Below are 144179 nucleotides of genomic sequence, written 5' to 3' on the forward strand. Positions count from 1 at the left end.
AATCCGGCAAGATGTAAGCCTCAGTGGTCTCTCCCCAGGCAAACTCCTTTTGTTAGCTGCTCTGCTGTTCGCTGCTCAGCTAGTTCGCAACTGACTGGCTTTTTATGCAGCCAGGCCCACTTAAGGCTCACCTGGAACAGAGCACACCCAGTTCCCGCCCTTTTCAAACAACCAATCAAGCATACAGCACACAGTCACACTGTCCTCACAACAAACACTCAGATACTCACCAACACAGACTCCTTAATGCAGCCCTTAGCGTACCTCCTCTCAGGCAGATCCGAGGCAAACTACTTTTGTTAGCTGCTCTGCTGTTCGCTGTTGATTCTAGCAGCTTCTTGATTGGCTGCAGGTGTTCTAATCAGCCTGTCTTAATTGTCTCCAGAAGGTTCCTGATTGTTCTGGAACCTTCCCTGTTACCTTACTCAGGGAAAAGGGACCTACTTAGCCTGGGGCTAATATATCTGCCCTCTATTACTCTCCTATAGCCATCTGGCCCAACTCTGTCACAACTGCTACAGACTAGGGACCGAGTGGCTAGGCAGCAGTTCTGTAGAAAAAGACTAGGGGTTACAGTTGATGAGAAGCTGGATATGAGTCAACAGTGTGCCCTTGTTGCCAAGAAGGCCAATGGCATTTTAGGCTGTATAAGTAGGAGCATTGCCAGCAGATCGTGGGATGTGATCATTCCCCTCTGTGCGGCATTGGTGAGGCCTCATCTGGAGTACTGTGTCCAGTTTTGGGCCCCACACTACAAGAAGGATGTGGAAAAATTGCAAAGAGTCCAGCAGAGGGCAACAAAAATGATTAGGGGACTGGAATATATGACTTATGAGGAGAGACTGAGGGAACTGGGATTATTTAGTCTGCAGAAGAGAAGAATGAGGGGGGACTTGATAGCTGTTTTCAACTACCTCAAAGTGGGTTCCAAAGAGGATGGATCTAGACTGTTCTCAGTGGTACCAGATGATAGAACAAGGAGTAATGGTCTCAAGTTGCAGTGGGGAGGTTTAGGTTGGATATTAGAAAAAAACTTTTTCACAACGAGAGTGGTGAAGCACTGGAATGGGTTACCTAGGGAGGTGGTAGAATCTCCTTCCTTAGAGGTTTTTAAGATCAGGCTTGACAAAGCCCTGGCTGGGATGATTTAGTTGGGGATTAGGTCCTGCTTTGAGCAGGGGGTTGGACTAGATGACTTCCTGAGGTCCGTTCCAATGCTGATATTCTATGATTCTATCATAAGCTTCCCATCTTTATTATCAAGCTTATGAGACTTATTCCTCTGCTCTTGATGTGGAGAGGCATGAAATTGAGGCAGAGGATAATAATTCCTCCTCTGACACTGGTAAGGAATCAATGAAGCTGAAAATATTATCTTTAATATCTAAACACTGGATCTGTACACAATCTCTTAGCATAGTAAAGAAACCCAGAGACCCACCTGTAGCTCTCACATTTTTCATTTTTCTGTACACTTAACAGACTTTCCCCTTCAAAGGGAAGGTCTTCAGTCTTCATCTTAGTGTTGAGAGACAGGCTTACTGACATAAGATATGCATGCCTTCTGAAAGAGATGGATGAAGCTATTGCCCTAACAGAAGCATCTGAACAGTGAAATGCTGCTCTGAATTGATGTTTAGTAACATTCTGTCCTCCTGTAAGTAGAGCAATTGCTGATCTCTGATCTTCCTCCGGTAAAACTTTGATAAAAGATAGCTTTTCCCCCCATAGCTGGTTCTGATAACCTGCTTTGTCAGCTTCATAATTTGAAATTTGAATTGCTAAAATGGTAGAAGAAAGGGTCTTCCTACCAATGACATCTACACTTTTCCCTTCCTTATCAGAGGGAGCAGAGTGTGATTGAGCACCTCTTGACCTCTGAAAAGCCACCTTTGCAACCAATGGATTGGCATATAGGTGGGTGTGGAACATAACCAAACTTTCTGAGGAAACTAGTACAGTTTTTCAGCCTTCTTCAATAAAAGTTGAGAAGATGAGGGATCCCATCTCCCAGTTCATTGGTTGTAAAGGGAGATTTACAGAGATCAAAAGGTGCACAATCCTTCCAATAAGGGAAGTGTAATTCTTTGTCTAGCAGCTGCTCCCAGTATATCAAATACAGGATGAGAAGATACCTCAGTTGAAACTAAGGACTATCCCATGTCTTTTCCATATGATCCACTAACTCATGGGATGCCACCACATCTTCTGAAGGTGACAAGACTGACTTGTCCCCTACATGCTCATCTGGGGATGTCATTTCTCCAGAGTCTGGATCTGACTTCTGCACTTCCATTGATTCCTCTTCTTCTGATAAAAAATCCCTCCCTGTTGTAGGAGATTTAGCAGGGCTTATGTATTCTATCAGATCCATATCATTTAGATCTGGGACGTGCTCATTTCTGTGTCTAACCGGAGAAAACCTATTCCCATACATAGGGAATTCTTGGTAAGTTACTGGAGAAGGCCATTGTGACATTCGGATCCAAGGTAGTAATTGCCAGTTAGGCCCGAAGCCCACATCTGGATCCAGCAAAATATATATATGCCCGGATGGATCTGAGATATATAGGTGTATGTGCCCATAATACTATCTCTCTTTCTCTCTTTCCCTCCCTCTATGGATCCAGTCCACGAGTCATTTTCCTTCTCTGATGTGAGAATATTCTTGGTTCAGATGGAACCAGAGATAACAATACCTTTGGCTGAAAAAGAGAAATTGGGGCTGGGGGGATTTCTCTGGGAAACCAGAAGGTGGTTTAGGTGATCGAAGGAGAGAAGAAAATTTAAATTCCTCTACATGACCTCCCCTTCCTGTAGAAACACACGTTTGAGCCTTTTTCAGCACATCCTCCTTTTCATTTGTAAAAAGAAAAGGAGGACTTGTGGCACCTTAGAGACTAACCAATTTATTTGAGCATGAGCTTTCGTGAGCTACAGCTCACTTCATCTGTAGCTCACGAAAGCTCATGCTCAAATAAATTGGTTAGTCTCTAAGGTGCCACAAGTCCTCCTTTTCTTTTTGCGAATACAGACTAACACGGCTGTTACTCTGAAACTTTTCATTTGTATAACTGATACAATTTTTAGTGGAGTTGGGGATGGATCCTAACTATGCACCTGTGCCTCAACTACTGTCTGATATAGTACAACGCCACTATCAGTCTCTAGCAACATAGTATTCCCTGGCTTTGCTGATTCCTTATTCCTCCTTTTTTGACCAACTCATCTATATCAGAGAGTATTGGATCTGAGCAGGAATGTCTCCTCACCTTCCCAGGAGGAAATACATCACTGCTCAGCTCCTTAAACATATCTGATTCAGAAGAGTCTTTCCCCTGTGGATTGGCTTTTGTCAGAGAGGCCAATGCCACTTCAGGCTGAATCCTCATGCCTGCCTTGCCCTTCCAGTCGTTATTAACAGGATTGGCTCTAGTCCTAGAGACTGACACCTCAGACAATTTCTTTTTCTGATCTTGACCTCCGGATCCTTTAGTATTATGGGCTCAGGAAGATAGTTTACTTTTCCTCCCTGTAGATTCATCGGAAGTCAATGGTAGTCTGTGAGCTTTCCTGGAACCTTGTCCTGTCCCAGTTCCAGCTGGTTTTGGAACATAAGTGTCTGAAGCCTATTCTGTCTTTCTTTCTTTGCTCTCTTGGTAAATGTAAAGCAAACTGAACACTTGGAGGGTGAGTGTCCTTCACCTAAACATGTATCTGATGCTGGGAACACCACTAGACAAGATGCACACCTTTTGAAACTGGGTTTCTTCTTCATTTCCGTTCAAGTAACTATCTAATCTCCTATCACTAAATGCTAACTAATTCCTAAATATTTGATAACCTATGTTTTAACATTACCCACTAATCATGGATGCAAAAGTATTTCTGAGCTCCACATAAAACTATTCATCTGGTCACAGTGAGAAGGAGCTCACTGCCTCTTTTGTACCCTGGCCCTGGAATGCTCCAAGTTCACTGAGGGGAGGGGTGAAGGAGGTGCACGAGCACTTCAATGGTTATGACTGGCTAGAACTCAACTGTTCAGGGCTGCACCGGTCTGGAGTGTTCCCATGAGTGAGAGTATGCAGAGGACACTTGAAGGAGAAGAATCTCTCTGTGGATGGTCCAGGATCCATGGATAGAGCCTGCTTTGGCTTCAATTTTTAGGTTTTCAGGCTGCACAATTTATCTCCTCTGTGAGCTGGGAAACCCATCCCCCTTGAGAGGACATTCCGCAGGAGAAGCTCATAGATTTCCCAGCAGATGTGCCAAAAATGGTAACAAACTGTAGCTTCCTGTGACAATCTAACACTCCCAACCCAGCACAAATAACAGCCACTCCCAACAATCCCCCGATGAATAATGATCAATGTAACCCAAGTACCAGCTGCAATAAACTTCTCAAATCTCCCTCCAGTTCATCACTGCTGCCCTTGGTTCCTTCAACAATAATATAGTTATTTCTAGCCAATATCCTCTCTCCCCTCAAGAATAGAAAGCTGTACAATTCGGTGCTAACTTACCCCTTTGTCTCTGAAGCTCATCTGTAAAAGAATGACACACATTTGAGTAATTATAAAAAGAAAAGGAGTACTTGTGGCACCTTACAGACTAACAAATTTGTTAGTCTGTAAGGTGCCACAAGTACGCCTTTTATTTTATGCGGATACAGACTAACACGGCTGCTACTCTGAAACTTGAGTAAGTATGTGATTTTTGTCCTTTTCTTCAAGCATCTTTTAAATTGCTTTATTTACCCCCTCCTGATAATTAAGAATGAAGGAGGATTCATGGACAGAAGCACTGTACTGAATTTGACTATCAACCTCTAGGTCCTTCTGGAGAATTTACTGTTGCTGGACATTCAAATACTGCTGCTCCTAAAGATTCCTTCTCAAATCTGTGGGTGGATAGGAGGCTGTTGGCAATATTACGCATATGACTAATGAAATAATTACCCCCACACACACTGTAAACGTCTGAATACAAATGCAGGAAAAAATAGGTTGGAGTTTTAGAAAAATCCTAGGGGCTAATTTACCCAAGTGTAACTACATTGACATCACTGTAGTTACAGATGGGATGAATTTAGCCATATCTATGCAGTGGAATGTTTTCAGATAGAACACATTTCTAAACAACAAATACACAGCATCCACAATTCCACCATATAGCCTCTCTTTTTTTTCTTTTGCTTGAGTAGCAGGCTATATAAATCAATGAAAACTTACTCATTTCTCTCCATTGTTGGTCTGCAAAAGAATGACAACTATTTGAGTAAGAAAATAATTTCCCTCTTCTTCAAAAAAATTCTTTTATAGAGGTTGAGAGGGGGTAGATGTCTGTTAGGTGAGAGTTATAAAAAGACAGCAAATTTTTTTCTTTATTTTTTAGAAAGGCCTAATTCATGATTAGGGCTTAAATAGGGTTGCCAATTTTCCAATTGCACAAAACCAAACACCTGAGCCCCGCTCCTTCCCGAGGCCCTGTCCGGGCTCTCTACATTCCCCCTCCCCGTGTGGCTCGCTCTCCCCCACCCTCACTCACTTTCACTGTGATGGGGAAGGGGGTTGGGGTGAGGGAGGGTGTGAGGGCTCTAACTGGGGGTGTGGACTCTGGGGTGAGGCCAGAAATGAGGGGTTCAGGGTGTGGGAGGGGGCTCTGGGCTGGGGCAGGGAGTTGGGGTGCAGGAGGGGGTGAGGGCTATGGCTGGGGATGTGAGTTCTGGGGTGGGGCTGGGGATGAGAGGTTTGGGGTGCAGGAGGGGGCTCCAGGCTGGGGGGTGGGGCCAAGGGATTCAGAATGTGGGAGGGGGCTGCAGGTTGATGCAGGGGGTTGGGGTGTGGGAGGGGGTGCAGGCTCTGGGCTGGGGCCTGGCATGAGGGGTTTGGGGTGCAGGAGGGGTCTCCGGGTTTGGTGGGGGGCTCTGGGCTGGGGCAGGGGGTTGGGTCTCAGCATTGGGGCACAGGATTACCTCGTGTGGCTCCCCGTCATCAGCACACCCCGTCTAAGGCAGGCTAGTCCCTACCTGTCTTGGTACCACGATGTGCCCCGGAAGTTTCCAGCATGTTCGGGTGCTGGGGTGTGGGGGCAGAGGCTCCACGCGCTGCTCTCGCCCACAGGCACCACCCTCCCCTTCTCCCATTGGCTGCGGTTCCTGGCTAATGGGAGTGTGGAGCCAGTGCTCGGGGAGGGGGCAGCGCATGAAGCCCTGTGGCCACCCCAGCCTAAAAGCCGGACTTCTGGGGTGCAGTGCAGTGCCAGGACAGATAGGGATTAGCCTGCCTTAGACTGCCTGGACTTTTAATGGCCCGGTCGGCAGTGCTGACCGGAGCCGCCAGAGTCCCTTTTCAAACAGGCGTTCCAGTCGAAAACCGGACACCTGGTCACCCTAGGCTTAAATTACTGTGAGACTGCACTAGAAGCTCTGCATTTTCAGCAGGGATACATCTGGCTACAGCTGTGCAGCAGACTGTTCTGTGAGGGAGGGGTGCTCCAGTCAGCAAATATAAAGCAAATGTAAGTCCATCATGAGCTCCATCTCTACATCAATGGAAGGTGTAGTAGGAAGAGGGCCTGAAACATAACCCCATCTATCAACCATAAGCCCAGGTATCAAAGGCCTGGTATGAGGCCTGAGGCCTGGGCTAAAGTAGTTAAAATCTTGCTGCTATAAAGCAAAGTTAAGTTGTGAGCAAGAGGCAGGCCCTGCTCACAGAATTGATTGCAAAGGTATAGCTTGTGTTATAAAAGACTTGGTCCCTACTACATTGTAAACAAACTAATTTAATCTGTGTATTAAATTTGGGTTACTGAAAACAAGAGGAAATGTAAACAAACAAACAATTTTATTATGTTAACTAACTTAAGCTGTTTAAGGTTGCATCCCACAGATAAAAGAAAACAGGCGATATCACACCCCGAACACACCAAACTTACCCATTTCCCCCCGTAGTTGGGCTGTAAAGGAATGACACACATTTGAGTAACAGCAGAGTTTTTGTTCTATCCTGTAAACAAATGTTTTCTACATCGTGTGACTTGGCAAAGGTGGCTGTTAGGTGGGAGCTATAAAAAGGCGCAGGAAAAGCGTAATGGTTCAGGATGCTGATGGATAAGGAATTAGGTCCCCCTCTACTCATACCAGTCGTCCATGAATATTATTGTGACAGATATGGCAATTTCCTAAAATATCTTTGGGATATCTTACTGCACTGTTTTCTCTGTAATGCTTTCACCTTCCAAAGAAATGTGTTTACAAATAAAAAGCTATGCAGTAACTGGTGCCTGCTGGCAATTCCAGCTGCACATAGCCTTTGAAGAGAAAGCAAAGTACAGATGCAGGCCAGTTTAGGCAGACTGGCTTGCTGGGGATATCACATTGTAGGCAGGGAACTGTGCAGCCTGGACAAACCCCAGTCAGGAGGGAGAGAGACACAGATCTCTGCCCTAGAGAGGTGATGGCTGATGAGCCCTCAAGAGACCACAGAGGGGTAATACAGGGAGAGTTGCCCTGAACTGTGATAATCATGTCACAATTTTCAAAATGCAGAGCAAGTGGACAGCCCATTCATTTAGCCTGGCTTTCCCACAGCTGCAAAAAGGAAAACAAAGAGAGAAGTAGGAAATTTGCAAAAAAATGTTTAATAATTATTGCCTGCTAGCTTCTGGGAGGCATATAGACAATATGAGACACTTTATCAGAGTGGTGATTTGTAAGGTGATCAGACACTCTAGAAATGAAACTGCTGGACATTTTGAGGTAAATGAGACAGAATAAGTAAGTCAATAAGTAGAAAGTTTAGAAATATAGGCTATACATTGCAAAGCAGAAAAAAAATCTGAATATCGCTACTTACAAATCAATGCAAACTTACCACAATCATTACAGAATTGGACTGCAACAGATTAAATTAGATTATTATTATTTTTGGTTCTTGAACGTTTGGTTAACAATACACTTAGCTGACTGAATTTTTAACTTTGTGAATAGCACCTATCAACCTTATTCAATGACCCACATAGGGCCAAATATTTTGTGCTATGTATATATTTTACCACCATCCTGCTGTTCCCATCACTGGTTCTTTCTCATGTCTTCCAAGAAAATGTAATTTTTTTTCACAATATACCATGGTCACTGCATTAATTACCTCTCCCACCTGTATTTAATATTTGCTTCTCATATGATCAAAGTTTAGCACATTATGCAAAGATTAGCAGAAATCCACTCTACGGATTAGCCCTCTTGCTAAGAATTAAATAAACCAACATTTGTTCCAATGGGAGTTGTGCAAAAACTGTCATCTAATTCATCCTTGTTATAATCGCACTGACTTCACAACAGGGATGAATTTTGCAACTGCTGTGTAGTAGACTCCACTGATATGGAGCAACACTCTAGATAATAAATATATATCACATACAATTCCTTCATGTCATGCCACAGCTGCAATCAGCAAAGAAGCTGAGGCTAGATCTCCTTAATATAAAGTTCCTGGGGCTTTGGAATACCCTCCTGACCTAGGTCTGAAATAGCATGGATTGCCAAACTTTCAGAGCATGCTTCAGAACTCACCAATATGTTGAGATGTTATCAGACAGAAGGAGTGAAATTTTTATCTGATTTTGTATTTTGAAATAATTGGCAGGGTGCTCACAGCTTGCACATGGGAACATTGTTTAGCTGAGATAAAATAAACACATTTTTACAAATATATTCTTGCTTTTTTGAGAGAAAAGGTGGGTGAGGTAATATCTTTTATTGAACCAAATTCTGTTGTTGAAAGACAAACTTTCAAGCTCACACAGAGTTGTTCTGCAGAGCTGTTCCCAGATCTGAAAAAAAAGAGCTCTCTGTAAGCTTGAAAGCTTGTCTCTTTCACCCACAGAAGTTGGTTCAATGAGAGACTTTACTTTACCCACCTTGTTGCTCTAATATTCTGGGACCAATACAGCTTCAATAACTTTTCCTTGTCTTGGTAGCTTGAGTAGAAGCTTACAGAAATCAATGTAAACTTACCCCATTCCCTCTGCAGTTGATCTAAAAAGAGAGTACACAATTTTCTTTAGTAAAAAAATGATTTAAATGGGAGGAGTGAGTGAGTTGGGATAGGGGTTTGTTAGCTGCGATTATAACAAGATTGCAGAAAAAACCTTGGGGCTTATTTTTCCCTGGTGTAACTACACTGACATTACTGAAGTTACAGCAGAGATGGACTTGGCCACCGCTCTGCAGTGGATTGCTCTGAAAGGGAGCACTGCTTTGATCAGCTAATATGAAGCACTATAATTCCATTATATGCTCCATCCCTTTCTACTTGAGTGGAAACCTACATAAATCAAGTCAAACTTACCCATTTCCATCCGTAGTCGGTCTGAAAAGGAATGACACAGATGTGAATAATAGAAGAGTTTTTCTCCTGTTCTATAGGCACTGACTTTTTTTTTTTTTGGCCGGTGGGTGCTATTGAAGAGGTGTGTGTGCTGAGCAGGGTGGTGACGCACTCTGCCAGTTTTGGGGGGAGGCTATTTTCAGCATATTTATATACTTCTTACCTATTCTAATTATTGAATGTGTCTATCATTGCTATCTTTACTATTTTAATAATGATTAAATTGTTATGAACTACATAATTACATTATCATGAATTACATTATATTAAAACCATTGCAATCACCTACAAGCTGTCTTAATTAATGTCCCAATTTGAAGACATTATGTCTCACTGTAGCTTTCTGGATGAAACTGTCAATCTTATTTACATCTTGTTCCCTGGCATTGTCTTGATGAACATTAGGACAGTTACATTATTCAGTTGTGTCTGTCCCACTGATGACTGGAGATAATTTTTAAGTCTTCTGAAGCTGGAGTATGAGTTCAGGATGATACAGGCACAATGAGAAGGATTCCTATAAATTTGAATTACTCTGGAAGCATAGTTATACTCCATATTCTTTATGAAAATATGCTTGTGGTAGGAATATGATATAATTAAGATATGCTTTATGCAAGATAACTCTTGTAAGGTGTCAAGGTTCCTTCCCCACTCTGAACTCTAGGGTACAGATGTGGGGACCTGCATGAAAACCTCCTAAGCTTACTTTTACCAGCTTAGGTTAAAACTTCCCCAAGGTACAAATTAATTTTACCCTTTGCCCTTGGATTTCCACTGCCACCACCAAACTTTATCTGGGTTTACTGGGAAACGTAGTTTGGACACGACTTTCCCCCCAAAATCCTCCCAACCCTTGCACCCCACTTCCTGGGGAAGATTTGGTAAAAATCCTCACCAATTTGCATAGGTGACCACAGGCCCAAACCCTTGGATCTGAGAACAATGAAAAAGCATTCAGTTTTCTTACAAGAAGACTTTTAATAGAAGTAAAGGAATCACCTCTGTAAAATCAGGATGGTAGATACCTTACAGGGGAATTAGATTCAAAACATAGAGAATCCATCTAGGCAAAACCTTAAGTTACAAAAAAGACATACAGACAGGAATAGTCATTCTATTCAGCACAGTTCTTTTCTCAGCCATTTAAAGAAATCATAATCTAACACATACCTAGCTAGATTACTTACTAAGTTCTAAGACTCCATTCCTGTTCTGTCCCCGGCAAAAGCCTCACCCAGACAGACACAGACCCCTTTGATGATCTCCCTCTTCCCAGCTTTTGAAAGTATCTTGTCTCCTCATTGATCATTTTGGTCAGGTGCCAGCGAGGTTACCTTTAGCTTCTTAACCCTTTACAGGTAAGAGGATTTTTCCCCTGGCCAGGAGGGATTTTAAAGGGGGTTACCCTTCCCTTTATATTTATGACATAAGGTATCATTGGAAAGGTTATAATGCACTGAATATGATTATCCTATTTGTATGCCTGTATCATTTCTGTATCTGAAGTTAGGAATACTGACTCTGTGTCTATATTTCAACTATGCTACTTTGGATGACACCCCCTGCTAACACTTCAGGTACAATAATGAAAAAGCTGGACAGTGCTGATGGCCAACCAGCAAGAGACAATGGACTGTAAAAGAGCTTAGTCTTCCTGTGAACTTGTGGGTCAGCCTGTGAAGAATAGCCACAGGGGCCCAACAGAGGCATGTGACCATGTCACCTGGTACTGGAACCCATCTTGAATTCTGTACTTTTCTAGGAGAAGCTGGTGTGTGTGTGTCAAACTAGGAAACAAAGGACTCCCACCTTATGCAAATACTATTTAAGGGTGGGAAGTGAGGTAATCCAGGTCATCAGTTCTCCCCTCCTACCCCATCCAAGATGACTGCTGGAAACAACTAACACTGAACTGGGGGAAAGAACTGGACCCAGGCTGGAAGGGCATCTGGCCTGTGAATAAGATTATTAGAATCACATTTAGGGTGAGAGCTTACATACAACCAGTTTCTTTAGTGTATTAAGCTTAGTTTGCATGCTCTGTTTTATTTTCTTAGTAATCTGCCTTGTTCTTTCTGCTACCTCCTTAACGACTTAAAATACACCTGTTATAGTTAATAAATTTATTTCTGGTTTACAATATAACCCAGTTTGTGTGATTTTTAACTAGGGGGTGGGGGGCAAGAAGTTGCGCATACCCTCCTCCACATTGAGGGAAGAGGCAAATTTCATATAATTTTGGGTTTGTATTCTAAGGGGGGTGGACATCTGGCTGTGGCAAGCCCCTTAAACTGAGCCTTCCCAGAGTGGATCTCTGTCTCTCTGTGCAGCTGTGTGTGGCCCTTCCTGTGTGCTTGGCTGGAAAAGCTAGCCCAGCAAGACCAGGTAAAAGGGGGCCCAGGCTGGCAGAATAGTCTGACTCAGTGGCATCCCTGTATATCAGGTGACATCCCAGGGGATCTAGGCAGCTAGATCAATTAGACAGCTCAGTAAAATAGGATATACATTTCCGAAAGAGAAAAATATCTGAGATCAACTGCTTAGAATCATTGCAAACTTACCATAGTCATTGTGGGATTGCTCTGCAACAGATTAAATCAGTTCAAAATGTGCATTTTGTCATTGGAAATTTGGTTTAACATTACAATCCGCTGATTGAATTCTTAACTTAATGAATGGCATGAATCAGCCTTATTTAATGAGCCACATATGACGGAGTATTTAATCTTTAATACTTGTTTTATGTTATACATATATAGCCACTATTTCACTCTCTCACTATCTCTTGTACCATCAAGCAAAATTATCTATTCTTCACAGTGTAGGATCACTGTTTTCATAATATCTTCATCCAAATTCATGCTGTATTTGAAATCTGGCTCCTATCATATCATAGAATCATAGAATACCAGGGTTGGAAGGGACCTCAGGAGGTCATCTAGTCCAACCCCCTGCTCAAAGCAGGACCAATCCCCAATCAAATCATCCCAGCCAGGGCTTTGTCAAGCCTGACCTTAAAAACTTCTAAGGAAGGAGATACCACCACCTCCCTAGGTAACGCATTCCAGTGTTTCACCACCCTCCTAGTGCAAAAGTTTTTCCTAATATCCAACCTAAACCTCCCCCATTGCAACTTGAGACCATTACTCCTTGTTCTGTCATCAGCTACCACTGAGAACAGTCTAGATCCATCCTCTTTGGAACCCCCTTTCAAGTAGTTGAAAGCAGTTATCAAATCCCCCCTCATTCTTCTCTTCCACAGACTAAACAATCCCAGTTCCCTCAGCCTCTCCTCATAAGTCAAGTGTTCCAACCTCCTAATCATTTTTGTTGCCCTCTGCTGGACGTTTTCCAATTTTTCCACATCCTTCTTGTAGTGTGGGGCCCAAAACTGGACACAGTACTCCAGATGAGGCCTCACCAATGTCCAATAGAGGGGAACGATCACGTCCCTCGATCTGCTGGCATATCTAGCACTATGCAAAGGTTAGGTGAAATTCAACCTTCATAGTTATCCTCTTTCTGGGAATTAATGAGATTACATTTGTTCCAATAGGAATATCCCAAATACTTTGAAAAAATGCTGCAACCTAATCCTTCCTTTTTCTAACTGTATTGACTTCACTGGAATTACAGTAGGGATGAATTTCACCAGTGCAGTACAGTGGACTACACTGAGAGAGAGTTGCGCTCTTGTCAATAAATGTAAAGTACACACAGTTCCATCAGATGTACCATTTAACATTGGCCTGCTTAGAAGGCTACATAAATCAATACTAACGTACCTCTTTCCCTCTGCACTTGGTCTGCAATGGAAAGACAGAGTTGAATAAATACATATTTTTGCCTTCTTCTGTACACAAGTGTTCTGTAGGTGTGATCCTGAAGAAGACTGAAACAAAGCTGGTCACTGAGAGCTCATGACCCTGGTACTTCACATTGGCATCCCATAAAATCCTGAGTCAAATTCCAGATCAAGACTCATCTTTGATGAAGTTTTTGATATGTGCACAAGGTGAGACAGAATACACTTGTCAACCTTACAGCAAGATCTCTCTTGAGGGCTCCCACATGAACAATGAAATGGTCAACCACAAATATTGAACTTGTGAGAGCAGCAGCTGTAAAAAGACCAAGTAGCTGCCTCTGAAGCAGGCGAGAAGGCCTCAGATCTCACTGGTTCCAGAGCAAATGTAGTTTTCCCAGCCACAACACAGAGAAAGAAGGGAGGAGGAGAAAAAGATGTGTGAAAAATATTTTTGCAAAAAAGAGAGTTAGATTAGGTAGGCAGCTTATGTCGATAGCTCTGTGTGTCACTGCCTGCTTCTGTAAGGTACTGAGCACCCTCAATTTACATTTGGCCAAACCCATAAGTCTTATTCAGATGTAACTCAGATAAAATTCTCAAAAGCATAGATAGTTCTCGGAAAACATCTGCTCAATATGCATCAGCAGTCAAAAAAAGCTAACAGAATGTTAGGAACTGTTAAGAAAGAGATAGATAATAAGACTGAAAATAACATAATGACACTATATAGATCCATGGTATGCCCACACCTGGAATACTGTGTGCAGTTCTGGTCACCCCATCTAAAAATATATATATGTTAAAATTGGTAAAAGTACAGAGAAGGACAACAAAAATGATTAAGGGTATGAAACAGCTGCCATACAAGAAGAGATTTAGAAGACTAGGACTGTTCAGCTTGGAAAAGAGATTACAAAGGGGGAATATGACAGAGATCTAAGAAATCATGAATGGTGTGGAGAAAGAGAAAAGGCAAATATTATTTACCCCTTTGCATAGCACAAGAACTAGGGATTACCTGAAAAAATTAATAGGCAGCAGGTGGTTTAAAACAAACAAAAGGAAGTACTTTTCACACAACACACAGTCAACCCATGGAACTCATTGCTAGGGGATGTTGTGATGGCCAAAAGTATAAATAAGTTTTTAAAAAATTAGATATGTTCATGGAGGATAGTTCCATCAATGGCTTTTGGCCAACATGGTCAGGGACACAAGCCTGTCCTCTGGGTGTCCCTAAGCCTCTGACTACCAGAAGCTGGGACTGGACAACAGGTAATGCTGATAAATTGCCCTGTTCTGTTCATTCGCTTTGGCACCAGCCACTATCAGAAGACAGGATAGTGGGTTAGATGGATCATTGGTCTGATGCAGTGTGGCCATTCTTATGTTCTTCATGTTTATTGTGCCAATAAAGACTAAATAAAACCAGCATTTGGTAAACTTAATCCAATGGACTATTCAGGTGGGTAAAATGAGCTTTCACCCAATTGAGCATTTGCAAAATCTGAGCCCTACAGTGAAAGGGTTTTGGGGTTTTGATTGTTTGTTTGTTTTTGAGTTCCTCCTGCAAAGTGGATTATTGAGCGACTAGTGTGGAGAATTTAAATGATAGTAAATACATTTTTTCAATGAACCAAATAGAAAATGCAAACAAAATCTGAGTGCAACTGCTTAGAAATGAGGCCAAACTCACCAATCACATTCTGGAACTGGCCTGTAAAAGATTAAAATTGATCAATGTACTTCGTTCATGTTAAAATTCACTAATTGTATTTTAAACATCATGAACATCATAAATTAGTCACCTTCAGTGAGGTTCATGTGGACAAATATTTGGATCCAGTAGTTTTGCTATCAGTAAATTTGACCAGCATTGTGTTCTCTCTGCTGCTTTCAGTCAGCTTCTCCTTGTTTCTTTCAAGGAAAATTAACCTCATTCACTAGCAATATGACAGTTTTTCCATTGATCCCAATGCCAAAAGAGACCATTCTAATAATGTAGTCTGATCACCTGTAGAACGCAAGCCAGAGAACTGCCCCAAAATAATTCCCAGAGCAGAGTTTTTAGAAAGACATCCAATCTTGATTTAGAAATTGTCAGGGATGGAGACTCCACCGCAACCCTTGCTAAATTGTTCCAATGGTTAATCACCATCACTGTTAAAAATGTACACTTCATGCAAATTAAACAAACAAAAAAATAAGTTAACTTACTTTTGCATTTTCCAAAAAAACGTTCGACAGTCACAGCAATAAACAGCAAGAAACAGATTAAGAAACCTACTAAAAGATAGAACATGTTACTATCACCACAATGTAGCCTCAAACATGGGAGGTATTTCTAGGAGTTACAGTTTTGGACCTAAACAATGATGGACTTTTTTCTCATTCTCTAAAGTACAGTTGTCTTTATACCTTGATAGAGAATGAGAGAGAATATATTTCATATGGAATAATAGAGGCCTGCCTTCAGTGTCCCAGGAAATTACAACAAAATCCAAAATACATGTACTTACTTTTCTGTTGCTAATTGCTCTATCAGACTACACTGTGAACATTTACATTAAGCTTATAAATGAGTTAGACAGCCAGTCCCAGAATGTTTTTTTTTCTTCACACAGAACTGCATTCCCAATCTTATGTATTCTAATAACCTCCAATTCACTTCATAGTGAACTGGCCCTCATCTAGAATATTTATCGTTCTTCTGGTTCTGTGTGAGACCTGACTCTCATGATGGAGGGTGTCTCTTCCAAATGTCTGTACCCATGTAGCTAGTCTTTAGGTTTGGAAGGATTCAATTTTTACTGACAAATGTCAATAAACTTCAGTTTCATCGTCCACAAACAAACTGAGGGAAAACATTTCTACCAATAATAACAAAAATGTGTAAATAGACAAAGTAAGAAAAAAGTTGCTTGAGAATTTATTAGAGTCTGAATAAGGATATTTTACTTGGTATATTTTGACATACAATGTTCACAATTTGTACTTTAATGGTTATAAAGCTCTATCTTTTTTGAATTTCAACATCTACTGTCATTAAATAATTATTGTCTGACACCCCCTCTCTGAACCCATGATAATTTTCCCTAAATGTGAAAATTTAAATAGGTAAACATCTAAAAACCCCTTAAAATCCATAATTTTGCATAACTATGAAAATTTAAATGATAAAAATAAAAATTGCTTAAAAATAAACATTGATATTATATATCAAAATTGTAAAACAATAAAAAATCAAATTCTACCAAGCCTATTTATCTTTGGTATTATGATGGGCTATCACTAAAGATGAGTGAATTGTGAAGAATATTTCACATGTATTTGTTCAAATTTAAAGACTAATTTGGATTTGGCCATGGTCTCAACCCTCTCATGTTTCCTTTCTGAGAACTTTCAAGTTAGTATGAATACTCAGGAAAAACAAATTTTAAAGCTGAATGCTCTTATATTTATTATAAAGTGTGTTTGGAATTACAGAACCACTTATATTGAAAATATGCCCTGTGCTGATCACTTTACAAAAATCATCTATGCAGTGTTGTAGCTGTGTCGGTCCCAGGGTATTAGAGAGACAAGGTGGGTGAGTAATATCTTTTACTGGAATGACTTCTTGGTGAGAGAGACAGGTCTGAGGAAGAGCTCTATGGAGCTCGAAAACTCTCACCAAGAGAAGATGGTACAATAAAAGTGTAACCGCCAAGTTGCTTACCTAGGTTCCTGGGGCTCTGTGTGCTAGTAATTCAGGGAGAGGCACTGTCCCTGAGAGGAAGGGGGGCCAAGGGCAGATTCAGAGTCTGTTGGCAGCTAAGAGAGAGACACTATTTAGAGCATCAGGAGCCTTGTCCATGTGGAGAGAGTAGCAGGTCTGCCTGCTCAGAGGAGTGGCAGTGTCTGAGAGAAAGGAGGGGGAAGAGTCAAATGACTGACAAGTGAAAGCCCAGGAAAAAAAGCTTACCTTACACATAGGAAGTGAGATGCCCTCCCCTGGGAGCCCTGGAGAGGGGAGGAGCCATTTTTGAGGAGTCTGGGGTCGGCCACAGAAAGGGTGGGACTGGCTGTGGGGGCTGGTGAGTCCCAGGCCTGCATGCAGAGTCCCCTGAGAACTGGCATCTGGGCACCTGGCAGCAAAATCCCACAGCTTGGTCCTTTCCCTCTTCAAGGTGACTCCAGGTCTGTAGAGTTCTGTTGGGAAAACTTACCACCCAGTCAGGCTGAGTTAGCCTTTCAGCTCCCTAGGGAAAAGCAGTCACCACATGGCACCTCTGCTCTGGCTGTTGGTTCAGGCCTGCCTCCTGCGGTGAGTGTGTCTGAGCACTAGGGTGGGAGACTTAAGTGAGGATTTTAGGAGAGCTGTTGTAATCTGCACCTTGAGCCTTGCACCCCTTTGTGGTGAGGGGAAATCCTTGGACCAGAAGCAGCCCAACTCCTGCCAGCAGCGATCATCAGCCCCTCTGCTGTGACTGAGGAGGCCAGATCCATCTCTGAACCTGAGGATCGTTCATGGAGTTGTGAGTGCGCCATCCTTTAGTTAGATAGTCAGGGAGATTGTTTGCGAGACCCCCTACTCCCTGAACTGTGTCCTCAAGCCAGGGGGTAAGGGTCTGGAGATTTCACTACCTGCTGCCTATTAAACATGTGGAGGAACTTACCGCCTTATCCCACATGTGAGTCGTTTGGGCTGCATTGAGCCCATTTAGCCAAATTGCTAACTGCTGCTGCACAGAAGATATCGTGGTCACAGGTCATCAAAGGCCCCTACAAAGTACACGTACTAACAGGATTCTAATTTTTATGGGTATTATCAGTATGGGGATAAAAAAATGAGGTCTGATTGGGGAAATTCATCAGTATTCACCAATATTATCAGTATGGGCACCTGTGACCTGGAGAGTAGGGTTTTACCCAGTTATGTTATATTTACTTCCTGTTTAATATAATTACTTTGTTGAATATGTTGTGTGCGTTTGTGTTATTCCTTGGGAGACTCCAACTATCTGGCATGTAAGTGGGAGTTACTCTGTGGTAAGAATGTTCCTTCTCAGCTGCCCTGGTGACCTTGCCAGGAATGCAGGAATGTGTGAGGGGGACCAAATAAATTCATACAGGAAGAAAACAAAGAAGTTACACACTGGTGAGCTGGAGGCGGGATCCAGATGAACCCAGGCATGTCCATCAAAACTTGTAAGGAGACTGGCACTAAAGGAGGTAATTGGGTAGATAGAGGATATTATAGAAGATATTACCTCACCCACCTTGTCTCATGAATAATCTAGTCACATAACATAAACAATACCACCTGAGTTATTTAACCAATATACCGTGGAAGTTGAAGCTCAGATATAAAATATTCACAAATGCATTTGTGAACATTCTGAATTCCCAATTTTGTTAAAAAAATCAGCAGTTTTGCCTGAAAAAAATTAGGTTTGGGGTGTCTAATAAAACATGGAAAAAGTTAGAGGGAAGCAGACACTTTCGACACAAAAATTAATTTAGTCAAAACCCCAATTTTCTACCAAAAATAGTTTTGATGGAAAAAATTTTGACCAGCCCTAGTACAATATGAGTGATTTGCAGCATTTGACCAAAATATTCAAAGTTGGGACCTAAAGAGAGACTCCAAAATAAAAGGTTTCAGAGTAGCAGCCGTATTAGTCTGTATTTGCAAAAAGAAAAGGAGTACTTGTGCACCTTAGAGACTAACAAATTTATTTGAGCATAAGCTTTCGTGAGCTACAGCTCACTTCATCGTGAGCTGTAGCTCACAAACCCTTATGGTCAAATAAATTTGTTAGTCTCTTAGGTGCCACAAGTACTCCTTTTCTTTTTCCAAAATAAAAGCAGATATTCTTGAGTGCTGTGCACACGCTGCTCCCATAGACTTCAATGGAATATGCATGGGCTCAACAACTCCGAAAATGAGGTCACTTATCTGGGTACATAAATATGGCTGAAATTCATCCCAGAAAGTTTAAGCAATTGGTGTTTGTGATAAGCTCTAGGTTTTGAGGGCAGTGTGTGTGAGAGTGTATGTGTTTTTGAGAGAAAGAAATACACAGGTGATGGGAAGAGTGGTTGTAGCCGCTCTCTGATCCGACTGTATACATGTATGTACTATTCCAGTAGCTCCTTTCCTAGACCATTGATGAAACTGTTGGCAGGTAGCTACCCCTCCTTGGTGTGCACCCACTAAGCAATCTCTCATCCTGAGTGACCCCATAACAGAGGAAAGGCCAAATTCTATCCTGACTGGCAAAAGCTGCAACACTTTGAATGAGATTGAACAAATCCCTCTCGAAGTAGAAATGCCTCACCCATCATAGAAATGCAGTCACATCTGAGAGGAGTGCAGATGCAGTTCTACATCAGAATCACTGCATGCTGTGGTGTGATCATCCTGCAAGCCCTTCATCTGTTAGACTCCCATAGATTTCAAGAGCGTCCATTTGCCCCTTTAATCCATTCTCAGCCACAATCAAAACTAACACTGCAAGATGATATGATGGGAGATGAGGGTGCTGAGCAGGTCACAGACATGTGGTCAGCATCTTGAAGAACAGAGTCCTCACTTGTTACAGATGAATTATTTGGGGATAGATATGAGTTAAGCTTCAGAATGTAAAGATTTGTGTTTGTTAGTAGGCAGGATGATGCCCCATAGACCAAATAAAAAAGGCAGTAACACTTGCTCAGAAGAGGGCAAGTTTTCTGGAATAATAATAATAACATACAAAGTTACATACCAAAGTCTTGAGCAGTTGATTGTTGAATCATCTCCAATTCTGTGTTGACAATGGCACAGGTAACCTTGGGAGTATCACATGACACAGCAATGGTGCTTGCTACTGTGAAAAGATTCTGCTCGTCCTGCACTTCTGTTGTCTCAGCCAATGAGTTTATGCTTTGTCCTTTGTGATTTCTCCAGAAGACCATGGGCTTTGGATACCACCCTTTCCATTTACATTCATATTTGCAAACTTTCTGCAGATGCACTTGTAAAGAAGTTTCATTCCCTACCCCTGTAAAAAAGGCAGCATTATCACAATGGATGCATGTCTGACAATGCCGAGAGATGCTCAGAGAGGGTACAGTGTGAAAAGATCTCAGGGGCATCTACATATTTGTTCACTGTTTCATCTCAAAGCGAAGAGTGAATGTTTTGGTTAATATGATTTAAGATAAATCCCAGTGGAAACAATGGGAAATTGCTCTGCCTGAACAAAGATGAAGGTTCAGGTATTGCTCTCATTTATACCTTTACAACCTCAGTGAAGCTAATAGTTCTGCATGGATGGCAGAATTTGCCCCGAATATTTACACTGAGCAGAATGTGCTCCACAAAGGGAAAGACTGAGCTCCAGCCAAATCCCCAGTCACTGCACCTTTACATAGTATCTCTCACCCTGAATAACCCATCATACTTTACAAACTTTAAAAGAAAAAAATAAACCAAAAATAAGCTTTAGTGTGAAAAGATGGACACATATCGATGTTCTCTGTCATTAACAGATGGCTGCCATACTAACCCTGGCATAGTTCAGCAAAAAGGCACATGAAGGACTCATTTTGTGTAGGAAGAAGGGGGTTCAATTGCCACCTTCTGCTCATAGAAAAATAGGTTATGTTAATAAGATGGCAGGAAAAGAAAGAAAATATGTGGAATTGCCACAGGACTCTATTTGCAGTTAAATGACAGTAACCTGCTGTACGCCAATATATTACATTAGGATTACAGAATCCTCTACCTGTTCCAACCCTCTTCTGAAGCCCACTCCTTCCTGGCCCCTCCAGAACCAGTGTATCTTGTATATTTCTTTATTCTGAATTTTAACTCCACACACTAAGAGAAAACTACAATTCCATCGTAACTCATTTGCTACTCTCAGCCTTTGGTTTTGTGTATTTGCTTTTGTATCTCTTCAATAACATCTAGATCCATCAACGCGTAGATAAGTGAGTTCAAGTTTCCAGATGAGCAATTCAGAAAACAAAATTACATGAATGGACAAAAAATGTTTGTGAAACAGCTAGATTAAAGTAGGGAAGGGACGGACAGAGAGTGGGCCAGGAGGAAGTGGCAGCAGAGGTGGATGGCACAGGGGCTCCTCCTTTGCTGCATGTGCTTCCACCTCCATTGATCTGCCTATCTAGACATGTCATCTGCCTCCTTGGTTGAAACTGAGGAAAAAAATGTTGTTCTTCTCAGGGCTAGTGTACACAAACCCAGGGATTTCAGCAGTGTCCTTGAATCTTTTAGTGTTGGCAGTGCTGTATCCATCTTCAAAGAAAATAAACTACAATCCATAAAGGGGAGCTCTTCAATGGTCTGTTGTATTTCTACAGAAATCCCCAGTGACTGAAACCATGATGAGAAACAGATGGTAACTGCCATTACCATGACTCTGGCAGCTGACTTGGCCACATCCAGAGAAGCCAGCAATGCGGACCTTGCAACCAGTTGACCTTCCAGCAGGAGGGACCAGCAATTAAAACTACCCTTTAGGCTGTGGTGTGCGAAAGCATAGGTGTCTGGCCTCTAGACTGTTATGCCCTGAACAACTGAAACACCTGTGTGCAGTATGCCCTGTTTACAGCAAAGCTGCCCTTCTGCTTTTGCCCTGAGACCTGGACTGCTTCAAGCCAGAGCAACTGTGGGTTCAAATTGAATGTGGTAATATAATGATTTCTTATAATATTCTTAGGTGACCATTTCATATCACCTCATGGAAGGCAGCTCCAGAAAATATCATGCTGACAACTGAAGCCTCAACTGCTAAGGAGCAAACAATTCTCACTAGAGAGTGATTCTGCAAGAAGATGCTGGACTTGCAGAAGGCATTCAGCATCCTGAAGGACAAAGTCCGAACTGACCAGGGGTTGGGGATGGAGATAGAGATGACCTAAGTAGACAGCTCAGAATATAAGCCTCCATGGTTATTGGTAGGCATGATAATGTAATACATAAGGGCCAAATAGAACAAGAACCCCATTGTATGCCTGGAACAGCCTGTAAACACTAGCAACAAGAATTAACAAAATGAAAAAAATAGCTTGGTATAAAAAAGTTACATAGCAAACTGGTGGGTGCTTGATTCTTGACTGATCTTTAATTCTGTAAAAAGAAAAGGAGTACTTGTGGCACCTTAGAGACTAAAAAATTTATTTGAGCATAAGCTTTCGTGAGCTACAGCTCACTTAATTCATGAAAGCTTATGCTCAAATAAATGTGTTAGTCTCTAAGGTGCCACAAGTACTCCTTTTCTTTTTGCGAATACAGACTAACATGGCTGCTACTCTGAGATCCTTTAATTCTGTGTTGATGATGGTGTAGGTAACCTCAGAGGTCACACATGGCACAGTAATGGAGCTCTCTGCTGTGAAAAGTTTCTGGTCATCCTCCCTTAGGGTTGTCTTAGCCTTTGAGGTTATGTTTCCCCCTTTGGGATTCCTCCAAAGGACTTTAGGTTTTTGATACCATCCTCCTGATTTACATCTATACCTACATACATTCTCCTTCTGATCCATTTGCAGAGCTGGTTTATCCCCTAACCCTGTAAGAAAGGCTTCCTTATCACAATGAAAAAACATCTTCTAGTGCAGAGAAATGGAAAAGAAAATGTTCAGGAAGGACACATTGCTAAGAGATCTCAGCAACATGACATCTGGATATTTATTCACTGCTTCACCCCAAATCCGTTTCCTTTTTATACCAAAAAAGGTGTGTGTGTATGCTGGTGGATTATTTTAATAGTGATTTAACATAAACACATTGGGTAAAATATTGAGAACACAGAAGTTGCTCTCATTTACTATTGTATGACCTTTCTGAAGTCTGTAGTGCTACAGGGGTTTAACTAAGGGCAGAATTTGCCCATACAAGCTTTCACTAAGAAGAATGTACTCCACCAAGAGAAAATCTTAGCTCCCATCAGTGTACAAATAATTTATCTCTCTATATATCACATTGTCAATAATTATTATTGATACCACATATTAATATTCATTAAGCACACAATTTCAATATAACATTATACTGTATACACATTTCTCGTAGTTACATGCCCAGAATTGACGTATGTATTTTTTATAATCCTGTTCATTAATACTAACTATCCTATAATACGTAAAAGCTGACTTCAGTTTTGGCATTAGAAAATAAGAAACTTGTCAAAGGCAAAACACATTAATGTTTTGCCCATATACAAGCAGGAGACTGGTACCTGGAATGGTTGTATCCAAAACAAAGATAAGGGAGATACAAAACAGCTAGTTAAGGAACTGGGATGAATTGTTGGGTTGGATTTTAGTGATGTGTAAAGAGTTTTTTAACTTGTAAAATCATCTTATGAATACTCCAGGCTGAAATGTGTAACTTTGGAAACACAATGTGTAAGGCAAATTTCACAACAATGCATGAGACAGCGTCCCCAAAACAGGTACCACATTGAACCTTTCTTCCTGTGCCACACTATTATTGACTTTTAGCAATTAACCTGACTGACATTGGTTATTTTGTATTTTGAATATATTTCATACCAAATCAAAGTGTGGTTTAGCAATAGACTATACAATTTACCAGCACTTCCCTTCCTAGATACAGTTACTTCATAATAACCTTTTATAGACAGTAACAAAAAAATAGCTGGTTACTGGTAGTAGAAATTTCCTCATACAAGGATGGCATGGGTCAACCATTGCTCTGTGCTTGCTCCATAGGTAAAAAGTATTTTTTAAAAATATCTTAAAACTGATCAGAATTCTATAGAAAGGAAGGATGGGCTTATGGTTAAGGCTTTCATTGGACTAGGATGCAGATGATCTGGGCTCTGTTTTTGGTTCTACCACAGACTTCCAGTGCGACTTGGGGCAAGTCACTTACTCTCAGTTCTTTAGTTCCCCTTCTATAAAATGGGAATTATAACACTTCCTTTCTTCCACCCATTGTCTGACTTGCCTATTTGATTATAAACTTTTTGGGTCAGGGACTCTTTCTTAGCCTGTCTCGCACAAATAATAGTAATAATAATAATAATAATAATAATAATAACAATAATAACCACTTTCAAAGGTGATTTATGTACTTCTGAGCCTAAGGGCAGGTCTGCACTTAAAATGCAGGATTGGTGCAGCTACACCGATGCAGCTACGCTGCTGTAGCATTTAAATTAAGACACTCCTACATCTAACTGGCATAGTTAATACATCTCCCCAAGAGGCAATGGCTATATCGGTGGGAGAAGCTCTTCCATTGACACAGCACTGTATACACTGGGGGTTAGGTCAGTATAACTACATCGCATGGGGTGTGGATTTTTCATACCCCTGAGTGACATAGTTATACTGACATAGATCTATAGTGTAGACCCAGCCTAATAGAGATGTCCACACAGGGGGTTAATGAAATTTAACTAATCCACTTTACATTCAAATTTTAGTTAATTGGGATTAATTTTCCAGAGTGCCTCTGTGTAGACAACAACTAAGTAACTTTTGAAAATGGGACTCAAGATCCTAAATCTTTTTGCCACTGTTGGAAATTTTATCCTCATGGAATAAAATGTATTTTTTCAACCTGAGTGTGGAAAGAAAAACATCTGTTCTCTGTTGTAAACAAATTGTTGCCATAATAACGCTCATAATAACTTCTTGAGGTTCTTTCCAGCCCTACATTTCTTTGATTGTATGTTGTTATGGCTTCTACTTCTTCTTATTATTATTATTATACTTCAAAAAGGCTTGTTAAAAAGTAGTTTAAATTTCACTCTAACATCCCTTTAATTTTTGGGAAATAGATTTACTAATACAGCTCCAAGAATTGGCATTTTAAAGGAAAATAAAGGGGAGAGTGATTATTATTGATACCTCTTCTAACAGCAGACAGTCTGAAATCACTTCTGAAATCAGGAAACTGATCTCACAGTGAGATGCATTAGACCATGTAGTAGCTTCCCCATGGAAGAAGTGGAAACTCCATTATTTAGGAGTTTTAAAGCAATAATAGACAAAGCAATAGAAAATGTGCTGTAGAGAAGGGACAAACCCATGCTGGCTCTTGGGGAGATAGAATAACAGAGTTCTGCTACATTTCCTTTCTCCAGTTCCAGGCTTTTCTTACCTATAACCAAGACTTCAATGATGATCTCTCTGTGAAAAAAGTTGGCTGAGGCAGAGCATACATATTTCCCTTCATCTTCCACCTGAATATTATTCAGTTTCAGAGAAATATTTCCTTTCCCAAACTCTTTTCCTTTAAAAACTTCTGCCTTTTTTTCATATTCCTTCCGGAGCCATTCTCTGCTATTGTCTCCATTTGGAGACAAATAGCTCATTGGGCATTTATCACTCTGTGGATAAGAATTAACCAGGGGGCTGCTTTCATCATAGAGATAGAAATAGATTAGCTTATCCTTTCCAGGTCCAACTTTCCTCCATTGCAACTCCATACTAGGAGGCAGATGTTTCGTAATCAGCTGGCAGGGAAGAATGGCATTTTCTCCAGTTACAGTGGTAATTATGTCATATTCTGCCTCCACATCAAAGAAACCTGAAAAATGTTCAGGGGGTTGTATTTGTACCAGCAGCATATAATGCTTCATATTAATGTGCAAGAGAGAGAGTGAAAAAGAGGCAGCCCTAATTCTCCTCTTATTTATACTGTTTTTACAATAGTGTAAATTCATTAGCTTCAGGGGGTCACTCCTAATATACACACAGATAAGTGAAAAGAGAATCAGAGCTCTACTATCTTTTACATCTTTGGTGATCTCAAGGATAGTATTTGAAAAAAAATGCTGAGTTGTACAGGTCTTCACTATGCTGTACCAAATGCTTGTCTACACAGTGGGGTAATGGGCACTACAGAAGTGTAATTAATAAAGTACACCAATGTGTTGTGCATTAATTGGTCTGTGTAGACCTTGATGATGCACACTAAAAGTTCCCTAGTGTGATTTACCATATTACTGTTTCAAACAATAATACAGTAAAGCACACCAGGGAAACTTTAGTGAGTACCAGCTGGATGTCTACATGGACTAATTAACGTGCAACCCATTAATGCACTTTAGAAATCACACCCCAATAATGCGTGTTGGTGCTCCATGTAGGCAAGCCTTGAATGATATGGTTGGCCACAAGGCAGATGCGTTTAGCCCGATTTCGTAAGTAAGAGCAGGAATATTTGCTTTGACAGTACTGCATCTCTTACCTGAAATTGCAATAACTTTTTTGTGGTGCCTCTTCAGCAAGGGGTTTCTTATAGTGCATAAGATAGTGTCAGAAGCAATATCTGCTACCCTGAGCGTACTGTGGATTTGATACAGATCTGTCACATCTTTTTGGATTCTTGTTTCAGCCATAGCAGTTATGTTTTGTCCTGTGCTGTCAGTCCAGCATACTTCAGGTTGTGGGTACCACCCTTGGGACGTACACCTCAGAGTGACTGAATTATTCTGCTGATGGTCTATAGTTAGGCGAGGTGCAGATCCAAAACCTAGAGTGAAAACCAATTTCAGAAAATTTTAAACAGTCTGAAGAACTAGCTTACAAACCAAACAAAGAGTGCTAATGATGAATAATCACCACTATCGTTACAGTCACCATGACCTATTGAATCTACACTATAATTTTGCATTTCCAAATATCTTAAATTCATGCAGAGAGATTTCCACCTCAAGAGATCACCAAACACTTCACAAGCTGATCCCAAACTGTATCTAGACATGACTCCATCATATGTATGTGACAGCTTCTCTTTTGGGATGGTAGAAGGTCAATAAGGAAACAGTATTTTCAGAAAAGGGGAGATCTGCCTTTGTGCTCCCCATATTTTGGACTCATTCAGGGGCTCTGCTAGGTCCCAATGTAAGTCATAGCAACCTTAGGGCTATTCTAACTTACACTTTGCTTCCCATGGTCCGCTATGATCCCTGGTAAGCAGAGCATAGCCAAAGCACAGTGTGCTCCAGCCATACCCCTATCAGCATTTAGCCGCTCTCCCACAACCCTGACATGCCCCTTACACCACGTCCAGAAGCAAGGCCACTGCAGAGCCCTTACATCAGCGCTACACTGGCCAAGGAGAACCTTCTCTGTACAAGGGGTAATGTCAGCGGTTCATTTCCCTGTAAAAGGGCCTTCGTGTAACTGAGAATCAGGGGCAGTGTGTACAAACCACAGGTTGACAATGACCTCACAGTCCCACAGGACTCTGTAATTTATTGCCTGGGTGCATGTGCGTGTGACGGGAGGTAATGGCCCAGCTTTGCCCCTGCGCTTTATTCATTTTATTGCTGTTGTGCAACAGCAGCACACACAAGGCAGGTGGATGAGGATTGCACATGCCACTAGCAAAAAGCCAGAGAAAGATGTACATGATGTGTTCATGTTGTGTGCATACACTGGGTATAATTTGCATATACTATGCGAGATGGACACCAAACTGCTAAAGCTTCCCTGACTCCCAGTCCTGCACTTCTCTCCGCTTCCTTCCCAGTCCAGCACTTCCTCTGCCCACCTCCCATAACATTGCACACACATGTGTGTTCATCTACAACAGATGCTGTTTCTCTTTCCCTTGCCAGCTGCTGAGCCCTCCATGTTGGGAGGAAAGGATTAAATGGAAATACAGCTGGCCACACACAGTGCACTTCAATGGACAATCAGTGCCACTGTGTTAAGTGCAGCATTGTTTACTGCCAGCAACACTTCTGTATGAACATATCCATGCTTACCTGCAACAATCACCTGGGCAATAGCTTCTTGATAGACACCATCGTTTGTCACCGCACACACATACTGCCCACTATCTTCTACTTGCACTGGAAAAAGCTTCACCCTAATGACTCCATTCTCATATTGTCCTTTAGGAGCATCACTCCTGTGCTTGTCCCCAGCCTGGCCCAGCTCAGTACCATTTTCTGTGCTGTTGTAAAAATATAACGTCATATTTTTGCTCCTTTCCCATTTATACCAATGCACTTGAACGTTAGTGGGGTTGTGGCCTCCGGGCTGGCAGGACAACATCACACCTTGTCCAACCAAGGCAATTGCAGGATCAACATGTACAGTGACAGTAAAACCATCTGCAAGAAAGAAAATAAATCATGATCATCGATTTTCTTCAAGGGCTTGACATTGGTGTTGAGAGAAAAAAAGAAAAACTAGACACAATTACTGAGACACAACAGCAGTATTATGTTTCATGGTAGAAATGTACCTCATCTGACCTAATTATCCCCCTTCAGAATGGAGAGAGCATTTGAGGTTCTCACCAGTAGCTCAGCTATGCACAGATTTGAGCATGAGGTGGCGCAGACTGAACTTCTAAGGGGTCGGTGCAGGATGCATAGTCCCCCCTGAAGCTCCAGGCAGAGCAGGAGCCTGTGCCGTCATTAAAGATGTTACAGTGTGTTCTCCTCTCAGTGGCTGGCCAGCATGGGGAGGTGGACAGCAGAGCTAGGGTTAGACTTGTCAGAATTCAATTTTTTAAAATAATTTTGATGGATAATATCAATGTTTATTTTTTATCATTTTTTATTGAAATTTTAAGAGTTTTGCAGACTTGTGGGTTTTAAGAATTTTTTTATTTGTATCAATTTAAATGTTCACAGATGCAGGAAATTATGGAGGGGCACAGAATGGGGGCAGGCCAGACTATTATTTAATGACAGTATATTCTGGGATTCAAAAAGTTAAAGTTTATAAACATTAAAACACAATTGACAACAGAATATATCAAAAGTGTAACCTGAAATCAAACTCCAATTTCTTACTTTGTATCTCTGAATATTTAGCAGCGATGGAAGTATTTTTCGTCGGCTTGTGTGCGTACAGAGCAATCGACATTTATCAACATTTACAGATAAAAATCTAAGCCTAGTTATTGTCCTGCTTTCTTCCCAACCCTTTCGGGTGGCTTGTGCCTCTGTAAGAAGTAGGAGGGAGAAGTCCCTGAGTACAGGAAAAGCAATTGTACCTGGCCACCATTGTGTGAAGTGTGGGTGTAAGAATCTTTCTGCCACTTTGGAATATTAACAATTATTCTGTTATTTTAGGCTTCTTCAAACAATACTCCTGGACGGGGTAAATGTCCCATCTAAGCATCAGTGTCACTGTGCTTTCATCCTGATATACGGCTCTCTGTACTTTTTCATAGGTTGAGGAGGGTGACTAATGAGAACTTTAGCATTGTGTAACAGACATGGAGTATGGTTAATCCCCCTGCTTAATGAAGCAGGGTCACTGAGACTTTACACACACCTGAGATCATGTAAAAACAACTAGGGAGGTAGACAGGCTCCAGAACACAATGATGTTAATCCCAGCTCAATGCCATAAGAGTTCCCAAATTCTCTTTGGGTTTCCCCTCTTCAGATTGCATCATGGTTTCCATACACACGGTTTACACGGGCAGCAATGTATACATTTATTTCCTGATCAGTAGTTAGGAAAAATGGTGCTCTTACCCCAAAGCCATTTCCCAATTATATAAACAAATGGGATGGCGATTGATTTGATCCATGCAGTCATTGTGAAGTGATTGCAGTATTATCCATCCAACTCTCTGCTAAGGGAAATAAAAAACATTACAAACTGTAGCATGAGGTTTACACACAGCTAGTGCTGGTCAGGAATTTTTCTACAGTGGGGCTGCATCAGAAAATGTTGAAACATCAAAACCAAAATATTTCACCGAAACAGCACACCTCACCAGTTTCAGGAGAGTCTGGGCTTCCAGGATCCCTGGTTCTGGGGTGGCTCCCCATGCAGCCCAGGGAGACTGCAGGAGTTGAGAGCACTCAGCTGCTCTATTTCAAATTGGGAAAATTGAATCAAAACCATTTGATTTAAAAAAAATGTACTTCTGAATTTCCTTTATGTGAGAAATTTCAAATTTTCCAGTTATGTTTCCAAATCAAAATTATTTTTTTTCAAAATTTCAGAATTTACAATGGAATGGAAATTTTGAGTTTTGGCCAGCTCTGCACAAAACTGCATTCATTTTACATGGCCACTTCTACTTTCCTGAACAGTGGAACTCTAAGCTAAAATTATTTTTTGTGGAAGCAGATTGAGGGAAGAAAAGATAATTCATCTGATATTTAGTTAACCCGGGACACTTTCACCTGTCAGTGGCTGCATGGATCAAAAGCAGGCCAAGCTGTGGGTGACATAAATTCAGCACCATTCAATGACTCTTCTGAGCTATGCTGATTGTCCCAGACAAGTTTCTGATAGAAAAATGTTCCCATGAAAAAGTTAAAAAGCAAATGAGTAGTAATCTGGTCCTTTGTGGGACGGGGCTTATATAGACATGATGTAACATTCCCCAACGTGGTCTCTCTAGATCTCGGTTGGGGAATTTGTGCTTCTTCCTTTACTATTTCTGTTCAGATATTATAAAGAAATTTAGTGTCCATTAATCTCAAAGGCACTGGCACTGATTTTTGGTTTTGCCAGTGGGTGCTCTATCCCGAGAACCCGCTCCCACTCAGCTTCTTCCCCAGTGGCCCTGCCCCTACTCTGCCTTTTCCTGCCCCTGCTCTGCCCTCTCCCCCAAGTTCCTCCCACCTGCCACACACTCCTTTCTGCCCCCTACTGCCTTAAGGGCGAGTGATGGAGGAGGGGCAGAGAGGAGCAAGTGGTGGGAGCATTGGGAGAAGAGGTAGAGCAGGGGCAGAAAGAGGTGCAGCACGGGTGGGGCCATGGAGGAACAGACCCAGTGGGGACAGGGCCTCGGGGCAGAGTGCAGGCGGGTCCATGGTCCTCGGGTGCTGAGCACCCCCTATTTTTTTACCATGAGTGCTTCAGCCCTGGAGCACCCATGGAGTCGGTGCCTAAGCTCAAATGAGAACGTTTCACAAACACAAAAACCATTTAAAAGAAAAAAAATTCAACTTCAAACTCAAACTTCAAATTTGCTGTATTTTTCCCCCAGAAATGCTGACTCAATATCTACTCAGATGACAGTCATGCACCTGGTATAAAACCCTATTTAAAGAGGGAGTATTGTAGAAGTAAGGACTGAAAGTCCCTATGAGTGAGCCTTGAAGAATCAGGCCATGTAGTACAATTTATGTGTGGCTACTGCAGTACTTTTCACGCCAAAGACTTCACAAACATACCCAACACAAATATCAATTACTTCCTTGTTCAAAGAACAAAGTACAACGCTGCTAGAACAGGAATTTAACACTTCATTCACCTGAGACTACAACGGGAATTTGTGTAGACAAGCCCTGGTTAACAAAATTGTAATTTGTCTAAGACAGCAGGGTTAATACACTGACCATTACAAGAACATACCACAGTATATGTCACATCACGACCAGTAGGATGTTACCCCTTCATACTGTGCTATAGTAGCAAATTGTGTTGTCGGAGTGGATACAGTCAATCTTCCTATTTCCAGTTACCCTAAATAAGAAAAGCTGGTTTATGCAATGATCACAATATTGACATTAGTGAAAAGTAAAAGGGCTGGGCTGAGACACTAGTTTCTCCCCCCGTCATCCCCAGAGCCGGCTTTAGACAACAGCTCCTCCCCCCATCACCCCCAGGGCCAGGCTGAGACATCAGCTCCTCCCCCAACCAACTGCCATTTGCCAGCTGCCATGGAACCACCCATCCCCATGTGTCTTTGGGCTGGTTCCACCCGTTGCTCTGGTCCGGGTCCCACAGGCTGCAGGGGCCAGTTCGTACCCAGCAGCCCCTGCCCAGATACAGCCCCCACACACACTCATCCCATGCAGACCCCCGACACCATGCAACACCCCCGCATCCCCCACCATGTGGAAAGGCATTCAGACCCACTGCCCACCGCAGAGATCCCAGCCCAGAGCCAGATGCACCCTGGTCCTGATGCCAGGGACAACACTAGCCAGGGGGAGATAGACAAGGGGCAGGGCAGCTGCCGCAGTGTTACGGTGGCAGGGGCAGGAGCTGATTTTTGTGAGTGGTGGGCAGTAAGTGATTTTGGGGTGGTTGGGGGGAAGTGAGCAATTTTTGGGGTGGGAGGGGCAATGAGTGATTTTGGAGTGTGGTGGTAATGGGCAACAACTGATTTTGGGGAAGGGGCAATAAGTGATTTCTGGGGACAGGGCAGGGGACTGTGACTATCTCGTGGTGGGGGAATAAGTGTGTGTGTGTGTGTGTGTGTGTTAGGCTCCTAGAACATCACTGTAATCCAAAAAGTCAGAGTCTGGCATCCAGGATCCACATTCAACAAATGGAGGGAGGGACACGCCTTAAACTGAGATTCCCAAAAGCCCATGCACTAGGTGGCTCCTCGTTTAAACTAGCCAATGGGGGAGGCCTAGGTGAGTGATGTGCGCTAAGCCTTGCCCTCTGTCAGAGACAGGTGCCTGAAACTGGTTTCCAGTCAGGATTTATTGGTGACTCATGGGGATAAATTTTAGACAGTAGATTTTCCCTTTTTATTCTTAAAAGTCTTGTATGTTGTGAAGGCTATTTGTTTAAAAAATCCCCATGATGTAATCATGAGGGATAATAAACATATATTTGGTTTTGTTTCATTTCAAATTGAACTGTTCCATTTCTTAATAACCAGAACATCTCTAAAAAATCAAACATTTGGATTTCTATTTCTTCCACTTTCTTTCTCTTTTCCCCTTTTTTGCCACTAAATGCAATAGACTGATTTAGTGAGGTATAGGGTTTGTTTGCTTGTTTATTTTTTTCCTATGTTTTTTTTCTGCACTCTGTAACTTTGCAAAACAGCTGTCAGAAATAAGCTATTAAGAAATGAAACACTGATTCATTTTATGTTTTTTTTATTTTATCAGTTTATTTCTTCAAGAGAAAATATGTCAAATTTCACAACATGTAAAATAACTCATTTCTTCTCAGCAGTGGGTGAATGCATCCTCTTCATCAGAATTTTTGGTACTTGTGTCTCTGTTAAGCAGAATTTATCCCTATATAACCCTTCCAGGATGCACTTGCTCCCTGGTAGAGTTTCCAGTACAGCAACCAACCTTGTTCAAAATCACTCCAATTAAATGGACTAAACTGTTTCAGCTATAGTTAAATTTGGTTCTTTATGTATTTTCTTTTAATACACTTTGTTGGGAAAGGATTGGTAACAGACGGAAATCTTTATTTTAAGGCACAGAAAGGAAATGTGATTTGCCTGCCTAAATCCCTTAAATCCCTTTGGAAATCCCAATCGAATGCATTCTTCCCCAAATGCAAATACAGGTCTAGATGCTGAGCTCTATTTTGCTGCTAAGCAAGGAGGGGAGGTTAGGGTCTCTTCTTTCCCACTAAGTCTTGATTGTGTAATGCACACAACATGTATAGACAGGGGAAATGCAGGGCTGCAAAATTCCGGAGGGAATGCTGGGAGAAGGGCTGACCAAAATTTGTCCATAAAAACATTTTTTTAATAAAAAATGAACTTTTTGAAAACACAAAACATTCCATAGAAAAGGTCTGCTTTCCTAGAAAAGTTCTGATTTTTCACCAGAATGCTGAAAATATGAAAACTGAACATTTTCATCAAAAACTGAAAGATTTCCCAGTTTGTGGCCAGAAAATATTCAACCGTCAGCAGCTTTTGGATGAAATATATGTTTTTCAGAATTTTGATATTTTGGTCAAAAAATCAAATGTTTTCTGCTAAAAAATTACCAGAAATTATATGGGTTTTTTTCATCTTCACAGTCATTTTCTGCTGAAGGGGACAGATTGCTTCCTAGGACTCCCTGGTGCTCAGGGATCTAGCACTCCAAACTACACTCCTACATGGGATGCAGACTATTCCCGTCTGAATGACTGGCCCGCTGGGTTAAAAAGGGCCAGAACCATGGCAGGGGTAGAACCACCGCTGTAAAGATAGTGCTCAGTTTTGAATGTCTGCAGTAGTGCTGAGCAAATTATGCACAGAAGGTAACATATTTATATCTTTTTCTATTGGTGAATTATCTGTTAGCATTTCTCACTTTTCACAAACCTATTCACTATTCAGAGTTATTTTCCAAATAATTGCAACAAAACAATTCTTGGCTGTGAGCTATTCAATGTGAGTAACTGACATTTGATATTTGAGCTGCCCTGGTTAGAATTGTTTGGACGGATAAGCATTCTGTCTTGATTGGGTCCCGGGTTCAGCGAACCATCCCTATTCTGCAAAGCACTAGGGTTCACTAAAGTCTAAGGAACTTAAGTATAGTCTTAAATTTTGCTGAAGAGGGATGGCCTTTGCTGCATTGTGCCCTAGATGATCATATCATTTGACATCAGGTTTCTGGTGTGCATATTTGCATTTACTCATTCAAAATTTACTTTCCAACAATATTCTGTCATCTTTGCTTACACTTTATCATTTCCACTAACATTGCTGATAGTAAATTAGTTCACTAGATACCTGATGAAAGTGAACACAAAATAGACAAAAGCACAGCCCTCCTTTATTCGTTTTTTTATTCAAGTCAATATTTACTGAAAAACTATTGGTCCATTTGACCAGTTATTGTTTTTACTCAGGTCATTTCACTGGCAACTTGCCTGGGTTGGGGTTATGAAGTATCTGTTTCGGCCTTTGGGCCATCTTCAAAAATGTCAAAATTGTACCATTCCCCCTTTCTCTCAGATTCTATATTAAGTAATTAAACCCTTCCCTTTCTTCTATATTGGTTCAGGTTTCCTGGTTCCCCTTGTGTCCTCTCTCCTCAGATGGAGTGAATTTAAAATTCCCATAACTATTAGATCCAATGTTTGATTTCAGAGAGGTTAAGGGGCTGGGGACACTGACAGGGCTGATTCCTAGATATTGCTTATCACTGCCAGGATTGAAGAATGGGTACAGTTTTCCCTGAAACTCTTGAGTGATGGACACAACAGGGCACATTAGCTCTACATTATAGAATGAGATAATTCCCTCTTTCCAGTCCAGAAAAATGCCAACCACTGGGCATTTTTTATCCTCAGAGGTGATTGTGTCACTTTTCCAACTACAATGATATTGACCCTCAGACAGCCGCAAATGCCAGTATTCCTTCTCAGGAGGTTTCTCCATCTTCTCATTTTTCAGTTTCCCTCTTTCATTCTGAGTCAGCACTCCCAGCTCCCACTCTGGCTTGTCCCCCACCTCCACCTCCCAGTATTGTTTCTTCTCTGAAAATCCTTCATTTGCCACCACTATCAAATCCCTGCAGGCTTTCTTCTCTGCCATGGAAACGACCCTATTTTTATCCTTGAGAGTTTGGGATGTTTACAGTCAGAATCCAGAGTGATGTTAACTGGAGGGAGGAATGAAAATGTTCATTTCATCAGTAACTAGAGACTTAGTAACTCTCACTGAAATAAACAAATATAAAAGCTAGTGAAGAAAATTAAAGACACGGTAGAGAGACAAACAAAATATTAAATATCTCAGCAAAATGCACTACAACTGCCCAGAACAAGAGCATACGTAATATATGTATTAATATATGTAATAGCAAGGGCACATACAGCCCTGGATAGTTATAGCATGAATTAACAAACACTCCTGGTCCAAATCATCTCCTCCCATAGTAAAAGCCATGGGCCTGGAGTAAAGAAATCTCTGATCTCATAAGAACAGTCATAATGGGTCAGACCAATGGTCCATCTAGCCCAGTATCATGTCTTCTGACAGTCGCCAATGCCAGGTGCTTCAGAGGGAATGAACAGAATAGGGCAATTTTGAGTGATCCATCCCCTGTCATCAAGTCCCAGCATCTGACAGTTGGAGGTTTAGGGACACCCAGAGCATAGGGTTCCATCCCTGACCATCTTGACTAATAGTCATTGATTGACCTATCTTCCATGAACTTACCGAGCTCTTTTTTGAGCCCTTTTATAGTTTTGGCATTCACAACATCCCCTGGCAACAAGTTCCGTGGATTGACTGTGCATTGTGTGTGAAGAACTACTTCCTTTTGTTTCTTTTAAACCTGCTGCCTATTGATTTCATAGAGTGAGCCCTGGTATTTGTCTTATGTGAAGGAGTAAATGACACTTCCTTATTCACTTTCTCCACAGCAGTCACAATTTTATAGACCTTTATTATATATCCTCTTAGTCTTCTCTTTTCCATGCTGAAAAATCCCAGTCTTTTAAATCTCTCCTCACATGGAAGTTGTTCCATACTCCTGATCATTTTTGTTGCCCTTCTCTGTACCTTTTCTAATTCTAATGTATCTTTTTTGAGACGGGGTGACCAGAACTGCACATAGCATTCAAGGTGTGGGCATACCAGGCATTTATATAGTGGCATTATGATATTTTCTGTCTTATCTATCCCTTTCCTAATGGTTCCTAACATTCTGTTCGCTTTTTTAACTGCCACTGCACATTGAGGGGATGAATTCAGAAACCAATCCATAATGCCTCCAAGATCTCTTTCTTGAATGATAACAGCTAATTTAGACCCCATCATTTTATATGTATAGTTGGGACTATGTTTTCCAATGTGCATTACTTTACATTTATCAACACTGAATTTCATCTGCCATTTTATTGCCCAGTCACCCAGTTTTGTGAGATTCCTTTGTAACTCTTTGCAGGCTGCTTTGGACTTAACTGTCTTGAGTAATTTTGTACTGTCTGCAAATTTTGCCATCTCACTAGTTACCCCTTTTCCCAGATCATTTATGAATATGTTGAGCAGTACTGGTCCCAGTACATACCCCAGTACATAAACAGGGGACACCACTATTTACCTTTCTCCATTCTGAAAAATTACCATTTATTCCTACCCTTTGTTTTCTGTCTTTTAACCAGTTACTGATCTATGAGAGGACCTTCTCTCTTATCCCATGAACGTCTACTTTGCTTAATAGCCTTTGGTGAGGGACCTTTCTGAAAGTCCAAGATGTTTGTCCATTGGAAAATGCCAGTTTATCGAACTCTGAATTTTCTGCAGGAATGTAGAATTCTGCAATTCTGAGGAAATTTTGTTTTTGAAAATAAAAAAAGCTCATAAAGCACTTTCCACTTCAGCATTTTTATAATGGAATATTTTGATATTTGTCTTAAAATAATTTTCCCTTTCAAAATCTATTTCATTTTATAATGTACATTTTAACTTAAAATAAAAAACTTTTAAAAATCAAAATGAAAATGAAATATTTTATCAAAAAGGATAGGTTTCAACTAACCCAAAACAATTTTAAAAAAATTCATTTCACAGAAGATTTTTAAATATGATTCTTTCTTTACAGGACAAAACCATTACAAGACAAAACCAAATCTCTAAATGTCAGTATTTGCCATTAAAATGAAAATTTGGCTTCCTGCACAGTTCTAGTTGTACGATGTGAGAGAGATGGAAGTTTTCCGCAATGTCCTTGAAAAATTTTATCGCATTAAGTTTAAGTATCTTTGGAATCCATTGCATTATATGCAAAGATTATGTATTATTGTGGGCTGGGATTGCATGTAACCTCTACAGGGGGGAGAGTGAGGTGAACCCTGGGAAGTGTTATGAATTTCAGAGATCGGTATTGAACAATGTGCCAAGCAAGAATGGACTTTTGGGACAAACAAGTTCAAGTGGTTTGCCTGGGGAATGTCTAGGGGAAGGTGAATGGAAATTTCCCACCTCTGGCTATGCAAAAATCTAGGTTTTTGAAGCTACACCCAGAGTCAGGGACCATTTGCCTGCTGATTATCTGTTCCCAGAGACTCAGGATCAAAGCCCCCTGCTGTATAAAGGAGATTTATGGATGTGCTAGTTCTTAATTAAGGTTGTTTTGAATTTGTAACCACAGGAAAACTCCTGTGCATTTTGAATGACTGATCACCAACCAAAGCCAGAGGCAAAAGTTGGGATGACCTCTAGTAAGTTTATTAGCCTATTTGCAGGGTCTTTTTATTGTTTTAAATGTTGTCTCTGTAATGACAACCTTAAGAATAAATGTGCTTGCTTAGAAAGAGCTGTGTGGTAACTTTTGGCTGTGAGCCATTACAGCTGTTCATAGACTCTAAGGAGAAAGCAAAGCGCAGATGCTGGCCTACTCAGGCAGTCTGGCTTGCTGGGAATAACACAGTGTAGGCAGGGAACTGTGCAGTCTACAGAATCTCTTGTCAGGAGGGAGAGAGACATGGGTCTTTGGACAAGCATCTTGATGGCTGAGAAGCCAGGAGCCTTGAGAGGGTGTCCTCAAGGGACAATGGAGAGGACATAAAAGTGCAGTGGCCTTGAACTGTGACATAGGGTACCTAGAGACAGGGGCTTTCGAAAATATGAATAAAATAAATAAGCAATGCTCATGTGAATTGTGTAACAGAAAAAACAGATGTGTATTAAAGGAATGGATCACATTTCAAAAGATTCTTCAGGAAAATGTATTTAGCCATGCAACTTCCCTTGAAGTGAACGGGAGCCAAATAATGAAGGTCCCTATTCTGCTTCCATTACTCACCTGATCCATGGATACCAATAGAGTTACTCACATGTGTAATGCCAGGAGCACTGGGCCCTAAGAACTTTCTTCACAATGGCAATTCATAGTCATTCAAGATAGCAATGGAGTGTTAATGGACCAGGGAAAGAGAGTGGGAGTGACTATAGCTCAGTAGTTAGGATCTAGGAGTCCCAAGTTAAAGTCCCACATCCAATTACTATTTAATTTATAAGTGGAACAGCTACCACAGTGGAACAGCTACCTCTAACATGGGGGACCCAAGCTTGCATCCACAATCCTCAACAAGCAAAGGATGCAACTGAACCTAGGTCTCCTACCTCCAGGCTGAGTGCCCTAACCGCTAGGCTATAGCCTACAAGAGAGGCACAAGGGCCTCTCTCTTCAGCCATTTTGTGAATCTAGTCCTCCTTTCCTTTGTTTTTGTCAGAATGCCTGAACATCTAAACAAAAATTTTCAGGTTGAAATGAAACATTTTGGCTTTTTCAATGAAGTTGAAATTCTTCAGCTAACTCAACACAAATTCGTGAATAGTTTCAGTAGACTGGAAACTCCTTTTTTCAACTGTCAAACTATTTGTCCTTACTCGCTCAACTACAGTCACCAATTCTTTTATCAACAAATATTGTCCCTTTCTTCTGCAGCTAGGTGCCTAGTCAAATCCCAGTCACATTGCTCTTCAGGGCTGTTGAGCAGACATTCTTTATTCCTCCTTTCAGAACTCAGGACACCAAAAATATTTAATCAAAATATTAAACTTCTGGGAGAAAATAACCTGTGTATAATTCCAGATACAAGGCATCTTACCTGCATTGTTACGAGCCCTCCTGAAGTCTACAACAAAAAAAGAGAATTCAGAATTTCAGCTATAGCATATGGCTTATTTTACATTGAAATAATACAAGCAGTGTAATATTAAACATGGTCTTTCAACTCACCCAGCTCAGCCATGGCTTTTTCTGAAATGGAAAAAGATCGTTACATCATGCTTCTTCATTATTCCCTTGTTAATTCTGTTTTGTAGGAAATCTTTACTCCCTACATGGAATTACTCAAGTAAAATAGACTTAGGTGAGTAAGGGTCAGGTTCTAAGGCCCCAAACCTGCAAAAATCTACATCCATGCTTAATTTTAGACACCGTGAGTCCATTGTGTTAAATGGAACAACTCAGTGTGTGTACAAATTTAAGCATGTGTCTAAATCTTTGCAGAATTGGGTCTAAACATTTATCTTTTTGCCATATTAGCTGCAATAGAATATCTACTATGGTATGTTCAATGACATCCTCATACTAACTAAACTATGCAAAAACGGTGGCTAAATCTTGAAGTCCGTGTTGCATTTAAACAATGGGAATTTGCCTGAGTGAAAATAATGTAATAAGAATGAGAGTCAGATTCGTAATGATATTAAGCACCTAAAGATGCAAGTAGGTACCTAGTCGGATTTTGAAAAGAGGTTAGGTGTCTAATTCCCATTGGTTTCAATGAGAGTGAGGCACTTAGCATGATTTTCAGAAATGTCAAGGTGCCTATCTGTGTCTTTACAGAGAAAATACTTTTTTAAAATCTAGCCCTGGATTCTTTAGGATTTGACCAGCTGACTTGCATGCTTTAAAGTTCTCAGCTTTTTTGATGTATGAATATAGTGTTCTGCTTTGGTTGTTTTGCACTTGTCATAAATATAAAGGGAACGATTAAGAAGCTAGGATAACCTCGCTGGCACCTGACCAAAATGACCAATAAGGAGACAAGATACTTACAAAGCTGGAGGGGGGAGAAACAAAGGGTCTGGGTCTGTCTGTGTGATGCTTTTGCCGGGGACAGAACAGGAATGGAGTCTTAGAACTTAGTAAGTAATCTAGCTAGATATGTGTTAGATTATGATTCCTTTAAATGGCTGATAAAATAAACTGTGCTCAGTGGAATGGATATTCCTGTCTTTGTGGCTTTTTGTAACTTAAGGTTTTGCCTAGAGGGATTCTCTATGTTTTGAATCTAATTACCCTGTAAGGTATTTACCATCCTGATTTTACACAGGTGATTCTTTTTACTGTTTCTTCTATTAAAATTCTTCTTGTAAGAAACTGAATGCTTTTTTCATTGTTCTTAAGATCCAAGGGTTTGGGTCTGTGGTCACCTATGCAAATTGGTGAGGATTTTTATCAAACCTTCCCCAGGAAGGGGGTGCAAGGTTTTGGTGAGGATTTTGGGGGGAAAGATGTTTCCAAACGACTCTTTTCCAATAATAAACCCGGTTAGACGTTTGGTGGTGGCAGCGAAAGTCCAAGGGCAAAAGGTAAAATAGTTTGTACCTTGGGGAAGTTGTAACCTAAGCTGGTAAAAGTAAGCTTAGGAGGCTTTCATGCAGGTCCCCACATCTGTACCCTAGAGTTCAGAGTGGGGAAGGAACCTTGACAGCACTGCATTTCCTTCTTTATGGAAAAAGAGATAAAAAGAGCTATGTGGATTTTTTTCTAAAAGTGATGCTATAGAAATGGTTTGGGGGACGTTCTCTGGCCTATGTGATACAGGAGGTCAGACTTGATGACCACAATGATACCTTTTGGCCTTGGAATCTATCTATGAATACAGAGGAGGGAAACAAACCTGAAAAAAAATGACAAAGTTGGGGGCTGGCCACCACCAAGGGGCCAGTAGGCTGGGATGTCTCTGTTACCAGGACGATGCTAAACTAACGACTAGAGCTGGCTGAAACTATTCCAATGAAACACTTACCAAATTTCTCCTGTATTGCCTGAATTGCTACAAAGAAACACAACTGTTAACCAAAAGACAAGAGGAGTCCGCAGATGAGAGAAACTACACAGAGATTTTTAATATAATCAAAATACATTATGGAGGTAGTTTCTGGGAGTGCAGAATGCATTGATCTGCGGGTAGTGAACAAAATTTGACAGATATTTGGCTTTCACAAACACTTAGGCTATTTCTGTACTCATGGTAGTGAGTACATACATTTCACGCCAAGCTAGCACAGGTATAAATAGATATGTGGTCAGTGAGGCTCTGTTTAGGCAAGTAAAGACACACCAGAACCTTAGGATATATTCCCTACAGGGCTCTCCTCATGCCCAAGAAGTTCATCCCACGTCTGCACTGCTACTTTTAGCAGTGAAGTTGTAACACCGAAAGACCCCGGTCAGCAGCGGGCGGGATCGAACCTGGGACCTCTGCAGCTAAATGCATGAGCCTCTACTGCATGAGCTAAAAAACACATAGCTGTTAGCTAAGGCTGTAGAGCAGCCTCATTAATCTCTCTCTGTAAGTGGTCTCGGTGTCACTAGATGGGACAGAACACCACACCCAAGAGGTGTGTGGGTTACATATGTTGCCTAGCTGAGGAAGCACATCCCGAGCTTCAGAGACTTCCCAGTCGATATCCCAGATGAGCCCCTACTCGTAACACCATCAGACCCCAGTCGTCAGCAGGCAGGATTGAACCTGGGACCTCTGCAGATAAATGCATGAACTTCTAATGCATGATGTAAAAACCATACAGCTGTTAGCTAAAGCTATAGAGCAGACTCATCAATCTCTCTCTCTCTCTCTCTCGCTCTCATCTCGGTGCCACTAGATAGGACAGAACACCACACCCAGGATGTGTGTGGGTTACCAAGTGTCTCACTGCCTCCCTGCTGCCAGAACCTTTCACTGCCATGTGTAGTTACACACTGCAGTGCGGACACAGCCTGCTTTTCACTGTGGTGCGTAGCTACATGTGCCCAACACACCACCACCAGCATAGACAATGCCTTAGTTTTACGAAGGCCAGGAATTAAAACAGTGCATTCATAAGAGCAGGAAAATATGGACTTTCCGGTATTGTAGAGAAACAACATCACCTGTACTTTAGGTGAATTACCTGTACTTTAGATTAATGAAAACAATAAATCAAGAAAGAAAAAAGGTAAAGTCTCCCTGTGTGAAGATAGTGTGTTTCTTCTTTGTAACATGCTGAATTTTCCCCAAAATGCCCCCTATCCCTGTATATAAGACTCCTAGAAATTTCAAAACTCTAGCTGCTACATAGATACAGTAAATTCATCGCATTTATCTCGTTTATTTACAGTTAAGTCCTGGGGGAGAGGTTCTCTGCATTTTTGTCTGCCATGATGGTGCCTATCAACAGGGCATTTAACTCTTCCTATAGTTGGTCATTTGCTGTCTGAGATTCACCTTCTAAAGTAACATTTTCACCTACATCATCTTCAAGCCTGAATCATCTTCCTCCCCAGTAGTGATATGGCCACCCCATTTGAAGTCAAGCCCTTTCTTTGTCTCATCCCCTTTCCTTGTCTTGTGACAGTTGATCAATTCATTTCTCTACTAGCTCCACTCTTGCCTTTTCCAGCTATGTCTCTGGTCCTAGTACATTCCTGAGAACACTTTTATTCCATTTCCTTTCTGCCCCATAATATCATACAGGTGTAGGCAGAAAATCCTGGCAGACATGTGGAGCTTTATCCCTTTATGCTGTGCTGCTTTTCAGACATTCCCTTTGTAATATCTGCGCTAAGTCAAATTTAGTTGGTAAGTGAAATTTAGTAATGACTCTGCTGGAGTTTGGTCAAAGTGTTTTAGTTATTATTAGGTTCTTGAGAAGCAGAAAATAAAGTCGTCAGGTTAAATTTTCATGTTTACTGTGGGTATCAGATATAGGTGGTAAAAAAAGTTTTAAAAAGTATCGATTTTTTCCTCATTTTTTCAAAATATATCTAAACTTAAATCAAGGAATTATGATGTGATTGGAATAACAGAGACTTGGTGGGATAACTCACATGACTGGAGTACTGTCATGGATGGATATAAACTGTTCAGGAAGGACAGGCAGGGCAGAAAAGGTGGGGGAGTTGCACTGTATGTAAGGGAGCAGTATGACTGCTCAGAGCTCAAGTATGAAACTGCAGAAAAGCCTGAGTGTCTCTGGATTAAGTTTAGAAGTGTGAGCAACAAGGGTGATGTCGTGGTGAGAGTCTGCTATAGACCACCGAACCAGGGGGATGAGGCTTTCTTCCGGCAACTCACGGAAGTTACTAGATCGCACACCATGGTTCTCATGGGAGACTTCAATCACCCTGATATCTGCTGGGAGAGCAATACAGCGGTGCACAGGCAATCCAGGAAGTTTTTGGAAAATGTAGGGGACAATTTCCTGGTGCAAGTGCTGGAGGAACCAACTAGGGGCAGAACTCTTCTTGACCTGCTGCTCACAAACCGGGAAGAATTAGTAGGGGAAGCAAAAGTGGATGGGAACCTGGGATGCAGTGACCATGAAATGGTCAAGTTCAGGATCCTAACACAAGGAAGAAAGGAGAGCAGCAGAATACGGACCCTGGACTTCAGAAAAGCAGACTTTGACTCCCTCTGGGAACTGATGGGCAAGATCCCCTGGGAGAATAATATGAGGGGGAAAGGAGTCCAGGAGAGCTGGCTGTATTTTAAAGAATCCTTATTGAGGTTACAGGGACAAACCATCCCGATGTGTAGAAAGAATAGTAAATATGGCAGGTGACCAGCTTGGCTTAACAGTGAAATCCTTGCTGATCTTGAACACAAAAAAGAAGCTTACAAGAAGTGGAAGATTGGACAAATGACCAGGGAAGAGTATAAAAATATTGCTCAGGGATGCACGAGTGAAATCAGGAAGGCCAAATCACACCTGGAGTTGCAGCAAGCAAGAGATGTTAAGGGTAACAAGAAGGGTTTCTTCAGCTATGTTAGCAACAAGAAGAAAGTCAAGGAAAGTGTGGGCCCCTTACTGCATGAGGAAGGCAACCCAGTGACAGAGGATGTGGAAAAAGCTAATGTACTCAATACTTTTTTTGATTCTGTCTTCACAAACAAGGTCAGCTCCCAGACTACTGCACTGGGCAGCACAACCTGGGGAGGAGGTGACCAGCCCTCTGTGGAGAAAGAAGTGGTTCGGGACTATTTAGAAAAGCTGGATGAGCACAAGTCCATGGGGCCAGATGCGCTGCATCCGAGAGTGCTAAAGAAGTTGGTGGATATGATTGCAGAGCCATTGGCCGTTATCTTTGAAAACTCATGGCAATCAGGGAAAGTCGCAGATGACTGGAAAAAGGTTAATGTAGTGCCCATCTTTAAAAAATGGAAGAAGAAGGATCCTGGGAACCACAGGCCAGTCAGCCTCACCTCAGTCCCTGGAAAAATCATGGAGCAGGTCCTCAAGGAATCAATTCTGAAGCACTTAGAGGAGAGGAAAGTGATCAGGAACAGTCAGCATGGATTCACCAAGGGCAAGTCATGCCTGACTAATCTAATTGCCTTCTATGAAGAGATAACTGGCTCTGTGGAGGAGGGGAAAGTGGTGGACATGTTGTTCCTTGACTTTAGCAAAGCTTTTGACACGGTCTCCCACAATATTCTTGCAGGCAAGTTAAAGAAGTATGGACTGGATGAATGGACTATAAGGTGGATAGAAAGTTGGCTAGATTGTCGGGCTCAATGGGTAGTGATCAATGGCTCCATGTCTAGTTGGCAGCCGATATCAAGTGGAGTGCCCAAGGGTCGGTCCTGGGGCTGGTTTTGTTCAATATCTTCATAAATGATCTGGAGGATGGTGTGGATTGCACCCTCAGCAAGTTTGCAGATGACACTAAACTGGGAGGAGAGGTAGATACGCTGGAGGGTAGGGATAGGATACAGAGGGACCTAGACAAATTGGAGGATTGGGCCAAAAGAAATCTGATGAGGTTCAATAAGGACAAGTGCAGAGTCCTGCACTTAGGACGGAAGAATCCCATGCACCACTACGGACTAGGGACCGAATCCCTCGGCAGCAGTTCTGCAGAAAAGGACCTAGGGGATACAGTGGATGAGAAGCTGGATATGGATATGTGCCCTTGTTGCCAAGAAGGCCAATGGCATTTTGGGATGTGTTTGTAGGGGCATTTACCAGCAGATCGAGGGACGTGATCGTTCCCCTCTATTCGACATTGGTGAGGCCTCATCTGGAGTACTGTGTCCAGTTTTGGGCCCCACACTACAAGAAGGATGTGGAAAAATTGGAAAGAGTCCAGTGGAGGGCAACAAAAATGATTAGGGGTCTGGAACACATGACTTTTGAGGAGAGGCTGAGGGAACTGGGATTGTTTAGTCTGCAGAAGAGAAGAATGAGGGGGGATTTGATAGCTGCTTTCAACTACCTGAAAGGGGGTTCCAAAGAGGATGGATCTACACTATTCTCAGTGGTAGCTGATGACAGAACAAGGAGTAATGGTCTCAAGTTGCAGTGGAGGAGGTTTAGGTTGGATATTAGGAAAAACTTTCACTTGGTGTCAAGGTTCCTTCCCCACTCTGAACTCTAGGATACAGATGTGGGGACCTGCATGAAAACCTCCTAAGCTTACTTTTACCAGCTTAGGTTAAAACTTACCCAAAGTACAAATTATTTTATCCTTTGCCCTTGGATTTCCACTGCCACCACCAAACTTTATCTGGGTTCCTGAAAAAATTGAGTTTGGACACATCTTTCCCCCCAAAATCCTCCCAACCTTTGCACCCCACTTCCTGGGGAAGGTTTGGTAAAAATGCTCACCAATTTGCATAGGTGACCACAGACCCAAACCCTTGGATCTTAGAACAATGAAAAAAGCATTCAGTTTTCTTACAAGAAGACTTTCAATAGAAGTAAAGGAATCACCTCTGTAAAATCAGGATGGTAGATACCTTACAGGGGAATTAGATTCAAAACATAGAGAATCCCTCTAGGCAAAACCTTAAGTTACAAAAAAGACACACAGACAGGAATATTCCTTCTATTCAGCATAGCTATTTTCTCAGCCATTTAAAGAAATCATAATCTAACACATACCTAGCTAGATTACTTACTAAGTTCTAAGACTCCATTCCTGTTCTGTCCCCAGCAAAAGCCTCACCCAGACAGACACAGACCACTTTGATGAGCTCCCTCTTCCCAGCTTTTGAAAGTATCTTGTCTCCTCATTGGTCATTTTGGTCAGGTGCCAGCGAGGTTGCCTTTAGCTTCTTAATCCTTTACAGGTGAGAGGATTTTTCCTCTGGCCAGGAGGGATTTTAAAGGGGTTTACCCTTCCCTTTATATTTATGACACTAGGAGGATGGTGAAGCACTGGAATGCATTACCTAGGGAGGTGGTGGAATCTCCTTCCTTAGAAGTTTTTAAGGTCAGGCTTGACAAAGCCCTGGCTGGGATGATTTAGTTAGGGGTTGGTCCTGCTTTGAGCAGGGGGTTGGACTAGATGACCTCCTGAGGTCCCTTCCAACCCTGATATTCTATGATTCTATGAAATGAATTTTTTTTATTGTTGAAAATCTCAATTGATCTCAACAGGATTGGTTGAAACCCCCTTCCTCCACCAAATACATTTTTGATGAACATTTTCATCAGCATTTTTCTTCATAAAACCCACAGCATTCTGAAAATTTTATCCATCTCTCGTATAATCATTTGTGTATAATAAGCTTATTTTGTTAGTTTGTAGGGTTGCTTTAGCCATTCTTGTCCCAGGATATTAAAGAGACAAGGTGGGTGAGGTAATATCTTTTACTGGACCGACTTCTCTTGGTGAGACAAGCTTTTGAGCTTACACAGAGCTCTTGTCTCTTTCACCAACAGAAGAAGGTCCAAAAAAAGTTAGTTACCCACCTTGTATCTATTTTGTTAGAACAGCCAGCTCAAAACAAGCACCCATGCTGAAGACTGAAAGAAATCTCTCGAGTTTTAAATATTAAGTCGTAAGAGATGGAATTACCTTGTTGAGAGTTTTGGTGCTCAGTCTCTGCAAAATAAAGAAACAGAAGAGATAATCTCAAAATAATAGGCAGGGGTTAGATTTTCATTTGCCAGACCCCACACTAAGCAATATTACAGTGTGAACATTTTATCTGAGATTTGCAAAGGTGCCTTAGGAATCTGAACATCCAATTTCTATTAAAATTAAATCAGGCATCCAAACAGCACAGGCAGCTTTGAAAATCTTGGCTTTCGGATTCATAGCTGTATGCCTTTAAGCATGACAATCTCCTGATTTTTTTCTAACATTTGCAAACAATACACACATATGGGGTTTAACAAGCTTTTGCAGAGAAAAATGAAATAAAATGTTCCTTTAGAAATAGTGTCCTGACAGTTCTCACAGTTTATTTGCTTATGGTTCCTCTAGCTACACAACCATAGTCACCACAAACTCCTTTATTCCACCCAGACACACACAGCAGCCTCAAAACAGCTCAGATCTAGGCCTGTTTTGACTCATTTCCCAAACCCATCATATCTGAATACATCTAGGTCAAAAGAAGCCAGTGGAACTGCTCAGATCCATCAGCTGCTTCCCTCTCCCAGTGCTAAGGGGGAAGCTGCAGTCTCTGAAAATGTGGGTTTCAGCCTTTTCTGTGTCTTCTCCCACTCTGTCCTCACTCCTATTATTAGTTAGTGGAGCTGGGTGGGAAATCCTGTGAGAATTTTCAAGGCTTTAAAAACTTTCCCATTCTATTGGGTTGAAACTCTAGCCCTGTTGGGATTACACACACACACACACACACACACACCCTGAGGTAGCCAATGGCATAGTGGTTAGGGTCCTCTGCTAGGATGCAACAAATGCAGCTTCTAGTCTGTGTTCTGCCTACTTCATACCAGATGAATGTCCTAACCACCAACCTATTGACAGTGGGATCTCTCTGGGGTTTCGACCAGAGAATGCATCTTGGACCTGAAAAACTTCTCTCAACTAAAGCTTTGTTAAATGCAACAGGTGGTAGAGGTGAGATGTTCAAAAATGTCTATGGTCCAATGGGAGTTAGGAGCCTAAACACCTTTGAGGATCTGGGCCTGAGCGATTTAGGAGCGTAACTCTCAAGGGAAGTCAGTGGGGCTTGTGCTCCTAACTCCCTTGGATCATCTTTGAAAATCCAGGGCTGAGTGCCCAGCTCCCTTGGGCTCCTTTGAAAAAACCTTTGAATGGAACAACTGTCTCACTCTTAACTGCAGCCTCTGTACCATGACATTATAATATTTGGAATTGGACTTGTTGACAGTTCTCCTGGCAAAGCATACACTTACCCAGAGCAGAAAATAATTAGTTGAGCTAAAATACACTCTTACCCAGTTCTTTTCTGAGAAGCCTTGTTTCTGAAAGAAAACATATTTCAGAATTACAGCGGGAAACACACATTAAAATACTCTAGTTCTGAGGCTTTTATCAGATGCCTCCAAGCTTTCTATTTAGAACAAAGTAAATTAAATGTTATGGATCTTTTAGTTCCATCTGGACAGGCAGTGGTTGAATTTAACACCATAAGTCAGATTTTCAGCTGACGTAAATCTGTATAGGTCCAGTGTTGGAGTAAATCAGCATAGCTCCACAATGAAGCTTCACCAGTTTACACTAATTGAGGATCTGATCCCTTAAGGGAAGGGAGACCTCTCTAACATTCAAAACCCTTTGTCCTTTTCCCCCATTTGATGGCAGCTCAATACTGACAACGATCCCAACTCTTGGGACTTGGACTAATGAATTTTTCTTCCAAACCATGTAACATTCAGAAATTTGTATACAGTAGTTAGATCCAATAGATAGAAAAATGGATGCCAAAGATAGATAGAATCATAGAATCATAGAATCATAGAATACCAGGGTTGGAAGGGACCTCAGGAGGTCATCTAGTCCAACCCCCTGCTCAAAGCAGGACCAATCCCCAATCAAATCATCCCAGCCAGGGCTTTGTCAAGCCTGACCTTAAAAACTTCTAAGGAAGGAGATTCTACCACCTCCCTAGGTAACGCATTCCAGTGTTTCACCACCCTCCTAGTGAAAAAGTTTTTCATAATATCCAACCTAAACCTCCCCCACTGCAACTTCAGACCATTACTCCTTGTCCTGTCCTCTTCTACCACTGAGAATAGTCTAGAACCATCCTCTCTGGAACTACCTCTCAGGTAGTTGAAAGCAGCTATCAAATCCCCCCTCATTCTTCTCTTCTGCAGACTAAACAATCCCAGTTCCCTCAGCATCTCCTCAAAAATGATTAGGGGTCTAGAGCACATGACTTATGAGGAGAGGCTGAGGGAGCTGGGATTGTTTAGTCTGCAGAAGAGAAGAATGAGGGGGGATTTGATAGCTGCTTTCAACTACCTGAAAGGGGGTTCCAAAGAGGATGGCTCTAGACTGTTCTCAATGGTAGCAGATGACAGAACGAGGAGTAATGGTCTCAAGTTGCAATGGGGGAGGTTTAGCTTGGATATTAGGAAAAACTTTTTCACTAAGAGGGTGGTGAAACACTGGAATGCGTTACCTAGGGAGGTGGTAGAATCTCCTTCCTTAGAGGTTTTTAAGGTCAGGCTTGACAAAGCCCTGGCTGGGATGATTTAACTGGGAATTGGTCCTGCTTCGAGCAGGGGGTTGGACTAGATGACCTTCTGGGGTCCCTTCCAACCCTGATATTCTATAATTCTATGATTCTATGATAAGTCATGTGTTCCAGACCCCTAATCATTTTTGTTGCCTTTCGCTGGACTCCCTCCAATTTATCCACATCCTTCTTGTAGTGTGGGGCCCAAAACTGGACACAGTACTCCAGATGAGGCCTCACCAATGTCGAATAGAGGGGAACGATCACATCCCTCGATCTGCTCGCTATGCCCCTACTTATACATCCCAAAATGCCATTGGCCTTCTTGGCAACAAGGGCACACTGCTGACTCATATCCAGCTTCTCGTCCACTGTAACCCCTAGGTCCTTTTCCGCAGAACTGCTGCCGAGCCATTCGGTCCCTAGTCTGTAGCTGTGCATTGGGTTCTTCCGTCCTAAGTGCAGGACCCTGCACTTATCCTTATTGAACCTCATCAGATTTCTTTTGGCCCAATCCTCCAATTTGTCTAGGTCCCTCTGTATCCTATCCCTGACCTCCAGTGTATCTACCACTCCTCCCAGTTTAGTATCATCCGCAAATTTGCTGAGAGTGCAATCCACACCATCCTCCAGATCATTTATGAAGATATTGAACAAAACCGGCCCCAGGACCGACCCCTGGGGCACTCCACTTGACACCGGCTGCCAACTAGACATGGAGCCATTGATCACTACCCGTTGAGCCCGACAATCTAGCCAACTTTCTACCCACCTTATAGTGCATTCATCCAGCCCATACTTCTTTAACTTGCTGACAAGAATACTGTGGGAGACCGTGTCAAAAGCTTTGCTAAAGTCAAGAAACAATACATTCACTGCTTTCCCTTCATCCACAGAACCAGTAATCTCATTATAGAAGGCGATTAGATTAGTCAGGCATGACCTACCTTTCGTGAATCCATGCTGGCTGTTCCTGATCACTTTCCTCTCGTGTAAGTGCTTCAGGATTGATTCCTTGAGGACCTGCTCCATGATTTTTCCGGGGACTGAGGTGAGGCTGACTGGCCTGTAGTTCCCAGGATCCTCCTTCTTCCCTTTTTTAAAGATGGGCACTACATTAGCCTTTTTCCAGTCATCAGGGACTTCCCCCGTTCGCCACGAGTTTTCAAAGATAATGGCCAATGCTCTGCAATCACATCCGCCAATTCCTTTAGCACTCTCGGATGCAACTCGTCCGGCCCCATGGACTTGTGCACGTCCAGCTTTTCTAAATAGTCCCTAACCACCTCTTTCTCCACAGAGGGCTGGCCATCTACTCCCCATGTTGTGATGCCCAGCGCAGCAGTCTGGGAGCTGTCCTTGTTAGTGAAGACAGAGGCAAAAAAAGCATTGAGCACATTAGCTTTTTCCACATCCTCTGTCACTGGGTTGCCTCCCTCATTCAGTAAGGGGCCCACACTTTCCTTGGCTTTCTTCTTGTTGCCAACATACCTGAAGAAACCCTTCTTGTTACTCTTGATAGATAGATAATGACCAGAGACAGATGTCAGAGCTGGTCTCATGCCAGCAGGTCATATTTGTAAACAATTCACAAATACTAGGAGTCTGGTTCAATTTGACCATATTTAAAACTTTCGTATTTGTGACTAAGCAAAGCTTCAGAGGTGGCCAGCACCATTCAATCAACTATATGAATTCAGCATCAAACATGTATTTTATGCAATCAAGCTTTTTAGAATTCTTTACTTAACAAGTCTGCAAATAGAAACAAAACAGTGTGACTTGAGTGGACACGACTGAAATACTGACAGGTTTCAGAGTAGCAGCCGTGTTAGTCTGTATTCGCAAAAAGAAAAGGAGTGGTTAGTCTCTAAGGTGCCACTAGTACTCCTTTTCCTTTTAGCTGAAATACTGTATGCCAAACACCCAATGCTAGGTAAAGGACTTTCATAGACTGCCAGTTCTTCACTGGGAATATCTGGCAACTGTTTTCACATACAGTAGAGCCTCAGTTTTACAACCACCAATTTTATGAATGACTAGTTACACAAACCATTTTTCCTGATGGAGAAAAAAAATCACAGAACAAATGTGATGTTAATGAGGAACAAATCTACTTTCCTTCATATCCTGATGTTTTATGTACCCTGAAAATTGCTTTCTAGTGGTGTGAAGGTCAAATAGAAAGCATTGAAGTACCCCATACTGCAACTTATGCACTGGACCTATTGTCATTTTGACATGTTCCATTTTATTAACTTTTTGATTTTATGAACTCTTCAATCCCTGATTAGTTTGTAAAACAGGGGGTTTGATTTATCAGGTATATTCACAAAAATCAGAACCTGTTGATGAGTAATTCCTTGATTTTAGCATTTGTCAAATACTATTTTTCACCAGATCTGATAGATGTAGAGAAATATTATTGAAAGGATACATAACATATGTTATAGTTACTGTCTTCGATGGCTTTCTTGTCATTTACTGCACACAGAGAGAGAAATATATTACAAACCCAGAGATAATTATTAGTGCATTAACAGCTAGTTTCAAAAGGTATATAAATATTACATTAAAATGATGTTAAAAGAAAGTTCAGGTTGCAAAATCAAGCACTCAGAAGTTAGGAAATTCTGGAATTAAGGCTGCTGGAACAACCTTAATTCAACCTCCTTTGTGCATGTGACCTATGAGGAAAGGTTGAAAGAATGGGATGTGTTTACAGAAGAGAAGGCTGTCAGGATAACAGTCTGTAAAAGGTTGTTATAAAGTGAATGGTGATCAATTGTTGTCCATATCCACAGAGGGTAGAACAGGGAAGAATCGCCTTAGTTTTCAGAAAGGGAGATTTAGTCTAGATATTAGGAATGACTTTCTAACTCAGCACTGGAACAGGTCACCAAGGGAGGTTGTGGGACAGGTTAGACAAACACTTTTCAGGGATGGTTTAAGTAAACTTGATCCTGTCTCAGTATGGGGGTTGGAGTAGATGACCTCTAAAGATCCCTTCCAGGCCTACATTTCTACAATTCTATGCATTATGATACGTTTTGAGGACAACATATAATTTCTGCAAAATTTTTGTTTAGTCAGAAAAAAAAGTTTGGACAGAAAAAATTTGACCAACCCTAACGTGGACAATGTCATACTAGAGAGTGTGTCCCATGGAAATCTCTCTTCCCATTCATGGTAGCACAGACTGCCCCTCTCATGAACGGTCAAATAATACCCCTGTGCAACTTCAACATTGGAAAGTACTATTAGGGAGGTATTTCATGTGTTTAATCTGTCTTTTAATACAGTTTAGCAGCTAGGAACAAGCAGGAAAGTCAGCTAGCCTGTTCTCTATGGACCATCAACAAGTGCCCTGCAACATTAGCAGAATCCAGTTTTGGAACTGCTGCTAGAAGTTATTTTAAGACAAATGTTAAACTTTCAGGGCCCACCACTGCAAACTGAGAGTAATCAACAACATAAAAAACAGGTGTAAGAGGAGAATGAACCCCAGGGTTTGTACTGTGCAACTAACTAGTAATGCTTAATACTTACACAATACTTGGAGATGAGTAAATATTATATTTATTGGGACTTACCAGCCTGAGCAGTTGTTTCATTGTTTTCTGAAAAAGTAATTAAATAAATAAAACAATGCTTTTTTTAAAAGGAGACAATTTAACTTCATATTATGGCTCTGTGTGCTTCACAGCAGTCATATTTCATAGACCGCACAGGACTGGAAATGTGTGATTTTTCAAGTAACCATCACACAAGTCAGATCTGATCCACACTGACAGTTAAAACTAGTGCTCCAGAAAAATGGGCAACTCACGAAGGCAGTGATGAATGCAGTAGCTGTTTGGTCAGCTAGGTGAAAGCAGTGTTTCCACTCAGCCCATTTCCTAGTGCACAAAGCCCTGTTCAGTGTCACAAGTTCTGAAGAATGGTTGGGATTTACGATATAGCAACAGGTAATACATATGTTGTAGTTGTGTTTTTTCCTTTCCTACATATTGTTCGACATCTATGTGCCATGAGACTGTCTGTAACTGTCTGTTCTCATGTATTATCATTGTCTAAATGTAATAAAAATAAAGTAAAAAACCCAGCATGGTGGTCAAGGTCATCTGCCATTTTGTGATGCCAGGAGCCTGGTGGTAGAGAGGCTAATAGCAGAACTCTTACACTTGTTACTACATGAAGGGTTAGATTCACAAAGGGACTTTGGCGCTAACTGCCACTTTAGGCACCATAAACCCAGAATCTGGCTCCAGTGGGATTCATTAAACCCCTGCTCAGCTGCCTCCAAACCCTGTTGGCACCTAAACTCACTCGGCACTTAAATTTTTGCAGTCAAACTTCCCTCAGCACCAGGGAAAGATAGATGTTCCTCTGCCTACCTTGCATACAAGACCCGATCTGGTAAGCATGTTCAGAGCTAACCTCTTGGATCAGGCCCTCTCACCTGGGATCTGGGAGACCCCTTACTCAAGCCCGGTCCCCCTGCCTCCACATGGGGGGGAAATGGGATTTAAACAGGGTTCTGCTACCTCTCAAGTGAATGCCCTAACCAGTGGGCTATGGGAAATCCCAAGATGGGGCACACTCAATCTCTCCCGCTGAACCTGTTCCACTTTGGATAAAAAATAATAAAAAAGTCATTGGAGTGGGGAGAACTCATCCTTGGGTCTCCCATTGCTCCAGTGAGTATGCGCACCACCAGGCTACAGAGTCATTCTCATGCTTGCTTTATCTCTCTGGCCCAATGATTCTTTCATTTTTTAGTCTACAGTGTAAGAGCTTCAACAGGAAAGACTGAGAAAGGCTCACATCACAATATCCTATAGCTCAGTAGTTAGGGCATTTACTGGAGAGGTGGCAAATCCCTTATTCCCCATCTGGTGTCAGGGGGACTTAAATCATGGCTCTCCAATATCCCATATGAGTACCATAGCCACTGGTCTAAAAGTTACAATGGAGCTCCTCCCTACAGCTTATTGCTAACATGGCGAAGGCACATGACAGCCTGAAAGAGCTTGGAGCTGAGAATGATAAGTAGAGATAGGTGCCTCCCTGAAGCTTGTATTTAGGCATTTATCTCCAAGTGAATGAGGGAGGCAACCTAGTGACAGAGGATGTGGAAAAATCTAATGTACTCAATGCTTTTTTTGCCTCTGTCTTCATGAACAAGGTCAGCTCCCAGACTACTGCACTGGGCAGCACAGCATGGGGAGGAGGTGACCAGCCCTCTGTGGAGAAAGAAGTGGTTCGGGACTATTTAGAAAAGCTGGACAAGCACAAGTCCATGGGGCCGGATGCGCTGCATCTGAGAGTGCTAAAGGAGTTGGCGGATGTGATTGCAGAGCCATTGGCCGTTATCTTTGAAAACTCATGGCGATTGGGGGAGGTCCCAGATGACTGGAAAAAGGCTAATGTAGTGCCCATCTTTAAAAAAGGGAAGAAGGAGGATCCTGGGAACTACAGGCCAGTCAGCCTCACCTCAGTCCCTGGAAAAATCATGGAGCAGGTCCTCACGGTATCAATTCTGAAGCACTTAGAGGAGAGGAAAGTGATCAGGAACAGTCAGCATGGATTCCACAAGGGCAAGTCATGCCTGACTAATCTAATTGCCTTCTATGACGAGATAACTGGCTCTGGAGGAGGGGAAACCAGTGGACGTGTTGTTCCTTGACTTCAGCAAAGCTTTTGACATGGTCTCCCACAGTATTCTTGCCAGCAAGTTAAAGACGTATGGGCTGAATGAATGGACTATAAGATGGATAGAAAGCTGTCTAGATCGTCGGGCTCAACGGGTAGTGATCAATGACTCCATGCCTACTTGGCAGCCGGTATCAAGCAGAGTGCCCCAAGGGTCGGTCCTGGGGCTGGTTTTGTTCAAAATCTACATAAATGATCTGGAGAATAGTGTGGACTGCACCCTCAGCATGTTTGCAAATGACATTAAACTGGGAGGAGAGGTAGATACGCTGGAGGGTAGAGATAGGATACAGAGGGCCCTATACAAATTAGAGGATTGGGCCAAAAGAAATCTGATGAGGTTCAACAAGGACAAGTGCAGAGTCCTGCACTTAGGACGGAAGAATCCCATGCACCGCTGCAGACTACGGACCGAATGGCTCGGCAGCAGTTCTGCAGAAAACGACTTAGGGGTTACAGTGGACGAGAAGCTGGATATGAGTCAACAGTGTGCCCTTGTTGCCAAGAAGGCCAATAGCATTTTGGGATGTATACGTAGGGGCATTGCCAGCAGATCGAGGGACGTGACCGTTTCCCTCTATTCGACATTGGTGAGGCCTCATCTGGAGTACTGAGTCCAGTTTTGGGCCCCACATTACAAGAAGAATGTGGAAAAACTGGAAAGAGTCCAGCGGAGGGCAACAAAAATGATTAGGGGACTGGATCACATGACTTATGAGGAGAGGCTGAGGGAACTGGGATTGTTTAGTCTGCAGAAGAGAAGAATGAGGGGGGATTTGATAGCTGCTTTCAACTACCTGAAAGGGGGTTCCAAAGAGGATGGATCTACACTGTTCTCAGTGGTAGCTGATGACAGAACAAGGAGTAATGGTCTCAAGTTGCAGTGGGGGAGGTTTAGGTTGGATATTAGGAAAAACTTTTTCACTAGGAGAGTGGTGAAACACTGGAATGCGTTACCTAGGGAGGTGGTGAAATCTCCATCCTTAGAAGTTTTTAAGGTCAGGCTTGACAAAGCCCTGGCTGGGATGATTTAGTTGGGGATTGGTCCTGCTTTGAGCAGGGGGTTGGACTAGATGACCTCCTGAGGTCCCTTCCAACCTTGATATTCTGGCCTTCTTGGCAACAACGGCACACTGTTGACTCATATCCAGCTTCTCGTCCACTGTCACCCCTAGGTCCTTTTCTGCAGAACTGCTGCCAAGCCATTCGGTCCCTAGTCTGTAGCGGTGCATGGGATTCTTCCGTCCTAAGTGCAGGACTCTGCACTTGTCCTTGTTGAACCTCATCAAATTTCTTTTGGCCCAATCCTCTGATTTGTTTAGGTTCCTCTGTATCCTATCCCTACCCTCCAGCATATCTACCACTCCTCCCAGTTTAGTGTCATCTGCAAACTTGCTGAGGGTGCAATCCACACCATCCTCCAGATCATTAACGAAGATATTGAACAAAACCGGCCTCAGGACCCACCCTTGGGGCATTCTGCTTGATACCAGCTGCCAACTAGACATGGAACCATTGATCACTACCCGTTGAGCCCGACAATCTAGCCAGCTTTCTATCCACCTTATAGTCCATTCATCCAGCCCATGCTTCTTTAACTTGCTGGCAAGTTATGGGTTTAAAGATTAAGAATTAGCATGAGGCCTAACAGGCCTCGTTGTTAGCGAGGGCTAGCCTATGTCCTTGACCAGAGGTGATGGAATTTAGTAATATGTGCTTGGCACATGTTAAATAAACTGCAAAGGAACAAGTATACCACAAGATTGTACAAAATAGTAGATTTTTAGGTCCTTTTGCAATAAGGTAATTATGAATTTAACCACATTTACATTTTAAAACTATTGGGGCATTAATTGACAAGGCGAGATATTAACTGGCGGAAGCTTCACTGTGGTTAGCTGGAATACCACAAATGGTTAGTCAGAATGCCACATATGTTCAAGAGTCAAACGCCTATCAGAAATGAGCTCAAACATGTGTGGAGGAATAAAACATGGTTATCCAGCCTATTGTTGGGACACTAGAGATGACTGAATGGCAATTTCCACTTCCTTTTTCATCTATCTTTGTGGTTTAACAGGCTTTACGATGTTCTAAGTGTATCAGCATTGGGAACTGTTTTATCCTGTACCAGCCATAGCTATACCTATGCACGACCCTGGGGGTTATTTTCTGATACTTGTCTTGCTAGATTTAATTTTTCTATTGTTTCAGTTATTCTTGTCTGTATTAAATCAAATTTATAAGGTATCTATGTGTGTCCCACCAATTTCATCTTTTGAATTAATTTTAAGTAAAGACCTGGATAAAGAACCTGTTATTAGTAACAAGTGCGTTTAGAAACCCAAATTAACCAAGGCTTCAGACTGCTTTTTATTTTATGTTTGTACAGCACCCAGCACAGGGGGGTCCCAATCCTGAATGGAGACACTGGGTGAAACTGAATGCAAATGGTAACTAATAACAACAACAATAAAATCTCCTGATGCACACTGGAAAAAGAAAAACTAGGAATTAATGAAAGCAATAGGGAGAATGATTTTATTTCCTTTAAAGATAACATGCATTTACCTCTCGGTCAATTAAAGAATAATTCTATTTGTAAATGGCTAAATCCTGACTCATCTTCCCAGTGAAGCTGATGGGAGTTTTGTCTCTGTAAGGTCTGAATAAAGAGCCCTTCATCTGGGCCTAGACATGTTATAGTTACAAACTTTGCATGTGACTTTCACAGAAACACACTTACTGTCTGATTCTTTTCCCACTTATAGAAGTCTCATACCTTTGTCACTCCCTTCATTACATTGGAGATACTGATGGTTTACTTTGGTGTAAATGAAATAAGAATCAGGCCATTAGACCATAAATAAAAGGACCAGGATGCCACTAATGCTGAATTTCCAGAGTGGCTCAGCACATTTAACTGGGACTAGGTTTCCAAAAGTGCTAAGCTCACAGTTAGGCACCTAGACAAGGGCCAGATGTTCAAAAGGGCTCGGCTCAGCTCAACTCCCTCTGTGACATGCATGGCCAGATTTTCAAAAGAGCGTCACATAGAGACAATTAAAAAATTGATTTTTTGTCTCACAGGAAAATCTGAGATTTGGATATTTATTTTTCACCCTAAATTGGAACAAAAAGTGAAAATATATAAACTTTCAAAAGAATGAAAAGTTCTGAACATTTTTGATTTGATGAGATTGAAACGTTTCATGTTGTATCAGTTTGAGCGTCTAGTGTTGCAGTTCAGATGCTTCATGCCCCATTCTCCTCTATGGACCACATCTCCCATGATCCATCAGGGTCTTGGGACTCCCATGGTACATCTCAGCAGCTCAGGGGGTCCATTAATGTCAACCCAACCCAAAACAAAATGGTTCATTTCAGTTTTTCTCAATGGAAAATTAAAAAGAAATAGGCAAAACTGACATTTTTCTACAGATAATTTAAATTTCACAGAAAACATTTTCTATTGAAAAAAAAAAACATTTCAATGGAAAATTTCCAACCAGCTCTCTTCAGCAGGTAGGGTGCTGAGTCCCTTTAAAATCTGGTTGCTCATTTTGTTGCTTAAATTAAAGCTGGTTTCATTTGAAAATATTGCCCTGCTTGAAAAGCGCTTGAAAAGCTGGCTCTCAATTCTTTTAGGAATGGAGGCCTTGGATCTATACTTTGCGTACTAGAGAGATCTATCACAATGTTCACAGCACTATCCATTGGAGCAGATTTAAAAACAGAATGGCACACCATGACAAATCACAGATGTTCATCACTATGTTGGGGCCCCAGGGCATGGCCACTAGTTAAGTCAAGGGGATGGAAGACCATGAGGGTCGAGGAAGTTTCCCTACTCTAGGCCCAGAGGCTTCTTTTCAAACCCCCCTTAATGGAACTCAGGCCGGCTGGCCTGAATAAGCTCTTTTGCTTTTAAAATAATGTTGCAGCCACAGATAATGTTCCATAGTGTAGGGTTTGCTGACGCCAAGTTAAGATAACAGGAGGAGACAGCTTCAAGGCCAGGCGGGATGTGCTGGTTGTTTAAGTTGCTAGGAATGCTTGTTAGAGGTTGCAGGAAATAAACATTGTTGTAACCCCTATAAGGAAGGCAAAGTATATGTGCAAAGCTTTGATTGGCTGATGTGTAGTGCAGTAGAATTAAAGAATATAAAAGTGTGTGTAATGACCTGCTCTGGTGTGCAGGATTTGAGATTTCTCTCCCTGTACCTTTCTTTGGAATTCCAAATAAACTTCTCTACTTCTCTACCCCGTTGTGATTATTGAGTGATGCATACCGGGCAACGAACCCCTGCTGTTGCTTGCCTCAGGCACTCTGTGCCGGCAACAGCTTTTGGTGTCCCTGGGTGGGCGTAAGGCTGCAATTTAGCCTTGCCCGGATCCCTTCCGGCGGTCGAGGATTGCAGCGACAACCGACGCCCAGTGCGCACCGGTGAGTTCATCAGGGGCCTCAGAGGAGACGCAGTTTGATCAACCCCGGAGGGCACGACGGTGCAATGCACTCACATCATGGAGAAGCAGCTGTGGGTGACGGTGGGGAACCAGTCCCTTGGATAAGGTAGGAACCTTTTGAAATCTGGATTGTATGCTCTGTTGGAACCTGGGGACGCCCAGAGTTACCCTGTAGGTATGGGACAGGGACAGAGCACGGGAGGTAGGGCACAGTGCACGCCCCTAGAGTATATTTTAGTAAATTGGAAGGTATTTGGATCAGATCCAGTGACTAAGGGTAAATTGAAGTGATTCTGTACGGCTGACTGGCCTCAGTATCAATTAGAGGACCAGGAACAGTGGCCACCCGGGGGGTCAATTAATTACAACACGATCCTCCAGTTACTCCTGTTCTGTGAGCGAATGGGAAAGTGGACTGAACATCTGTATGTGCATTTGTTTATGGATTTAAGAAATAGAATAGATATTTTACAGCACTGTAATTTGACTCTGGCTGATTTGGTAGCAGTAGCAATTAATGTCAGTCCCCGGACCCCCACCCCAACTGTAATGGTAGATCCGGTGTCTCCTTCGGCCCCTACACCCACACACAGTGAGGCTCAGAGTAAGATTCCTAGTGAAGCTCATAGTGAGGTTCGGGCTCCACCTGCTGGACTATACCCGTTACTCACAGAGACTAAAATCGCCCGTAATGCAACAGAAGGATGAGCTGATACAACTATGCAGGTCTATACTCATGCACCTTTTAATCCTATGGACCTGGCCGCTTTCAAAGCACAGGCTGGAGAATTTTCTACCAGCCCAAGCAAGTTTATATCGGTTTTTGAGGGATGTCTTAGCAGCTATAAGCCAGATTGGGATGATTGTAATGTCCTTCTGCGAACACTACTGACTGAGGTTGAGCAAGAACAGGTCATAGCTAAAGCAAGGGAGGAAGCAAAAAGGCGATATGACCAGGACCGTAACAATGTCCCGACCCCAAATGATCAGGTTCCCATAAAGGATCCTAGGTGGGACCCAAATGACAACCAGGCTATGACCCACCTCACCTCCTATAAGGAGCTGCTGCTGTATGGACTCCGCCACGCAGCTGTCAGATAGAATAATTGGGCTAAACCATATGAGGTAGTGCAGGATCCAAAGGAAAGCCCCGGAGCTTTTTTTTTTGCCGTGCATTCGAGACACGATCTGACAGCATACCAATGCAGATCCTAATGATCCACAAACTGAGGCAATTATTAAAGGAGTGTTTACAAGCAGGGCAGCCCTCGACATTAAGAGAAAGCTACAGAAAAAGGAGGATTTGATGGGTATGACCGTGGCACAGATTCTAGAAATGGCAAATCGAGTGTACAGTCTAAGAGAAGTGGAGAAGGAAAAGAAGCAAGTGAGACTGATGGTAGCGGCGGTGCAGGCTGGTATGAGGGGAAGTGACAGGGAAGGAAGGGGCCGCGGACGCAGACGTTCGGGCCCGCGGGAGAGATGACTGGGGCGCAATCAGTGTGCCCTGTGTCAGCAAGAGGGACACTGGAAGAATGAGTGCCCAAACAAGAAGGAAAGGGGGGGTACCTCTATGATGGCGATAGAAGAACAGGAATAGAGGTGTCAGGGGAGACGGATCATCCTACCCCTGGAACCCCGAGTAAAAATGCGGGTGAGAAGTGAAGAAATAGACTTTTTAGTTGACTAAAAGGAGGGATGGCTTCATTCCCCGGAAGGGGAAGTCCTCTTACCAAAGGGCCTAATCCTGCCAGTATTACAGAAACTACATCAAACCACTCACGCTGGCAGGGAGGCACTTATCCAACTAATGGGAAAGTACTTTATAACCTCCGGACTCAGACCCCTGGCTGCCCAGGTAAAGGCGGAATGCCTAGTCTGTCAAAAGAATAACCCCCGACCAGGACACCCAGTGCCACCAGCGGCCCTGGAACCCACTCCAGGCCCCGGACGGGTGTGGCAAATAGACTTTACTGAGTTTCCCCGGACCCAAGGGTTCAAGTATCTCCTTGTCATGGTGGATAGATTCAGCGGATGGCCGGAAGCCTTTCCATGTCGCAATTGCACTGCCAGGACAGTGGCTCTCAAGTTTGTTAAGGAGATCGTTCCTCACTTTGGACTTCCCCAGACAATGGAACACACTTCATGTCAAAAATCGTCCAAAGCATCTCAAACGCCTTACAGATTCCCTGGAAACTCCATACACCCTGGAGACCGCAAGCCAGTGGGGTAGTGGAGCGGACCAATCAGACCCTTAAGCGACATCTCTCGAAAGTATGCCAGGAGGCCTCCCTACGATGGCCTGATGCCCTGCCCCTAGTTCTGCTCTGCATCCATGCTCTCCCAAAGGGTAGATTAGGGCTCAGTCCCTTTGAAATTATGTTTGCAAGGGCATGGCCTATGAATGGTACACTGGTTGTGTCAGGGGGAGAGTGGGAATTGGGGAATGGGTTTCTGTCTCAGTATATGTGTTCCCTGTCTGCTGTTCTTTTGTCTCTTCACAGATATACTAAGGATTCCCAACCTCTACCCTTGGACTCGGCCATCCACTCCCTGCAGCCTGGCGACTCAGTGCTCGTACGTACCTGGAAAGACGAGCCCTTCCAGGAAAAGTGGAAGGGACCTTATACCGTCCTGCTGGTCTCCCACATGGCAGCAAAGGTCGAGGGACTCAAGAATTGGATTCATCATACCCGGCTGAAGACGGTGTCAACCCCCCCAGCTGAAAGGTGGACCATGCATTCAGCCCCCTCCACTGAGGATCTTGGACGAAAACTGTTATTTAAACAGCCCGCCGGGCAGTGGGAAAATAGATGGGGGGGCATCTTCTGTTCCCCCTCTTGGCCGTTTGCCTAGCCAGCACTGCTGTCTCTGACACCGTACCCGTAAATGCCTGGCTGGCACTGGCCCAGAGTGCAGTGAACGCAACGTCGTTCTGTTTGCCACATACATTTTCAGTGGGTGCAGTCATGGAGACTTGTTTTATTTGCATATGTGCGGCCCCAACCCTGGTCCAACATTATTCCCTGTTAAAAACCATAGATAAAACATTTACTTATACTGATTTATATACCCTTGGACCTGCCCAGTATAAGTTAGATGCCTCCATGTTTTCTTTCTGCCTAGCCAATACAACCCTTGTCCCCTCTTGTATGAGGTTTGTAAATGCTACTCACATTGGGGAAAACCTCACCAATGGAGAACTTAAATGGAATAATAGTGTGGAAATCTCCTTTGCCTACGGGCACATGAAATTGCCAGCAGGGTGGTTCCTTACATGTGGCAGACGTGCGTATTCCTATGTCCTGGCCAATAGTTCTGGGGGGTCCCTGCTCTCTTGGTTGCGTGGCCCCATTGATTTTTCCATACCCTCCGCTGTCACCTGCCCGTCATAAAAGGGATGCCATTCCCCTTGATTCCACCTGTAAGTCAGAGGTGACCTTATTCTCAGAGACTGAGGCAGCAGCTCTGGCCTTTTCCTTAGTTGGTATCCCTGGGCTTGTGGTGCATAATTATCACGCAGTAGAGCACCTTGCCTGCACGGTGGCAAAGGCCATTAATTTCACCTCAACCGTCCTGGCCCAACTCTCCCATGAGTTAGGGGAAGTACGTCAGGGTATGCTACAGAACAGGCTGGCTGTGGATTATTTGCTTCTACGCCATGGTCACCTATGCCAGGAGTTTGCAGGCATGTGTTGCTTTAATATAACAGATGCAGGGCCATCCGTAGAAGCTGATTTACAACACCTACAGCAGCTGGCAAAGGGCATTCATCAGCAAATTGGGGAGCATTGGCTAGGCTCTCTATTTTCTGGTTGGGGTCTTTCCCCGTGGCTAAGTGGGCTGTTTAGCCTATTATTTAAGCTTTTCTTTCCTGTATTAATCATGTTATGTTTGCTGTGCTGTATGTGGTCCTGTGTAAAGATGCTTGTTTTGCGCAGCTTTGAAAATTTTAATTTTGTGCGTAGCCCGCTAGTGAGCAAATAAAGATGAGAAAACTCAGGCAATAGAAATGAGTATTCTCAAAGGAGGGAACTGTTGAGGCCCCAGGCCATGGCCACTAGTTAAGTCAAGGGGATGGAAGACCATGAGGGTCGAGGAAGTCTCCCTGCTCTAGGCCCAGGGGCTTAGACTCATAGAATATCAGAGTTGGAAGGGACCTCTGGAGGTCATCAAGTCCAACCCCCTGCCCAGAGCAGGACCAATCCCCAACTAAATCATCCCAGCCAGGGCTTTGTCAAGCCTGACCTTAAAAACTTCCAAGGATGGAGATTTCACCACCTCCCTAGGTAACGCATTCCAGTGTTTCACCACCCTCGTCGTGAAAAAGTTTTTCCTAATATCCAACCTAAATCTTCCCCACTGCAACTTGAGACCATTACTCCTTGTCCTGTCATCTGCTATCACTGAGAATAGTCTAGATCCATCCTCCTTGGATCCACCTTTCAGGTAGTTGAAAGCAGCTATCAAATCCCCCCTCATTCTTCTCTTCTGTAGACTAAACAATCCCAGATCCCTCAGCCTCTCCTCTTAAGTCATGTGTTCCAGTCCCCTAATCATTTTGGTTGCCCTCTGCTGTACTCTCTCCAATTTTTCCACATCCTTTTTGTAGTGTGGGGCCCAAAACTGGACACAGTACTCCAGATGAGGCCTCAACAGTGTCGAATAGAGGGGAACGATCACGTCCCTCAATCTGCTGGCAATACTCCTACTTATACATCCCAAAATGCCATTGGCCTTCTTGGCAACAAGGGTACACTGTTGACTCATATCCAGCTTCTCGTCCACTGTCACCCCTAGGTCCTTCTCTGCAGAACTGCTGCCGAGCCATTCGGTCCCTAGTCTGCAGCGGTGCATTGGATTCTTCCATCCTAAGTGCAGGACTCTGCACTTGTCTTTGTTGAACCTCATCAGATTTCTTTTGGCCCAATCCTCCAATTTGTCTAGGTCCCTCTGTATCCTATCCCTACCCTCCAGCGTATCTACCTCTCCTCCCAGTTTAGTGTCATCCGCAAACTTGCTGAGGGTGCAATCCACACCATCCTCCAGATCATTTATGAAGATATTGAACAAAACCGGCCCCAGGACCGACCCTTGGGGCATTCCGCTAGATACCGGCTGCAAACTAGACATGGAGTCATTGATCACTACCCGTTGAGCCCGACAATCTAGCCAACTTTCTAACCACCTTGTAATGCATCCATCCACCCCATACTTCCCTATCTTGCTGACAAGAATACTGTGGGAGACCGTGTCAAAAGCTTTGCTAAAGTCAAGGCATAACACGTCCACTGCTTTCCCTTCATCCACAGAACCAGTTATCTCATCATAGAAGGCAATTAGATTAGTCAGGCATGACTTGCCCTTGGTGAATCCATGCTGACTGTTCCTGATCACTTTCCTCTCGTGTAAGTGCTTCAGAATTGATTCCTTGAGGACCTGCTCCATGATTTTTCCAGGGACTGAGGTGAGGCTGACTGGCCTGTAGTTCCCAGGATCCTCCTTCTTCCCTTTTTTAAAGATAGGCACTACATTAGCCTTTTTCCAGTCTTCCGGGACTTCCCCTGATCGCCATGAGTTTTCAAAGATAATGGCCAATGGCTCTGCAATCACATCTGCTAATTCCTTTAGCACTCTCGGATGCAACACATCCAGCCCCATGGACTTGTGCACGTCCAGCTTTTCTAAATAGTCCCGAACCACTTCTTTCTTCACAGAGGGCTGGTCACCTCCTCCCCATGCTGTGCTGCCCAGTGCAGTAGTCTGGGAGCTGACCTTGTTCGTGAAGACAGAAGCAAAAAAAGCATTGAGTACATTAGCTTTTTCCACATCCTCTGTCACTAGGTTGCCTCCCTCATTCAGTAAGGGGCCCACACTTTCCTTGGCTTTCTTCTTGTTGCCAACATACCTGAAGAAACCCTTCTTGTTACTCTTAATATCTCTCGCTAGCTGCAACTCCAGGTGTGATTTAGCCTTCCTGATTTCGCTCCTACATGCCCGAGCAATATTTTTATACTCATCCCTGGTCATTTGTCCAATCTTCCACTTCTTGTAAGCCTCTTTTTTGTATTTAAGAGCAGCAAGGATTTCACTGTTAAGCCAAGCTGGTCGCCTGCCAATTTACTATTCTTTCTACACATCGGGATGGTTTGTCCCTGTAACCTCAATAAGGATTCTTTAAAATACAGCCAGCTCTCCTGGACTCCTTTCCCCCTCATGTTATTCTCCCAGGGGATTCTGCCCATCTGTTCCCTGAGAGAGTCAAAGTCTGCTTTTCTGAAGTCCAGGGTTTGTATTCTGCTGCTTTCCTTTCTTCCTTGTGTCAGGATCCTGAACTCGACCATCTCATGGTCACTGCCTCCCAGGTTCCCATCCACTTTTGCTTCCCCTACTAATTCTTCCCGGTTTGTGAGCAGCAGGTCAAGAAGAGCTCCACCCCCAGTTGGTTCCTCCAGCACTTGCACCAGGAAATTGTCCCCTACATTTTCCAAAAACTTCCTGGATTGTCTCTGCACCGCTATATTGCTCTCCCAGCAGATATCAGGATGATTGAAGTTGCGCATTAGAACCAGGGCATGCGATCTAGTAGCTTCTGCGAGTTGCCAGAAGAAAGCCTCATCCACCTCATCCCCCTGGTCCGGTGGTCTATAGTAGACTCCCACCACAACATCACCCTTGTTGCTCACACTTCTAAACTTAATCCAGAGACTCTCAGGTTTTTCTGCAGTTTCATACTTGAGCTCTGAGCAGTCATACTGCTCATTTACATACAGTGCAACTCCCCCACCTTTTCTGGCCTCCCTGTCCTTCCTGAACAGTTCATACGCATCCATGACAGTACTCCAGTCATGCGAGTTATCCCACCAAGTCTCTGTTATTCCAATCACATCATAATTCCTTGACTGTGCCAGGACCTCCAGTTCTCCCTGCTTGTTTCCCAGGCTTTGTGCATTTGTATATAGGCACTTGAGATAAGCCACTGATCGTCCCTCATTCTCAGTGTGAGGCAGGAGCCCTCCCCTCTCACACGCTCCTGCTCGTGCTTCCTCCCGGTATCCCACTTCCCCACTTACCTCAGGGCTTTGGTCTCTTTCCCCCGGTGAACCTAGTTTAAAGCCCTCCTCACTAGGTTAGCCAGCCTGCTTGCGAAGATGCTCTTCCCTCTCTTTGTTAGGTGGAGCCCGTCTCTGCCTAGCACTCCTCCTTCTTGGAACACCATCCCATGGTCAAAGAATCCAACGCCTTCTCTCCGACACCACCTGCGTAGCCATTCATTGACTTCCACAATTCAACGATTCCTACCCCGGCCTTTTCCTTCCACAGGGAAGATGGACGAGAACACCACTTGCGCCTCATACTCCTTTATCCTCCTTGCCAGAGCCACGTAGTCTGCAGTGATCCGCTCAAGGTCATTCTTGGCAGTATCGTTGGTGCCCACGTGGAAAAGCAGGAAGGGGTAGCGGTCCGAGGGCTTGATGAGTCTCGGCAGACTCTCCGTCACATTGAGAATCTTAGCCCCTGGCAAGCAGCAGACTTCTCTGCTTTCCCAGTCAGGGCGGCAGATAGATGACTCGGTCCCCCTGAGGAGAGAATCCCGACCACCACCACCCGCCTCCTTCTCTTGGGAGTGGTGGTCGTGGAACCCCCAACCTTAGGACAGTGCATCTCATGCCTTTCAACTGGCGGAGTCTCCTTCTGCTCCCTTCCCCCAGACATATCACCTGGGCCATTCCCCGTAATGGTACCTGTGGAGAGAACATGAAAACGGTTACTTAGCTGTATCTGCGTTGCTGGCACATGGACGTTCCCCCTTCTTCTTCTGGAGGTCACATGTTGCCAAATTTCTTCACTGGCCTCCTGTCCCCACTGTGCAGCCTGCTCTGAATCTTCAGAACCTTGTGCCCGTAGAAACATATCCTGACGTCTGCCCAGGAAATCTTCACATTCTTTTATGCAATGCAGGGTCGATACCTGTTGCTCCAGACCTTCAACCTTCTCTTCCAATATGGAAATCAGTTTGCATTTTGTACACACAAAGTTGCTTCTGTCCTGTGGAAGAAAGACAAACATGGCACATCCAGTGCAGGTCACAACAGCTGAACACCCCCCTTCTATATTACCTTCCTACTATGAGCTTCCTCAGGAGATGCAGTAATTACTCAGAGAAGCCGTCAGGGTGTAAGCCTCAATGGGCTCCCCGCAGGCGAACTCCCAGGCAAACTCCTGCTGTTTGCTGCTCTGCTGTTCCCCGCTGCTCTGCTGGTTCCCCACCGCTCAGCTGGTTCGCGGAGCACCGGCTTTTTTTTAAACAGCCAGGCTCACCTGAAACAAAACACTCCCAACTCCCGCCCTTTTCAGCCAACCAATCAAGCACTCGCTCAAACTTTCAAGCTGCCCTCACTACAAACACTCCGATCCTCTCAACAAACACACACTCTCATATCCCCAGATAACAAACACACACTTCTTTTCAAACCCTCCTTAATGGAACTCAGGCCTGGCTGGCCTGAATAAGCTCTTTTGCTTTTAGAATAATGTTGCAGCCGCAGATAACGTTCCATAGTGTAGGGTTTGCTGACGCCAAGTTAAGATAACAGGAGGAGACAGCTTCAAGGCCAGGCGGGATGTGCTGGTTGTTTAAGTTGCTAGGAATGCTTGTTAGAGGTTGCAGGAAATAAACATTGTTGTAACCCATATAAGGAAGGCAAAGTATATGTGCAAAGCTTTGATTGGCTGATGTGTAGTGCTGTAGAATTAAAGAATATAAAAGTGTGTGTAATGACCTGCTCTGGTGTGCAAGATTTGAGATTTCTCTCCCTGTACCTTTCTTTGGAATTCCAAATAAACTTCTCTACTTCTCTACCCCGTTGTGATTATTGAGTGATGCATACCAGGCAACGAACCCCTGCTTTTGCTTGCCTCAGGCACTCTGTGCCGGCAACAACTAAATTCAATTTTACCTGGAAATGACTGGGTTTTTCTTAATCTTAGATCAGGAATGGAAATTGAAAAGGGCTGATTCCATGGAGTAGTCTTAGAGTTGGGCAGAAAGTGGAATTTCTGTCCTGCAGGAAATTTTGCATTATAAAAAACAAAAACATTCATTCACATTTGGAACATAAAGCTGGAATTTCAAAATTCCCACGGAAAGGAACTTTTCAAAAATTTCCATTTTGGAAAACCTGAAATGCAATTTTTTCAAGAAATCCCAGTCCCACCTCCCTGGGCTCCATAGCAGTCTTTCTGTGGAGCTGCTGAGCAGCCAGAGAACTTGGGATCCAAGGTGCCAGCTCCTTGGCACCCCGTGTGCCTAGAAGACAGGCAGGCTGCTGATGGACCAGGAAGGCAGGTGAGCTGGCTGGGAAATAAAGAGGTTTCATTCTCCATCATAATCAACACGTTCCCATGAAACATTTCGATTTCAATGAAATGGCATTTTCTGGAAGAAAAATGTTCCATCCTGAAAATATCCAACCAGCTCTAGTTAGTATTGAGGTAGCTGTAGGGATAAGAAATCCCAGCACAAAACCACTGTCTAGGAGCCTTGTCTTCTCAAATGCCTTAGGATGGTGGTTCACAGACTGGGAAGAGCACAGCATTTCCAGCTGCTCCATGGAGCAGCTTCCGTCCTCATAGTGATGGATCTCTCCAGTGATGCTGCCTGCTAGTTCTAGCCCAGTCCAGAGCTTCCTTAAGGTTTCCAGAGGCTGCTATTGACCTGCTAAATGAGGAAAAAGCAATGACTTTTCTGCACGCAGTACAGTTGTCTTATGTCTTTATCAGGTGCAGTATTGCCAGCTCCAAGAGTTCCAAAATCAAGGGACTGGCTTAAAAATTATGAAATTTTAAAAATAATAATAAAACATTTGGGGTTCTTTTTATTTACCTTCTGTTTTCGGAGCTTTTAAATCACACACACTCCACATTTTCAAGCTTTTCTCTGCAACCAAGAGGGCAAGAAATGTACTTTTTTTTAGGAAAGCTGAGATCCTCGCAAAATCATAGGACTCCAGGAGCTGGAGACTTAAGAAAAACACCAAAATCACAAGACTTGTGATAAAAATCACAAGAACTGGCAACACTGACGGAGGTCTCTGCTGAAAATTCAATTGTGATCAAATTCACTGATTACACCTGTACTGGAGGGGCAGCAGCAAGTACGCAGGAGGAGCAGAGCTGACAATTGACCTGGCAAGATTCGAGCAGCAGGGGATGCAGATCCTGGGAGGGAGAGCTGTTAGAAATGAAAGTAAAGTCTTGCACCCAGGGAAAGAGACAAAATGGGAGAATGTAACTAGGAAGCCATCTCGCCACATGAAAACAATGTGTTTATAGTAGCTGGATTTTTCAGTGTGGTCTGGGGGAGTGAGGCACCCAAATCCCACTGAAATTCAATTAGAGTAGGGTGCCCAACTCACTTGGGCAGCTTTGTAAATCCCAGCTTTTGTGTCCTAAAGATACTCCTTCCTGTAGCCAAGCCAGAAGGAAGATATGACATCAGGTTTCAGAAGCTGCACAAACTGTCTCTAAAAGGGCCCCTTGGTTAAGAACCAGCCCAAAGTTCAAGCACATCTGAGGAAAGCTTGCTTAAGAAGCACGTGTTCTTCCCCTGTGGGGAGAGTGAAAGAATTAATTACACTGATCTCCAGTGATCTTTCTGGGCTGGAAACACTGCCCACACTGGAAACACTGATACTCAGCACAGGGCACGCCTAGTTAGGTGGATAGAGAAAGACAAAAGAACTAGAGGGCTGACCCTCTGAGCTAGAAGAAAAGCTGGAAGATTTTCATAGTATCATAGAAGATTAGGGTTGGAAGAGACCTCAGGAGGTCATCTAGTCCAATCCCCTGCTCAAAGCAGGACCAACACCATCTAAATCATCCCAGCCAGGGCTTTGTCAAGTTGGGCCTTAAAAACCTCTAAGGATGGAGATTCCACCACCTTCCTAGGTAACCTGGGGGAGGAACTGAAGAGTGGAAATGCCAAAATTAACCCTCACTCTGGAACAGATCAATGCAATCCCAGCAGCCAGCAGCACGGGCTGGACTGGCTCTGAGCAGCACCAGAATATTACCAAACACAACTGAATTTTAAATAAGCAGAATGTACTACCTGGAGATCTGGGTCCCGTAACTCCGAAACCTGGGGGTGCTGGTTATGGCTGCCTGCTACCTTTGAACCCTGGGACTGGGTAATTGCTGTCAGGGAAACCAGAGATGCTTTTCCCAAAATTATCTATTAACTGAGGAGTGAAAAACGAAAGCAGTTTTCTCAGTGTGGGAGAAGGGAGCAGGTGGGGCTGTGGATTTATTGCTCTTCAGGGGACAACTACTCTATCCCTCTGCTAAATTAAAGTAAACAGCCCTTAGGTTCCTTTGTAAATACCAGCCTAAAACCCATGCACTGCCTTTAAAACATCTCTGAATGGGATTAGAAGAGCTGGGTGAAAATTTTCAAATTTCAAATTTTTTTCTGTGAAAAACAGGGACAGGTTTGTAATGAGGAAGGTGAATATCTTTTTTTTTTTACTTCCTCTGCAGCACAGGCTAGGATCACCTGCTAAGGCAGCTGGGCAGATCTCACCTAACCTTTTCCCTGCCACTGCAGGGGCAGCAAGTGTAGAGATATGTTTGTACAAGATAATTATTTAGAGAGGCTCACCCAAAAGGGACTGTATTAGGACTGTAGGAATTCTGAGCCGTCCCCTGGAAGCAGAGGTGCAGAATTCCGTGTAGCTGTGCACGGCAGTTCACCCCAGACACTCTCAGGTTTGTTTTAATAAAAGATTTATTCCTTTCACATCCACTGGGTTGTTGTTTAATGAACCCCAAGACAAGATCTTGTGGGGGGAGGGATAGCTCAGTGGTTTGAGCATTGGCCTGCTAAACCCAGGATTGTGAGTTCAGTCCTTGAGGGGGCCATTTAGGGATCTGGGGCAAAAATTGGGGATTGGTCCTGCTTTAAGCAGGGGGTTGGATTAGATGACCTCCTGAGGTCCCTTCCAACCATGAGATTCTAAGACCATTCCATGGCATCAGAAGGTCTGCATGAGAAAGAGACTGAGGTCATTTTGAGGTTAACTCCTTTGTTTGAAACTGAAAGCAGAGAAAAAAGGAGCCTGCAGAGCAGCAAATAGAAAAGAAACAAACACTTTTTTATGTATTGTATGAGCACAATAGTAGCTTGACTAGCTTAAGAAGGGAAGAAAGCCAAACCTGGATGTGTCGCAACCTACATCCGGTCTGTGAGTGTGAGGCAGTGTTGCAGAACACAAGAAAAAATTCTGACAGAGATTTGAATTGTATTTAACAGCCACAAGGGAGAAAAATAATAAAGTGAAATCATCAATTTTTTGCATGTTTTCAGGTAGGAAGCCTTGGATATTTATAACACCTTTAAGTTTGAAGAAGGTGAAAGCATGAAGTTAAGTAAAATTCTGACTAAATTTGAGGAACATTGCATGCCCAAAAGGAATGAGAGCTTTGAGAGAGACATTTGTTTTACATGCATGAACAAAATTGATGCCCCCACAGAACAATATGTCACATGATTAAGGCGAATCAGTAAAACCTGTAACTTTGGTGAACTGGCAGTGTCTGATCAGAGATAGACTCATTTGTGGCATTAAAGACAATGTGCTAAGAGAGAGAGACTGCTCTGTGAAGGAGATTTCACTTTCGGAAAAGATCTCCAGGTATGCAGGGCAGAAGAAACTGTGTCAGCACAAGCCAAAGAGCTGAATTCACCAGAAGGGCTTATCCACATACTAAGTACAAAAGAACATAGCCAGAAAAGGTCAAATCAAAAAGTGGAAACACCCGCTATGAAAACCACTGCTGGTGGGGAGACAGCGTACAGATGGCTATGTGGAAGGTGTGGAGAACAACATGGCCCAAACCAGTGTTTTGCATTTGGGACACTGTGTCATAAATGTTGGGAAAATAATGTCCCCAATGCAGAAAAGTCAAGTGCCTGCAGTTGAAGACAACCTGTTTGAGGAGTTTTACATAGACGTGCTGGGATCAAGCAAACCGGATGGGAGGGCCTGGATACTGCCTATGAAAGTGAATGAAACAATTATTCTACTCAGACTGGATGCAGGGGCTCAGGTTACTATTCTGTTTGAACAAGATTATGAGAGACTGAAAATAAAACCAAAACTGGCACCAACATAAATACAAATAACTGGTTATTCTGGAACAAATATACCAGTGAAGGGGAGATGCATTGCTAACATCAGCTATAAACACACTACACATACAGGCTTCCATTTATGGTAGTGCCAAAGGAAGTGAAACCAATTTTAGGCCTGGCTGCCTGTGAAAAACTTAGATGGGTGCTCTCACTACAAGATCAGACTGAACCTGGCTAAGAGGCACTTAAAACCATGATCTGTTTTAAGGGTTGGGTTGCTTGAAGGCTGAACATACAATGAAGAGAAACAAGCAGGTCCCTCCCATTATCCATCCTTGTGGAGAGGTGCCATTTACACTCCATGATAAACTCAAGGTTGAGCTCGCAAGGCTGGAAGCAATGCAAGTAATACAAAAAATTGAGGAGCCAATGGAATGTCTGAGTTCACCAGTCATTGTAGAGATAGATAATTGCCAGCTATGCTTATGCTTAGACCCTAGAGACCTCAATACAGCTATAAAGAAAGAACATTTCAAACTGCCAACCAGAGAAGTGATTATGGCTCAATTTGCAAATGCACAATATTTCAGTAAATTGGATGCTCCTCAGGATTTTGGCAGGTAAAATTAACTGAAGAATGCTCAAAACTATGAATATTTAATACCCTATTTGGAAGATACATATTCTTATGCCTACCCTTCAGTATAGCTTCAGCACCAGCAATGTAACACAGAGCTGTATGTATGATCTATGAACATATTAATGGTGTTGACACCTCAATGGACACCTCATCATCTGGAGCACAATTAAAAAGGACCATGGCTGCAGACTCTGGGAAGTCTGGGCTGCAACCATTTTTCAAACTTGAAACTAAGTAGGGAGAAATGTGTTTTAGGGAGTTATAGAACTGACTTTGTTGGAGATATTATTTCCAACAAAGGTGTAAAACTTGATAAGAGGAAATGATGGCACATCCCCAGTCAAAGAAAAGTATCTAATAGTTCCTGGGAATGGTTAATTATCTTGGAAAAGTCATACCTAATCTATCTACAGACGCAGCGGCTTTGAGGCAACTCCTAGAAAATAAAAAGGAATGGTACTGGGGCGCAGAACAGGAAGAATCGTGGTAAGGTTTAAAACAACAACTCATACAAGAGCCAGTGTTGAATTTCTATGCACCAGGCAGACCTATTACAATTTTACAGAAACTTCAGGATTATTGGCAACCAGTGACTATGCATCCAGGTCACTAGTTGGCCTGTGTTATACAGGAGGTCAGATTAGATTATGACGGGGTCCTGGCTGGCCTTAGAATCTATAAAAGAGAGGTGGAGGGATAATGTGTGTGTCTGTGGAGACAGGGCCTTAAGTGCTGGCATCTTTGGTTGAGGTCTTCAGTGAAATGCTGGGGATTTAACCACAACTCTGACATTGCTGTTCTGGGGGAAGATTGGGAGTTTCAAAGGAGCATGTAGGAGTTAGGCACTGAAATTGGAAAAGGATTTGCTCACTGAACTAGAGCTGTTCCTCAAATATTTTCAAGAGTTCACAATTCTTTTCCGTCTTGAATTGAGAAAAAAGGTTGAAATCTTGAAAATATTTGAAAACATTTTTTTTGTTCCAGTCAATCTAACATTTTGTTTCAATAATTTCAAAATGTTTCAGTTTTGAAATTTTTTCTAACCATATGTTTAGTCTAATTAGTTTAAATGTCAAAACACAAAGCCACTTTGGATCAGAAAACCAGAATTTTTTCATTTTGAAAATATCAAAATGAAATATTTTAACAATTTCAAAAGTGCACCCCCAAAACAGTTTTTTTTTTAATTGGGAGATTTGTCAACTCCTGTTGTCAGAACCTGTTTCACGAATAGTTTTGTGTTATGTTAACAGCACACACAGAGAGAAGTTAGATTACAAATACAAATTTTATTTCTGGAAGGTTTCAAAGTAACATGACTTTATTCAGTAGAATTCAGAACGATAACATGCAAGAACCAAAAACAGAGAGCGACAAAGCAGGCTGCTCCCTAAGGCATTGAAGCACAGCCCACCCCATTTTGCTGTAGGCTGGTTTTGTCCAAACTTACCCTGATCAAATTATTTCTTACAGAGTCCTCTGCCTGCAAGGAGGACCAGGAAACCCTCTACCACTTCCTATAGTTCCAACACAATTTTCAAATGCACATTTTGATTTCAATTAAAAAAGGATTTATCAAAATTTCCCATATACATCAAACTTCTTTAAGCTCCCTTGAAACCACAGAGCAAACCCCTGCCCTGCACTGGAAATCTCACCCAAGGGAATTAGCTGTGTAGGTTCCTTTGGTCCTTATTCCTATTATTAGGGAGGAGTAATGTGGTCATGGGTGCAGCATGGTGGCACCCATTGAGACAGCATCTAGCCCCAGATTCTAACTGGCATTAAATACCTAAACACCTTCGAGGACCCAGCCCTGAGTGACAAGGTGAGAGATGTTTTATAAATCCGATCTGGAAAAAAACACTCAAATTATTTTTATGAGAAATTATGATTTTTTCCCCACAAATATTTTTCAGAGCTTCAGTGGAAACACTGAAACTCCCAAAGATTCCAGTTTTCAAATACACACACACACACACACACACACACACACACACATATTCAGGAAAGAAATGTTTAGTTTCTTAGGGAAATGCTGTGCTTGAAAACAACACTTTTTTTTTTACCAAAAAGTTTTCACTTTTATATTTTTCTATCCAAAAAAGGGAAAATCTCTACCCAAATTTGGTCAAGAAGCCATTATAAAATATTTTAATGTAAATGTTTTGTTCAGCTGTCCTCGAGATCGCTAAAAACACCTTCCCTGGGTTTATATTAGGCAGACAATAAAACTGTCCCTTCTCTCTGATAAATTCTTCCTAAACTAGGGTGACCAGGTGTCCCGATTTTATAGGTACTGTCCTGATATTAGTGGCTTTGTCTTACATAGGACCCTGTGATCCCCCAGCCCTCGCCCCAATTTTTCACACTTGTTGTCTATCCTGAGCTGAGCTGATTGTAGAGCTCTGAGCAACTGCTGCTTTCAGGAAACCCAGCTCTGCTTCTTAGGAGAAAGGCATTCAGGGGGCCTCTCCCAGGGTAGCCTATTACAGTGGAAGCCACAGTGAGACAGCTGTGGTGGAGCCCAGCAAGATTACGGGAAAAGGGGTTAGACTGAATCTGAAAAGCCTGATCAGCCAAATAAAGAACTAGCAGCCATGTTACTGCAACAGCTATAAGCACTCAGCCACCAGGAAATGCAAAGGTTTCAGTTCCCACAGTACACACTTAGGGCCACATTTAAAACTCGGCCTGTTTTAGCCAGATTGTCCCCTCTGCACAAGGAGGAGGAGGGGATAAAAGCTTTGGGGATGTGCAACTGATTGGTTCTTCTGTGATGTTTTGTCATCCAGAGCCAAGGATGTGTGAGTGCCAGGGTTGGCAGCGGGAACTCACATTGACCTATCTATCCTGCAGAGAGTTAGCTTGAAAGTGCAGACTGACTTGGTGCTTTGCATGCCCCCGTGCTGTGCATCGGGGGTAGCAGGGAAAACTCCAGCTAGGGAATCCCAGGCAGTAGTTACAGTGGAGCTGATCGGACAGACCAATGGCCTCAGAGATAGACAGAAACTCAGGGATTTTGCAAGGGCAGCTCTGGCCTCTGGAGGATGGCCTGAGGTCTGCAAGTTTAGGAGATCAAGCAAAGTACTCATTCCAAGGAAGGCAACAACCCTCAGCCCCATAGGATTCCACAGGGAGAGACTCAGGTGCATCATGGGAGATGTAGTGCAGCCACTGTCAAGGCCATCTGATCTAGTGGTCAGAGCCAGAACCATGTGTGACATACTGGGGTACAATCCAGACTAGTGGAGGGCTATGTCACCCCCTGCCCTGCACCCTTGGGTGGCTTACAATGCCTTGCTGTAGTAGCTCCTATCTGGGCTGCTCACAAACAGCCTTCCAGTGTGCAAGCCACACCCAGTGTGTAACTGCAGCCTGACAGCTACACCCTGGCTCTCAGGAGACTTGGTTATGCTGCAGAGTGACTCCAACACACCCCCTGACCAGATCTTCCCCCAGAAATGTATGTCCTGTACTTCCCAGCCTTCTCCTGGACAGTACAAATATATAAAATCCATTATTCCTTTAAGGAATACCTGAAATGGAGTTACCCAGACACTTCAATTTAAACACATCGGATTAGATAAAACAGTAAAACAAAAGACAGATTTCAAGTGAGTACAAGTAATGAGGCATAAAAGTTAGAAATGGTTACAAGAAAAATAAAGATAAAATGTTTACTAGTTCTAACTTAACAAACTTTACTAGATTCAAACAAAGTTTTTCACAACATGCTTTACCAGATTACTGACCAAACTCTCAGGTCAGGACCCCTTCCCCCAAAGTCCAATGGATGTTTTCTTTTGTCTCTCAGGTGTGGAGAATGAGATAGGCAGAGAGAGAGAAATGGGTGCCTTAGGGTGTTTGTCCCTCTCGCTTGAAAAAACATTTCCATCTGACAAGCAGGAGACAAAGAGTTTATGTAGAAGGATGTTCCCTGCTGGTTTTTTCACCTGTTTGAGCTTCCTTTGTTTTCCCTTCCTGCTTTATGACTCTGTTTACTGCTTACATGCAAATTAAGGCAAGTACACATTCCTTTGTTTAGGATAGAACTGTTTGCCGACTTCTGTTTGGGCAGGGCTATGGGGTCTGGAACATGTTTTAGGATTACACCATACAGGGGAATTTTATCACTTCATATACAATGTTGCCACACATATTTTACCAGGACAATAGTGACTGGCAATTTCTGAGTTTTCAGGTGATAACTTACAAGGCATACTTGGTACAATAATTATTACAATGGTGTGTAAGGTGTGAATACATGGGGTCTATTCCATCACACCATGCCAAAGATCAAAGCCAGAGTAAGAATCCAAAGCCACGCCAAGGATTAAACCAGAGTCAGACGTCACACCAAGAGACAATGATGGATTCAGCAGTGGGGGTCAGGGCAAGGAGGCAGAAGCAAGGAGCAGAGCATGGATCATGGTTCAGGAACAGCGACAAGCTGTAGTACCAGGAACAATGACTAAGACCCAAGCAAGGATGCAGGGACTGGGTCTCAAGGGGGCTAGGTAGCAGTTAGTTGAAGGCCTTGCAGGTAGTTGCTCGGAAAAGGGGTAGGGCAGGAACAAGAAGACTTATACAGCAGCGTGCTGCTAGTCCACTAACCAGGAGGCATTGCAGTGGCTCAGGTGGACACAGAGACTATTGTCAACTTCACTCCTAATGACAGAAAACTCCACCAATATTGATCTTTTCCTGCAGAATTTTTTGATTTTGCCAAAAATTGCATTTTCTCTTGGGATACATGTTTCATTAGAAACATTTCGACCAGTCCTACTCACCATTTATCCCTGTGTACAGGGCATGCAGAGTGGTTTGGAAGCATTCTCAGCTCACTTTCCACTGGGGTAAATGGTGACATGAAGTGCATAGATTGCAAGATCCAAAGAGAACATTGTGACCCTAGATTCGTAGATTCTAAGGCCAGAAGGATCTAGTGTAATCATCTGACCTCCTGTATAACACAGGCCAGAGAATTTCCCTGAATTCCCAGAGCAGATATTTTAGAAAAACATCCAATCTCAATTTAAAAATGGTCAGTCATGGAGAATCCACCACTGCCCATGGTAAATTGTTCCAGTGGTTAATTACCCTCACCTTTAAACATTTACACTTTATCTCCAGTCTGAATTTGTCTAGCTTCAGCTGCCAGCCATTAGATCAAGTTATCTCTTTCTCTGCTAGATTGAAGACCTGATTTGTTCCCCATGTAGCTACTTAACAACTGGGATTACCCCGTTACCCCTTAACCTTCTTCATGTTATGCTAAATCGATTGAGCTCCTTGAGTGCATCAATGTAAGGCAGGTTTTATAATGATTAATCATTCTCCTGGTTCTCCTCTGAATCCTCTCCAATTTATCAACATCCTTCTTGAATTTTGGGCATCAGAACTGGACACAGCAGCAGTGTCACCAGTGCCAAATAAAGAGGTAAAATAACCTCTCTACTGCTATTCAGAATTCCCGTTTATGCATCCCAGGAACACATTGGCTCTTTTGAACATAGTATCACATGGGAGCTCATGTTCAGATGATTATCCACCCTCTTTCTCCCCTACCCCAGTTCTTTTCAGAGTCACTGCTTCTCAGGATAGAGTCCAGTCATCTAGTCTGGCCTCCTGTATAACACAAGCCATAGAACTTCCCTGAATTAATTCCTATTTGATCTAGAGCATCTCTTTTAGCAAAATGTCCAATCTCGATTTCAAGCTACTTCTGATTTATATAAGGGAGAACAAAAGGAGACCCAAGCTCAGTATGCTCAAAGGATTCAGGTGTGAGAAAGCCCATGTGAGTCTCATGGAGTGAAAGGCAGTAAGCGTCTTTCCATTCTTAGTCTGAGTGGGGGACGTAGGCCACAGACAATATAAGCCGGCAGCAGAAGTGGACTCACCTGAGCAGAGAGCGACTCAAGCTCTTTTCTCATGACAACCTAAAGGAGTAGAAATAGCCTGTATGTGGAGAGCTCTCCACCGCAACCATCCTTCAAGGGATTGAGAGAGAGACTGCACATTCTCCTTCCAAACTGTTATAAGCAAGAGCAGACTCAGAGCTCAGGCCTGCAGCAGCATCCCCGCTGCCTCACCCCAACGAGAAGGAGAGAGGTCAGCGTGGGAAGAAACTGTGGGTTTTCTTACACCTACTCAAGGGAGCAGGGCAGAGAGGCTGCTGCTGAGCTGCACAAGCCTCCAGGAGAAGAGGGAAGTGTAGAGCAGAGAGCTGAGGTGCACCTTATCCACCCACGACCGGAAAAGCAGAGGTGGGTCAGAGCAGGGCTCAGAGCAGCTGCACTTTCTCCACATTGTGATGCTCTGGAGGAGCCGGAGAAGGACGCAGGCCCTGCCGTGGGGAGCAGAGACCACTCCAGAGTTCTCGGGCTGGGCAGCCGATGGCGAATCTCACAGGGCTTCTCTCACAGTGGCTGTGGCTTCTCTGTGAGTATCGTGACACTTGGCTGTGTTGTGTGCGTGTGGAGCTCTGAGAAACGATGCATGGTGAGTTTCAGCCTGGTTCCCCTCTCCTTCGCCCCGCTGATAGCCAGAAGCCGCAGCTGCCTCGCCCCTTTATGGGATTATGTACACTGAATCGGGATGGGAACTCTGCCAGATGCAGGGTGATGAAGGATTGGGCCCAGTGGAATTAAACTAGAACAGAACTGCTGTGAGTGAGGGCAGACTCAGGCCCTTTTACAGGTTGCCATAGCCTGGATTCTGCTTTACACTAATGCCCCTTTACACTGCTCTGGAGTGCAAGGAGCCTGTGAAGCAGGAGTAGGTGCATCTCTCTGGGGCTGCTAGAGGGCCGCAGTGTAAACGAGAGGCTGACACTGCACAATGGACTGGGACGCTCTGCGATGCAGAGTTTAAAAAGTCACCAGTTAGAAACAGGGTGAGGTGAGGCTTGAACAGGCTGGATGCAGCTGCTCACATGGGCCTGGCTCAGTCTATTTGTTCCATTGACCCTCAAGCCAAATGCAAAGGCTCCAGCTTGGGCAGAATAGAGCATCTGCCTCCTCTGTGGGATGGGCTGTCCTGAGCACATCACCTCCACTCCAGTGCCCCAACCCGGCTCCCAGCCTGCATTCAGTGCCTGCCACAGGCTTGTCTTCAAAACCACTAGTGGAGCAGGTCCCAGCTATATCCTCAGCTGCTTCTCCATCCACCACCCTCCAGGGGAGCCATGCTTCCTGGGACAACTAGCCCAGGGCAGAGTGTGGTCGAGCTGGAGACGTGGCATTGTCTGACAATGGGACTCTGTGGGATGAGATCAGAGAAATACGGAGTCTGTTCACCTTTGGGCCCCTCCTCTTTGGTAAACGTTCCCACCATAACCAAAATGAAGGAGAAAATATCTTATACTCCCAGCAGAGCTCCCTAGAGCAAGGGAAGGGAAAAGAGCATAGGCTACAAAACAGTTCTTCCCTTCCTGAAAAGGGTGTTTTTGATGTACGTGAAGCAATCAAGTACCATGGTGATTAGTGCCATGGTGACAAGAGCTGGGGGTTGTTTGGCTTTTTGCAGGGTGGATGTGGTGGAAAAATTCCACATAAAATGAAACAATATAGAGAGAGAATGTTTGTCAAAAGTTTCCATGTAAAATGTCACCTATTTCATTGAAAAACAAAACACCAACACCAAAAAGATTTATCCGAAAAAGTTTGGATTTTCAGATTTTTGGGTTTTTCATGAAAGTCAAAATTTTCTGTCAAAAGAATACATTTTCTGCAGAAATTTGCATTGAGCTAAAATCCCAATTTTCCATTGAACAGTTTTGATGGAAATTTTTCAACCAGCCCTAAGTACCAACATAGATGTTGTATCAATCTTATCTTTCTTTTGTCTAGTTAAAGTCTTTTTAATTTAACTGACGATATGATTAACTTACTGGACATTATAATGAGAAATTTTCTGTTGAAAAGGATGAGGAGAAACGTATTTCTCTTTGTAAAAAACAAGACTAAACATTTAATTTAAAAGATCAACATGTATAAAATGTGACTAATTCTAGATGTAGTGTAATAGCTACACTTTCTAAAGAACAGACAGTGGGGGTGAAATATATTAATGAAACTTAGTTTTACTCATAAATTTCATTTCATTTGCACTTCAGGGAAGTTCTACCTTGAAAATAAAAGAAAATGTTTCTTCTTTTGTTTCATTTCCTTTCCCTAAAATACATTTGCTTTTCTTTCCCAAGCTCTGAGCTTTGCCTCACAGCAATGGCAGGATTCCAGCTGCACTTCTTCTGGTGAGTGCTTGCTCAAAGCAGCTGCAGAAGTAAAACCAACTAATGAAACTCAGTTAACCTCAGTGAGGTTTCTCCAGTGTGAGTAAAATTTGACCAAGTGCCAGATAAGCTCCAGATCCCGTTGTGAACTCTGTGAAGTTCATGGGGTCCCATTAATGTCAATGGACTCCACACAGGTGCAGAAGGCTGCCCCTGCACAGCTCATTGCAAGATTGGGACATAAAACTAAAGTAGAATATTGCATTTCCCAAAGAACCTAAGGGCCCGATTGGCAAAGGTATTTAGTAACACTGGACATATGACTGGAAAGATCCTCCGGAGTCATGGCCTCCAGTCCCCTGCTATCAAAGGAAACCCCATTAAAGAGACCGGGGGGGGGGTTAGGCCCCCAATTTCCAATCTGTTTGAAGCACCTAAGTCCTTTAGGCTACTTTTAAAATCTCAGTCTAAAGATTTTCTCTTTGACAATTGGTCCAGTAATTCTAGCAGAGTGTGATCCTGCACTCACTCATGTCAATGGACCCTTGATTATGTGAAAATGAACTATTTAAGGACGATGAGTCACTGAGTTTTTATTTTTCCAGGCACACTTCCTGCCGCTGAGATGTTCTTGGGGACAATCTCTGCTAATGAGGGGGACACTGTCAGTGGCAGATGTTTAATCCCTGCAGGAGCCCCTGTCTCCATTGTTTTCTTTTGTAAGGATGGGATGGAAATTTCAAGGCTGCAAGCCAGGAGAGGAAAATTCTCTTATGATTTAGCTTACAGTGTGGCTGGCAGCTCAGGCAATATTTCCTGTGGATACATGTCCAGAAATGACAATAACCAGGTGTTAAAATCTCTGCTAAGCGTCGCTCGGTATCTGAAGGTCACAGGTAAGACAGTGCTAATTACTTAAAGGATAAAACATTGCACTTGTTTGTTATCAGAAATTAAAATGTACTGTGAACTATTTTTTTACAGATAGTTTTGAATACTTTTCAGTTCTTTCAAAATTCCCTGTGAAACTTTTCCAGTTTTTTGATGAAAAAACAGAAATCAAAGATTTTGTTGGTAATGTTTTTTTGGTTTCAGTTATCTTTTTTTTTTTTACCAAATAATGACAGTTTCTACCAAAACTCAAACATGATGAAATTTTCATTGGAAAACAAGGAAATAATTCACTTTCAAAATGTTCACTTTGGTCACAAAGGCATTTTTTGTGAAGAAAAAACATTTTCAGGGGAAAACATTAGAGCAGCTCTAACATGTTGTAAATATGGATGTTTAGGGACATACTTTGGTCACATGGGGACAGGTGAGCACCCAGTGTGCTCCCAATAAGCTTCATTCTTTTGGTAAACAGGCCACTTATTATTGTGCCTAAAAGGGAGCTGTGCTGTTTTGAAAATCTAGCCCATTCCGGCAACCCGGACTCTCCTAAGCTGAGGGGGCAGTTCCCCTGTTGCCCTGAGCACTATGGGAAATCCAGCATAAAGTCAATATGGCCTGAGGCTACAAAACATTTCTTCAGTTCCTCTGCCTCATCTGGAAACACCCCTATTAAGATAAGGAGAGGGTTAAGGGGCTGGCTTAGCATTTCCAAGGAGGGTCACTCATAGGAACATGGGGCACAGGACTAGAAGGGGCCTCCTTCCACAGCAAATCTAGCTCCTGCTATTGCAGGTAACCCCATCTTATCATCCTCTTCATAAATTTACCAAGCTCTGTCTTTGAACTAGTGACCGTGTTTGCCCCCCACTCTTCTCATTGGGAGGCTCCCTCCTCTGACGGTTAGAAACCTTCTTCACATTTCCAGTCTGAATTTGTTCCTGGCCACTTTATCCCCATTTGTTCTCATGCCAACTATTTTCTGCTTTTGCACTATCTGCGCAGGTGCCAGTTCCAGGAGCAGCACGACTGAGAATCTGCTTTATCAAGGTAACTGATTTGTATTTACTCTGACACAGTCGGTAATTTCTATTGTGGGCTAAGAGGCTGGAGCCCATTCTGGGGCTTAGTCTACACTACAAAGGTCTGCTGGCACAACCATCTCAGCTAGGAAAGTGAAAAATTCACACACCTCAGTCAACCTAGTTATGCAGGCAAAACCCTGGTGTAGACGCAACTACGCCAACAAAAGTGTGCTTCTGTCAGCCTGTCATTCGGGGAAGTGGTGTAGCTATAGCAGCCGAAGAATGACTTCCGTCAGCATTCAGTGCAGTTGTAGCCATGTTGGTCCCAGGATATTATAAAGACAAGGTGTGCGAGGTAATATCTTTTATTGGACCAACTTCTGTTGAGTAGAGAGACCTGAAGAAGAGCTCTTTGTGTCTCGAAAGCATGTCTCTCACCAACAGAAGCTGGTCCAATAAAACATATTACCTCACCCAGCTTGTCCTTCTATCAGCTCATTCTGTGTCTCCACTGGGCATGCTGCTGGCATAGCTACACTGGCCACGGCTCTGTAATGCAGAGAAGCCCTGAGTATCATGTTCCTTTCTCTTTACTCGCCTCTCGTTTTCTTGAATATTAAAAGGCTGGTTTTCCCTGCATGCCACTTACTAAGCACCATTTAGACAGTTTGGTGCACGGTGGGTAGTCACCCTAAGCCAGAGCAGATGTTGTTTCTACTGCTGCTCTCCCTCATGGTTGATTCCTAGGGACTCTAAAAGAGCTGTACCAGAACATCATCCCTGTGAAGTAGGGAAATATTGTCCCCATTTTACAGGATCTGAGGGATCTGAGGCCCAGCGTACATTACATGACTTGCTCAAGGTCACAGAGAAACCTTTTCCCCAACCACTGGTTACCACAAAACCAACCTTCCCCACCTCTTATAAATTACAGAAGGCCAGAAAGGACCATTTTGATCATCTCATCTGATCTCCCGTGTAACACAGGCCATAGGACCTCCCTGAAGTCATTCCTGTTTCAACTAGAGCAAATCTTTTAGGGAAGTGTTCAATCCTGACCTAAAAACTGCCACTGATGGACAATCCACCACAATCCTTGGCAAATTGTTCCAGTGGTTAATTACTCTGACTTTTAAAAATGTGCACCTCTTGATCAAGTTTTTCCTGCCCTTCCTCTCCCTTGTTGTCTAATGCAATGTGAGTATCCATGTTCTTTTTATTTTCTAGGACTGGAAAATGATACAATATTGGCAATTACAATTCCTGTTTTGGTGGGTGTGATTTTGGCTCTTGTTCTGCCCCTGGTGTATTACCTTAAGAAGAAGAAAGGTATGTAAACATGGAAACCTCACATTATTCACAAATGAACAGGCATATGAGGCAAACAAAAGACATAAAAAAGAGATTCCCACCTCACATGGTGTTCTCAGACATGGGAAACCTGAAGAGAATAACATTTAAATAATTGCCATATAGAAAATATGAACCTGAAATGTGAACCCTTTCAGACGTTGAGGGTTGTCATAAATATAAAGGGAAGGGTAAACACCTTTAAAATCCCTCCTGGCCAGAGGAAAAACCCTTTCACCTGTAAAGGGTTAAGAAGCTAGGATAACCTCGCTGGCACCTGGCCAAAATGACCAAAGAGGAGACAAGATATTTTCAAAAGCTGGAGGGAGGGAGAAACAAAGGGTCTGTCTGTGTGATGCTTTTGCCGGGGACAGAACAGGAATGCAGTCTTAGATTTTAGTAAGTAATCTAACTAGATATGCGTTAGATTATGATTTCTTTAAATGGCTGAGAAAATAAGCTGTGCTGAATAGAATGGATATTCCTGTCTTTGTGGCTTTTTGTAACTTAAGGTTTTGCCTAGAGGGATTCTCTATGTTTTAAATCTAATTACCCTGTAAGGTATTTACCATCCTGATTTTACAGAGGTGATTCTTTTTACTGTTTCTTCTATTAAAATTCTTCTTGTAAGAAACTGAATGCTTTTTTCATTTTTCTTAAGATCCAAGGGTTTGGGTCTGTGGTCACCTATGCAAATTGGTGAGGATTTTTTTCAAACCTTCCCCAGGAAGGGGGGTGCAAGGTTTTGATGAGGATTTTGGGGGGGAAAGACGTTTCCAAACAACGCTTTCTCAAAAATAAACCCAGTTAGATGTTTGGTGGTGGCAGTGGAAGTCCAAGGGCAAAAGGTAAAATAGTTTGTACCTTGGGGAAGTTTTAACCTAAGCTGGTAAAAGTAAGCTTAGGAGGTTTTCATGCAGGTCCCCACATCTGTACCCTAGAGTTCAGAGTGGGGAAGGAACCCTGACAAGGGTAAAGAGAGCAAAACGGGGGTTAAACCCCAGCTCTGAACTTAGACTCATACGTCTGGAAAGGACCTCAAAAGATCATCTAGTCCATCCATGCAGGACCACGTAAACCTAGATGATCCCTGGCAGATGTTTATGTAACCTCTTCTTACAATCCTCCGATGGAGGGGCTTCCACTACTTACCTAGGTAACCTATTCTAGTGCTTGACTATCCTTAGAGTTAGAAAGTTTTCCTAAAACCTAACCTTAGACCACCCTTTCTGCAGATTAAGACCATTACTTCATGTTTTACTTAACAGACATGGAGAACAATTTATCACCTCCTCTTCATAATTTGCACCTACAGTTTTGGCTTGAGATATATTTTCTGGATGTGATTTGGATTTAGCTTGACATGGAAGAAATCTTGTAAGAACAACTGATTTTGAGAGACTTGCACAATTGAGACCAAAATTGACCCACAGCTTGTCAGATTTCACCACTGACCCTGAGCCTAGACACTAGCCCTGAACTGACTTTGAGTCTGAACTTGGGAGCTGGTCAATATTTTTCAAATTTCAAAAATTGGATGAAAATCCACATAAACTAGAAAAACATTCACAAAACTTTTCTCTTGATTTTTTTCTATCAACTCTAAGGTCATATGAAAGTATATGAATTTCAAAAATTTATATTTCAAAAAATCAGGAAAAAATCTAAAAGACTTTGTGAATTCTTCTCCACTTTTTTCTGATAAGCTCTTATGATCTCTTCACCTAACCCTAACCTAAATCTTAACAGAACTCCAGAAACAAACCCCTGTCTCTTTATCCCTTAAGTAGTTTGTTTAACTTCCTCTCCCTCTCATTGATATTCTGGGGAGAGGCAAAGAATTTTTCTCTAAACCTTTCTAATTTGTTTTTTTTTTTTAGTTGTAACTACAAGAAGAAAGGAAAGGTAAGAATGGGGTAATTCCATCATACCTCTCATGTTACAGACAGAAAGAGATTACTCCCACGTAATATATCAACTTGTGTCCAAGTCAGAGGGTTTGGTACTTACAGCAGCCCCCTCTAAATGGTGATGCTGTTGTGGGATATATATGGTACTTCAGCTGCCTACCTGGATTATGTTATGGCTCCCCACCATCACTATAGTATCTGAGGTAATGATAATGCTTGATAGCTAGTGACTTCATTCATGAAATCAGGGTCCCTTTGTGTTGGTCACTGAACACACAGATAACAGAGAAGACTGTCCCTGCTCCAGACAGTTTAAAGTCTACATATTATTATTAATCATTAATTATATGGTTGTTCTTTTTTCAGAGTAGCAGCCGTGTTAGTCTGTATTCGAAAAAGAAAAGGAGTCTATTGCAACAGTGTCTAGAGGCCTCAAACAGGCTGGGCCCCATTGTGCTTGGTGCTGTACAAACACAGAGTATGACAGTCCCCAACTCTAAGAGTTGCAGTTTAAAAGGGGTGTGAACAAAGACAGAGATTAGCTCCATTAGTGATCTGCAAAAAGAACAGGAGTACTTGTGGCACCTTAGAGACTAACAAATTTATTTGAGCATAAGCTTTTGTGGGCTACAGCCCACTTCATCGGATGCATGCAGTGGAAAATACAGTAGGACGATTTTATATACACAGAGAACATGAAACAATGGGTGTTACCATGCACACTATAACGGGAGTGATCAGTTAACATGAGCTATTACCAGCAGGAATAATACCTGATCACTCTGTTCCCATGAAACCCTTTCCAGTTCAACATAACTGAATTTTCCAACCAACTAATTGCTAAGGCTGTGTGTGGCTCTGTAGCAGCCTCTGTGTCACTTTTCTTGCATATACTTCTTAAAGAGAGATGGCTCTTAATTTCAAAATTCACTCCATAGTTTGGGACTGTGGTGCTTGGACTGCTTGGATGCAGGGTTTCATTCAGCATCCTGATGAGACAGGGACTACTTGTGTAGTTCAGATGTGGATGCAGATTTGGATTCTAACTCACCACAGCCTCTATGTTCAGTCTGCATGAATTTCAGGATTTTGAGCCAGGTCCATCTCTTATTTTAGACTTTAAATATGACTCATGTCTCCTGTTCACCTGTGCAACTTTTCTCTTGTTTTTATTAGGTTGCAAAGCCTCCGTGAGAGGAACGATAATCCCACTGAAGATCAGTATGTGGGTATGAAAATCAGACACATTAATCACATATTGCTCTGAGCTACAGATGCATTTGCTGTTTGGTTTTTTAAGGAATGGGGAGTTTGGTGAAGTTTATGTAGTACTTCAGGGGCCAGGATCTCTGACAAGTCAGTTAAGAGCACATATTGGAATAAGTATGGAAATTATTTCCACCAGCAGCAATTTTTAACTACCAATGGTTCTGTCTACCTCGGTACTTAATTTATCAGCATGGTACCTAATGCTTTCCTCACTGATTAGAAAACATAACATCCTATTTTGCTCTCTATTAGCAGCTGAGTGGAAGAACTAGGAATAATCCCAGGTCTCTTGATTTTAACTGTAGCGACCAGTTCTCTGGACCACATTGCCATTTTAAAGCTATGTTGATTATAACTGATTTCAGAAGCAGCTCTCTGTGAATGTGCATCTGGCACAAATCAGGTCTGGAGTACAAATCCATCCCAAATTACTGCTTCCAGATGTATAGCTCAACAGGTTGATTTCAGTAATCAGCTCTGAGTTTAAATATTTAAAAAAATATTTTTGGGAACTGTGTTGTGCCTATTACATTTGCTGAGACACCAGTTAAATGTATTGTAAGGGGACAAATTCACTTTTTAAAGCTCCTTACAGCAAAACCTTACCAGAAACCGTGTTATAACGAAAATTGTTATAGATGGTGACCTTTTTTTACAGATAACAATGGGGTTGCATATTCCCATGGCATGGTAAGTGATTATGCTGTGCTGTTAAGCCATAATGATACACTGAAAGTCTGACATATTACACAGCAATGATTTCCTGTTTCCATGTATTTCCCAGCTGTGATCAGAGCCCTTAGGCATTGTGCAGATATATAATTAGAGACAGTAAGTTTGTGAAACTGCTTTTTCGTTTGAGAAATTATACACAAAATTAAAAATATAAAGAATGGTCAAAATTGAAACAAAGTGTTTCAGATTTATTGAAAGAGAACGTTTTGTTTGCCCCAAAACAATGTTTCCCTAGAATTGTGTGTCACAAAAAATCTGCAAAATTTTTGTTTTTCACCTTGATTCTGGATGAAGTCTCAAAATTTTCCATAGGACAGAAAACCTGTTTTCCATTGGGATATCATGTATTCAGGGAAATTAAGCAGTTTAGAGTTATATCTCTTGCTATTTAGATATGTAAAAATGATCCTACTGTAATAACAAGAAAATAGCACCCTGCTATAATTCCTCAAGCTACCAAAACATGTATTAGTATATTACCAGGGTTTCCGTGACTAATACAAAAATTATTAACATTGATATCCATTTTGTGGCCAGTGCTTCATAGATGGAAATGTTAATTTACTAATGAATACATCTACAGGGTGATCTTGGGTGATCTTAGTGATGGCATTTTCAAACATGTATGAAGACAAAAGGTTAGGTGAGATTGAATTCCCTCCTCTCCAATAAATAGTACTTATCCACAGAGATTTTTTCACTTACCACAGCAGGACTATATATTCTTATTTCATTTTTCAAGCAAGAAATATACAATCTGTATAGAGAAGAATCTCCTTCTGTGCTGAATTCAGCTGGATTCACCAAAGGATTGGCTATTTATCTGGTTAACGAGGACACCTAGAAGTACAGTACTCAGGGTTTACAAATCACCAAGACTTTTGGAAGAAATATAGCTGCCTGCTTCAGAGCATCAACCATCCTGGAACAATTGGGGTTAGAAGAGACTTTCCCTATGGGCAGATTATTTCCTAGCTGCCTCTTGCAGGATTTCATTTTTATTATTATTATTATAGCTGGTTGAAAAATTTGTGACAGGACAGTTTTCCATCAGAAAATGCTGATTCAACAAAATCAAAATATTTCATGGAAATTTTGTTGAAATTTTTGAGAGAATGTTATCAAAACATTTCATTTCAATATAGTCAAAAATGTGTTTCAACTTTATGGTTTCAACTTTTATGTTAGAATAGAATAGAATAATAGTCTAGGCATTTAGACATTATATTATATTATATTATATTATATTATATTATATTATATTATATATAAGAGTCAAAATGATAAAGTCACAATGAATCATTCCAGCCTTTCAGAAATGAAGCATTTTGATAAGGCCATTTCAATATTTCTGGAATGAAAAATTTCAGATATTTAGTGTCTTGGTCAATTTTCCCATTTTGACTTTTCATTCCAGTTTTGAACAAAAAGAAATTTCAAAATGTCTCAATTTCCCAAGAACCAAAAATTCAGTTTTCTGGACAGTTCAATGATGCAGTCATGCCTTGAAGCTCCGGGCATTGATCAGCATCCTATTAAACTACGCTCTGTACACACACACATAACAAACAGATGGCAACTAAGTTGAGGAGCTTACAACCTAAGGCCTCCATCCTGCAAATTCTTATGCACATGCTTAACTTGATGCTGTGTGTGCAGTCCTATTGAAGTCAATGGAGATGCTTGCAATGTGTAAAGTGAAACAGTACATTCATCTCTGAGGACTGTTGGTTGGTCTGTGTAATATCCATTTCCCCCTGAAGCATCTGCTGCCAGCGTCAGATTTGACTAGTTATAAAGTACACATGGATTTGTTGGGGCTGATTATCTATAGTTTGTACAGTATTCTGAGATCCTCAAGTGAAAGTCACAATGCAGTTTTGCCATTGACTTCAGTGGAACCAGTATTTCACCCAGTATGTTCATTATTTAGTTATGATCAATTAACAAAATTCCCCCTTCCCATTTAATAATGGGTATGTTTGATCACTCTTTGAGAAGCTACTTTGGCTGTGCCTTTAAATCTCAGCTTTCTGACAGCATTTCAGTCAGAAAATAGCACCTTTGCAACCGGTTTAACATGCTCCCATTGATTTAAAGGGCAAAGAAGCCCCGGAGCCAATCTATCAAAATTTTGATCTAGAGGATGTGCCTCGTTCTACACGTCACTCCAAACAGAAGTATGAATCTGCCTTTCCGCTATATGTTAATGGTAAGTGATCCACTCCACTCACGGCCTCAGCCCGGACTCAGCAAGGGTCTTAAACACTCGTATACATTTCACCAGATATGTAATTAGTGGGATTGTCGATGTGCTTCAAATTATGCATGTGCTTATTTACCAGGGCCTGGATCCTTGTCACTTATTCATACTGATGTAGAGCTTTCTCCACCAGGAGAACTAGGGTAAAATTGACCCCTTCTGCCCTAAGCTTGAGGAATCTGATTTTCCATAGAAGTGGGGCCGGAAATAGAATGAGAACAATCAGAGGCAGATCCAGGTCTTTCTCCCTGACCCATGGAGGAGCAGCCTGAATTCATTGCATTCTAACATTCAGAAGGGTAAACTAGTGGGGACAATGTTTCCTGTGGGCTGACTCCCACCAGTGAGAGATTTTGAAATCTCTGATTAAATGCAAACTAGAAATAAGGTTCTCATTTTGACAATGAGTGTGACTCACCCTTCGAACAAGGGAAGTGGTGGATTCTCCATCACTTGATATCTTCAGGTCAAGACTGGACTCCTCTGTGGAAGATGCTTTAGCCAAACAAAAATTATTGGGCTCAACTGAGAGGTAACTGGGTGAAATTCACAGGTCTGTGCTATACAGGAGGTCAGATTAGATGATCTAATGGTCCCTTCTGGCCTTAAACTCTATGAATCAAGAAAACTTTGATCCAAGAAAGAGAAGATAGACTAAAAATATCAGACTGAATGGGTTTTGCTTCCAGGCACTTGGAGTCTTTTGGTCCTGATCAATGGAAAGCCTAGCAATAATTTGAATGAGTCCTGGGTCACTAGAAGTGTTACCACTAGAAGTGTTGCAATTTCATATTAAGTTGAATTATGGATACCCTGGAATTTCATAATACAAAAACCAGCCTCCAAATCACAGATATGAATCTGCAATTATTATAATATCATAAAAAGAAAAGGAGTACTTGTGGCACCTTAGAGACTAACCAATTTATTTGAGCATTAGCTTTCGTGAGCTACAGCTCACTTCATCGGATGCAATATCATAAAGTTTGTTCTATTGCCTTTGTGAAACTGGCTGGGATTCCCATGTCTTTTTTAGGGGCAGGTAAGTGGCAAAATAAGACCTGAGCAAATATCTGAAAATGGTGGTGTTTGGTTGGTTTTCTGTTTTTTTTTCCAAATATTTGCTCAGAAGGAAACTCTGGATTTTCCTTGATGGCGTTCTCATCCTTCATACATTGCTTCCTGCACCACTCCATTGATGAGTTTGCTTCAGTACGGTCATGGAGTCAGAAAATCAGAAGTAAATGTTAGATCAAGAGTCAGAGAGAGAGAATTTCTAATTCAGCCATGAGTGTTCACACTGCAAACCTGACTGAGTTACCCTCAACCAACCACTGAAGAGATTAAAATGACCTGTTAGATTTATATTATAAAATGCAATGAACTTAATGTAAATGGGCTCCGCACCAACAATATTTTGTTGAAATTGTTTAATTAATAAATTCATGTTATTAATAAATTTGAGATAATCACAATCTGTTCAGCCAATTTGTAAAGAGAAAAAAAATGTCTAACAAGTTAAAACTAAAGGAGTACTTGTGGCACCTTAGAGACTAACAAATTTATTTGAGCATAAGCTTTCGTGAGCTACAGCTCACTTCATCGGATGCATTCAGTGGAAAATACAGTGGGGAGATTTATATACACAGAGAACATGAAACAATGGGTGTTACCATACAGACTGTAAGGAGAGTGATCACTTAAGATGAGCTAATACCAGCAGGAGAGCAGGGGGGCAGGGAGAGAAAACCTTTTGTAGTGATAATCAAGGTGGGCCATTTCCAGCGGTTGACAAGAACGTCTGAGGAACAGTGGGAGTGCGGGGAAAAATAAACATGGGGAAATAGTTTTACTTTGTGTAATGACCCATCCACTCCCAGTCTCTATTCAAGCCTAAGTTAATTGTATCCAGTTTGCAAATTAATTCCAATTCAGCAGTCTCTCACTGGAGTCTGTTTTTGAAGTTTTTTTGTTGAAGAATTGTCACTTTTAGATCTCTAATCAAGTGACCAGAGAGATTGAAGTGTTCTCCGACAGGTTTTTGGATGTTATAATTCTTGACCTCTGATTTGTGTCCATTTAGTCTTTTATGTAGAGACTGTCCAGTTTGGCCAATGTACATGGCAGAGGGGCATTGCTGGCACATGATGGCATATATCACATTGGTGGATGTGCAGGTGAACGAGCCTCTGATAGTGTGGCTGATGTGATTAGGCCCTATGATGGTGTCCCCTGAATAGAGATGTGGACACAGTTGGCAACAGGCTTTGTTGCAAGGATAGGTTCCTGGGTTAGTGGTTCTGTTGTGTGGTGTGTGGTTGCTGGTGAGTATTTGCTTCAGGTTGGGGGGCTGTTTGTAAGCAAGGACTGGGCTGTCTCCCAAGATCTGTGAGGGTGATGGGCCGTCCTTCAGGATAGGTTGTAGATCCTTGATGATGTGTTGGAGAGGTTTTAGTTGGGGGCTGAAGGTGATGGCTAGTGGCGTTCTGTTATTTTTCTTTGTTGGGCCTATCCTGTAGTAGGTGACTTCTGGGTACTCTTCTGGCTCTGTCAATCTGTTTCTTCACTTCAGCAGGTGGGTAGTGTAATTGTAAGAATGCTTGAAACTAAGTTAAAACTAATTTTTTAAAAGTGGATCACGATTTTGGGCACCTACACTGATGCATCTTAGAAAAACCCGATTTTCACAAAATCAGGCCCTTTTTACTGTGTCTTAATATGTGCTCCTAAAATCGCTAGTCACTTTTGAAAATTTAGGCCCAAAGTTCTATAAATATCTGGCCCAGATTTAACCATAAATCAGGAGTCCCACCTCCACATTCGGCATGATCGTTTGTAGTCTCAACAGAGAGTTCACACTTAGAACGGGCAAATGCACTGAAACAGGGCTAGATTCTGCCCTTTTACTTATAGGGAGCACTCATGTGCTATGCGCATAACTGCCTAGTAGAGCAAGGTACTTTTCAAAGTGACTAAGAGTGGCAGAACCAGGCCTGCAATCTCAGAGAATCATAGAACCGTGGGGTTAGAAGGGACTGCAAGGGCCACCTAATCTAACCCCTGCCAACATGCAGGATTTGTTGTGTCCAAACCATCCAAGACAGATGGCTATCCAGCCTCTTTCTGAAAACCTCCAGTGAAGGAGATTCCACAACTTCCCTAGGCAGTCTGTTCCATTGTCCTACTGTTCTTACCATTAGGAAGTTGTTCCTGAGATTTAATCTCTATCTTCTATGCTGTAACATCCCATCTGATGGCCTCTCTGGGGGAAGGTTGAAGATAGATGGACAGATTAATAGATAGTGGGTTTGAACAGGAAATTGCATTGCTTCTGTGTTTCTTATGCAGAGAGAGGTTTTCATTCTTGAGGGACTGCACCATGCACCAATTTTACATTCACCTCCAAATAATTATAAACCGATTGCCACACTAATATTTGCAAAAACTGGGATTTGGTCCTAGGCCAGAATTTATTGAAGAGGTGGCTGATTTGATGTGCACATGGGGTAAATAAGGACAGACACGGGGATGGATTTTGCATGGCAGGCTGCAACTTCATTAAACTTAACACAGGGGAGAGGAACTATCTGCCATGTCGTCCATACTCTCACCCACCAGGCATTTTAAGTGGTTACAGTGTAATGGTTACAGGCTCCTGAGAGGAAGGCAACAATCCCACCAGCCTCTGCTAATTTGGCCTGATGGGAAGAAAAATTCCTTCCTGATCCCCAAACAGGCCATCGGTCAGACCCACAGCACTGGCACGACACAACTCTGAAACTACCATTACAGGGGTGGGGCTGGGGCTGCTGAAATTGAGTAAAAAGAGTCTTCACATGGCCCAGGCTAGGGCTTAAATTAACCAAAGGCGACAGCAAGGGACCAATCAACTTCCCTCTGTCCCCGGCTGGCCAAGAGGTGGATAGAACCTCTGAAGCGAGTGCTCTCCTCCCCCTTTCTACTGGGGCTGTCCCAATCACCCCTGGCCCCATCCAGTTTTCTACCCATTGAGGCAGGTGGGTGGCACCATCTCTCTCTTTCTCATTTTTGCATGCCTGGAACCAGTGTCCAGACAGCCATTGCAGGGGTCTGAGAGTCCATTTCGTCCCCTATTCCAGTGTCCAGTCCAAGTCACAATTTAGCCTGTAACATTTACATTCTGTCTCCGGAATACAGGCTGTACAAATCATATCTCTCTCAGCAACCTTCACTTAAATCAACGGTGTGTTTTGTTTGGGTTAGGGTGAAATTCCCTGGGGATCAATGGTGTGAGATCTGCAGGTGGCTAATATGTTTTCCATGTTTCCTTCTCATTTTCCTGTAGACTTGTACAGGCCATGAGAGGTGCAGGATATTGGAAGATAAGTGTCTCAGTTTAGTTTTTTCAAAGATTGATTTCAATTTGTCAGAGCCAGCAGAAGAGGAAAGAAGAGGACACTCAGGCAGTGAAGGAATGTTTCAGAAATTTGGAAATATGCAGAATTTTTGGTTTTCAAAGAGAGAAATAAAGAGCAACATGAGTTTAACCTACCTGATTTCTTAACTGGGGATGAGGATGTGTGTCAATTTCAGACTAGTTCCTCCTGTGCAAAAGGAGAATGTGAGTTTGATGTAAATAGATGGTGCTGTATTATAAATCATAATTGTATTTCTCTTACATGTATGCTGAACTGTAATGTATGAGAGGGCTCGCTTTATTATTGGATCATATGAGTCAGAATTTTCTTTTTGTTATCTTTGTCTCTATACAACTATTAATTTCAATTTCCTTTCTTTCAATATATGCAAAATAAAATAAAATTTAAAAAAGAAAAACAAGTATTGTGCAGTAATGTGTATAGAACTGAGCAAATAATTGATTTTTTTCATCTCAGGAACCAGACTAAAATGTCGTTATTTTGAACCAGAGCTGATTTTGTTTTGTTTTTTTCACCAAAGCAAAAAAAAAAAAAAAAAAAAAAGTTGTTGTTGGGTTTGTTTGTTTGTTTGTTTTCCATTTTGGATAGAAAACATCCAGAACTATACGGAATGAAAAATCTGAAACTAAACTAATTGGGGTGAGGGTTATTTTTGGTTTTTTTTTGTCTTTTGTTTTAATTCTGAGGTGTTTTTTTATTGGAGATTAAACTTTTTTTTGGTTTTTTTATTTAATTTAGTTTTCAAGTGATTTTCCACCCCTTAAAAAATAAATATACCTAAAGTTCAAATTAAAATGTCATTTTGAAGTGAAAAGACACAATGTTTCATTTTGAAATGGTTGAAACAAACTGCTTTGACTTTTAAAAAAAATCCATTTTTTCAGCCAAAAGTATTTGCCACATTCAATCCAAATTCATGAATAGTTTCAGTGCCCCCAATGCATTTTTTCAGCTTATGTACTATTCCCCCCAAAAACTTTCACCCAGTTCCGAACACATGAGCATATTCATAGTTCCTCTGCTATGTAAAAAACATATATCTCTATTGATTTCATTGGCGCTTCACCACTTTTGTCCTTTTGAGTATTTTCCCCTTCAGCAGTTTCTTCCATTTGAGCATTTGGCCCATAGAGGGTAAAACACTTGGTTAATTCTTGGATTGCACTCCCTTCTGCTGTGACAAAACATGCACCCTGCTGCTGGGGGGTTATACTGCTCAACATTGGGAAGACACCCACTCTTTTCAGGTACCACAGAGGCAACGTCAGACCTGGCGGGGTCAAAAGAGGCGTTTCTGGAGTAAGCTGATAAATTAGGGCCTTATCTAAAGCTTACTAAAATCAATGGAAAGACTCAACTGCCTTCAATGGGTTCAGGATCAGGTCCTCAAAGAGCAGCAAATTACCGCCCCTGGGCAGGACACAACAGAGACCTGAAAGGACCATTGTGATCATAGATTCATAGATTCCAAGGCCTGAAGGGGCCACTGTGTTCATCTAGTGTGACCTCCTGTAGAACACAGGACAGAGAACTTCCCCAGAATAATTCTGAGAGCAGATCTTTCAGAAAAACATCCAAACTGGATTTAAAAATTATTACTGATGGAGAATCAACCACAAACCTCGGTAAATTGTTTCAATGGTTAATTACTCTCACCGTTAAACATTTATACCTTATTTCCAGTCTGAATTAGTCGAGCTTTAACTCCCAGCCATTGGATCGTGTTAGACCATTCTCTGCTTGATTGAAGAGACCATTAGTAAATATTTGTTCCCCATGCAGCTACTTATTGACTGTAATCAAGTCACCCCTTAACCTTCCCTTTGTTAAACTAAAGAGATTGAGCTCCTTGAGTCTCTCACTATCAGGCATGTTTTCTAATTCTCAGGACTCTTCTGTAGCCTGACCCAAAGTTGGGTATATATAATTGTAACTTGAGGATTAACAGGTTCTTGTCCCAAGATCAGGCCCAGTAAGATTATTGTAAAATTATCATGTAATTTGGGAACCCCAATGTGCACAGGTGCAACACTCACACTATAGGAACTCTTTATATAGATACAAATATATAATTTATTAATAATTTAGCAAAGTTATACGCACACTTAAACTCAACAAGGCAAATAGAGATAATACAGAAAGTACATTTGGACGGCCATACTTACACCCTTATCTTCCCCGGTGGCCATCATTCTGGCCCCTCCCAAGGTCTCCATCTCTCCAACCTATCTGCTGCCCCTGGGATGTTACTTTTATAGTAGGTTATGCTGACGCTGCCACATCCAATGCATATTCAATAGAGGTCCTTATTTGTATTTCCTCTCCTTAAGATGTCCGTTTTCTATAGATTAGTATTTGTATGATGTTACCCTATTAGCATACATGTCAATTTGCTGTCATAGCACCTTTGCGGTCAGAGATTCTGTCCGGAACCTTCCGGATGCTGATGTCAGTGATGTTCTGTGCTGGTGTCAGTTATGTTCTGTGGGTGGCTGATGTCAGTATTCTGGACAAAATTCCCCCTCTGGCATGCCACTTTCAGTTCCCTATAACTTATGAGTTACTTAAGTTTATCTATGCCAAAGGTTATAGGCCTCAAGCCTCACACTATCTACTAAAGCCAAGTCTTACAGGATAAAAGCCTGTAGGTTCCTTGCATTACTACTAAATATAATAAAGCAGAATAACAAAGCAGTGAATATAATACAGGTAAGCTGGCCCACTGGGCTACACTTCTCTGACCCCTCTCCAATTTATCAACTTTCTTCTTAAATTGTGGACACCAGAACTGGGCACAGTATTCCAGCAGCAGTCGCACTGCAGCCAAATTTAGAGGTATAATAACCTCTCTATTTCTATTCAAGGTTCCTCCTTTTTATGCATCCAAGGTTCACATTAGCCCTATTGGCCATAGCATTGCACTGGGAGCTCATGTTCAGCTGATTATTGGTCCTGCTGGTGTTGGTGTTGGTCCTGCTTTGAGCAGGGGGTTGGACTAGATGACCTCCTGAGGTCTCTTCCAACCCTAATAGTCTATGATTCTATGAAACGGGAGAAATTGATGTCCAGCAGAGAAAAGCACATTTTTGAAGGCAAGAAAACATTTGAGGAACCATTAGAAAAGCGTATATTTGGTGAAAGGGAGGGCAAGTTAATTTCGTGCTCTCAAAAAAAATCTGGCAGTAGAACTAGACAAAACATGGTGTTATCGGGAAACAGGACTTTTGCAACTTTCTTCCACACAGCTCTGCCAATCCAATAGCACCCTTACTATTCCAGTCTTGGATGTCTCCTAAAGAGAGAAGGCAGCCACTGGGAGAAGGCAGCAGCGGCTGTTCTCAGTGATGGCAGATGACAGAACAAGGAGCAATGATCTCAAGTTTCAGTGGGAGAGGTCTAGGTTGGATATTAGGAAACACTATTTCACTAGGAGGGTAGTGAAGAACTGGAATTGGTTACCTAGGGAGGTGGTGGAATCTCCATCCTTAGAGGTTTTTAAGGCCTGGCTTGACAAAGCCCTGGCTGGGATGATTTAGTTGGTGTTGGTCCTGCCTTGAGCAGGGGTTGGACTAGATGACCTCCTGAGGTCCCTTCCAACCCTAATCTTCTATGATTCTATGATTATCCATCATGATCCTGAAATCTTTTTCAGTCACTGCTTCCCAGGAAAGAGCCCCCACATCCTATAAGTATGGCCAACATTCTTTGTTCCTAGATGTATACATTTACATTTAGATGATCCAGGTGTAATAGACCAGTGAGCCTTACTTGGAATGGAAATGATCATTAGAAATAGAATTATAGGCCACCTTCATGATCATGACATGGTAGGGACTAGCCAGCATGGCTTCTGCAATGGAAAAGCATGTCTTTCTAATCCACTAGATAGTGGATAAAGGAGAACCAATTAATATAATTAATTTGGCCTTTCAATAGCCTTTGACAAAGTCCCTTTTAGGTGGTTAGTAAAGAAACTAAGTAGGGCTATCGATTAATCACAGTTAACTCACATGATTAACTCAAAAAATTTAATCACAATTTAAAAAATTAATCGCGATTAATCACAGTTTTAATTGGACTGTAGAATACCAATTGAAATGTATTAAATATTTTGGATGATTTTCAACGTTTTCATATACATTGTATGCTGTGTTGTAATTGAAATCAAGGTGTATATTATTTTTTATTACAAATATTTTCACGGTAAAAATGATAAACAAAAGAAATAGTATTTTTCAATTCACCTCATACAAATACTGTAGCGCAATCTCTTTGTTGTGAAAGTGGAACTTACAAATGTAGATTTTTTTTGTTACATAACTGCACTCAAAAACAAAACAACGTAAAACTTCAGAGCCTACAAGTCCACTCAGTCCTACTTCTTGTTCAGACAATCTCTTAGACAAACAAGTTTGTTTACAATTACAGACGATAGTGTGGCCCTCTTCTTATTTACAATTTCACCAGAAAGTGAGAACAGGCATTTGCATGGCACTTTTGTAGCTGGCATTACAAGGTATTTACTTGTCAGATATGATAAACAATCATATGGAACTTCATGCTTCGGCCCACCATTCTGGAGGACATGCTTCCATGCTGATGATGCTCGTTAAAAAAATGTGTTAATTAAATTTGTGACTGAACTCCTTGGGGGAGAATTGTATGTCCCCTGCTCTGTTTTACCCGCATTCTGCCATATATTTCATGTTATAGCCGTCTCGGATGATGACCCAGCACATGTTCATTTTAAGAACACTTTCATTGTAGATTTCACAAAACACAAAGAAGGTACCAATGTGAGATTTCTAACCGACCCAAGGTGTAAGAATCTGAAGTGACTTCCAAAATCTGAGAGGGATGAGGTGTGGAGCATGCTTTCAGAAGTCTTAAAAGAGCAACACTCCGATGTGGAAACTACAGAACCTGAACCACCAAAAAAGAAAATCAGCCTTCTGCTGATGGGATCTGATTCAGATGACGAAAATGAAAATGCAGTGGTCTGCACTGCTTTGGTTGTTATTGAGCAGAACCCGTCATCAGCATGAATGCATGTCATCTGGAATGGTGATTGAAGCATGAAGGGACATATGAATCTTTAGCACATCTAGCACATAAATATCTTGCAATGCCAGCTACAACAGTGCCATGCAAACACCTGTTCCCACTTTCAGGTGATATTGTAAACAAGAAGCGGGCAGCATTAGCTCCTGCAAATGTAAACAAACTTGTTTGTCTTAGCGATTGGCTGAATAAGAAGTAGGACTGAGTGGACTTGCAGGCTCTAAAATTTTACATTGTTTTATTTTTGAATGCATTTTTTGCATATAATTCTACATTTGTAAGTTCAACTTTCATGATAAAGAAATTGCACTACAGTACTTGTATTAGGTGAATTGAAAAATACTATTTATTTTGGTTTTTTTTACAGTGCAAATACTTATAATCAAAAATAAATATAAAGTGAACACTGTACTCTTTTTTATTCTGTGTTGTAACTGAAATCAATATATTTGAAAATGTAGAAAACATCCAAAAATATTTAAATAAATGGTATTCTATTGTTGTTTAACAGCATGATTAATCGCGCACTTAATTGTGATTACATTTTTTTAATCCTGTGATTAATCTTGATTATTCTTTTTAATCGCTTGACAGCCCTAAAACTAAGTAATCATTGGGTGAGAGGCAAAGTTCTGTCATGGAGCAGAAACTGGCTCAAAGATAGAAAGAATAGGAATAAATGATCCACTAAGGAGAATAGAGGGTGCCTAAAGGGTCTGTACTAGGCCCTCTGTTGTTTAATATATTTATTAATTATCTGGAAAGGGGAGTGAACAGTGAAGTAGCAGAATCTGCAGATGGCACAATATGCTCAGGGTCTAGCAGGTTGCCATGTACGGGTCAGGAAGGAATTTTCCCTGGGTCAGATAGCCAGGGATTTCCGGGGGGGGAGAGGGGGGGGTTGGTTTTTGCATTCCTCTGTAGTGTGGGGTGAGGGTTACTTGCTGTGATTATCTGGGTATTTCTCACTGAATCAGTTCCCAGCCATTGCAGCAGCCTTGGGCACTGATGCACCGCTATCCTTCCTATTCTCTGCCTGTGGCACACAATTTTCTAAGTCTCTTGCAGACTGTAATACTTTCATCTGATTTTGTTTGTTGGGTTTAGTGTGCTGGTGCTGGGTGGTGCTGGTGGCCTGTGATATACAGGAGGTCAAACTGGATAATCTGGTGACTCCTTTTGGCCTGAACCTCTGTGACTCTTCTCAGAATAGCCAAGCCCAGAGAAGATTGTGTGGAACTTCAGAAGGGCCTGTCAGAGCTGAGGGAATGGGTGGCTCAATGGGAAGTAAATTCCATGTTGAGGTCATGCCTGGCAATGCTTGAGGGGAAACAAGGCAGTGCACACTGGAGGGAATAGCTGGACCCACTTATACCCTTGCAGGGAGCTAAATTAGCTGTAACCAGAGCCCTGGGTATCACTGGGCACAGCTCAACGAAGCCCCTGTTCAACGTGCGTTCACAAAACAGAAGCAAATGTTACTCTGTGTAAATAAGTCACTAGAAGAGAATGGTGAGAATATTAGAGTGTCACTCTATGAACCAATGAGATGCTCCCACCTTGACAGATGTGCCCAGGCTGGCAGGTCATGGGCACGGCATCTAAGTGGTGCCTGGGCCTGACGTTGGGGGAATTTGATCCCTAACGAATGGAGCCCCTGCCTCAGTCTCGATGGTGAAAAGTTTCAGAGTAACAGCCGTGTTAGTCTGTATTCGCAAAAAGAAAAGGAGTACTTGTGGCATCCGATGAAGTGAGCTGTAGCTCACGAAAGCTTATGCTCAAATAAATTGGTTAGTCTCGATGGTGAAAAGCTGTTTCTATCCGATCCTGAGATAGCAGCATCCCTTTCTGGCTCACACAGACAGCAGAGAAGCGGAGACGCTAGAGCACAGAGCGGCTGTGGCTTTCTGTCTTTTTTAGCGCAAAGGAACAGAAACAACCACTCAGCTGAGAGCAGCCGCCACTTATTTGCTGGCTTGACCATAGCAAGAGAACAGGGAGAGCAGCTGGGGACTGCAGCTTCCCCTTTACCTAGACCAGAATAAGCAGAGAGGGGCTGGGAACAGGGATCCTGATTTTCTGATATCCTGATTCTTGTGCCATCATTTGCACCAGTACAAAGTGAATGTGAAACATTTCCATCCTCTTTTAGTAGCTCTTTGCCCTGATGCAAACACAGTGCCAGGTGCAGGGCATCAATGATTCAGACCCGGAGAGCCACTGCAGCTCGTCCCCTATCTAAACCCGAGAAGCAGAAGAGAAAGGTCACTGGAGAGAGCATCTAAACCTCAAGGAGCAAAGGAGCAAAGGAGAACTCAGCAGCAAGCAGCTGTGGCTTCCCATTGGCCAGACTCCTGCAGAGTAGAAGGTGACCCACAGCACCGAGACTGCAGCTCCTAGGCTGTGAGGAGCATCAGACAGAGTGGAGACTGCAGAACAGAGCTTTTCCTTTGTCTGAGACCCAAGGTCTTGGAGAAGATTCAGAGCAGATCCCTTTGTGCTTGGGGAGCAGAAGCCACTGCAGAATTTGAAGGCAGTTGCATGAATGCTGATTCCACCAATGATTCTCACACTGTGTCTGTGGCTTGTTTGTGAGTACTGGGCTTTGTTTCCCCCTTAAGAAAAGTATGAGTAAAATTGTCCTGTCATGGACAGAGCTGTTATATGCTACTGCAGAGCTGAGAGCTTGCCTCAGAAACTGTTCTGTGCCCTTAAGGCACGAGCAAGGCCCTGCTCTCCTTCTCTGTTGTTCTGTGTGCTGGAATGGCTCCCTTGTGTTTCTATAGCTTAACTCTTTTATGAAGATAGTTTGGCTTCTTGCTCAACCACCAAGGTGGAGGGACCAATGCACTACTGGTTCCTAGTGTGACATATTGAAAATTCTGCTAAAATTGTGGCTGTCATTTAAAATGTCAGGGGGGTTTCCTGGTCCTGATTGCAGGTAGGGGGATCTGTAGGGAAGTGTGCAATCTGGGTCCAGCAGCAATCAGTCTGCAAAGAGGCAGCCTAGACCAAGGTGGGGTGAGTTACGCCTTTCTGTCTCAGGGAGCAGCCTGCTTTTTCTCTCTCCATTTTTGGTTCTTGTGTATTAAGGTTCTGGATTCTAATAAACAAATGGTATAATGTTGCAACCTTCCAAAAAGAGTGTTAGGATATAGATATTCAGGCCTGTCTGTAAAGGCCTGTACTTTAAGAATTTAGGTGTGTTCTTATCACTTGGCTAGTTAGAGGTATAAAAGAAAGAATCAAAATCACTGTCTGCCAGTGTAAGGTCCTTCTCTTACTGTGACAGTCTGAGGCCCTGTTCTTAGGCTAAGGCCTTTGGCTAAGCGACAGAGGCAGCCATAAGCTGGGAAGCGACTGGTCACATCCTCACATTCCAAACTAGTCACATTGAAAGAAGGTGCTATTGGGCTGTTAGGAATACAATCCTGTCCTGATAGTGCCTATCACCTCCAGAGAAAGGGAAGTGCCTAGAAGATGTACAAGGAAATTGAGGTTGATAGTTTTCTGTCTGGTAAGAACTCACTTATCAATAGACACAGCTGGGAAACTCTTATGTCTTTATAGATGTAGTTGTGAAATCCTCACTTCTATATTGTTTTGTCATTATAGTTCCCACTTTGCTATTGTTTATTGGCATGGTCTCTGTCTGCTTCTGTGATTGTTTCTGTCTGCTGTATAATTAATTTTGCTGGGTGTAAACTAATTAAGGTGGTGAGATATAATTGGTTAGCTAATCATGTTACAATATGTTAGGATTGGTTAGTTAAATTTCAGTAGAATGATTGGTTAAGGTATAGCTAAGAAAAAGGAACTTGTATTTAAGCTTGCTGGAAGTTCACCCCAATAAACATCGAATTGTTTGCACCTTCGGACTTCGGGTATTGTTGCTCTCTGTTCATGCGAGAAGGACCAGGGAAGTGGAAGAGTGAAGGAATAAGCTCTCTAACAAAGAGTATTATGCCTTTATCTAATTTCTCTGTTTGTGTGCCATGAAACAGGACATACAAGCTTCCCCATAGCATCTAAGTGTTGTCCCCAGGGAGATAGTTCCTGGAATGCCCAAGCAAGGATTCTCCAGCCTCATCCACAACCCTAACTGAATTGGCACCTAATGGAACTTCTGCAGCTATGAATCATTTTCAGATGAAAGGAAAAATGATGATGTTTTTCCCTAACGTAACTTTATTTTTTCTCCCAAAGCTTTGAGTTTTACATTCCAGCAACAGCCGGCCTCCAACTGCATTTCCTCATCAGGTGAGCACTGACTTGAGTTGACTATGAAAACAGGGCCTCCTCTTGTTTTCATGCCATCCTTTTCTGACCACAGCTACATCTGTGAAATTGTAGAGTGGCCCAATGACACCCACTGGCCCTGCTTCTCCACTACCTGGCATCTTGTGTCATAGTTTAACCCTGAGAAAAGTGATTGTAAAATGCTGCCTTTCTGATCTGATAGAGCTTCATACCTGCATTGTACTTGTGTGAATAGCTATATAAGAGATTTGGAAATGGAGAACTTACTTCAGCTAAGCTACGGCATACTTAAACAATGTAACTGGGACATCCCTGAAAATCACAGAAAAGAATCTCAGATTTTGTAAATGTCACCACGATAATTGTGCAATCTTGACCAGCTATTCTAGTCTTTATAGGTTATTATACTATTCTCATCACCACAGTGTGTAAGCCCCTTTTTTGATCATCACACTAATGAAATTGTTTTTCAAAAGTGTTGAATATTCACAACTCTAAGTGAAGTCCATGTGATCTGCAGAGGCTCATTGTCCAAGGTGCTGAATAGAATTGGGAGAATTTTCTTCAGTGAACAGCAAATTCACTGGGACACAGAATCTGTCTGCAAATTTGAGTCGAACTCAGTGAACAGTTTTAGCCCCAAAAAATTGAAAAAAAAAAGTTGAAATGGTTCATGTCATCTTTTTATTTTGAAATGGCATTTTGTTTCAAAAGTTAGCTAGTTTAAGAAAAAAAAAGGAGTTGAAAAATACCAAAAAATAACCCAAAATGAAACAAAAAATGGAAAAAAAATGCTTGATTTGACCAAAAAGAAATTTGTTTGTTTGTTTGTTTGTTTGTTTGTTTGTTTAAGAGCAAAAAAGCAAAAAAAAATTCAGCTTCAGTTCAAACTGAACCATTTCCCCCCCCAGATTTTTCAGTTTTCCCCTCAAAACCAAATATAAATTATTCGTTCAGGTCTAGCACCTTTGTAGTGGTAATCAGCATGGCCCATTTCAAGCTATTTGAACAGATGAAACAGATGAAATGGGCCACCCTGATTACCACTACAAAAGTAATTCTTTCTCCTGTTGATAATAGCCCACTTTAATTGAATTGTCTTGTTAGAATTGGTAAGGCAACCCCCCTCTTTTTGTGTACTATGTATATATATCTTCCTACTGTATTTTCCACTCCATGCATCTGATGAAGTGGGTTCTAGCCCATGAAAGCTTATGCCCAAATAAAGTTGCTAGTCTCTAAGGTGCCACAAGTACTCCTCGTTGTTTTTGCTGAATTGGTTCTGTCCACTCAACGGGTCAGGAAAGGCACGCACAGTCCAGTCATCAGCTTCTGAATTCTCCTTAGGCCTCCCACCTGACTTTGCCGGGTTACAATGTAAACGTCCACCTGTACTAAGTGCCCGTCAGAACCAGGGACAGATATAGTAGCAGCTGTAGCTCGGGTTATCTCCTTGCTCTTTGCAGAGTGGGTTGAAACCAACAATAAATCACTGGACTCCTGGTACTACTGATGGAAAGGTCAAAGTTTAATTTGGGTTTTGGTTTTTGTTTTCTGTACCCAGCATCGCGTAGTGAAGGTCTCATATTTCAGGATATTTGCAAATGGGAACATGAAAATAAACAGAGCTGGTTGAAACAAAACAAAACAAAAATACAGAACAGTTTTTCAATGAAAAATTCAGATTTGTCAAAATCAGAATGTTTCATGGGAAAGTATCAGTTCTGATGACATTTTGAAGGGAAAATGTCCAGATGAATCATTTTGACTTTCACATTATATAATGTTATAAACATTATCGTATAAATATTGATTTTAACATATTTTATTTATATGATTTGTATTTAATATTAGATTGAATATATTACAATGATTCAACCTATCTTGTACCTTAACAAAAACAAAATTATTTAACATTATCAAAACAAAATATTTCTGTAGTTTAGGGTCAATTTTTTTAGCAATTTTCTTTTTGCAGGAAATTTAAAATTTGGGGCTTTTTATTCCAATTTGGAATTAAAACAAATTTTGAAATGTTAGACTTTCCCACAGAACATTAATTCTGGTGTTTGAGCCGCTCTAAAAATTCATTCTATCGTTCAGTGAATGGCCTGTGACAGACATCTTTATAATATTAGATACTTATTTTTGGTCTGGCTGTTGAGGGGCCAGCATCTTCAACGTATTCTACTTTCCCTTTCCCTTTATTTCTAGCCTAATGTTATTGTTTTCTGTAAATATTCATGTTGCTTTGGTTTTCTAGGACTGCAAATGATACTTGGAATTGCAATTCCTACCACCCTGGGTCTGTGCTTGGTTCTGTATCTAGTAATAACGAAAGGTATGTAAACACCTACACCTGTTAGAAGGTAGATAAGACAAACTTCATAAGAAATCCCCAGGTTCCATAATGTTCTCAAACAGGCTCAGGGAGCCAGGATAGAATCACTGTTAAATGTTTGCAGTACGTTTCTTTTTGAGATGGGCCAACGTCAGAACTTCACATCTGAATGAAGCCCAAATTCAGGGGTTTAGGATTTGAATCCTGTAACATTCTGGCTGCATTGGCCTGAAAATTCCACCTGTTAGCAGGTAAAAATTCTGCTAGAAAACATTAATGCATCTTTCTGATTCACTGTTGCACTGGGCTTTTTACCCCATCTAGATGGAACAGAAGTGGAACTGGCTCTAGAAAGAGATGACTTAGGGTGTGAACTGAGTGGTCCTTGTGGAGGAGGCCTGGGAGCAAAAAAGCTCAGGGAGGAGGCTTGCGCTGGATTTTGCTTATAATTTATGAATAAAGATGAATGCCAGGAAGGGGTTGCATTCTGGCCAACTGCAATCAGCATAAACTGTAGCTTTGAGGTGAAGTATCTTGATCACAAATTGCCAGTTTGGAATCTGTCCCTACAGCTTTGATTTGTGGAAAGAACCTAACCCAGAAGGGGGATCTGCCTCTGATTTAGCCTGAGAGATCAGAAATTTCACAAGCCCAATTGCTCTTGTGAATTTTGTGACATTTTGGACCAAATTCTTATCAGAACAGCTGATGAAACTCTCATCAAAATCTGGCATGGCCTGAAACTTGCACACACGGTCCTAGCCTAAATCTAGATGAGGTCAGAACTCTAGACCCTGCCTCTTTACTCCATACCTAGTTTGATTTATGTTCCCCTTTTTCAGGGGTGAAAGTAAGTCCAGTGACTTACCAGTACTCTGGGGCCAGCTGTGGCCCCCGGAAGGGGCGGTGTTGAGGGGGTCAGAGCCAGCCCCAGCCCACCCTGTAAGGAAGTGCCCCCCCACCGGGGTAGCAGAAGCAGCCCAGGGCTCCAGGGGCTATTTAAAGGGCCCGGGGCTCCCCTGCTTCTACCGCCCTGGCCCTTTAAATAGCTGCCGGAGTCCTGGAGTAGCGGCGGCGGGGCTCTAGCGGCTATTTAAAGGGCCCAGGCGGTAGAAGCAGGGGAGTCCCAGGCCCTTTAAATAGCTGTCGGAGCCCTGCAGCCGCTACCCCAGGGCTCCAGCAGCGGGGCTCAGGAGGCAATTTAAAGGGCCTGGGGCTCCAGCCACTGCTGGGAGTCCCAGACCCTTTAAATTGCCCCCTGGGAAAGCCAGGCTGCCCCAGTACGGTGCACCTGATCTTACTGGTACGCCGTACCGGGGCGTACCGGCTTACTTTCACCTCTGCCCTTTTTCTTTACTAATGTTGTAGCGAGTCATTTAGGCCATTTCACTAACATTTTCTGTCTTTTCAGCTGCATGTCAATGTAGAAACCAAAGGTAAGAGGACACTATCTCTTAACACATCCCATAGTAGCTACAGGAATACAGTATTTGATTTAGAATTACCCTGCCCTAAAGTTGAAGGTGCTGTTTCATGCAAACACTGATTACAACTGAAAAATAAAGAAGATAGATTATGACTCAAGTCAGGGATTAACCCCACTAGAAATCTGGTGGCCATGACAAATGAATCCCTCTGTGAAGATCCTTTCCCAGCTAAAGCACCCTCAGATATAGTGGTCTTTGCTCATGTAGCTCTGTGCTAGTGAGAGGCAGTGTTGCCTAGTGGATAGCACACTAGCCTGGGACTTAGACACTGTAGGGTCTGTTCCTGGTTCTGCTGCTGGGTGACCATGGGTGAGTCATTCCTCTCTCTGTGCATCAGTTTCCCTATCTATACAATGGGGCTAAAGATGCTGTCTTTCTTTGTAAAGCACTTTGAGATCTCCTGAAGAAAAGCACTTTATAAGCACTAGGTGTTATTACCTGTTTGGGAAGCTGGCTCTAAAATTTCCAGGGTTTCCAGGAGGTAAATAAGCCACAAAACTGACTGTGCAAGGCAGTTCCTTTTCAGTCCCACTGGTAATTGGGGGAGAATAAGGCCTCAGAACTTGTGTCGTGATCCAGCTGCTAAAAGGGACAACTGGGTTAGAATTACCATATGTGGCCACAAACTTGGCCCAGTCAGTTAATTTTTTTGGCATGTTCTTAAATCCAATTTTAAAGATTTTAAAGCAAAACAGGTCCAGCCCTCAAAATTCAGATCTGGATCACCCCAAGTTCTGGATGTGTTTGAATCCAGGGCTTTGCTTAGATCTATTAAAAATATATGAGCCATTTGTGAAACTGAGGTCCAGCCCTGGGTTTGGATTCCAGGTCCATCTTCCACCGAAGATCAGAGGCATTTGTGTAACCTACTGTAGACACATGGACGTATCATGGCCACCATTGAGGTTTGCACCCTGCAATGCCAGTGGAATAATTCTGTCCAGTTGAGCTAAAGGAAAAACTGGGAGCAGCCAGTAGAGGGAGACACAATCACATTTGCTAAGCCAAAGCATCACATTGGTAGCTGGGACTTTACCTCAGGCCTCTCTTGTTTTAACTCAGTAAATACAAGTAACTTTCTACATTCACTCATATAGCCTTTCTCTCATTTTCTACAGGGAGCAAAATCCATATAAGAGCACAGACAAAACTGCAGCAGGGAAGCTTATTGGTATGAAGTTCAAACATATTAATTTACTCCTTTGATTTACCCATTTATCTGGTATATTCGGATTTTCAAGGCAAAGCATTGAGAAAATGAGTACAGTCTGTTAATTAATTCACAGGTCCAGGACACTGTAATATCAGCTGCAGTATAAACTTTTTTTCTCATCATCAATAAATTTCTAACCCCTGATTGGAGGATGAATATGTTCTGCGAGTCATGGTATAATGCATGTCTAGGAGCAGTGGCTGGAGGCTGGGATTTCTGCTGAAAAGCAGATGGCACAATAGCTCATTACCTAGGCCTATTCTGTTCCATTGCAATGTGTCACAGATTCATAGATTCCAAAGCCAGAAGGGACCATTGTGACCATCTAGTCTGACCTCCTGTATAACACAAGCCAGAGAACTGCCCTGAAGTAATTCCTAGAGTGGATCATTTAGGAAAAAACTTCCAAACTTGATTTTAAAATTGTCGGTGATGGAGAATCCACCATGAGCCAAATCCAAATCCATGATCCTAGGTTCCATTTTTCATGAACTGGATGCCCTCCTAGTAAAGATCCCAAAGTGACCCCAAATCACCTCTCCCATATGTATGCTTCAAATGGTAGATTTATTGTTTGAATTGCTATTTATTCCTCTCAGAGCTTAAGTACTGAAAAGCAGTTTTTTTATAAATATCATCCCCACGGTGTCTGAATCCTTCAGCACTACTCACACGTATAACAGGGATTGACAAGATGTTTAAAATTCAGATGCTATTTGACCTGAAAAATTACTAATAAAATGGCTATAAATGCAGTATTTATTTTTCAGATGCCTCATCTGCTGGATGTTCCCATTACACAGTAAGTAAAAAGACAAGACTAAAAGGGGGAATAGGATAGAGATCTATAAAATAATGAAGGAGGTGGGAAAAGAGAATAGGGAACTGTTATTCACCCTTCCCCACAATACAAAAACCAGAGATCACCTGATTAAATTAATAGGCAGCAGGTTTAATACAAGCAGGAAGTATTTTTCCACACAACGCACAATTTACCCGTGGAACTCATTGCCATGGGATGTTGTGATCGCCAAAAATATAACCAGGTTCAAAAATGAACTTGATAAGTCCATGGAGGATAGGCCCATCAACGGCTATTAGTCAAGATGATCAAGGATGCAAACCCATGCTTGGGTCGACACTAACCCTCTGACTGCCAGAAACCAGGAGGGGATGACAGGGAAGGAGCTATCAAAAATTGCCCTGTTCTGTACACTCCCCTTGAAGCTCTGGCACTGGCCACCATCCAAGACAGGATACTGGGCTAGATGGACCCTTGGTCTGACCCAGCACGGCAGTACTTATGTTCTTCTCCCATAAGAGCCTCTGCTCCCAGGTAGGAATCGTCAGGATTTTGGGTTGGGTCTGGAGCTCATTTTGTCGGTGGGTAACACCCCGCAAAAGAAACAAACTAACTAACTAACTAACTAAAAATAAAATAAAATAAAAAGAATAATGCGGGGGATTTCAGAGGGGTTTTCTCCTCCCACAGGCTCACGATGGCGATACAAACTGTGCATTCACAGGTCAGTGATTTTACCGCCCAAGAGAGACTAGGTGGGTGAGCTAATACAGCTAGAACAGCCCTGCAAACATTTACCGGGCTAAAGTAGCCCTGCTGCCATTGAAATGCATGGCCAACTCCGCCGTGCCTCAGAGCTGCAGGATCAGGACCTGAACGTTTTGTCCGGCTATTTGAGAGGGGTTTAGTATCAGTGATTATGAAAAAAAAAATTGGGGGGGGGGAGTTACTGAGTAAATTTTTGTTTATTAAAAGTCCTCGCCCAATATCTGTTCCCACATACTACAAACTTGGGAAGACCTAGCAAATGTCCAACACCCGACCCTCTGCTTACACTCCCTTAGTGCTAGTAAAAGAAAAATATTTAAATTGGCCCCTTATTGTATCATTTGTGACTTAGGGTCTGATCCAAAGTCCAATGGAGAAAGACTTCCATTGACCTCAATGGGCTATTGACCAGGGCTTTACATAAGAAGTCCTTGTCCCGTAGGTTCACTAGAGTGGGGTCTAGTGGCTACAGCAGGGGTAGAGCCAGAGGGACAGAACTCCTGGGTTCTCTGCCCAGCTCTGAGAAGGGAGTGGGCTGTAATGGTCAGAGCAAGGTAGACATGAACAAAATGTTTTGGCATGGAAATTTTTTCAACTTTAAAGTTGCCAAAAAAACAGTCCCCCCCAAAATGGTGGTTTTGGTTCCACTCAAAACTACTTGTCTTTTTTGTTTTTCAAAATTACCAATGAAGTGAAAAATCCATTATTCACCCAACTCTCCTCCTGGCATCTGTTTCTAGCTCTGGGAGGGGAGTGGTGTCTAATGGTTAGAGCATAAAGGGTGCAGTTCTATCCCCACCTCTAGAAGGGAGTGGGGTCTAGTGGGGAGGAACAGGGATTCAGGACTCATGGGATCTAGCAATTAGACCAAAGGGGGCAGGATTCTGCATGGAAATTTGGTCTAACAGCTACTACAGGGATTGGGGATATGTCCTATTTATGGCTCTGCGATTAAATTGCTGTGTGATATGGGACATGTCACCTTTCTATGTCTCAGTTCATTTTTATAGTGTGTATAATAATATACTCCAGCATCTGATAATAACCACAGGGATATTTGGACTCAATTAATTCTGGTTTGGATAAAGCTGTGAAATTATCAGAAAGAAATTGCAATATAAACTAGAGCTGGACAAATACTTAAAAAAAGAGATGAATGTGTCAGGGGTTTGGTTCATTTTCACTATGTTCATGTCATTTTATATCCCTGAATCCCACAGCTCTGACGCTGGCCTGCATGAGTCTCTCAGACTGTGGATAAAGTCACAAATACGCAGGTTCGATGTTGAATACTCATGTTGGATGCTGAATGTGGATTATAACAATAATAACAATTTGTAGCTCTTATATTGCGCTTTTCCCCAGTAGCTCTTAATGTGCTTCACAGTCTTTGATGTGTTTGTCCTGATAAAGCCCCCTGTGAGGTAGGGCAATGCTGATATCTCCATTGTATAGATGGGCATCTGAAGCGCGGAGACACTAAGCAACTTGCCCAAGATCATTAGAACATAAGAATGGCCACACTGAGTCAGACCAAAGGTCCATCTAGTCCAGTATTCTGTCTCCTGACACTGGCCAATGCCAGATGCTTTCGAGGGAATCAACAGAACAGGGCAATTTCCAAGTGATCCATCTCTTGTTGTCCAGTCCCAGCATCTGGCAGTCAGATGCTTAGGGAAACCAAGGGCAGACCCGGGTCACAGAGGAAGTCTGTGCATTCAACCTAGCAGTGATGTGTGTGACCAGTTGTGAAGTTGAAGGCCAAACCCCAACCCTGGACAGCTCTTGCCAGCATCCAAAGACTGCCCTTGACTCCCCTGCGAAATCTCCTTAATGTTTTGGAAAATTGAGTCAATTTGTAAATGACAGGAGTAGTTTGTGATCACTCTGCTAAGCACAGAAAGAAAAGCCAAAAATGTATTGGGCAGATACGATTTGCCCTGCTCTACTGTACAGTGTGCTCATTATTTATTAAAGCAGTTTAGAAAGTCACCTGTTGTGTTTATTAATGATGAATTATTATTGGCCTCTCCACAGAACAGCTGGGTTCTGCCATTAAATCTCAGCTTTCTCAGAAAGACACCAGCCCCTTTGCTTCATGTTAATATGCACACGTTTTATTTCCAGCTGGGGATCGGGCCCTTTCAGAGGGGTAGCCGTGTTAGTCTGTATCAGCAAAAACAATGAGGAGTCCTTGTGGCACCTTAGAGACTAACAAATTTATTTGAGCAGAAGCTTTTGTGGGCTATAACCCACTTCATCAGATGCATGGAGTAAAAAATATAGTAAGTAGTATATATATTACAGCACATGAAAAGATGGGAGTTGCCTTACCAAGTGGGCAGTCAATGCTAACAAGGCCAATTCAATTAGGGTGGATGTGGCCCATTCCCAACAGCTGACAAGAAGAGGTGAATATCAACAGAGGGAAAATTACTTTTTGTAGTGCTAACAAGGCCAATTCAGTCATGGTGGATGTGGCCCATTGCCAACAATTGGGACTAAATAAACTTGTAAAGCTGTGACAAGTTTTAACTTACAGGTATCATAGCTACTAAAATTGTTTACAAATACAGTATTCTTTTTCCAGATGCTTCATCTACTGGATGTTTCCATGAGATGGTAAGTATCTAAGAATGGCCATATTAGGTCAGACTAATTGTCCATCTAGCCCAAAATTATGTCTTCTCACAGTGGCCAATGCCAGATGCTTCAGAAGAAATGAACAGAACAGGGCAGTTGGAGGTTTAGAAACATCTGGAATATGGGGTTACATCCATAACCATCTCGGCTAATAGTCATTTATGGACCTATCCTCCAGGAACTTATCTAATTCTTTTCTGAACCCGTTTACACTTTTGGCCTTCACAACATCCTCTGGCAAAGAGTTCCACAGGTTGACTGTGTGCTTTGTGAGGAAATACTTCCTTTTGTTTGTTTTAAACCTGCTGCCCATTAATTTCACCAGGTGATCCCTAGTTCTTGTGTTATGTGAAAGGTAAATAACACATCCCCATTCACTGTCTCCGCGCCAGTCATGATTTTATAGACCCCCATCCTATTCCCGCTATGTCGTCTCTTTTTGAAGCTGAACAGTACCAGTTTTTTTAAATCTCTCCTTTTATGGAAGCTGCTCCAGACCCTTCATCATTTCCGTTGCCCTTCTCTGCCCCTTTGCCAGTTCCGGTAAATGATGTTAGTAACACATCACTCTCTCAAGCTGCTCCGGGAAATGCAAGTCTGCAAGGGAAAGGATGGAGAAAGGGTTGACAACACCACACAAATGCGAGCATCACAACCATGAGGGCAGCTGCCAGAGTCTTAGGAACAGATTCCTCCTGTCCCCTTGCTCACACTGAGCAGTGCTGTGATCCGCAGCTAGCCCCTTGATTTCAAAGAGATGATTCATGGTGTAAAGAACAACTCAGCGTGGGTGAGGGTATCAGAGAAACTGGCCCTTAATTACTACAAAAGAAGGCTGTGCTTCTACACAACACAGCCAGGCCCTTGGCTGTATGAATTAGACACACTGCTCCCTTTGGGAGTCAATTTCAAGGGGAGTGGACTGGCTAAGGCCCTTATCCTAATCCTCAAACATATTTAGGCTCCTAATTTCCACTCAGATCAGTGGGAAGATCTGCTCTGGGGATTAGTTTGGGGCAGTTTTCTGGCCTGCATTATATCGGAGGCCAGACTGAGCACAATGGTCTCGGGCCTTGGAATCTATGAATCTTTGAAAATACTTTTGATGATCTGGGCCTAACCCCTTTCAGTGCCTGTGAAAGTCCCTCCCTCCATGTGTTGTCTGTCTCATCCCTAATTTAGAGCATTTCTAATCTTGGGAGGATATTCCTGGGGATATTTGTGTTAATGTAAAGATTAAAATCCAGTTTCTTAATAGTTCCTCCATCAATAGCTCTTCCCATATTGTAGAACTTTGAGAAGTTTCAAACCTAACATAGCTCCAGCACCCACTTCACCCCTACCTATGATAGCTTAGTCATAAAACATTATTGTAAAAAAATAGACCCTGATTGTATTTTGTTTAGAATGTCTTTGGAGACAGAGACTGCTTTTCTGTTCTGTGTTTGTACAGCGCCTAGCACTACATGACACAATGTGTGATTTTGCAGAATGAGCTCTTTGGAATAGGGACTTTCCTACCCTTGCTATCTGGAGTCACAGGGGACTGGGAGTCAGGACTCCAGGGGTCTGTTCCTGGTTCGGGGAGGGGAGTGCAGATCAGGAGCTAAAACAAGGTGGTCTAGGAATCAGGATTCCTGAGTTCTCTCTCTTGCTCTGATTGGTGGCTGTGATCTTGGGGTTAGCAAAAGGTGAATGGGGAGTCAGGGTTCCTGGTTCTAGTCTCAGCTCAGGAAAGTGATGTTGTTAGAACAGAAGTTAAGATCTTGGGGATTAACTTGCTGCATAGCCTGGGACATACCACTAGTGTTAAAGTGTCTCTACTAATGACAAGTCTGTGGAAGTTGCATGAACTATAATGTGCATAGTGCTCTGGGATCCTTAGCTATACATAGGCTGTAAGTGTTATTCCAATGTATGGCATCCACCTACTGCTTGTATTACTTGTTATCAATTTCCAGAGGGCTGCTTGGCTGTGTCTCTAATCATCAGCTTTCAAACCGGTTCTCAGAAGGAGATCAGCCCCAGTTGCTTTCTGTTAACACGTACATGTTCTGTTTAAAGGAACCAGCAGACAAAGAAGTAGCAGGTGAGAGGTACGAAATGTTAAACCCCAAGTCAGTGCAGAATGTGCTTTATTCTACACTTCATCACAAAGAGTGAGATACTGCTATCTTATCCCCGTCTGAGCATGGTAAGTGAGTTACTCCCCTCTGGAAAGAAGCTTTCTCAGAAAATCCTATTGATGCTGGAGCTTTCTCTGGGCTGAATTTCCCCCTCCTGGCCAAGGCTTGAGTAATTGAGTCAGGGGTCAGGGCAGGGATGGGGGGCAGGAGCAAGGTGGGCATTTGAGGAATGGGGATCATTTCAGTTGCATTCAACTCTGTCCCATGCCCTGACCAATTCTCCTACGCTCCAGAGAGTCTCCTTCCAGAAAGCAGCTACGCATTCGGGTTACTGTCTAACATTCCTGAGTGTACATGGTTGTAACCATACTAGTCCCTGCCTGGCACCTTGTCTAATCACTTACAGCCAGTGCAAATTGGGCATAAATTGTAGAGAAACATTCCCGGTGAAAAGAGGATGTGGGCCAGGACATCTCCTGGGGGCAGGACACTGCAGCCAGTCAACACTTTTTCGCTACAAAATGTTTGTGTCAAAAAATGGAGGGAAAAAACTCGCGAAAATTTTCTTCTTTTTTATGACAAATTTTGGGGGTATTGTTCAAAACCGAGTCATTTTTCAGTTTTCAGGTTTTCGGTTAGAACCAACATTTTTCTGCAGAGAAGAAAAAGAAACATTTCCCAGCCAGCACTATGTGACAGTCCAGTGTAAGTTAGAGCAGCCCTAAGGCTACTCTAATTTATGCCTGTTACAGATCCACAGGCTCTATGTTACACCCCTGCTTTTAAACAGTCCCTTGGAGGAATCCCTTCAGTGTTCCAGGCCCTCAAACGGTCCACTTTTCCCTCAGGGTAGGCCACACAGCCTCACTGCCTGTGAGCCTGAGCCCTTGGGCTGAAGTACTCCTGTTTCACACCATTAGCTCTGCCCAGCGAGTCCAACTGAGATAGATTCCTGGCCCTGATGTACTCGCCTGGGGACTAATGCACCTCAGGCGTGTTTGCAAAGCAGTGTCTATTACTCAGCTGGATCATCGCATTGGAAGTCTTTAGGTTAGCACACAGCAACCCAGGTTAAGATATAGTCCATCTGGCCAAACCAGTGCCATCCGCCAGTCAAGCTGCTATGGACTCCATTTCAGTCTCTGTCTCTGTTCCTTTTTCAGTCCAAGGTGAGAGCCCTGTCTCTCTCCCATGAGCAGCACTCACCCCATGGCTGGACACTTTTCCCTTTGTTCCCAAGCCTGGGTCATTCTCTGTTTCCCTGCCAAGAGATGGGGAGAAAACCGCCTTCCTCTGGGTCACTAGGTGTGAATGTTCTGGTCATTGTGGGGTTCCCATTGTCCTTTTCAGATTCTCCACAGATATGGGTTCCAGCCAATTCCAAATTCCCACTTCATCACAGTGCCAGTGCCTGAGTGCCTTTTCGCTAACATTGCAGAGAATGCATTTAGGGCGGGACATTCAAAGGACTTTAGGGGAGTTCTGCAGTGAAATTCAATGGGATTTGGGCACTTAACTTCTTTAAACTCTTTTGAAAATCCCAACCTTCCTGTTTGCAAAACTGGAGAATTTTCAGCTACTATCAGGGAATGGCAAAGAAAACAAATTTTGGAATCAATGCAAGTATTTGAACCAGAAACTCGATTTAAAAAATACCACTTATTTAGGCCTTGGATTAGCAAAACTCTTAAGCATGTGCTTGGATTAAAGCACATTGATAGTTCCATTAATATCAATGGGATTACTCATATACTATGTGTCCAATCAACATGAACTAACCCAGCTGAAATGTCAAATATCTGAAATCTGTGAGCAGGTCATTTGTTTGTTTTAATTTCTCTTCCAACCTAGCAAACTCAGCCTGAGATCTGAAAGTCTAGCCAGTGTCCCTCAAATTCATGCCTCACTTTCAACAATAAATTGCCTGAGATATCTGTATAGGCTTCATTATGAGATGCTAAAGGCAACTGGCATTGGGTTGGCTGATTCCCTCTCATTTTCCCACAGATCAACATGTGCTTAAATGAAGAGTTTAGAGGAAAAGTGTTTTAGAGATTGAGGAAAGTATGTGGGCCCCTGAACCATAGGAAAGAGGACACAGAGATGATGGAGAAATGTTTAAGAAACTTAAAAATATACAGAACAATAGAACTTGTCCATTTGTTGATTGAACGGAGAAATAAAGAGTGACACAGATTTAACCTGTCTGATTTCTTCAATAGCAGTGAGATTCCAGACCACGTGGAAAGGACATGTTGGTTCATATGCATAGCTAATGTAAGTTCCAAAAAAAAATCTATGGTAGGTATATAAGGACTGTAGCATACATGAAGGACGCTCTCAGTTCATTTGAAATAATACATTAATCCAATATGTAAAACATGTAATCTACATGTTAATGTTACAAATGTCTTTGCTTCATAGACCAATGGGAATTGCCAGATCATATCAGACCAGGGGTTAGAAATGGTAGAAAAAGCTGTTTTTTTCCACCACAAAAAAAATTCAAACTAAAAATGATCATCTGAAATTTTTAATTTGAAATATTTCATGGGAAATTTTCAAAATTAAACAAAATAAAATTTTCATTTCAAGTCAAACAGAAATACTTGTTTCAATCCATTTTGAATATTTTTTAAATTTGTTTTGAATCAAAAATTTCATTTCGGTCTCCAAACCCTGGAAAGTTTTCAAATTTTTTAATTTTTATTTTTTCCTCTCTCTCCATTTTACCCCAACAAAATGCAATAAAATGAAACCTTTCCACAGTTGTTTTTCCCCCCTATTTTTCTATTTTTTTTCCTTCTTCCACTCTTAGGTTTTCAAAATATCTCCAACTTTTGAAAAGTTACAGAAGCAAAAGAGAAAATGAAACTCTGATTCTACCACTTCTTAACTTTTCGAAAATTAGAGAAGTATTGAAAAGTTGGAATGGTAAAAAAAAGGAAAAACTGGGGAGCGGGGGAGGAACAAGACATCATTTGGTTTTTTATTCAGTTGCTAAAAAGGGAGAAGGAAAAAAATTCTAAACTCTGAAATTTCAAAAATTGTTCTGCTTTCCAAAACTGAAACAAAAACAAACTTTCAATTCAAAAGTAAATGAAACAAAAAGGTTTGCAGTTAAGATGTAAGGCCCTGATCCTGCAAACACACCACCTAACCAGTTCATGCTTAGCTTTACCACTGCAAATATTTCCACTGAAATCAAATGAAGCACATTTGCCAGATTGGAGACTAAGCAGAGAGGAGATTTAGCTGGTGTAAATCCAGGTTAGCTCTGTGGACTTCTGTGGAGCTACAGCCATTTACACTAGCTAAGGATCTGGACCCCCATGGAGAGGCAAAGAAAGGGTCAGGGATGGGTGATTGGCACAAATACCAGAGTGATGGGGCAGTGAAGTTTGCTTGTCTGGAGGAGGAGTGGTTCTGTATATATCCTCTAGTGGTTATTTAATTCAACCTGCTCTTGATAGGAGTCAACGTTTTAAAGGGTTCTGGCAAAGGTGTGTTTAAGGAGGGATTTGAAGAAAAAGTGGCTTCTCTTCAGTATTGAAGAAAGGGCTTGTCCACACAGGGACTGTAACTGTTGCAGAATAACTCCATGTGTGGACACTTTTATTCCAGAATGAATGCCTTTTTCCAAATTAGTGAAATGTCTGGATTAAGCTAGTACAGAAAAAGGAATTCTTCTTTTGGAAGAAAAGGGTCTACACGTGCAGTTATTCCGAAATAGCAAAGCCACTGTAAATTCACACTTTACCTTATTCCAGAATCACTTTCATGTGTAGAGAAGCCTTAGACAATGACCATGAGCATACAGTACTGCTCAATAAGGACAAATGTTCTCAATAAGGTCATTGTTCACAATTAGGAAACTTACTTTTTTTCCCCATTGTGGAACATAAAAGCAGCTGAAGAGATTTTGCTAGGAACGTCCTAACAAAACAAAGGATAAAGAAAAAGCATCTTTTGGCTTGAACCCAATCATGGAAAATTCCAGTGCAGCCCTGTGTTTTTCAATGAGGTACAAGCAGCATAATTAGTAGGATGATTAAATTATTTTGCCAAGTCTTTTTTTTAAATTGAAAAATACATTTTGACCAAAACAACAATCCTTTTTGGAGAAAATTTTCATTCTTGTCTAAATTTTCTGGTTTTACAGCAAAATGACGGAGACTGAAAATTTATAGGCAAAAATGTTTGGGTTTCTTTAAAAAAAATCCTATTTTCAAAACAAACATTTTTTTGTTGTTGTTGATGGCTGAAGATACTGAATGAAAGAGTTTGGTGGAACTCTGTAGGCTCATAAGGGAGGACAGGTTTGCTTGTGGCTGGGAGTCATGCATTCTGGATTCTGTTTCTGGCTCTGCCACAAACTCCCTGGGCATCTTTGGGGCAAGGCACAAACTGTTTATGTGACCATCAAAACCATCCTGTCTGGGCACATTGCGGAGACATGCAAAACAGAGGCACACACTCGTGTATTTACCTTCCCAGCTCCCCTGTGAGGAAGCACTGTTACCCCCACTGTACAGAGGGGGAACGGAAGCACAGAGACCGATCAGCCCAGCACTTTCACAAGGGTCCACTGATTTTGGGAGCCCAGCTTCTGGAACATGAGGACAGATATTCATCATGTGCACGTCTAGATTTTCACATGCTCAGCACCCATTTAAGCACCTAATCAGGCACAGATTTTCAGAAATGCTCTGTACTCATTATTATAATTTCTACTACTATAGGGTCCAGGCACTGTACATTATTTATTACGTGTATTACAGTAGGGCCTAGGATCCCCAGTCATGGCCCAGGACCCCATTGTGCTAGGTGCTGAATGCTATTTATTAGTATTATGGTTGCATTAGGAGCCACAGTCATGGCTGAGTGCATCATTGTGCTAGGTGCTGTACATTATTTATTAGGTGTATTACGGTAATGCCTAGGAGCCCCAGTCATGGCCCAGGACCCCACTGCGCCCGGCATTGTACAAACACAGAACAAAAAGACAGTCCCTGCCCCAAAGAGTTTACAACCTAACAATCAGATGGGAGACACCAGATATAGACAGGCAAACATCCAGCCCCTTAACTAAGTATCTGAAGAGGAGGTGAGCTGCAATAGGACCCCTAGGGGCCTGATCCTCAGACTGGTTGAGCACTCACAGCTGCTAATAACAATTGCAGCCTGGACATTTTCATCCTGGAGCTTGGAGCATCTGCCCAGTTGCTAGAAATATGTGGCGGAAGGACAACCCGGTGCTTAGGGGAGTAGCCAAGCACTTGGGAGTCGTGGGTTCATGCCCTGCCATAGGTTCCCTGTATGGCCTCGAGCACGTCACTTAGGGTACATCCACAGAGGAAGTGGCAGCCCGTGAGCCTCCAAGCTGGGCTGACAGACTACGGTTTGTGGGGCTCTACCTTGCTAAAACTAGCTTTTTAAACATTGTGGCTTGGGCTGGAGCTTGGGCTCTGAAGCCTAGGGACAGGGCGGGCTTCAGATCCTGAGCTCTAGCCTGAGCTGCAATGACTACACAGCTAGCTTTAGCATGGTAGCCTGAGTCTGTCAACCTGGGTTTGGATGTTCGGTGCTATGGCTGTGTACAGATACCCATAGCCTCTCTGTGCTTCTGTGCAGGGGATAACAGCTTTACCCTGCCTCACAGGGGTGTGATGAGGATAAAAGCATTCAAGCTTTTGAAGGCTCAGATAAAACAGTGGTGGATGTGTGTGCGGGGGAGTCATATGGATGCAATAGTTTGTAGGGAATATTGCATTTCCTAACACTTCGGTTTTCAGAGAAGCTCTGGGTGTTAGCCTGTTCATTCATCTACTGGGTGAAAGCCTGTACTGTTACACGGCTGTAACTTGTAAAATCAAAAATGGCTGACAACTTAAAAAAACTGGACAGGAACAGATGCGAATCCCTGTGATGATTGAACCTGATGATATTCTGAACAGAAGGAGCCCACCACCATTCTTGTAGCTGTTCCCATTGCGTCACACTGACTCAACAGAGCGACACACAGACAGATTGACAATCCTGGACTCGTCTTATGTAGATTGGTTATCCAATATCCCAGCCACTCATGTTTCCTTCCCAGGTGAAATCCTCTTACAGCTGTGGTGAGACATCCTGCAAACCTGTTTTCTAGTCTGTTCAAATATTTTTATTGAAACATATTTTTTTGAGGAAAAATACCTTTGAAACCAAAATATAAATGAAAAATTTTCATTTTGACAAAAAAACAGAAACCAAATAATATTTGGTTATTGATTGATTGATCACTTGATTGATTTTCAGTAAGTTTTCAGGTTTCAAGATTTTTTAATTATTATTTTCAATATTCTAAAAACAAACTATTGTTTTAACCAAAAACTGAAAATGGTTTTCAAAAGCCAATGAATGAATAAATAAATAAATAAATAAATAAATAAGCAGCTTTGTCTTTGGCTTTTCATTCAAAGACCAACAAAATTTTGGAGGACATTTAGAAAAAAATGACACTTTTTCTAAACTTCCCATGAAAAAAGAATTGGTGCTTTTCAAGCAGCTCCAATACTTTCCTGTCTAACACAAGAGACCTGATATTTTTCTGGTGGCTTCTCTTTTGTCTTGGGATAAACATCAAATTACCACATGCTCTCTGCTCTAAACGCATCTTTTGGCTGGGGGCCCAGTGTTCTTTTTTTGGCTGCTCAGTGGAAACAATTAAAGCAGGGCCATGCTCCTCCATCGCTTGCAGCACAGAGCAAGGTTCACCGATAAGGATATCTCCTTAGCTTTTCATGCATCAAGTTCAGGCTCAGGGGTGGGGTAGAGCAGAATAGTGTGAATGCTTGAACATGGCAAGTGGTGACAGATCACAGAATCATAGAATCATAGAATATCAGGGTTGGAAGGGACCTCAGGAGGTCATAGAATCATAAAATCATAGAATATCAGGGTTGGAAGGGACCTCAGGAGGTCATCTAGTCCAACCCCCTGCTCAAAGCAGGACAGAACACCGATTAAATCATCCCAGCCAGGGCTTTGTCAAGCCTGACCTTAAAAACTTCTAAGGAAGGAGATTCCACCACCTCCCTAGGTAACGCATTCCAGTGTTTCACCACCCTCCTAGTGAAAAAGTTTTTCATAATATCCAACCTAAATCTCCTCCACTGCAACTTGAGACCATTACTCCTTGTTCTGTCATCTGCTACCACTGAGAACAGTCTAGAGCCATCCTCTTTGGAACCCCCTTTCAGGTAGTTGAAAGCAGCTATCAAATCCCCCCTCATTCTTCTCTTCCAAAGACTAAACATCCCCAGTTCTCTCAGCCTCTCCTCATAAGTCATGTGTTCCAGTCCCCTAATCATTTTTGTTCCCCTTTGCTGGACTCTCTCCAATTTTTCCACATCCTTTTTGTAGTGTGGGGCCAAAACTGGACACAGTACTCCAGATGAGGCCTCACCAGTGTTGAATAGAGGGGAACGATCACATACGTCGATCTGCTGGCAATGCCCCTACTTATACATCCCAAAATGCCATTGGCCTTCTTGGCAACAAGGGCACACTGTTGACTCATATCCAGCTTCTCGTCCACTGTCACCCCTAGGTCCTTTTCTGCAGAACTGCTGCCTAGCCATTCGGTCCCTAGTCTGTAGCGGTGCATGGGATTCTTCCATCCTAAGTGCAGGACTCTGCACTTGTCCTTGTTGAACCACATCAGATTTCTTTTGGCCCAATCCTCTAATTTGTCTAGGGCCCTCTGTATCCTATCCCTACCCTCCAGTATATCTACCTCTCCTCCCAGTTTAGTGTCACCTGCAAACTTGCTGAGGGTGCAATCCACACCATCCTCCAGATCATTTTTAAAGATATTGAACAAAACCGGCACCAGGACCGACCCCTGGGGCACTCCATTTGATACCAGCTGCCAACTAGACATGGAGCCATTGATCACTACCCGTGGAGCCCGACAATCTAGCCAGCTTTCTATCCACCTTATAGTCCATTCATCCAGCCCATACTTCCCTAACTTGCTGACAAGAATACTGTGGGAGACCGTGTCAAATGCTTTGCTAAAGTCAAGGAATAACACGTCCACTGCTTTCCCTTCATCCACAGAACCAGTTATCTCATCATAGAAGGCAATTAGATTAGTCAGGCATGACTTTCCCTTGGTGAATCCATATCTGCTTTCCTTCTTCGGCTGGACTGTAAGATCCTGCCCATCTTTACAGAAGATAACATAGGTAAAATGGGACAAGGCAGGTACTTTACATTTAAGCAAAACAGTCTCCTGGGTGACTGGACACCATGTTGAGAAATATGCAAATCGGTGAGGATTTTTATCAAACCTTCCCCAGGAAAGGGGATGTAGGGTTTGGGGAGGATTTTGGGGGGAAAGATGTTTCCAAGCGGGCTCTTTCCCGGTTATATATCTGTTAGACGCTTGGTGGTGGCAGCAATAAAGTCCAAGGGCAATAAGGTAAAATAGTTTGTACCTTGGGGAAGTTTTAACCTAAGCTGGTAAAAATAAGCTTAGGAGGTTTTCATGCAGGTCCCCACATCTGTACCCTCGAGTTCAGAGTGGGGAAGGAACCTTGACAGATGTCCAGATGAAGAATTCATTTCTCAGTGCAGACTGGTACCTCAATGTCACAGGTAAGAAACTGAACTCACCTTGCTTAAGGGAAAAAATATTTGTTATTCACAGAGCTGGCCACAGAAAATGAAACCATATTTGGTGAAAAAAATTGAAAATCATTGTTAGGGGGCTTACTCCTTCACCCACTTACTTCCCTGGTCCTTCTTGCATGAACAGAGAGCAACAATACCCGAAGTCCAAAGGTGCAAACAATTCAATGTTTGTTGGGGTGAACTTCCAGCAAGCATGATTCTAGTTTCCTTCCTTAGTGTCCCCCTTCCCAGCTCTGACGCCACAGAGCCTTACACCTGTGTTCTTGTTCCCATTCCTGCCCTTAGCCAAACATGATTCCAATTTCCTTACCCCCATTCCCTGTTCCCATTTCCCCCTTTAGCAAAACATGATTCCAATTTCCCCACCCCCATTCCCTGTTCCCATTTCCCCTCCCCACACCCACCCACTCACTTCCTGATTGACTGCAGACTATATAGTAAAACTTGAGTTCGCTTAGCTATACCTTAACCAATCATTTTCCTGAAATTTAACTAACCAATCCTAACATATTGTAACATGATTAGCTAACCAATTATATCCCACCACCTTAAGTAGTTTACACCCAGCAAAATTAATTATACAGCTGACAGAAACAATCACAGAACCAGACAGAGATTACACAGACAAACAATAGCAAAGTGGGAACTATAATGACAAAACAATACAGAAGTGAGGATTTCACATCCCAGCTATTGATAAGGGAGTTCTTGCCAGACAGGATGCTATCAAACTAAGTTTCCTTTTACATTTTCTAGGCACTTCCCTTTCTCTGGAGGTGACAGGCATTATCAGGACAGGATTGTATTCCTAACAGCCCAATAGCACCTTCTTTCAATGTGACTAGTTTGGAATGTGAGGATGTGACCGGTCGCTTCCCAGCTTATGGCTGCCTCTGTTGCTTAGCCAAAGGCCTTAGCCTAAGAACAGGGCCTCAGACTGTCACAGGAAGAGAAGGACCTTACACTGCCAGACAGTGATTTTGATTCTTTCTTTTATACCTCTAACTAGCCAAGTGATAAGAATACACCTAAATTCTTAAAGTACAGGCCTTTGCAGACAGACCTGAATATCTATATCCTAACAATCATTATCACAGATTCCAAGGCCATATGGGATCAATGCGACCAGCTAGCCTCTGTAGCAGTCTCTAGAATGCCAGCCGTTCCTTGGTTATTCCTGTAACAATGAGCTAGACTGTATCTATTACAAAGATGGCCAATCTCTGTTTAAAGACTCCAAATGATGAAGTATCTGCTGCATCCCCATGTGAGATCCCAGTTCTGCAAACACTAGCGTATATGGTTGACTTTACTATCATGAGTAGTCCCATTAGGTGGCACAGCAGGGATTGAACCAAGAACTTCCAGATCTAAACACTGGGGCTGCTACAGCTTGATACTGTACTAATTCATACCGAGTGTAAATCTGCACAGACAGGATCCTATAATACAGACTCTCATGAGTGGGATCTATTGACAGGATTGGAACCTTAGTTGTACAAATAGTTCATTCCCTTCACTGTTAAAATTTTGCTCCTCATTTCCTGTTTGTATTTGTCTAACTTCAGCATCCAGCCATTGGATTTGTACCATCACCTACCTGATTGAAGCTCCCTCAGAAATCTTCTCCCCAAGTAGACTCTCTGATCAAGACAAACTTTAATCTTCTCTGATCAACTAACTAGATTGTTCTCCATTTTGCTTCATTTTGATAGTTTTGGACTAGTTGAAGGGTAGTTTGAAATTTTCACAATTTTTTAATGCATTGAGATTTTTGATGTTTCATTTATGTTTTCCCATTTTTGCAATAAGAAATGGGTTTGGGGTTTTTTGGTCACCCTATGCGAATTTAAAGAAAAAATACAATTTTCTTACAAAAAAAACAGACTTGAGAATTTCTTATTGCAAAAATGGGAAACAATAGATAGTAAATGATAAATTTCTCCTCAAGGCACCTGGTTCTTACTCACATGTTTAACTTTCCTACTGTGATATCATGGGGCCTACTCACAGAAGAGAAGCTAAACATAGGCATAAATCTTTGCATGATCAAGTCCTATTTTTTTCAATGTCTCCAAACATTTTAAAAAACACTAACAAAATTTAAGAGATCTTATTAAAAGAACTGTTTTGATCAGCACTAAGTTCCATAGAAAAGAAAAGTTTTAGGCATCACCAGACGATAAATAGATTTTTTGCTGTGTCAAACATCTTACTAGCATATCTACATGGCACGTGGACACCAATACAAAAGAGGCTGTGGGGAAGAGGGGCATGGAGAAATTTGGAAACCTGCAAGAGCTAATTAGGAGACTGTTGATTTCATACCCTTGAAGTTTTTACACTGAAGGTGAAATTAACAATGGAAGTGGCTGTCACAACTAGAGCTGGGTAAAATTGTTTGATGAATTGTTTATATTTTTGCAGAAAAATGCATTTTCAGAGTCCAAAACTATTTACCAACTTCCGGTCAAATAAGAAAAAATCAAAACTGTCTTTTATGAATGTTTTATTTTGAAATGTTTTTGAGTAAAAGTTAAACTGTTTTGACTTTTCAATTCAAAATGGCCTTTTGATTTCAAGTTTAGCCAGTTTAAAAAAAATGCGAAAACACCTAGAATGACCAATGTAATGAATAACTCAGGGGGAAAAAAAACATTATTTCAAAATGACCAAAATGTTTTGATTGATTCAATATGAACTTTGGGGTATTTTTTAGTTTTTTTGAGTCAATGAAAAAAAATTAAAAAAGAAGTGCTTTGGTTTGAAGCAAATGAGATTTTTTTTTCCAGTTCAGCCCCTGAACTGAAAAATCCATTACTGGCTCAGCTCTAGTCACAGCCTGGTCCAGTACTACTCTCTGGACACCAGTCTGTTGTGATGGAATCCAACCACTGGATGGAACAATGAGACCTTGCAGTCTGATCAACTACACCCCAGAAGCAGTGCCACAGATCCCCTGAGTTCCCAATTGCTTAGAATGTTCCCCCTAGAGCCCACCTGGCTGTGGAAACTCTGGTTTCTAGTCACACCCTTCAGTAATAACATGTCAGTAGAGTAAGGAGACACAGGCTTAGCAAAGGAATTTCTTATCCACACACTTCTTACTCTTAAAAAAGCACAAGAGAGTTACAGATCTATGGAAAACAACAGTGTCCAATATCAAACAAGCAAATTCACCAAAGAGGATTCCAAGCCCAATGCAAACCATTTGAAATTTCTCAATAAGCATATCCAGCTGGAGGCTTTCATTCTTGTAATGATTTCAGAGATGGGTGATCTTTGGAAAGCAACTTATCCTTTCTGTGCCTTAGTTTCCCTACATGGGTTATCTCCTGTGTGGAATGCTTTGAGCTACGGAAAAAAGTGTTATGTAACAGCCAGATATTAAAGTCTATGTATATATGGATTTCCAATGATTCTGTGCAGGCCAAGACTATAACAGGGTTCAAAAAAAGAACTAGATAAGTTCATGGAGGATAGGTCCATCAATGGCTAGTAGCCAGGATGGGCAGGGATGGTGTCCCTAGCCTCTGTTGGCCAGAAGCTGGGAATGGGAGACAGGGGATGGAACACTTGATGATTACCTGTTCTGTTCATTCTCTCTGGGGCACCAGGCATTGGCCACTGTCAGAAGACTGGGCTAGATGGACCTTTGGTCTGACTGAGTATAGCCACACTTATGTTCTTATGTTCAGTAATTTATGAATGATCTGTCATGTACCAAATTCACATAAAAATCTTCCAGTCTAATGACAGTGATTCTGGAACAGAGCCTTCCTGGAAAGGTAAGTGATTTTATTTACTATCTTGGGAGTTCTTCAACATTTAGAGCTGTTTATTTAAGAAAAGGGAAATCTTGATCTTGAATGACTACAGCTCTAGGCTGAACCCAAACTGTCCTATGTTCAGCCTGAGCAGTGATAAATACAGGGGAAGATAAGACGATGCAGGATGATGGGAATGAAATTAGGGATAGTGGTGATCATTCTATTCCTCTTCACAATGTGTGTGAAACGTGATCCCTTTCCTAATGTAATAGATGGGCAGTTGTCCTGTGCCCCTATCTCTCAGAAAACTGTTAGACCCCAGTCACAGCATTAAATGAGGGGATTGTCATTAGAGCTGGGTGAATTTTTTCTTTAATTAGTAAATTCACTGAAGAATGCATTTTGGGGAGCACCAAAACTATTCACAAATTCAGGCTGAATTCGGCAAATATTTTCAGCTGAAAAAAATGGAAACAAAAATTAGACTTCATTTCAAGGTGGCTTTTTGTTTTGAAATTTCTCTATTTTTTTAACAAAAGGGAAAAAGGCGAAAAACAACCACAAATGATATGAAAACTTTACAACAAAACGTTTCGGTGGACCCAATATGACATTTTTTCTTTGTTTTTTGTTTGGGCAGAAAAAAAACTAAAAAAAAATAAATCAGTTTTCGTTTGAACTGAACCAAATTTATTTTCCAATGTTTTGGTTCAATCCCCAACCAAACAAGGAAATCAATTATGCACTCAGCTTTAATTATCATTACCGTAGTGGCTACACGTTTCTACTGAGATTGGGACCCCATTGTCCTGGCTGCTATACAAATGCATAGCAAGAAACAAGCTTTTCCCTGAAAAGCCACCATTCTGGGTGATGCATTGGGGGTTCCGGAGCTAGACACATGAACTGCTGCAGCTTGAGCTAAAGAGCCAAGACACTTTAAGTTGCAGCATAATAGATTTATACCCTCTGTGGACTGGGCACAGAAAGGAACATGCAATACTTGGCAGTGGATTGTACATACAGTCTGAATAAAACAAGACAGACAAATTAAAGTTTATTAGCCCCATTGCACAGATGTGGCATTTAGGTATTGGTACCTGTCATAAATATAAAGGGAAGGGTAAACTCCTTTAAAATCCCTCCTGGCCAGAGGAAAAAACCTTTCACTTGTAAAGGATTAAGAAGCTAGGATAACCTCGCTGGTACCTGACCAAAATGTCCAATGAGGAGACAAGATACTTTCAAAAGCTGGAGCGAGAGAGAAACAAAGTCTCTCTCTGTCTGTGTGGGTGATGCTTTTGCGGGAACAGAACAGGAATGGAGTCTTAGAACTTAGTAAGTAATCTAGCTAGATATGCATTAGATTCTGTTTGTTTAAATGGCTGATAAAATAAATTGTGCTGAATGGAATGTATATTCCTGTTTTTCTGTCGTTTTGTAACTTAAGGTTTTGCCTAGAGGGATTGTCTATGTTTTGAATCTGATTACCCTGTAAGATATTTACCATCCTGATTTTACAGAGGTGATTCTTTTACTTTTTCTTCTATTAAAATTCTTCTTTTAAGAACCTGATTGCTTTTTCATTGTTCATAAGATCCAAGGGTTTGAGTCTGTGTTCACCTATGCAAATTGGATTTTTATCAAACCTTCCCCAGGAAAGGGGGTGTAGGGTTTGGGGAGGATTTTGGGAAAAAGACGTTTCCAAGCGGGCTCTTTCCCGGTTATATATCTGTTAGATGTTTGGTGGTGGCAGCGATAAAGTCCAAGGGCGAAAGGTAAAATAGTTTGTACCTTGGGGAAGTTTTAACCTAACCTGGAAAAAATAAGCTTAGGGCATTTTCGTGCAGGTCCCCACATCTGTACCCTAGAGTTCAGAGTGGGGAAGGAACCTTGACATGGTGGCAGAGCAATAGAATTAACTTGAAATCATTTTGAGATCAATTTAAGATTTTTTGAACCAGAAGCACAGATTTTAAAAAGAAATATTTTTTTTTCCTTTGGGCTGCCGGAAAGCAGGTTTTAAGCTGAAAGCAGTTAGAGGTTTTTTTCTCTGCTTGGGAGCCAGAGCAGAGACAAAAGGGGATTGTCTTTTGTGAGCTGGAGTTTTCTCTACCTCAAGGCAGGGTAGTTAACCTCCTGCAGGGAAATTCACAAGTCTTCACAGACCTGAAGTTGTTTTTTACCTAAGAGCAACTAGAGGGATTTTCTGCCTATTTGCCTGGAGAAAAAGGTGTTAGGGGTTTTTTTTAAAGATTTTTCTGTAGGCTGACAATCACTATCAGAGAACAAAGATATCCAGACAGCACAGCAAAATTTTACAAGCCAAGTTGTTTTGGTTTTTTTTCTAACTCTTGAGTGTAAAGTTAGTTAAAAACAGAGAGGTTAGGATGACAGACTGCACTGTTCAACAGAAGCTGGAATTAGCCAGATTTGAGGCTGAGAAAAGACAAAAGGAACATGAAAGACAGGTAGAACTCAGACGGATGGAGATGGATGCACAAGAGGAGAGAAATGGAGGCAAGGGAAAAAGAAATGGAGGCAAGGGACAAAGAACTGGAGGAGAAGGAAAAAGAGAGGAAGCATGCAGAGGAGGAAAAGGAAAAAGAGAGGAAGCATGCACTGGAAATGGAGAAGGCAAAGGCTCAGCAGAATATACCAACAAACCCTAGCAATCCTTCTCCAGGTACCACTTCCCATCCCAGAAAGTTCCCCACCTACAAGGCAGGCGATGATACCGAGGCCTTCTCAGAAAACTTCGAAAGGGCCTGCCTTGGGTACAGCATCTCTACAGAACAATACATGGTAGAGCTGAGGCCACAGCTCAGTGGACCCTTAGCTGAGGTGGCGGCTGAAATGCCTAAGGAACACATGAACCAGTATGAACTGTTTAAAACCAAGGCAAGAGTCAGAATGGGGCTAACACCCGAGCATTCCCATCGGCGGTTCAGAGCCCTAAGGTGGAAACCAGACGTGTAATTTACCCGACATGCCTACCACATTGTGAAACATTGGGATGCCTGGATATCGGGAGCAAGTGTTGAATCTCCAGAAGATTTGCCCTTCCTAATGCAAATGGAGCAGTTCTTAGAGGGTGTTCCTGAGGAAATAGAAAGATACATCCTAGATGGGAAGCCCAAAACTGTAATCGAGGCAGGGGAGATTGGAGTCAAATGGCTGGAGGTGGCAGAAAAGGAAAAAAATGGTTGCAGTTGGAGCGGATACCAGAAGGGGCAACCTCAGACCACACCCAACTACCCCCCAAGGAACCCTCCAGACACCTTATCATCCCGCCACACCGTCCTCCAGCAACCCACCTCGCCCCAGTGACCCGTCAGCTGGACGATGTTTTAAATATAACAAGTCGGGCCATGTAAAGGCCAACTGCCCCAAGAACCCCAACAGATTACAGTTCATTGCACCGGAATCACACCAGAGGTCCTCAGGCCCAGATACCTCCCAGATACCCTTGGAGTGGAGGGAAACTGTGAGTGTGGGTGGGAAGAAGGTCACCACGTTGAGGGACACCGGAGCACAAATGTCGGCTATCCATGCTTCCTTAGTGGACCCCAATTTAATCAACCCAGAGATCCAAGTGACGATTCAACCCTTCAAGTCCAACTCTTTCAATCTGCCTACAGCCAAGTTACCTGTCCAGTACCAGGGCTGGTCAGGAACGTGGACTTTTGCAGTCTATGATGATTATCCCATCCCCATGCTGTTGCGGGAAGACTTGGCCAATCGTGTGAAGCCAGCCAAAAGCGTGGGAATGGTCACCCGCAGCCAGACTAAACAAGCCGTCCCACCAACTCTGTTCCAGAAACTTCTACCAGGACCCGGTCAGAGGTGATGGACCTGGACCCCAGGCCAATGTCTGCAACAGCAGTAGTGGATCCAGTCCCAGAGACCCAGACAGAGCCAGTCCCAGCCCCAGAACAGAACAGCTGCAGAACAACCAGCACCAGAACCATTGCCAGCACTGAATCCAGTACTTGCAACCCCAACACCAAAGGGCCCCCCCCCCAAACCTGAACCGGCAGCAGCCGATAACCCTACACAAGAGGCTCAGCCGGAGCCTGAGCCCCAACATAGTGCACCAGTGGAGAGCGGTTCACAGTCAACAGAAACAGCCTCATCCACTGCATTGCTTCCAGAGGGACCAAGCATAGGTCCACAATCCAATGAGGAGCTGATGTCTCCAGCATCAAAGGAACAGTTCCAGACCGAACAGGAAGCAGATGAAAGCCTCCAGAGAGCTTGGACGGCGGCACAGAGCAACCCACCATTTCTCACCTCTTCTAATCGATCCAGGTTTGTTGTAGAAAGAGGACTTTTATACAAGGAAACTCTTTCTGGTGGACACCAAGAAGACTGGCATCCTCAGAGACAGTTGGTACTTCCAACTAAGTACCGGGTCAAGCTCTGGAGCATAGCCCATGATCATCCTAGTGGCCATGCTGGGGTGAACAGGACCAAAGACTGGTTGGGTGGGTCATTCCACTGAGAGGGAATGGGCAAGGATTACTCTACCTATTTCCGGTCTTGTGAGGTATGTCAAAAAGTGGGAAAACCCCAAGACCAGGTCAAAGCCCCTCTCCAGCCACTCCCCATCATTGAAGTTCCATTTCAGCTAGTAGCTGTGGATCTTCTGGGTCCTTTTCCAAAAAAGACACCCAGAGGGAAGCAGTACATACTGACTTTCATGGATTTTGCCACCTGATGGCCGGAAGTAGTAGCTCTAAGCAACACCAGGGAAAAAGTGTGTCCCCGGCACTAGCAGACATTTTTGCCAGGGTAGGTTGGCCCTCCGACATCCTCGTAGATGCAGGAACTAATTTCCTGGCAGGAACTACGGAAAGCCTTTGGGAAGCTCATGGGGTAAATCGCTTGGTTGCCACTCCTTACCACCATCAAACAAATGGCATGGTGGAGAAGTTTAATGGAACTTTGGGGGCCATGACACATAAATTCGTAAATGAGCACTCCAATGACTGGGATCTAGTGTTGCAGCAGTTGCTCTTTGCCTACAGAGCTGTACCACATCCCAGTTTAGGGTTTTCACCATTTGAACTTGTATATGGCCGCGAGGCTAAGGGGCCATTACAGTTGGTGAAGCAGCAATGGGAGGGATTTACACCTTCTCCAGGAACTAACATTCTGGACTTTGTAACCAACCTACAAAACATGCTCCAAACCTCTCTAGACCTTCCTAAGAAAACCTACAGGATGCTCAAAAAGAGCAAAAAGCCTGGTATGATAAACATGCCAGAGAGCATTCCTTCAAAGTAGGGTCATAGTCTTAAAGGCCCTCCAGGCCCATAAAATGGAAGCATCGTGGGAAGGGCCATTCATGGTCCAGGAGTGCCTGGGAGCTGTTAATTATCTCATAGCATTCCCCACCTCCAACTGAAAGCTTAAGGTATACCATATTAATTCTCTAAAGCCCTTTTATTCCAGAGAATTAAAAGTTTGTCAGTTTACAGCCCAGGGAGGAGAGGACGCTGAGTCGCCTGAAGGTGTCTACTACGAAGGGAAAAGTGCTGGTGGCGTGGAAGAGGTGAAGCTCTCCATGACCCTTAGGCGTATGCAGTGACAGCAGATCCAGGAGCTGTGCACTAGCTACACGCCGATGTTCTCAGCCACCCCAGGACTGACTGAACGGGCATACCACTCCATTGACACAGGTAGTGCTCACCCAATTAAAGTCTAATCTTAGAATCATAGAATCATAGAACATTCTAAGGAAGGGGATTCCACCACCTCCCTAGGTAACGCATTTCAGTGTTTCACCACCCTCCTAGTGAAAAAGTTTTTCCTAATATCCAACCTAAATCTTCCCCACTGCAACTTGAGACCATTACTCCTTGTCCTGTCATCTGCTATCACTGAAAATAGTCTAGATCCATCCTCCTTGGATCCACCTTTCAGGTAGTTGAAAGCAGCTATCAAATCCCCCCTCATTCTTCTCTTCTGTAGACTAAACAATCCCAGATCCCTCAGCCTCTCCTCATAAGTCATGTGTTCCAGTCCCCTAATCATTTTTGTTGCCCTTTGCTGGACTCCCTCCAATTTTTCCACATCCTTCTTGTAGTGTGGGGCCCAAAACTGGACACAGTACTCCAGATGAGGCCTCACCAATGTCGAATAGAGGGGAACAATCACGTCCCTCAATCTGCTGGCAATGCCCCTACTTATACATCCCAAAATGCCATTGGCCTTCTTGGCAACAAGGGCACACTGTTGACTCATATCCAGCTTCTCGTCCACTGTCACCCCTAGGTTCTTCTCTGCAGAACTGCTGCCTAGCCATTCAGTCCCTAGTCTGTAGCGATGCATTGGATTCTTCCATCCTAAGTGCAGGACTCTGCACTTGTCCTTGTTGAACCTCATCAGATTTCTTTTGGCCCAATCCTCCAATTTGTCTAGGTCCCTCTGTATCCTATTCCTACCCTCCAGCATATCTACCACTCCTCCCAGTTTAGTGTCATCTGCAAACTTGCTGATGGTGCAATCCACACCATCCTCCAGATCATTAATGAAGATATTGAACAAAACCGGCCCCAGGACCGACCCTTGGGGCACTCCGCTAGATACCGGCTGCCAACTAGACATGGAGCCATTGATCACTACCCATTGAGCCCGACAATCTAGCCAACTTTCTACCCACCTTGTAGTGCATCCATCCAGCCCATACTTCCCTAACTTGCTGACAAGAATACTGTGGGAGACCGTGTCAAAAGCTTTGCTAAAGTCAAGGAATAACACGTCCACTGCTTTCCCCTCATCCACAGAACCAGTTATCTCATCATAGAAGGCAATTAGATTAGTCAGGCATGACTTTCCCTTGGTGAATCCATGCTGACTGTTCCTGATCACTTTCCTCTCCTCTAAGTGCTTCAGAATTGAATCCTTGAGGACCTGCTCCATGATTTTTCCGGGGACTGAGGTGAGGCTGACTGGCCTGTAGTTCCCAGGATCCTCCTTCTTCCCTTTTTTAAAGATTGGCACTACATTAGCCTTTTTCCAGTCTTCCGGGACTCCCCCCGATCGCCATGAGACACCTTACCGGGTGTCTCCTCAAGCTAAAACTGCTGTAGAATGGGAGATCCAGGATATGTTACAGATGGGTGTAATCCGCCCCTTTGGCAGTGCATGGGCATCTCCAGTGGTTCTAGTTCCCAAACCAGATGGGGAGATATGTTTTTGCATGAACTACCGTAAGATAAATGTTGTAACTCGTCCAGAGAACTATCCAATGCCATGCACAGATGAACTATTAGAGAAACTGGGACGGGCCCAGTTCATCTCTACCTTGGACTTAACCAAGTGGTACTGGCAGGTACCGCTAGATGAATCCACCAAGGAAAGGTCAGCCTTCACCACACATGTCGGGCTGTATGAATTTAATGTACTCCCTTTCGGGCTGTGGAATGCACCCGCCACCTTTCAAAGACTTGTAGATGGTCTCCTAGCGGGATCAGGAGAATATGCAGTCGCCTACCTTGATGATGTGGCCATATTTTCGGATTCCTGGGCAGAACACCTGGAACATCTACAAAAAATTTTTGAGTGCATAAGGGAGGCAGGACTAACTGTTAAGGCGAAGAAGTGTAGGGAAGGGTAAACACCTTTAAAATCCCTCCTGGCCAGAGGAAAAACCCTTTCACCTGTAAAGGGATAAGAAGCTAGGATAACCTCGCTGGTACCTGACCAAAATGTCCAAAATGTCCAAAATGACCAAAATGTCCAATGAGGAGACAAGATACTTTCAAAAGCTGGAGCGAGGGAGAAACAAAGTCTCTCTCTGTCTGTGTGCGTGATGCTTTTGCTGGGAACAGAACAGGAATGGAGTCTTAGAACTTAGTAAGTAATCTAGCTAAATATGCGTTAGATTCTGTTTGTTTAAATGGCTGAGAAAATAAGCTGTGCTGAATGGAATGTATATTCCTGTTTTTGTGTCGTTTTGTAACTTAAGGTTTTGCCTAGAGGGATTCTCTATGTTTTGAATCTAATTACCCTGTAAGGTATTTACCATCCTGATTTTACAGTGGTGATTCTTTTATTTTTTCTTCTATTAAAATTCTTTCTTTAAGAACCTGATTGCTTTTTCATTGTTCTTAAGATCCAAGGGTTTGGGTCTGTGTTCACCTATGCAAATTGGTGAGGATTTTTATCAAACCTTCCCCAGGAAAGGAGGTGTAGGGTTTGGGGAGGATTTTCGGGGGAAAGACGTTTCCAAGCGGGCTCTTTCCCGGTTATATATCTGTTAGACGCTTGGTGGTGGCAGCAATAAAGTACAAGGGCAAAAGGTAAAATAGTTTGTACCTTGGAGAAGTTTTAACCTAAGCTGGTAAAAATAAGCTTAGGGGGTTTTCATGTAGGTCCCCACATCTGTACCCTAGAGTTCAGAGTGGGGAATGAACCTTGACAGTACATTTACTCATGCTGAGTAACTCTTTAATCTGCAAGAAGCTCTGATTAAACGAGCTCATGGAGTAAGATGCTACTCACTGAACAAGGGAACCAGAATGGAGCCCAGAGAAATTAAGTGGCTTGCCCAAACTCATAGAATCCAGATCTTTTGTGACCTACGCTCATGCCACAAGACCATCCTGGCTCCCGAGGACTAGCTATTGCAACCTGAAGCTTTATTCCTGTTATTGTTTCAGAGCTGGGCACTAAATGTTCCATTTTGAAAACATGGATATTTTAAAGCCTATTTATATAAAGGATTTAAAATAACTAGTGATTTATGAATGAGCTGCTATAAATTTTCTCCACAGCTAACATCTCACAGGCTAATAACAGTAGCTCTGGAATGCAACCAACTTGCAGAGGTAAATGACTTTATTTGCTTTCATAGGACTTGAACTCGTATTCTGTAGCTCATCTTCAAATGTATATTCAGAAAAAGGGGAGGTCAGGTCTCTGAAGCCCGACCTCTCCCCATCTGTCTGAGTGATGGGAAGTATAGAGAAGGGCAGATGATAATACAGTTGAGTTGTTAAAAAAATCATCGATAGGCTGTGTTACCAGTTGCACTTTGATGGTAGCCACAAAGTAAAAATACCTGGTCATTCTGTGATGTTCAGACAAAAATGTAAGGTATACTTGAGGGAAAGGTTCAATTTTTCGCATATTCAAAATGGAGGGAGGAGGATAGCATATATTATAAGATGTTGAGCTAGGTAAATAATGGATTTTTTGTTCAGAAGCCGTACCATAAAATCTAAGGGTGTGGAGGGGAATCTGATTTTATTCAAACTTAAACAAATGTTCACAAATTTTTTCATCAAATGAAAAAAACTAAAAAACAATTCATTTAAAATCAATCCAAACATTTCAGTCTACAGTAAAAATATTATTTTGCAGGTTTTTTTGTTTCAATTTGGCCAGTTTTGATGTTTTTCAACCTTTGTGCAGGTGTTGGTATGGGTGTGGGTGAATTCCAAACTGGCCACATTTAAAAATGAAATGCCATTTTGAATTTAAAAGCTGAAACCAGATGTTTTTACTCTACATTTTTTTTTCAAACTGATACTATTTGTTGAATTTTGACTCAAATTTGGTAAATAGTTTTGGACACCAAAAATGCATGTGTTTATTTATTTATTTATTTTGGTAAAAAAAAGCAATTCCTTGAAAAAAAATTCATCCAGCTCGAATACGGACTTGAAAATATCCTAATTTCTTATATTTAATAAGTCAATGTCTCTCCTTTATTTGGACCGCTTTAGCACATATATTACATTATAGAAATGGATGAGACCTGTTTTGCTACTTGGTGGGCACATAAAGTTGGGAATAATGCATGTTTTATGTGTTAGTGACTGCATTTTTACAAAGCATCATGATTTCCCTTGATGGTAAAATAATTGGGCCAATTTCACACTGTTAGATTTGCAAATGTTAACATCAAATATAATGAATAACAGCATTGCTCTAGTATTAGTACTTGGATATAGAATCATAGAATATCAGGGTTGGAAGGGACCTCAGGAGGTCATCTAGTCCAACCCCCTGCTCAAAGCAGGACCAACCCCAACTAAATGATCCCAGCCAGGGCTTTGTCAAGCCTGACCTTAAAACCTGTAAGGAAGGAGATTCCACCACCTCCTTAGGTAACCCATTCCAGTGCTTTACCACCCACCTAGTGAACAAGTTTTTCCTAATATCCAACCTAAACCTCCCCCACTGCAACTTGAGATCATTACTATGTGTTCTGTCATCTGCCACCACTGAGAACAGTCTAGATCCATCCTCTTTGGAACCCCCTTTCAGGTAGTTGAAAGCAGCTATCAAACCCCCCCTCATTCTTCTCTTCTGCAGACTAAATAATCCCAGTTCCCTCAGCCTCTCCTCATAAATCATGTGCTCCAGTCCCCTAATCATTTTTGCTGCCCTCCGCTGGACTCTTTCTAATTTTTCCACATCCTTCTTATAGTGTGGGGCCCAAAACTGGACACAGTACTCCAGATGAGGCCTCACCAATGCCGAATAGAGGGGAATGATCACGTCCCTTGATCTGCTGGAAATGCTTCTACTTATACAGCCCAAAATGCTGTTAGCCTTCTTGACAACAACGGCACACAGTTGATTCATATCCAGCTTCTCTCCACTGTAACTCCTAGGTCCTTTTCTGCAGAACTGCTGCCTAGCCACTCGGTCACTAGTCTGTAGCAGTGCATGGGATTCTTCCGTCCTAAGTGCAGAACTCTGCACTTGTCCTTGTTGAACCTTATCAGATCTCTTTTGGCCCAATCCTCTAATTTGTCTATGACCCTCTGTATCCTATCCCTACCCTCCAGCATATCTACCACTCCTCCCAGTTTAGTGTCATCTGCAAACTTGCTGAGGGTGCAGACCACACCATCCTCCAGATCATTAATGAAGATGCTGAGCAAAATCGGCCCCAGGACCGACCCTTGGGGCACTTCGCTTGATAATGCCCTAAGAAAAGTATACAACTAATCAGATTCCTCCTTCGTGGTCGTCCCATTAACATGACCATTCATGGCATGCATTCATTCATTGATCATGTACTATAGTTCTCAACAGAGACTAATCAGTGTTCACATCTGTAGGTGGTTTTCCATTTGAAATTCTGCAGGAAAGAGATAAGCAAAAATTACCTCAGTTGTTCTAAAATATGTGCAAATCTCCTTCCTATAAGATACATGCAACTCTTCACATGCAGTGAGAAAAAAGCAATATAACACCAATTTTACAACTTCCTGGTGTCACTTTCCTAATTTCTTATATTTTGATTGATGTTTCTGTTCTAGAAATGGTACTTTGGTTAATATTGGGATCCACAATTCCTTCTGGCCTGTTCATGATTTTGGTGTGTTTCCTACTGATGAAAAAAGGTAGGTAACAGTGACCAACACTGGCCAAATCAATGTCCAAGACTGCACAGACAGATGTTAAAAAGAAGGCTTGAAAATGACGATAAGGCATTGAAATAATTAAACATTCAAAATTTCACCCAGTGAAGAGCATTCCTGGCAGAGAATAAAATACTTTACAATTTCAGATTGTTAACAAATACTAAACCTCATGTCTGATTTTATGATCCTCATACATAGCTTACAGGTTTCAGAGTAGCAGCCGTGTTAGTCTGTATTCGCAAAAAGAAAAGGAGTACTTGTGGCACCTTAGAGACTAACCAATTTATTTGAGCATAAGCTTTCATGAGCTACAGCTCACTTCATCGTGAGCTGTAGCTCACGAAAGCTTATGCTCAAATAAATTGGTTAGTCTCTAAGGTGCCACAAGTACTCCTTTTCTTTATACATAGCTTAGTAATTAATGCTAATATATAAGTATTTTCAACTGCTTTCAACTGTTGAAATAGAAATGAATTAATTAAATTATGCATAAATAGTCAAAACTATTCCACAATGCATCTTTTACTTCAGGCAAAATGAACCCTTCACTTCATATATATGTAGGACACGTCGAAAATGTCAATTGAAACTTTTTTTGCACTGAAAATCAGGCTTTCAACAAAAGGAAAATGTTTGCATAAAATGAATGCATTCCTCAAAAATTTAAAATTTTTAATTGGAAAGCTGAAAACTCAAAAACTGTTGGTTTTTTTTAATAGTTTTCAACCAAAAATTTTCAATTTTAGGTCAATTTTTGTTTGTTTGTTTGTTTGTATCTGAAAATGATCAGTTTGTGTTTACAGACACCGAAAAAATATTCAGTTCGGGGGTTTTCTGTTTTTCGCAACAGCTGAAATTTTCCATGGAATAAAAAACCATCCAACCTAATATCTCTCTCTCTGTTAAAATTATGCCTATTTAACTGAATGAGAAGTACATATGTATGCAAATAACAACTCAAAGTGCCAGTATTTGGAAGACAACATGGGAAAGTAATGGATTCACACATAATACAGAATTTGGAGCCAAACCTCATGCTCAGAGACTGATTGAAAACACATGTCCTGTTCAAACAAAGGACATTACATGACAATCATTTCTCTTTTTAGGTCTATCTAAATGCAGACATGCAAGGTAGGCAATGCTCATTCTTTTAACCTTGGGCTATTGTTCCACCACCCAAAACTTTGTGTGAAAGTTCAGAATGCAAGTGTAGAAAAGCCAGTAAAATCCCCTTCAAGATGATGCCACCTTCCGAGACACCTCCCATGCCCAGCCAGTCTCCCCAGCCACACTGGGTACTCAGGCCCTGCACTCTCCAATCCTACATGTATGGCCAGAAAGTCTAGCCCCTTCCCCACAGCAGCTGGAGACCTTTCTGCACCATCTATGTGTGAGTATGATGCCGTTAATTTACCAATAAGCACCAGATGTCATCTTGGTCACCCTGGCCTGAAACGACCCAGGATGCTGGGAAGGGGTTGTGCTCTCATGTTTCAGAGACTATATTTTAACACATGTCAGGGGGCAGCTAACAAAGCTTCATGTAGCAAATCGGTGTGTGTGTCTCCAGGGCACAGAGGAATCCATGGGAAGCATTCTTCACACTCCAGAGAGCTTATGGACATTTTTTATTTGAAACTTTTTTTTCCCAATCAAAAATGGGGCCTTTTTAAAAATAACAGCTGAAAACTTTCACAAAAATCTTCAGGGTAAAATTTTTACAAGTGCCTAAGTGAGTTAGGAGACAACATTCCATTTTCAAGAGTCATTTAAGTGATTAGGCCCAGATCTTCAGAGGTCTTTAGGTGCCTAATTCACATTGATTTCAATAGGCGTTAGGCACCTATGCACTTTTGAAAATCCTTCTAGGCACCTATCTGCATTGCTAGGTGTTTCAATACCTCTGAAAATCTGGCACTAAGGTACTTTTGAAAATTTTACTGTTTGTGTGTATGTGTCTGTGGGTGAGGGAGGGCATTTGGTTGGTTTTTAATGTTATTTTTATTCATTAAATCTGAATATTTCAAAATTTAAACATTTTTATAATGTTTAAAATTTGAATTTTGGGGTCCCCCCTTTCTCTTCCTTTCCACTGAATACAATTGAGTGAATGAAGTCTAGGTATCTAGGGTTGGGGGGAGTTCTTTCTTTTCTCCCCCTCCATCCCATCCCCCCACTTTTTCAATTGTATTTTTTGGGGGGGTTGGTTTGTTTGTTTTGCTTTGGGGGAGGGTATTCTTTCTTGTTTTATTTTTCTGCACTGTAACTTTTCAAAACGTCCTTAACTTTGGAAAAGTTCCTGAATGAAACTCTGTAACTGTGCCACTTGGCAATTGTTTCAAAGTTGGAAAAGTATTGAAAACATTTAGAGTTGCAAAAAGAAAAATGAAAAAGGAGGGAGGACCCTGGACTTCATTTTGTTTATTGCCCTCAGTGGCTATACAGGAAAAAAAGGGGGTGGGAGAGAAGGACAAATGAAAAAATATATACATATATTTCAAAATGTGAGGAAAAAATATTTCATAAGAAATTTTGAAAAAATGAAAAACTGGCCTGCTTCAAACCCTGAAAAATGGAGACGTCATAACATTTTCATTTTTTTCCCCATGCAATTATTGTTTTTAGACCCACTGTAAACTTACACATGGAGCTGCACATCTTCCAGGACATGCTGACATAGGTTTGCCTCAGACAATCTCGAGCATCCCTTCAGCAATGCCAATCTCTACTCTCAGATTTCTGTGATCAATATCTGGAGGAGAACCACAAACAAGTGCAGCTGCTAGTCTTCATTGTGGTTATTGTTCCTTTATTTTCTGCAGAATACAAGATAACAGTGACAAAAGCAGGAGCACTGAAGATCAACCAGACAGTAAGAAAGCAATATTTAATTATTTATTACCCTGATTAGTTTAGATTTTTATTTATGTACAAAGGCAAGCAAAAGAGAGAAGAGAAGAGAGAATGGCCAAAAGTCATATCATATTTACATATTTTTATTTATTTGTATTGACTTTTTGAAAATGTCAAGTGGCTTTTTGAAGCCACTTCAAGGATTTAAATGTCTAATTCTCTTTAGAAATTGTCACAGTTCAAGACAAATGTTCATGTATTGCCTCTCCATGGTCCAGCATGGGAACCTACATAGGCTTCTGGCTCCTCAGTTATCATCTCTCTTAAGTGGGGACCTGTAATGTGCCTCTCTTGAGCTGGGTTTTTTCCAGACTGCACAGTTCCCTGCCTATCCTGTGATATCACCAGCAACAAGGCTGACTAAATAGCCAGTGTCTGCACATTGCTTTCTCTCCAGGGGCCATGAACAGCTGTAATTGCCTGCAATTACAAGTCACCGCACAGATCTTTCCAAGCAAGCATGTTTGTTTTTAAGGTAAAAGCATTACAGAAAAAAAACCATATTAAAACAATAAAAGAACCTAGTCACATGCTAATAAGCTTGGCAGAGATCACCCTCAACTCCAGCAAGGGTTCTGATAGCTGATTAGTTCTTCAAACCCCACACAGGGTTTTTTTTCTCCAGTTACAAGTTTCTAACCACTTTAGCTCAGAAC

General features: G+C 42.3%; 2 protein-coding genes and 2 long non-coding RNA genes across 4 annotated transcripts; 2 read left to right on the top strand and 2 right to left on the bottom strand.

Annotated features, from left to right (window-relative positions):
* Window positions 1–2146: 2146 nt before the first annotated feature.
* Window positions 2147–29748, bottom strand: LOC141976811 (butyrophilin-like protein 2). Its single transcript, XM_074937974.1, has 14 exons — window positions 29685–29748; window positions 27951–28301; window positions 26426–26710; window positions 25334–25762; window positions 22513–22769; window positions 22293–22322; window positions 19962–20238; window positions 15427–15495; window positions 14906–14926; window positions 13187–13207; window positions 9360–9380; window positions 9026–9046; window positions 4527–4547; window positions 2147–2328 (listed from the first exon to the last, which is right to left on the bottom strand). Exons 1-14 carry the CDS (start codon window positions 29746–29748, stop codon window positions 2147–2149), a joined length of 2049 nt encoding a protein of 682 aa, XP_074794075.1.
* A 5128-nt stretch (window positions 29749–34876) lies between these two features.
* LOC141976812 (erythroid membrane-associated protein-like) lies at window positions 34877–63160 on the bottom strand. The gene is given in 6 exon segments (XM_074937975.1): window positions 34877–35442; window positions 35445–35480; window positions 39439–39465; window positions 39570–39590; window positions 41371–41397; window positions 63073–63160. Coding segments are annotated over 6 exon segments (765 nt in total).
* Window positions 63161–87347: 24187 nt separating this feature from the next.
* On the top strand, window positions 87348–96090 carry LOC141976585 (uncharacterized). The gene is made up of 4 exons (XR_012636136.1): window positions 87348–87374; window positions 88556–88608; window positions 91484–91595; window positions 95971–96090. It is a non-coding gene; the product is annotated as an uncharacterized LOC141976585 (long non-coding RNA).
* A 14257-nt stretch (window positions 96091–110347) lies between these two features.
* On the top strand, window positions 110348–116785 carry LOC141976322 (uncharacterized). Its single transcript, XR_012636099.1, has 3 exons — window positions 110348–110384; window positions 111197–111228; window positions 116704–116785. It is a non-coding gene; the product is annotated as an uncharacterized LOC141976322 (long non-coding RNA).
* Window positions 116786–144179: the final 27394 nt, after the last annotated feature.

The sequence above is a fragment of the Natator depressus genome, chromosome 23, assembly GCF_965152275.1.
Source record: "Natator depressus isolate rNatDep1 chromosome 23, rNatDep2.hap1, whole genome shotgun sequence".
In the NCBI taxonomy this organism is placed as follows: Eukaryota; Metazoa; Chordata; order Testudines; family Cheloniidae; genus Natator; species Natator depressus.

What these genes read in the sequence shown, in the direction of transcription:
- LOC141976811 (XM_074937974.1), bottom strand. Translation starts at nt 29,748, where the DNA reads ATGACTGCATGGATCAAATCAATCGCCATCCCATTTGTTTATATAATT. An exon ending in TGCCCAGGTGATTGTTGCAG is followed by an intron (nt 26,711 to 27,950) that starts GTAAGCATGGAT and finishes TTTTCACTCTAG; the next exon opens with GTTTTGGATCTGCACCTCGC. An exon ending in CATTGAAGTCTTGGTTATAG is followed by an intron (nt 22,770 to 25,333) that starts GTAAGAAAAGCC and finishes CCTTTCTTACAG; the next exon opens with GGTTAGGGGATAAACCAGCT.